This window comes from Papio anubis, chromosome 16 (assembly GCF_008728515.1).
Source record: "Papio anubis isolate 15944 chromosome 16, Panubis1.0, whole genome shotgun sequence".
NCBI lineage: Eukaryota > Metazoa > Chordata > Mammalia > Primates > Cercopithecidae > Papio > Papio anubis.
In genome coordinates, this window is record NC_044991.1 from 27,180,622 (window position 1) to 27,317,671 (window position 137,050).

The 137,050-nt window shown below is 52.4% G+C and overlaps 8 protein-coding genes, 1 long non-coding RNA gene and 1 pseudogene across 25 annotated transcripts in view; 7 read left to right on the forward strand and 3 right to left on the reverse strand.

Moving 5' to 3' along the window:
• The first annotated feature begins 7,620 nt into the window (after positions 1 to 7,620).
• DERL3 (derlin 3) lies at positions 7,621 to 12,228 on the forward strand. 3 transcript variants are annotated; one of them, XM_031656068.1, is made up of 7 exons: positions 7,621 to 7,839; positions 7,957 to 8,022; positions 8,134 to 8,207; positions 8,324 to 8,417; positions 8,919 to 9,114; positions 9,630 to 9,720; positions 11,775 to 11,862. In XM_031656068.1, the coding sequence occupies exons 1-7, from the start codon at positions 7,747 to 7,749 to the stop codon at positions 11,860 to 11,862; spliced, it is 702 nt and encodes a 233-aa protein (XP_031511928.1). In that variant the 5' UTR covers positions 7,621 to 7,746. The 3 variants fall into 3 exon arrangements, with proteins under 3 accessions (XP_031511928.1, XP_021789307.1, XP_003919177.1); XM_021933615.2 differs by having other exon boundaries at positions 7,622 to 7,839; positions 11,822 to 12,228; XM_003919128.5 differs by lacking the exon at positions 11,775 to 11,862 and adding an exon at positions 9,822 to 10,050 and having other exon boundaries at positions 7,628 to 7,839.
• On the reverse strand, positions 12,207 to 55,004 carry SMARCB1 (SWI/SNF related, matrix associated, actin dependent regulator of chromatin, subfamily b, member 1). Of its 2 annotated transcripts, none has more exons than XM_003919126.5 (9): positions 54,679 to 54,979; positions 49,612 to 49,750; positions 47,829 to 47,958; positions 41,416 to 41,553; positions 39,080 to 39,207; positions 28,418 to 28,584; positions 21,365 to 21,555; positions 13,005 to 13,136; positions 12,207 to 12,574 (listed from the first exon to the last, which is right to left on the reverse strand). In XM_003919126.5, exons 1-9 carry the CDS (start codon positions 54,769 to 54,771, stop codon positions 12,535 to 12,537), a joined length of 1,158 nt encoding a protein of 385 aa, XP_003919175.1. In that variant the 5' UTR covers positions 54,772 to 54,979; the 3' UTR covers positions 12,207 to 12,534. The 2 variants fall into 2 exon arrangements, with proteins under 2 accessions (XP_003919175.1, XP_003919174.1); XM_003919125.5 differs by having other exon boundaries at positions 12,212 to 12,574; positions 49,639 to 49,750; positions 54,679 to 55,004.
• Positions 55,005 to 57,381: 2,377 nt separating this feature from the next.
• Positions 57,382 to 68,868, reverse strand: MMP11 (matrix metallopeptidase 11). 2 transcript variants are annotated; one of them, XM_003918568.3, is made up of 8 exons: positions 68,715 to 68,868; positions 62,223 to 62,452; positions 61,137 to 61,280; positions 60,924 to 61,057; positions 60,539 to 60,780; positions 60,230 to 60,446; positions 59,170 to 59,427; positions 57,382 to 58,289 (listed from the first exon to the last, which is right to left on the reverse strand). In XM_003918568.3, exons 1-8 carry the CDS (start codon positions 68,820 to 68,822, stop codon positions 58,156 to 58,158), a joined length of 1,467 nt encoding a protein of 488 aa, XP_003918617.2. In that variant the 5' UTR covers positions 68,823 to 68,868; the 3' UTR covers positions 57,382 to 58,155. The 2 variants fall into 2 exon arrangements, with proteins under 2 accessions (XP_003918617.2, XP_021788878.2); XM_021933186.2 differs by lacking the exon at positions 59,170 to 59,427.
• Positions 68,869 to 73,955: 5,087 nt separating this feature from the next.
• Positions 73,956 to 76,191, forward strand: CHCHD10 (coiled-coil-helix-coiled-coil-helix domain containing 10). 2 transcript variants are annotated; one of them, XM_009198669.3, is made up of 4 exons: positions 73,956 to 74,175; positions 74,417 to 74,636; positions 75,729 to 75,897; positions 75,999 to 76,191. In XM_009198669.3, the coding sequence occupies exons 1-4, from the start codon at positions 74,135 to 74,137 to the stop codon at positions 76,016 to 76,018; spliced, it is 450 nt and encodes a 149-aa protein (XP_009196933.1). In that variant the 5' UTR covers positions 73,956 to 74,134; the 3' UTR covers positions 76,019 to 76,191. The 2 variants fall into 2 exon arrangements, with proteins under 2 accessions (XP_009196933.1, XP_003918619.1); XM_003918570.3 differs by having other exon boundaries at positions 74,037 to 74,175; positions 75,750 to 75,897.
• C16H22orf15 (chromosome 16 C22orf15 homolog) lies at positions 76,164 to 79,014 on the reverse strand. 12 transcript variants are annotated; one of them, XM_003918569.5, is made up of 6 exons: positions 78,697 to 79,014; positions 77,853 to 77,939; positions 77,629 to 77,766; positions 77,313 to 77,387; positions 77,124 to 77,233; positions 76,164 to 76,304 (listed from the first exon to the last, which is right to left on the reverse strand). In XM_003918569.5, exons 1-6 carry the CDS (start codon positions 78,719 to 78,721, stop codon positions 76,293 to 76,295), a joined length of 447 nt encoding a protein of 148 aa, XP_003918618.1. In that variant the 5' UTR covers positions 78,722 to 79,014; the 3' UTR covers positions 76,164 to 76,292. The 12 variants fall into 12 exon arrangements, with proteins under 12 accessions (XP_003918618.1, XP_009196941.1, XP_009196940.1 ...); XM_009198677.4 differs by having other exon boundaries at positions 77,624 to 77,766; XM_009198676.4 differs by having other exon boundaries at positions 77,624 to 77,787; positions 78,697 to 79,013.
• Positions 79,015 to 87,368: 8,354 nt separating this feature from the next.
• Positions 87,369 to 89,096, forward strand: VPREB3 (V-set pre-B cell surrogate light chain 3). Its single transcript, XM_003918567.4, has 2 exons — positions 87,369 to 87,517; positions 88,641 to 89,096. The coding sequence occupies exons 1-2, from the start codon at positions 87,469 to 87,471 to the stop codon at positions 88,961 to 88,963; spliced, it is 372 nt and encodes a 123-aa protein (XP_003918616.1). The 5' UTR covers positions 87,369 to 87,468; the 3' UTR covers positions 88,964 to 89,096.
• A 1,670-nt stretch (positions 89,097 to 90,766) lies between these two features.
• On the forward strand, positions 90,767 to 98,620 carry ZNF70 (zinc finger protein 70). The gene is made up of 2 exons (XM_009198668.3): positions 90,767 to 90,840; positions 96,036 to 98,620. The coding sequence occupies exon 2, from the start codon at positions 96,115 to 96,117 to the stop codon at positions 97,369 to 97,371; it is 1,257 nt and encodes a 418-aa protein (XP_009196932.2). The 5' UTR covers positions 90,767 to 90,840; positions 96,036 to 96,114; the 3' UTR covers positions 97,372 to 98,620.
• An 8,825-nt stretch (positions 98,621 to 107,445) lies between these two features.
• Positions 107,446 to 126,759, forward strand: LOC103881030 (annotated as a pseudogene).
• A 1,241-nt stretch (positions 126,760 to 128,000) lies between these two features.
• Positions 128,001 to 130,000, forward strand: LOC116270683. The gene is made up of 3 exons (XR_004178841.1): positions 128,001 to 128,250; positions 129,529 to 129,674; positions 129,769 to 130,000. It is a non-coding gene; the product is annotated as an uncharacterized LOC116270683 (long non-coding RNA).
• Positions 130,001 to 133,238: 3,238 nt separating this feature from the next.
• DRICH1 (aspartate rich 1) overlaps positions 133,239 to 137,050 on the forward strand; it is a 21,346-nt gene continuing 17,534 nt past the window's right edge. The window contains exon 1 of the mRNA XM_031656071.1: positions 133,239 to 134,106. Within this exon, the coding sequence (XP_031511931.1) occupies positions 133,905 to 134,106 (202 nt within the window). The 5' untranslated portion in view covers positions 133,239 to 133,904. The remainder of the gene's footprint in view (positions 134,107 to 137,050) is intronic.

The window sequence follows — 137,050 nt, forward strand, 5'->3', positions numbered from 1 at the left end:
GGATAACTCACTTCCTCCGCATGGATCCCTTCCATCACCCGTCATGGTGGCAAGGCCAGGACTGCTGATTTTGTGCCTCTTTAGTTGTGTGTCCTCAGGCAGGTTACTTAACCTCTCTGAGCCTATTTTCTCATCTGGAATAGTAGCCTACTTCATCAGGTGGTGATGAGGCTTCAGTGAGCTTAGTAAAAGCCATGGTGTAGTCTGGCTATAGATCACTGAGAGGCTATGATCTCCCGCCCTTCACGGGTCCTTGCCTAGTCCATGAGCAGCACACGGGCCCATTCCTGCCTCCCCACTTTCGCTCAAGCCTTTCTCCCTGTCTAGCACATCCCCTCCTCCTACTGTCCTCATCAGGAGCTCTCCTGCCCCACGGCTGCCCTTGACCACTCACCAGTGTGTTTCCACTCCCTGCCTGGTATGGGATTCAGTGTCTCCTCCCCTGGCCAGAAGCTGAGCTCCTGCAGGTACCCACAGCGACTCCCTCCCCAGCCCTGCAGGCTTCTGTGGCTGTTCCTGACCATAGGCCCATGAGAGCTCCTGGCTGAGAGGAGACAGCAAGGAACAGATCAGGCAGAGAGGACTGGCGGGGCCCTCCAGCTTCCTCTGTTGGTGCTTTCTTGCTCACACGCATTCACTCATTCATAGCAGAGATGGGCCTTGGATGGGGAGGCCAGCTGTGTTTGTTACAGGAAGGGGCTTCCTCCCAGAAATCTCTGATAGCCTCATTCTAGATCAGAGTACAACCTCGGAGCTGAAAGAGACTCTACACATGGACCCTTCTGACCCCCATCTCACAGACAGGGACACTGAGAACCAGAGAGGGAAGGGAGTGGCTAGGCCACAATGCCAGCCCCGGGGCTGCAGCTCCAGCCCTGGAGTCCAGGTCTCTGTCTTCACAGGGTTCCCTGTTTACCAAGGCCCTGCCTGTGCCAGCTCCACAGCAGAAACCAGGGGTAGAAGGGCTGTTATGTGGACAACAGAAGCCCCTCTGCATGAAGCAGGAATGACCAGGGCCACGGAGGGGAAGGAGCTGGGAGGACGGGGTGGAGGACAGGGAAGGCTTCACCCCACAGCACCCCAAGCCTACCTGCCCAATTCAATGAGTGGTCTCCCTCCCTTACTGGCCATTCACCCTTGTCTCCGCCCGGTGGGGGCTCACTGTCCCCCACGCAGGGCAGGCCAGGAGCCCTCCTACCTTCACCCCCACTACTGAGCATTCACTGAGGCCTGTGGCTTCAGCCATCCTGACCCTCCTGCTCCCTCGCTGTTAATGCGAGCCACTGCAGGCCACCACTCTCCTCCCCTGCTCATCTGATTAGGACAGAAACCACAGGTGACACACCTCTGCCTGGCCTGGCCCCGCTCCTCCCTCCCATCACAAGCAACTCTTCTTCATTGCCTCCTTCACCTTCTCTCCTCTGCTCTCTTCCTCTCCCCCAGCTATCTCAGGGCCTTTGCACAGGCCCTTCCCCTATCCTGGCCTGGTTAGTGCAACCCATCCTCTGCCCCATTCTGCTTCCTCCCTCCCCATCCCACCCAGAGACCAGCTTATTCCTGGAAAGTCCAGATTCTGCTACCAGGTTCAGAGGGCCAGGCCCAGGCCGCTCCCTCTGCAGCCTGACACAACCCACCTGGATGGTTTGTTGTTCTTGCGCTCCGGCCACAAGCAGCTGCTGCTGTGTGGGTTCCGGCTTCAGTACTAAAAATAGCCCGTGGCCCAGACAGGAAGGGCCAAGGGGGACACAGCTGCTTCTGGGAGGGGCTGGCTGGAAGCCTACTCACAGCAATTGCAGGGGTTCCTGTGCTCGAAGGGGGTGGGCCCCGTGCTCACAGTCCCTGAGGAGAGGTCCCCCAGTGGACAGGTGCTCAGGGCCCAAAAGAGGCACTGTGTGTCATCAAGAAGAAAATACAGCTGCACCAGCAGGTACACAAACATTCAGTTTGTTTCTGATTCTTGTGGTTAGTTACAACAGGCATGGACTGCCTTTAGAATAAAATATATTTAAAAATTAAGTGCTCGGGACTCTAACAGAAGTAGGTGAGCTCTGGTCCCTTTGAAGGTGATCAGGGAGGGCTTCCTGGAGTAAGAGGCACTTTTACCCTCTGCTCTTCCTCTCCTATTTTTAAAATTTTACTTATTTTGCTTTTTAAAAAAACATTTATTTTATTATTTTATTATTTTTATTTATTTATTTATTTTTTATTTTTATTTTGTTTATTTTTTTTTTGAGACGGAGTCTCACTCTGTCGCCCAGTCTGGAGTGCAGTGGCCGGATCTCAGCTCACTGCAAGCTCCGCCTCCTGGGTTCACGCCATTCTCCTGCCTCAGCCTCCCGAGTAGCTGGGACTACAGGCGCCCGCCACCTCGCCCGGCTAGTTTTTTGCATTTTTTAGTAGAGACGGGGTTTCACCATATTAGCCAGGATGGTCTCGATCTTCTGACCTCGTGATCCGCCCGTCTCGGCCTCCCAAAGTGCTGGGATTACAGGCTTGAGCCACCGCGCCCGGCCTATTTTTATTATTTTTGAGACAGAGTCTGTTCTATCCCCCAGGCTGGAGTGCAGTGGCACGATCTTGGCTCACCGCAACCTCCGCCCCTGGGGTTCAGGTGATTCTCTTGCCTCAGCCTCCTGAGTAGCTGGGATTACAGGTGAGTGCCACTTCACTCAGCTAATTTTTGTATCTTTAATAGAGACGGGGTTTTACCATGTTGGCCAGGCTGGTCTCCAACTCCTTACCTCAGGTGATCTGCCTGTCTTGGCCTCCCAAACTGCTGGGATTATAGGCATGAGCCAATGCACCCAGCCAGGAAACATATTTTTTTAAAAATGTATTTTTAAGAGTCAGGGTCTCAGTCTGTCACCCAGGCTGGAGTGCAGTGGTGCAATCTCTGCTCACTGCAGCCTCGACCTCCCTGGCTCAAGGATCCTCTCGCCTCAGCCCCCTGGCTCTCCCTGCCTTCCCAGTTGGGGCTACAGGCATGCACCACCACGTCTGGCTAATTTTTGTATTTTTTGTAGAGATGGGGTTTCTGTATGTTGCCCAGGCTAGTCTTGAACTCCTGAGCTCAGGCAATCCTCCTTCCTCAGTTTTCCAAAGTGCTAGGACTATAGGCATGAGCCATCACACCCAGCCTTCCTCCTTTTTTTTTTTTTTTTTGTAACAGAATGAATAGTTCGGAGAGTTGGGACAGTATTAGAGGAGAGAACCAGAGGCCTGAATAAGAGTTAGTGGTGGTGATGAGGCATAGGAGAGAAGGGAAAGGCCTAGAGAGTTCCGTGGGAGTGTCAGGTGTGACATAGGGGGCCGGGCGTGGTGGCTCACGCCTGTAATCCCAGCGCTTTGGGAATCCAAGGGACGATTGCTTGAGGACAGGGGTTTGAGACCAGCCTAAGCAACACAGTGAGATGCCATCTCTATAAAAAAAATTTAAAAATTAGCGGGACATGGTGGCATATGCTTGTTGTCCCAGCTACTCGGGAGGTTGAGGCGAGAGGATCACTTGAGAGCAGGAGGTTGAGGCTGCAGTGAGCTGTGATCACACCACTACTCTCCAGTCTGGGCAATAGAGCAAGACCCTGTCTCTAGAAAAAAAAACCAAAAAAACAAAAAAACAAAAAAAAAAAACATGCAACATGGGGCTTTGGGTACAGAGCTGACTCCAGGCTTGGGGGCTGAGGACGGCCTCTCCTAGTGTGTGAGGCCAGTGAGGGGGGAAGCTAGGTGGGGTGAGTATACAGAGGGTGCTCTCCTGTCTACAGACACTGAGAGGGCCTGGGTAGGAGATCTAGGTGTCCTATGGGAGTCAGCAGGAAGGGTCACAATGCCAGGGAGGTGGCATGGGGAGCAGAGCCCATTGTTACCTTACCCCACAGGTCCCCAACCCATCCACCGTCCTCAGCACAGGAGAAAGAAGGCTGGCCCAGCCGGCAGGTCTGCCACCGTGATATTAGTGTAAGGCACTTCCTCACTAGGACCCTGGGAACTTGGGATACCCAGGGCTTCTCTCCATAAAGAATTATCTGGAGGGGCTCAAGGGTCCAAGGAGAAGTGGACCTAGTGTTTCCAGAGTGGCCTGTTCTGGGCGTTAGACTGGACAAAAAAGAATGGAGGTCTGCCCCAGGCCCTGTTCTGCTTCCTTATATGCCTTAGTTTCCCCATCTGAGGATATCCTGGGGCTCTGGAAAGGGAGCCTCTTCAGTGGACCCAGCCGCTGCTCCCTGGATGTCCTGCCATGCTCCCTCCCAGCCCTGGCTGGCCTCCCCCACCCACCCCAGGCTCCTGGCCTCCCAGGAATGTGCTTCTCAGCCCCCAATCTGGGCGCCTGTCTTATCGGCCCCCAATCGAAGGGGAGACAGACGCCCCGGTCGACAATGACGGCCCCTCCTGTTAGCCCCAGCCTGACCCTGAGTTGAGGGCCAGCCAGCGCCTGCTAAGTGCCTGGAGGAGGAATACCTCCCCTTCCCCACACTGACATGAAACCCGACCTCCTGTACCGGCTCCTTTGTGCCCGCTGGGCGCCCGCGCCGGCGTCAGAGGCCCTGGGTGTCCGCCCTGCCGCACACTGTGGCTGCCAGGGTGGGATTTGCTCTGCCTGGCATGCTTCCAACATGACCTTAGCCTGCTTTGCTGGAAAACCAAGGTTGTCTGCGGGGGTCCCCTCACCCTGCTCCCAGTCCCCAACCCTTCAGAGTCTTGGTCCAACCCCTGCTGTATGAGGCCAGACCTTCTCACATCCCTCCAGCAAATGCACATCCCTCCAGCAAATGCACATCCCTCCAGCACTCCAGGCTCTCCCCCTCCCCTCCAGAGCAGGGAGGAAGGCTCCTGAACCCACTCTCATCAAGCACTGGTCTCAGCCCACTCCCCAGGGAACCCCCCTCAGGGCACTTGTGGGACCCTCATGCTCTTGGGATCCACCTGAGAACCTTCTCAGCCAGTTCTCCCTCTTGGCCAGTTCCAGTCTCCTCGGGGGACCTCAGAGCCCTGTCCAGAGCATCCCTCGTCTTCCACACTTCCCTCCAAGGCTGCACTCCCCTTGTTTGTGAAGGCACATCCATTTGTGTGCCTCCCTCTCCCTCCTGCCTGCCATTATCCTGGTTACCAGGAGCCTTAGCATGGCTGCAATTCAGTCCCTTCCCAGGCCACGTCTCCCTGGATTATCACTGCCTGGCTCCTGAAGCCCTTTCCTGGCTCAGCCTCCCTCGGCCTCCCCAGCTGGGGCTGCCTTCCATCCCTGGCTACTGCAGGTCAGGCTACCCAGGCCTGGCCTCTTTTCTCCATCGACCCTTGCCCCTTGAGCATCTCACACATGCCCAAAGCTACACATACCATTGATCTACTACTGGATGACAGCACCCACATTAGGACTGTCTGCTCCAACCCCCACCCCAACACCACACTCAGATTGTTCCAAGCGATGTCACACAGAGGCCTCAAATTTGATGAGGCCAGAACAGGACCCTCTATCCCCCTCACCTTCTCCCCACGAGCCCTCCATCTCAACAAAGACGACCACCATCCGTCCACTCTGCAGCTCAGGCCTCTGAATCCACTTGGACTCCCCTCTCTCAGCCCTGTCCCATCTGTGGACAAACCCGTATCCCACCCCGCCTTGTCCTCCAGATTCCACCCCCCCAAATAATCACTGTCCCTTAAAGCCTCCCCCTGCTCACGGATTCCTCTGGCAGTCCACTACCCTAAGAGCAAACACAGAGGGTTTTGTTTTGTTTTGTTTGTTTTAAGTTTAGTAACATATACATAACATAAAATTTGTCCAAACTATTTTTAAGTGTTCAGTTCAGTGGTATTAAACATTCTTATGCAACCATCCCCACCATCCATCTCCAGAACTTTTTCATTTTCCCAAACTGAAACTGCACTCATTAAACAATAACTCCCTGATCCTTCTCATATGAGTGGAACCATACAGTATTTGTCTTTTTGTGACTGCCTTTTTTTTTTTTTTTTTGAGACAGAGTCTCACTCTGTTGCCCAGGCTGGAGTGCAGTGGCATAATCTCGGCTCACCGAAACCTCCATCTCCCGGGTTCAAGCGATTCTCCTGCCTCAGCCTCCCGAGTAGCTGGGATTACAGGCGCCTGCCACCACGCCCAGCTAATTTTTGTATTTTTAGTAGAGACGAGGTTTCACCGTGTTGGCCAGGCTGGTCTCAAACTCCTGACCTCAGGTGATCCACCTGCCTCGGCCTCCCAAGTGCTGGGATTACAGGTGTGAGCCACTGTGCCCAGCCTTGTGACTGGTTTACGTTACTGAGCGTAATGTCTTCAAGGGTCATCCATGTTGCATCATGTGTCAGAATTTCATTCCTTTAAGGTTGAATGGTATTGTTTTGCATGTAGACACCACACTTCGTCTGTCTCATCGCTGGGTGAACCGATGTGAACCATTGTGAATAATGGGGCTATGAACACGGGTGTATGAATATCTGTTTAAGTCCCTGCTTTTGATTCTCTTGGATATGTACCCACAAGTAGCATTGCTGGATCATACGATAATTCTATTTTTAGTTTTTTGAGTCATGGTCATGTTGTTTTTCACAGCGGATGCACCATTTTATATTCCCACCAATGGTGCCCAAGGGTTCCAATTTCCCCATATCCTAGACAACACTTTATTGTTTTGCTTTTCACAGTTACCATCCTAATGGCCACAGGGATCCTTGTAAAGTGACAAAATTCACATCTTCCCAGAGGCATCCTAGGTTACCCCACCTAGCACTGCGGACCCCCACGTGTCCTCACCCCTCAGTTGGCAATACTCTCATCAAGTGTCAGCACTAGCTTATTGTATTGACTCCCTCCTGGCTGGACATTAAGAGACAGTGTCTTTTACTGGATGCTGTATCCCCAGCATACAGTTGTTTAGTAAACGGAGGGAGGAAGGAAGGGAGGAAGGGAGGGAGGGAGGGGAAGGGAAGAAGGGAAGGAGGGAAGGAGGGAAGGAGGGAGGAAATTTCTATTTTCCACCAAAATATTGAGGCTCTCTCCTGCCTGTCCATTTGCTCTGGTGCGCCTCTCAACCCTCGGGCCCCACCTGGACTCAATCCCCCAGTCCGGCCTCTCCTTCCGTGGCCCCCGGGAAGAACCCCGACAGGGGCCAGCACATTTGAGTGGGGCCCTGGAGGTTTGGACACATTCCCGAATGCCTCCCTGCTGTGGATCCGGTGGGCCTGTCTCGGGTTCGCAGCGAGGAGAACGTTGTGGCTAGGTTGTCAGTGAGCTGGAAGTGAGCCAGCACTGTCTGAGCCGCCACACTCCCTGCGCCCCCCACGCGCCCCGCTACGCGCCCCGCTACGCGCCCGCCCCCACGCGCCCCGCCCCTTCCTGTTTTGCCTCGCCTGCTCGGGTCTGCGCTCCTCTAATCCTACGATCTTAGCCCCGCCCCCGTGGTGTCGTGGGTCCTCGCTACTGGTCCTCTCCTAGAAAGCCGCGAAGTGACCAGTTCCTCATTGGCCACACGTTCTCCCGCGCCACCACCGCAGCCACAACAACCGCCACGTGCTCAACCTTGGCGCCTGCCCATTGGCCACCAGCCTCTACCCGCCCACTCTCCCTTTCCGCCCCTAATTGCCCTCTTCCTCCTTCCATTGGCTGCCGGGCTCAGGGGCTCTCTTTTCAGCCGCGGCGCGCAGCGCCTCGGATGCGGATTGGTAGAAGGCGGGGCTGGGAGGCGGGTTAAAGAGCGCGTTGCTGGCTGGGCCACGCGTGCTTGAGAAGGTTCAATGGCGTGGCAGGGACTAGCGGCCGAGTTCCTGCAGGTGCCGGCGGTGACGCGGGCTTACACCGCAGCCTGTGTCCTCACCACTGCGGCGGTGGTAAGCGGCCGGGCGGACCGGACGTCGCCTTGGTTACAGCCTCTGGCGGGAGGGTGAGGGTCGCCATGGTTACGGCGTGGCTCCCTGGCAGCTCTTGACTGGCCCCTGGTTCTACAGCAGCTGGAGCTCCTCAGCCCGTTTCAACTCTACTTCAACCCGCACCTTGTGTTCCGGAAGTTCCAGGTGAGGCCGCCCCGCCCCGCGCACCTGTGGGCCCGGCCCGCCCACCCCGCACCTGACAGCCCACCCCGCACCTGACAGCCCACCCCGCACCTGACCACCCGTACTCCGCAGGTCTGGAGACTCGTCACCAACTTCCTCTTTTTCGGGCCCCTGGGATTCAGCTTCTTCTTCAACATACTCTTCGTGTATCCTGCGCCCTGCAGACATAGGCTGGGTGGAGGGCAGGCCCGCCGGGCTGGGAGAGCCCGGGACGGGGAAACTGAGGCCCCACCTGGTGGCACTTCCTATACCGACGCCGTAGGTTCCGCTATTGCCGCATGCTGGAAGAGGGCTCCTTCCGCGGCCGCACGGCCGACTTCGTCTTCATGTTTCTCTTCGGGGGCGTCCTTATGACCGTATCCTTCCCGCAGGCTCTGGAATCTCGGGCTAGGGCGCCTCGGGGTCCGGCCTGTGTTGGTCCTGGGGCTTGACGTGAACAGCCGTACCAGAAAGGGACACAGTCGCGCTCTCCAGCTTAGTCTGTGTTGAGGGTCGACTTTGTGCTCAGCTGCAGGGGCCAGGGCTAGATCTTCAGTGCTCTATGCAAAATACAAGGCGATGCACAAAAGAGCCCGGTGGGGTGTCAGGGCCACTAGCTGAGCCCTGAATGCGAGTAGCCGGGAGAAACTGGGGCAGGGACAGGCAGTGGTTGGACCCTGGGATGAGGCTGTAGGTGTGCAGGGCGGATCTCATGGGACCTGAAGCGGACTGTCTGTCGCCTTTATTGGACGGGCTCATCTTGATGAGGGAATAGCACAGAGGGGAGATGAGGGGAAGAATTCCGGGGGCTTGAGAGGTCAGAGGGGCCCTGAGCTTGGGCTGAGGCCTGCCACCGGAGCACCTTGACTCTGGCCCAGCTGCTGGGATTCCTGGGCAGCCTGTTCTTCCTGGGCCAGGCCCTCATGGCCATGTTGGTGTACGTGTGGAGCCGCCGCAGCCCTCGGGTGAGGGTCAACTTCTTCGGCCTGTTCACTTTCCAGGCACCGTTCCTGCCTTGGGCACTCATGGGCTTCTCGCTGCTGCTGGGCAACTCCATCCTCGTGGACCTGCTGGGTGAGCCTCCTGGTACATCCAGTCCACCCCAGGCTGGCCACTCCCCTCAGGACACGCTGCTTATGCCCTGGGGCCCCTCTCCCATCCGTGCTGGAGCTCTGCTCACATCTGGACCTCTCATCTGGCTCCATCCCCATCTTCCTGCCCTCCCCGCTGCTGTGCTCTTACAGCCCCTCAAGCCACCCGGCCCACATAATTTGCATCTTCAGGGCTGATCTGCTGATGCTTGCGTGGTCCTGATGGGGGTGGGGATGGGCGGGTCAGGGTTCCTGCCCCATGGCTCCCACTCCTCCACTATTCTCAGGCCCTCCCCTCCCTGTGTCCTGTCTGCTTTTGGGCCCTTTAAGCTTGTCCTTCAGGGCCCACCCTGGGCTGACACTCTGCAAGATTTTGGGGAACTCATGCTCTGGGGCCTGCAGGGCCACCAGGCTGTGGATGGGGGCCTGGGGTAGGTTCTGCTGGTCTAGGACTCTGGGCTGTGGAGGGTGACCCTGCAGTCCGTGGCTGTCTCACAGGGATTGCCGTGGGCCACATCTACTACTTCCTGGAGGATGTCTTCCCCAACCAGCCTGGAGGCAAGAGGCTCCTGCTGACCCCTGGCTTCCTGTGAGTGTTGAGAGTCCTCCCTCCCTCTCCCCGCCCTCAGATGGATCCCCACCAATGGGGACCTGTGCTGGCCTCTGCTCAACACGGGCCCCTCCCCACAGAAAGCTGCTCCTGGATGCCCCTGCAGAAGACCCCAATTACCTGCCCCTTCCTGAGGAACAGCCAGGACCCCATCTGCCACCCCCGCAGCAGTGACCCCCACCGAGGGCCAGGCCTAAGAGGCTTCTGGCAGCTTCCATCCTACCTGTGATCCCTACTTGGGGCAGAAAAAACCCATCCTAAAGGCTGGGTCCATGCAAGGGCCCACCCGAATAAACAGAATGACCTGCAGTCTCTCGGCCCACAGCACTGGCTTCCCCACCTCACCCAGCCACATCCTTCTCTGCCTGCCCCGTCCTCACTCAGTGTGGCCTCTCAGCCCAACTGTAGGTGGTAGGATAGGGGTGCCCATAGAGAGCAAAGAAACTGCCCATGGCTGCCCGGCAGAGCTTTGAGCTCACAGGTGACAGGCTCAGGGTTTTCATCCTGGCCCTACCAGGGCTTTTGGGCAAGTCCTGCCCACCATAGGCCTCCGCTCCATGCCAGTTAGTGGGGAATTTCACCAGATTTCGGCTGCTGGGGCCAGGACAGGCCTCTCCTAGACTGTGCCGAGCCAGCCTACAGATAGATGTTCTGGCCAGTGGTGCCTTCAGGCTGATGCCGATCTAGCCTCTCCTGTTCCTCATCAGCCACCCTGACAGGTGGGCCTATAACTCATTTATCATCTGGTGACACCAAAGCCCCATGGAGTCAGGTGCAAAAGAGGGCCAGGACTGGGTCTTTCTTCTGCCCTTTCTATGACCCCAGAGCCTTAGTTTTCACCTTAGCAGAGTCCTGAGACTAGGTGAGGGAGGGACTTCTGGAAGGTTCTGTTCCTGCTCTTTTTAGCTGAGGACCTGTGTGAGCCTTATCTGACCCCTACGGCTCACTTTTCTCTTCTAACCTGGCAGCTTTCCTTGTTGCTCTAGGCCTGTCCATGTTGTGGTTTATTTCTGGATGCTCAGTGGCACGGGGCCTCCTCCAGCTACAGGTTGTCATTTTCATGGTAACAACACTGTTCTCTGTTGAATCTGCCCTCCATGTTGTAGCCAGACCTTGTGGAGCTGGCTCTGCGGCGGTGTGAACTGGCAGTCAGGAGAGAGGGCCCGGCCTCCCTCGGCACCTCCCAGCCAGGTGGCCCTGCCCGACCTGTGGGGTGAGGCAGCCAAGGTTCCTTCCATCCCACCAGTTGTGGAGACACAGGGCTGCCTCACCCTTTCATTGCCAAGGTTCCTGCCTCATGGATGGAACAAGCACCTCAGCAATGAAACCTGTTCATGTCCAAGAGCAGCTGGGCTGGGAATCTTCCCTTTTGTTCAAGGCCTTCCAGTAGGGCCCAGCTGTCCCCTTGCTGTGCGTGGGGCTCTGGGGAGTTCCACTCTTTGATGCAGGGCAGAGGCCCTGAGTGCAAACTCCCTCGGTAGAGTCTCATGCTAACATGTGCTCAAAGGAGCCCCCATCTCACATCCCAGCGACCAAGAACCTCAATCCCTAATCGGAGCTCTGCCTCTGCCCACATGGAGCCCTACCCCACTTCCAGGGAGCACGGCAATCTCTGACCCTAGCCCTGCCCTGGCAGCAAGGGACTTGCCAACAGCTGAGGGTGGCAGCAGTCTGTGCTGGGATCTGTGCCCACTCCCTTCAGCGAGGCTGGAGCTGCAAGCCAGTTTGCTGCCCTCCCAGATCCTATGTCCATTCTAAAGAGTGGGGACCCCTCCCTATTACAGATGAGAACACAGAGGGGACACGAACTCCTTGGAGGCAGGGCTGGGAAGGGACCTCGGGCTATGTGTCCTCCCTGCACCGTGTCAACCCCAAGAGCTGGCACCAGGCCGGGAGGGCTATTCCCATATTCCTCACAGCTGGCCTGTGATGCAGGAACTGGCCCAGGCCACAGCGCCTGCTGGGGTGGGAAAGGGCCCCAGTTGACCTGGCTATGGGTGCCACTGGAGCTAGAACAGCCCTCCTGCACCCAGGCTGGCGACAGCCCAGCAGTGCCCACACAGGACTGGGCCCTCCGCAGGGGACTTCAGAGCAGCAAGGCCCCAGCTGGCAGTAGCCTGACCATCTGAACACAGCAGAGCCAGGGCGGCCCAGGGACAGCAGGAGAGCTCACGGCACCTTTCTGAGGCCAAGTAAGCGGAGCAGAGTTAGGGCTGTTGCTGAAAGGCAGAGAACTCTGCCCTGAGCCTCGCAGCCACTCTTCTCAGCTCTCTGGGTCTGGAAGGAGAACAGGCTGAGGGGAGCTGAGGTGCTACCAGAAGCCGCATTCACCCTCACTCGCCCACCTGGGAATCTGAGGCAGAGGAGGGCGAGGCCTGTGTGCCAGCCTTGTTCACATGCCACCTTTGTCCCCCCAAGCCCCAGCCCCACTTCTGGCTCTCATTATTTTTATGCTAAAACTTTGAAGAAATTGAACATGACCTGTTGCCTTTTATTTAAAAACTGTTACTAGCCCTGCCTGGGGCTCCTATACAAAAACAAAACACAACCTAAAATAAGGTTTCTTCCTGACCCTAGAGACTGGGGAGGGGCGGGGAGGGTGGGGAGCAGGACTGGGGCTCAGCAAATGGAATGTGTGCCGGGAAGGGCCACCCGGAAGCCCCCACTCCACCCCCACCCCGATCCTCAGGATGGCGCTGGGCTGTCCCCTCGCCTCTGTCCTTGCCAGAAGATGGAGGAGAGGCAGCCCAATCTTCTGAGATGCTCCGTGGGAGCCGCGTGCTGATGGGCTGGTTACCAGGCCGGGGCTGTGTTGGCGAGACGCCTCATCCGCCTGGAAGAGGAGTGGGGAGGGCAATGAGTCGGGGCCAGTTCCCAGCCTGGGTGCTGCCCTTCCCAAGGCTCTACAGGGCAGCCAGGTGTGGGGGTGGGAACAGAGGCAGGATATGGCCCCCAGCAGGTCTGGACCCAGCCTTCTCTCAGCCTCACCTGTCTGCCACTCAAGCCCTGCTCATCACTCCAGGGACCCCAAAACCTGGATCTGGGCTGTGGTCAGACCCTCAGCCTGAGGAATTGTGTTTGTTCCCTGCAGGGAAACATACTCTGGGGCTTGGATGGGGCCTCATCACCCAGAAGCCTGCCTGCCTCTAGCAACACTAGAGGTTCCCAAAGACCATGGGAGACTGGGAAAGGCAATGGCCCTGCCCCTGCCTGGAAAGCCAGGTGCCTATAGGCAGAGCCCAGGACCACAGGGCCAGGGGTACCTCGTGTTCCTGTCCTGGTCGCGGATCTTCTTCTCCATCTCGGCGTCTGTCAGCGTCTCCAGCAGTGGGCACCACTGGTCCGCATCGCCCGTGTTCCGGATGGCAATCTCCACTGTGGGCAGAGGGTTCTCACTACGAGGAGGGGAGGCAGTGAAAGGAATGACTTTTCCAGCTACAGATGGAGAGTCCTCAGAAAGCTCTGGCCCCTGTCTGTGCCCTGCTCCTCCCAGCAGCACTGTTGGCACCCAGGGGATGCTCCAGTCACCTGAACCCCAAGGGAGCTGCTGGAGGCGCCAGCGCCTCTCCAGAACAACAGTGTTGTCACCATGACCCCATGGGCTTCCCTTCAAAGTGAACTTTCAACAGGCCCTTTGCGCCCAGCATCTCTCTGTCTCTGAGATGGAGGAGGGGGCCATTGGCTGTGGAGGTGGTCGTCCTTGACAGGACAGCACGGGCTGGGCCACGCTGATGCCACAGTGCCACAGTCAGGAGGTGGAACCCATAGGAGCAGGAGGACTGTATGCTCCACCCAGTGTCCAGAGCCAGGGCCCACTGATCAGGGAAAAGGGATGGATGGTGAATGGGAGCAAAGGAATCTCCCAGAAGTCCCCAGCGCCCCACTACTGAGGGCCACTGCACAGCCTGTTCCCTGCATGTTCTACACACTTGCCCCTCAGCCCACCTCCTGGCCAAACAAAACCCCCCGAGAGGCTGGTCTGTCCTTAGGATCAGACAGCTGGCTGGCAGGGAGCTGGACTGAAGCCATATCCCTGGACCACACTTTGCCCTGGGTCTCGTAAGGACCACCCGACTCTGCCCCAAGGTACCCTCCTCTTGCCAAGGGGATATAGCAGAGGAGGGGGCAGCAAGGGCAGAGGCTACACAGGCATGGGGTGGACACAGGACTGCTGGGGGAGGTGGGAGGGTGGCTGGCTGCCCCCTTTCTGGGCCTTGATTTGCAAGTCTGTGATAGGACGCTAAGGAGAGCATAGCTGTGGATGCCACAGGGCCCGTGTGCCTCCCACATGCAGTGGCCCCTGTCACCCCCACCTCTGAGACAGCAGCTTTGGGTGCTGACAATGTTTCCCGGTTGAGTGACACCAGACCCCTGGCTTGGCAGAAGGCCTCAGACTGTGGTCCTAACCATGACTCTCCCACTTCCCCTCCCCTCTCCACGGTCCTTTCCTTTCTCCTCCACTTGGGCACCTCCACTTGGCTCTCCCTAGACTCAGCCCTGGGAGAAGGACACCCTGCCAGCCTGCAGCTCTGCAAAACACAGTGAGTTCTGGGAGGAGCAAGGACAGGCCGGGCTCAGGGGAAGCGCCAGGCGGACACTGATAGAGTAAGAGAGGACAGGTCCCTGCAAACCTCCTCTGGAATATGGAAACATTTATTGCAGTGAAGGGCTTTTGAAAGATGACTGTTATTAAAGCAGCCAACACACATCCATTGAGGGAGCTTCCTAGGGGCCAGGGACCTTCTCACGGCCTCCCTGTAGCCGGCGCTCAAGGTTGTGGGACCGGTCCGCCTGCAGAGCGAGCCCCGGCTCCCTATATCCACACCAGTGAGCGCACATCCAGCACCGGGAGCCACGAGCCTGTTCCAGGTTGGGCTCGGTGCTGCTCTCCTCAGCCTGGGGTCTCAGGGACTGTGAGCACACAAGGCACGGCACAGGGCACTGGCTGCGGCTGGCTCTCCCTGCAGCAGGCCTGACCCCTCACAGCTGACGCTCAGCCCACCAGGTCCATGCCCATGAGTCCCAGAAGCTCGAGCTCATGCTGGTGATGCAGAGGCAGGGCCAGAGGCAGTGTCGGCACCCCCACCTGTGTGGGCCTCTGGGGCTAACCCATCCTCAGCAGCTCCTGACAGCTGGTCCCCGGCCAGCACGGGGGAGGGGGGCGTTAGCAGTCTAGGGACCACTCCAGCCCCAGACCCCAAACAGCATTCCTCACCGTGAGGGCTCCCAGCAGCCTTCCTTGGAGGGCAGACATGAAAGGCACCGAGCCCACACCGAGGGGAGCAAAACATGTTTTTCTCTTAAATAAGAGCTGATGAGTGGGTCCCAGAGACTCCTTTGTTTACCTCCCCTTGACACTGGGAAGATTCCACTCCAGTGGGTTTGTTCTAAAATAAATGCTCGCACCAACCACGTAAGAATGGGCCTAGAGCCAGCACTAGCCTGCCTTGGGTTTTGGGGGGCATATGGGCAGGGAGATGCTGTCCTGAGTTCCAAACGGTGCTGGGGACCCTGGAAGCCACCCTGCTCCCCACTCCTTCCAGGGAATTCTGGTTCATGGGCTTCGAAGCCACCAGGGACCCTAGACCTTCCTACCACCCAAAGTGTCCAGGTGGGGACAAAGAGACCCAGGCAGGGATGGTCATGTCTGAGTTGACAGAGAGAGGCAGGACTGATGCCGGTCAAGTATCTTGAGGTTTACTTTCAATGTGATCTCACTTTCATGACCTCACGTGATGCAACAGACAAGTATTATCCCCACATTACAAATTACAAAATATAGATAGACTTCAAGGAAAACGACCTGCCCACAGCCACTCAACCAGGAAGGGGAGATGCCAAAACTTGGTGTCGCCCTTATGTTTGCAATCAACACCTCCGAGGCCGCCAGGAGCCTCAGTTGATTTTTCCAAGGGTGTCAAGTCCACGCAATGGTGGAAGAGTAGTTTTCAACATGGTGCTGGGGCAACATGACTCTGCATTGACAATGGATTCTCAGATATGAAACCAAAAGCACTAGCAACAAACTACAAAAATAGATAAATTACCGGCCGGGTGCAGTGGCTCACACCTGTAATCCTAGCACTTTGGGAGGCTGAGGCAAGTGGATTATGAGGTCAAGGGATGGAGACCATCCTGGCCAACATGGTGAAACCCCGTCTCTACTAAAAATAAAAAATTAGCTAGGTATGGTGGCATACGCTGGTAATCCCAGCTACTTGGGAGGCTGAGGCAGGAGAACTGCTTGAACCCAGAAGGCGGAGGATGCAGTGAGCCGAGATCACAGCACTACCCTCCAGCCTGGTGACAGAGCGAGACTCCATCTCAAAAAAAAAAAAGATAAATTGGACTACATCAAAATGAAAACTTTTGTGCTTCAAAGAACACTATCAAGAAAGTGAAAAGGCAATCCCCCAAATGAGAGAAAATATCTGCAAATCATGCATCTGATGAGGGACTTGTATCTAGAACATATAAAGAACAATTATAACTCAACAATAAAAAGACAACCCAATTAAGAAACTAGCAAATCACTTTCTCCAAAGAAGATACACAAATGGCCAGAAATACAGGCAAAGATGCTCAATATCATCAGTCATTAGAAAAATGCAAATCAAGGCCGGGCACGGTGGCTCAAGCCTGTAATCCCAGCACTTTGGGAGGCCGAGGCGGGTGGATCACGAGGTCAGGAGATCGAGACTATCCTGGCTAACATGGTGAAACCCCGTCTCTACTAAAAAGACAAAAAACTAGCCGGGCGTGGTGGCGGGCGCCTGTAGTCTCAGCTACTTGGGAGGCTGAGGCGGGAGAATGGCGTGAACCCGGGAGGCGGAGCTTGCAGTGAGCCGAGATCACGCCACTGCACTCCAGCCTGGGAGACACAGCGAGACTCCATCTCAAAAAAAAAAAAAAAAGAAAAATGCAAATCAAAACCACAATTACTTCACACCTACTCAGATGGCTGTGATCAAAAAGAGAACAGCAAATGTCGGCGGGATTCAGAGAAACAGGAATCGCACACTTCTGGTGGGAATGCAAAATGGTGCAGCCACTTTGGAAAACAGTCTAGAAATTCTTCAAAATGCTAACTATTGAGTTGTCACGTGACCCAGCAATTGTACTCCTGGGTATATAGCCAAGAAAATTGAAAACAGATGTTCACACAAAAACTCGTACACCAAAGTTCTCAGCAGCAATACTCACAATAGCCGAAAAATGGAAACAACCCAAAAGTCAGTCCGCTGATGAATGAATAAAATGTGGTCTATCCACGCAATGAGATAATATTCAATCATAAAACAGAATGAAGTCCTGATAAAAGATGCTACAACATGGATAATCCTTGAAAACATTATGCTAAGAAGCCAGTCATAAAAGACCACCTATTAGATGGTTCCATTTCTATGAAGTACCCGGAATAGGCAAATCTACAGATAGAAAGTGGATGAGTGGACACCTATGGCTGAGAGACAGTGGGGAGGAATGGGACTGCCTGCTGCGGGGTGTGGCGCTTCCTTTTGGGGTGATGAAAAAGTCCTAAAATTGACGGTGGTGATAGTTACACAGCTCTGTGCGTGTATCAAAAACCACTGCACCATATACTTTAAATTTGTGAATTGTATGATTTATGAATATCAAAATAAAGCTGTTAAAAAAACAAATAAAACCTGACATCAGGCCAGGTCTGGTGGGCAGAGCTTCGGGAGGAACCTCTGAGGCTCACACTCAACCAGCACGTGTCCCTGACATCCCCCAGCCTAATTCCTGATGCTGTGCCATCAGAGGGACACTGCCTCTCTGTCCCTCATGCAGGCCCAGCTACCAAGCTCCCTGACCCTTAGTCTCTCTTCATCCCCACCCTGTACGTGTAGGACTGCTAGTGTGCAGAGCCCCCTGGGGCAGACGCCCTGCCTGATCCACAGGGCCCACCTTCCTTCTCAAGCACCTGCCTGTCCCTGGCCTCCTCTCGATCCTTCCTGCTGCAGTCCCCTGTCAGCACCTGCCCTGGCCATCCTCACCCCAGGTTCTATGCCCTCCATTGCCCTTCCTCATGCCCACAGCCTCCAGTGCTTTCAGTGGCCATGGCACACTGATGGCCATGCACGTGAATCTGTCTCCTCTGCCAGACAAGGCACTGTCTCCTCCAGTCCCTGGCCAGGAACACAGGGCTGGCCCAGGGGAGGTGCCAGTAACTTTGCAGGATCAGCTCTCCTCAGAGGCTCTGCCTAGCCCAGCCTCCTTCCCCTTGAGCCCTGTCTCCTTCCTGTCACTGGCCCTTCATCCTACTCCACTGGCTCTATGACGTCTGTGTCACTCTGGTCCCAGTCTGTCCTCTAGGAGCCTAGCACTTCTGACCAGTTTGTCACATGCCCGTTTCCCCTTCATGCTTGTCTCCTGTCTGTCCCACTGCCAAAGGGAGCAGGCTGTACTCTGTCCCGGTTTCCCCGAGGTGTGGGCATAGTGGCCTTGCGCACACATGTCCTGTGGCCGGCAGTCGCCCCACTGTGCCGTGGATCCAATGTCCCCATTGCCGAGGAGGGTATGGAAGCCAGGCACTGAACTCTGGCTGGGAGAGATGGAGGGACTGGCTCTTGGGGAATCAGCGAGTGCTTCCATTATGGGGTGACCTAGGCCCAGAGCTGAAAACCCTTTTTTTTTTTTTTTTTTTGAGATGGGGTCTAGCTCTGTTGCCCAGGCTGGAGCACAATGGCGCAATCTCAACTCACTACAATCTCCGCCTCCCGGATTCAAGCAATTCTCCCGCCTCAGCCTCCTGAGTAGCTGGGATTACAGGTGCCCACCACCACACCTGGCTAATTTTTCTACTTCTAGTAGAGACAGGGTTTCGCCACGTTGGCCAGGCTGGTCTCCAACTCCTGACCTCAGGTGATCTGCCCCCCTCGGCCTCCCAAAGTGCTGGATTATAGGTGTGAGCCACCACGCCCAGCCTGAAAACCCTTTTTAAGAAGTCATGTGACACAGCAGTTGCCAAGCTTTCTGCGTGGCAAAGACCAGGCCAGGACTCCTGGTCTAGCTCTCTGTGGGCTGACTGGTCCCTGGACCTGGGGACTCAGCAGCCCATCCTCCTTTCCCCAGGCAGGGCCAGGCAGGACTGACACTGGTCTCCCTGGGGACAGAGTTAAACAAAGTCCCTCCTAAGATCCCATGGGGTGGGGTGGTGCAGTGGGGGGAACGCGGGTTGGAGTCAGGGATGACAGTCCAACCCTAAGGCCCTGTCCTGTCATTGAGGCTGTCTTCTAGTACGGGAAGTGGGAAGACACACGCAGCCCTCCTGATGCTAAAAGGCCACTCAGGACACTTCCCAGGTCCCCAGGCAGGCCGCCCCTACCGCCTGGCTGCTGTGATAGGGACCTGTGCTCACCCTGGTCCCCCCTGCGGGATGGCCTTGCCTTTAACCCTAAAGATTTGAAACCTGCACACTCAGCATAAGAGACAGCAGAGGGTGGGGGGTCTGTGACGCCCCCAGGCCCCACAACTGGAATGCATTAAGTGGTCACTGAGATAAAGAGGGGATCCGTCTCTATAAGTCCTGACCTGCCACCACCAGGGACTCCCCAGGGGGCCTGCTCTGGAGCCACTCTGCAAACTGCAGAGGGCCCAGAGTTTGGCAAGGAATTCAGGCTCAGGTCACCTTCGGGTCAGAGCAGGAGGGATGGTGCTGTGGTGGCTGAAAGAAAGGATGCTGCAAGGACCTGTCAAGAGGCCCTGGGGACTTCACCTCCTGAGCCCGGACTGTGGGCATGGTGGCTGCAGGGCTAGGTGAAGGTCAACACCGTAGGGGCCGGATGCTGGGGGCAGCTAGTCTGCCACCCATACCTGCGAGCCCAGAATGAGGGTTCTGACTGGATCAGCCTCTGGGGGAGGAGGTGCTCAGTGTTGATGCTTGCAACATCACTGCCTCCCGGGTCCTCGGACCCATCTCTGGTGGAGTGAGGCCACCCTTGACTGACTCTCTGGCCATAGGGCTTGGCTCTGTGCAGGGTGAATGCACACTACAGCTGCACTCCCAGGCAACACCCCGCGGGAACAGGGAGGCATCAGACGCCAGACCCCCAGCCTCCTCTGAGCTGCCCTGTCTGAAGCAGAACCATGTGACTGGCAGGGCTGCTGGGGGGCAGGTCACAGGATCTCAGCACCACTGCGCTCAGGCAGGGGCTCAGCTGTTTCCCAGGCCCGGGGCCCTCGAGCCCCGTGGGTGGCTCTCATTCCTTCTTCCTTGCTCAGATTTACGGGAAGTCGTAGAAGCTGTCTCTTGGGATGTCTGGGAAAACAAGTTAGACACAAACCTAACGAGCTCCATTAATTGTCATGGCTTTGCAAAACAGACCTTCCTATTTGCTCCTCATGTAGCATTTTAAGCTGTCCTCCCTGAGTGATGACTGTAGATGTGGAAGATGATAGTCTGATGAGCAGATGAAAGCCAAACATCCTGTTTTGATGTAGGGATGCTTGCCACACCCCCACCCCGTCCCAACACAGAGGACACGGTTAGAAACCACAGGGCTTCCCAGTCCTAGAGTCCCGCTGAGCTGGGAGAGCTCAGCCTCTTCCCAGTCCCAGAGTCCCGCTGAGCCGGGAGAGCTTGACCTCGCTATTTTTTTTTTTGGAGACGGGGTCTCACTCTGTCACCCAAGCTGGAGTGCAGTGGCATGATCTTGGCTTACTGCAGCCTCGACCTCCTGAGCTCAGGTGATCCTCCCACCTCAGCTTCCTGAGTAGCTGAAACTACAGGTGTGCACCAACATGCCTGGCTCATTCTGGTATTTTTTGTAGAGATGGGGTCTCCCCATGTTTTTCCCAGGCTGGTCTTGAACTACTGGGTTCTGGCGATCCACCTCAGCTCCCCGAAGTGCTGGGACTGCAGGTGTAAGCCACTGTGCTGGGCCCTGACCTCGCTTTTAACTCTAAGTCCTACCTCCTGCCAGGAACAGGAGGGCCTCTCCCAGGTCCTAGCACAGAGGACACTGGACTGGAATATTCTGTTCACACCTCCACCACCATCTCAGCCAGCCCAAATGCTGCAGGCAGGGATCAAGGTGACCTGTCTCTATCTTCCAGGGCAGCCAGGATGGGTTCCAGCCCAGCATGGTACTCATCAAATGCTCTCTGACTGACCAAAGGCAGAGTTACTATAGTAAGAAGGAACTGCCAGGGACCCCTGACTCTTGAAAGCTGGGCGGGCCTCTGTGTTTCAGACAGAATTCAAGTTCAACAGATGAAGAACCCTGGGCAGGGGCCACCCTGACCAAAATAACAGTCTGGGCAAGAGCAGAGAGAGAAGGTGTGGGGCAGGATGACTGAATGGTGGATGGCGGGGGGCAGGCCCAGGGCTCCGTGGAGGTAAGGACTTGAGGTTCGCCCTGACAGAACTCAAGTCTTTGCCAGCTATTGCGTTAAGTGCTTCTAACCCTACCTGGTACAGCGGAGCCCCGGTGAGACACACAGGGCAGGAGGGGGACACAGCAAACACACAGACCCCAGCCAGATGGTGCTGCGAAGCTTGAGAAAGCCTCAAAGGTATCACCACTCACACAGAGAAGTCTTTTTCTCAAAACAGTTTTGCAGGAAGATGAGGGAGGGAGAGATTTGTGCGCAATCCTACCTGAAGGCGTAGGTCTTCTGATGCCAGCTCAGCTGTCCCCGGATGCTGTATGCGATGGTGGTGACAAACTCCCCGCCCAACCCCAGCTCCGAGCACAGCTTCAGGGCAAACTTCTCTGGCGAGTTCTCCTTCTCTGACATGTCCCACTCAAACTGGTCCACCAGGGAAATGTTTCCCACATGGATGTTCAGCTGTGACGACAACCAAAGGACATGAGTTAGAGCCTTTGGGACTGCCCCCAGCCCAGGGAGGCCGCGAGGAGCGGGGGCCTGCCAGGCCTGCAGCGCACCCTGCCCACCAGGGTCCACCGGCTGAGAACTGCAGGTGGCCCTTGTCCTTTCAGTTCCCCATCCCCAAAACAAGGCTGACCCCACAACCCTCCTGTCTACCATGAGGGGCTCTGGCTCAGGGCCCAGCACAGTCACCCTCAAGAGGCCCTGAAGTGACCCCGGGGGCACCTGAGTCCCATCTTACCTTCATCCCATCCTCGCTGTGCCCTGTGCTGGTGGAGACCTTCCTTTCTGCCCTTCGCTCCTGCTGCCATCGGTCTTAGGTGACTACATCGGCCAGGCAGGCCTCAGCTAAGGCATCCCTAAGTCCTGTCTTAAGCCAATGTCTATGCCTTTACAGAGCTTGCCCCTCTCAGAAAACCCTGCCTAGCACATTCACAGATGCACCCCACTCTAGGCCAACACAGCGAGGCGACAGGGAAGCCTGTGGGGAGCACAGTGCTGGGCCAGCTCCTCCCACACTCCCCAGAGGACTCCCTGCAGCGCATGACTCACAGCCAGAGGGCCCAGGCTCTGGGTGTGCTGTCAGGGGGTTTTAACCAGTGGACACCTGGGAAGCCAGCACCCAGCTGGAGAAAACACAGACTGTACCCCAGGAGCTCCCACCTATGCCCGCCCTGCCTGGGGAAGCACCATTTTGACTTCTCACTCCTTGAGTAGGTATGGCTCTTCTGAATAAGATGGACCCTTTGGGGTCCAGTTTCATTCACTCTGTGTCATGCTTGCAAGACTCCTCCCACTAGAGTGTGGGGCTGGGGTCATCCCTCATTGCTGTCCAGTGCTCCATGGGGCAAGCAGGCCACAGGGCACCTGCCCATTCACCTTAGATTTTTTTTTTTTTGGTGGAGTCTTGCTCCGTCGCCCAGGCTGGAGTGCAGTGGCGCGATCTCGGCTCACTGCAAGCTCTGCCTCATGGGTTCATGCCATTCTCCTGCCTCAGCCTCCCGAGTAGCTGGGAATACAGGTGCCTGCCAACACGCCCAGCTAATTTTTTTGTATTTTTTAGTAGAGATGGGGTTTCACCGTGTTAGCCAGGATGGTCTCGATCTTCCGACCTCGTGATCTGCCCGTCTCGGCCTCCCAAAGTGCTGGGATTACAGGCGTGAGCCACCGCGCCCCGCCTGTCCTTAGGTTTTTTTTTTTTTTTTTTTGAGACGGAGTCTCGCTTCTGCCGCCCAGGCTGGAGTGCAGTGGCCGGATCTCTGCTCACTGCAAGCTCCGCCTCCCGGGTTCACGCCATTCTCCTGCCTCAGCCTCCCGAGTAGCTGGGACTACAGGCGCCCGCCACCGCGCCCGGCTAGTTTTTTGTATTTTTTTAGTAGAGACGGGGTTTCACCATGTTAGCCAGGATGGTCTCGATCTCCTGACATCGTGATCCGCCCGTCTCGGCCTCCCAAAGTGCTGGGATTACAGGCTTGAGCCACCGCGCCTGGCCCTGTCCTTAGGTTTTAAGTCAAGGATCAGGGTAGGCAGTTGCAGGAAGAACTCACCACTGCCTTGGAGCCCAGCCCTTCTGGGGACTTCTGCCCCCTTTTAGAGATGAGGGCACCCCAATCCCCAATCATGTTCATAAAGCCCTGTGCCTCAGAGCCCTACACACCACCACCCACTTGCTAGCATGGTCTTCCCCTCACCTGGCAGGGCCAGCCTCTTCTTAGCATCCTGGTCTAAGCTAAAGTGCCAGCTCCTGAGACCTCCCCTTCCCATCAGCCCCTTTCCACACCCGTCTCTCCATTTTCTCCCCCTGTGGAGACAGGATGTCACTCTGTCACTCAGGTTGGAGTACAATGACATGATCATGACTCACTACAGCTTTGAACTGCTGGGCTCAAGGGACCCTCCTGCCTCAGCCTCCTGAGTAGCTGGGACTACGGACAGGCACTACCATGTCTGGCTAATTTGTTTTGTAGAGACAAGGTCTCTACAAGGCCCAGGCAATATATCAAATGTTCTGGGCAGAGAAGAGACCCTATGGTTGAGCCCTCTGCTCCCCCAGGCTTCCCTGCTGCCTCTCTGTGTTGGCCCAGGCTGGCCTCAAAAGATCCTCCCCCAACAGTCTCCTGAGTAGCTGGGACTATACATGCAGGCCACCATGCTGGCACCTCTCCTATTTTCTTCACAGCACTTAGGACTGTCTGAAACAATCTGAATCATTTGCCTCCAGGAATCCTAGCATAGGCAGGGTGTATTTGTTCTGGGAATCAAGGAATCCTCACGCAGAGGGAGGAAGCCAAGGGGCAGAGCTGCACCATCCTGTACATGGCATGCAGCCAGGCAATGGGGGCTGCAGTCAGGCCCCCATGTCCTTTGCTATCTCCACATATGCCTATGCCTGATGATGACCGGAACAGGAGGTACTAGCCCTTCCCAACTGGAATCTAATGCCAAGCAAACCATGTGGGTGCTGGGTCCGAAAAGAGCATGCAGCAGCAGACAGCCCAGGGAACCACCCAACAGGACTCCCTAGGACCGTGGGCACATGGCTCCCACCCAGCAAGCCCTCCCTGCCCTGGGCTCATGGATGGAGTTGCCTGTCCCCTGCCATTCAGTCACTAACACATTCATTTATTCCAAAGTCTAGACTGTGTGTCTACCAAGGAGAGGCACAAGAGAGACAAACATTCCAAAGGCTGCTCTGAGAAAGGTGAGGTGGTGCATGTCTGTCGTCTCAGTTACTCGGGAGGCTGAGGTGGGAAGATCACTGGAGCTCAGGTGTTCGAGTCCAGCCTGGACAACGCAATGAGACTCTGTGTCAAAAACAAACAAACAAACAACAACAACAACAAAAGCCATGCTGGTGGGGGCACTGACAGACACTAAGTAGGTTAAGTGAGCATGTGGTGTGCCAGACGGCATGGGAGTGCCAGGGAGGAAAGGGAGGGAGGGGCAGAAAGTCCGGGCTGGCCTCAGAAGTCAGGAGGCCAGGAAGCTTCTAGGAGAGAGGCCTTTAGGAAGAAGTGAATGTACCCCAGGAGCAGGAATGTGGCTCCCTGGGGTAGAACAGTCCCAGGTGGGGAACACAGTGATGTAAAAGCCTGGGGAGCCAAGGTCTGGCACCCGGGTCGGCCCAGTGAGGGGAAAAGGGAGGAGATGAGGGTGGCGAGGGACTGGAGCAGAGGGCAGTTAGGGCCCTGAGGCCTTTGGAAGCGTTTGGCTTCCACAGAGGGATGTGGGAAGCTTCTGCGGTATTTTGGGCAGAAAAGAGATATGGGCTGAGTTGCCATGTGAGACCTCTACTGGAAGGCAGGGAAGGAGGGAGGGAGCCATCTGGCAGTGGCCTTGGTGGGGTAATGAGGAGCGCTGGACTCCAGGTGGACTCACAGAGCCAAGGCAGGGCAAGGACTCCCAAGCAGGTGCATAGCAGGGCCAGGTCCCTGCCCACCTCCCCCAGCCCTGACTCACATCTTACCCCATGCACTCTCCTGACAGGGCCTGGACAGTGCCACTGGGTCTGATGGCTCAAATTTCAGCAGCACCATGTCCCCAGCTTCCTCCCCTACCCGCCAACCCCTGATGGAACTGGGCAAAGCCGACCTGGGCCAGGTGCCCTGACAAGGGCAGCCAGGCCTGGGCTTTGGTCCCAGCATTGCCAAGAATATCTGTAAGAGGCCGCTCCAACCTAAGGCACTCTTTCTGAGGAGACAGATGGTTCTCACGTGCCATGGCTCCAAAGATTCCTGTTTTCCTTCAGTCATGTTCCAGGATCAAGACAAAGAAGGATGTCCTTAGAGAAACACCCAGCTCTGGCCAGGCACGGTGGTTCATGTCTGTAATCCCAGCAGTTTGGGAGGCCAAGGTGGAAGGGCTTCTTGAGCCCAGGAGTTCGAGACCAGCTTGGGCAACCCAGTGAGACTCCATTTTCTTTTTTTTTTTTGAGACAGAGTCAGTGGGATGGGAAGAGCCTGTCGCCCAGGCTAGAGTGCAGTGGTGCAATCTTGGCTCACTGCAACCTCCACCTCCAGGGTTCAAGCAATTCTCATGCCTCAGCCTCCAGAGTAGCTGGGATTACAGGTGCGTGCCACCACACCCAGCTAATCTTTTGTATTTTTAGTAGAGACAGGGTTTCACCATGTTGGCCAGGCTGGTCTTGAACTCCTGAGCTCAGACAATCTGCCCACCTCGGCTCTCCAAAGTCTTAGGATTACAGGTGTGAGCCACGGTGCCCAGCCGAGACTCCATTTTCTACAGAAAATTTAAAAATTAGTCAGGCATGGTGGTACGTGCTTACAGTTCCAAGTACTCAGGAGGCCAAGATGGGAGGATAACTTGAGCCCAGGAGGTCAAGGCTGCAGTGAGTCATGAAAAAAAAGGACGGAAGAAAGAAAGAAATACCCAGCTCTTCTGAGTCTGAGTTATAGATGGGAAACCCTGGGTGTGACCTTCTATTCCTCTTAAGACAGGTCACTGTTCCCAGGGTCACGGTGCCCAGGAGGCCTCTGGCCTGAAAAACACAGTCTGTCCCACATAACACAGGCTTCCCCAGGCCAGCTGTGTCCACCCTGTGACATCCGGTCTGACCCAAAGGGCAGAGCAGGAAATCTGGCTGAGGGCGGTCTCTCAACCTGCCAGCTACCACCATCCTCCAGGTGGGAATCACAGGTAAGTCAGAGGGTCACTGGGGAAGCCTCTTCTGGTGGGGCAGGGGACAGTCCCAGGAGGATTACAGCTGCTGGGCAACTTCCTGTATGGCTCCTCCTCAGGCCCCGTCAGGATAACAACAACGAAAATGGGCTCAATTCTGAGAAAAACTAAGGGAAGCTGCCAGTCAGGCTTCATGAGAACCCTGTGTGTGACCAATCCGTCATCTGGAACCACACGGCTGGGTGGGTTAGCCCACATGGTCTCATCCTCAACATGTTTACAAGACAAAGAGGAGCACAGAGTGGAGCCCTCAGGGCTGTCCACCAGAGCCAGCAGACCATACTCAGGACACAGGCCAGGTGCTTGCTGCCGCTCCCATCCTCACCCCACTTCCCTCCTAACATTGTCCCTTCTTTTCCTCCTAGCTGGCTATAATGTGAAACTGAAACAGGTTATGGGAAACAAATTTGTATTCTTCTCAAAAAGGTATTAACAAGTAAAGAGACTGAATCAATAACCAAAAACCTCCTGACAAAGAAAAGCCTTAGGCCTGATGGTTTCATTGGTGAATTCTACCAAACATTGATTGATTGACTGAGTCAGAGTCTCACTCTGTCGGCCAGGCTGGAGTGCAGTGGCACCATCTCAGCTCACTGCAACCTCTGCCTCCCGGGCTCAAGCAATTCTCTTGCCTCAGCCTCCCGAGTAGCTGGGATTACAGGCGTGTGCCACCACACCCGGCTAATTTTTGGATTTTTAGTAGAGACGGGGTTTCACCATGTTGGTCAGGCTGGTCTCTAACTCCTGACCAGAAGAGGCCGAGGTGATCCACCCGCCTCGGCCTCCCAAAGTGCTGGAATTACAGGCGAGAGCCACCACACCCAGTCATCTACCAAACATTTAAATAGGAGCTAATACCAATCCTTCTCAAACTATTCTTTAACTCATTGCCCTGATACTTAAATCAGACAAAAAATACTACAAGAAAGAAAAACTACAGACCAACACCCTTTATGAATGTTGATGCAAAAATCCTCAAAAAAATACTGGCAAACCAGCCGGGCACGGTGGCTCACGCCTGTAATCCTTTGGGAGGCCGAGGCGGGCAGATCACTTGTGGTCAGAAGTTCGAGACCAGCCTGGTCAATATGGTGAGACCCTGTCTCTACTAAAAATACAAAATTTAGCCAGGCATGGTGGCATGTGCCTGTAGTTCCAGCTCTTCCTCGAGAGGCTTAATTAAGCAGGAGAATTGCTTGAACCCAGGAGGTGGAAGTTGTGGTGAGCCAAGATCATGCCACTGCACTCCAGCCTGGGTAACAGAGCGAGACTGTCTTAAAAAAAGAAAAGAAAAGAAAAACTAACAAGTGTCAGTGAGGATGTGGAGAAATTGGAACCCTTGTGCATTGCTGGTAGGAATATAAAAGGGTGCAGCCACTGAGAAAGGCAGTGTAGCGGTTCCTCAAAAAACTAAACACCATACGATCCAGGAATTCCATTTCTAGGTATACACCCAAAAGAAATGAAAGCTTTCATGTTTTTCTAAAATGGAAGCCAAAGGCACAGCATCAAACCAAACCAAACCACTGACCTTTTTAGAGTCATCACATGTGCCAGTTTCACCTACTTCTTATATCTTCCTATTTTCAAAGCTTCCCTCACCCTCAAGGCATAGTCTGGCAGTGGCGCCTCAGCACAGCAAGGACTATGCTATAGGCTCTGCAGGGTGCAGGCCTGCGTCCGATTGCCAGCCCCACCACTTCTCAGCTGACCAAACTTCCACAGGTGATCTCAGCTCTCCATGTACCTACCTCTTCACCTGTAATATGGCCACTAAGGCAGCATCTTATTGGGTTACTAAGTCACCCTGAAGCGCTCAGCCTGGCCCAGCCAATCAGCTGCCTTCACCTTCTTTAGACCTCCCAGCTTTGCTCAGAGCCTGGCAGTGCCTCAGAGGCACCCGCTGAATGTGTCCAGAATGTAACACTTTACTATGAGAACTCAGCCTATGCCCTTCCTGGGGGATTGCAGGGAGCAAAGCCAGGTGCTATGACTTTCCAGATGACATGGAACCCAAAAACGGGCTTCTGCTGAGGGAGGCCTTGTTGTACCCTCGGTGCTCTATGATGACACCCACCCTGAGGGCCAGGAAGGCTCCAGTGCTGGGTGAGAAGTCACCCACCTTGATGATAACGCGCTGGTCTGACTGGTCCTCCAGGATGCTGTCCGTGGGGTAGGACTCGATCTGCTGTCTGATGGCGGAGGCGATAGCCGGCACAAACGTCAGCGGGTTCAAATCCAGATCGTCACAGAGGATTTCTGAAAACATCTCAGGTGTCATCAACTTCTCTGAAATCAGGAGAGGGAAGGGATGCCAACAAATTGTACCATGCTTGGGCATGGACCGGCCTCCCTCACCCCTTCCTCTTCGAAGTCAAACATCTCAGGATGCAGAAGAGGAAAAGCAGGGCACTGAGGGTAGCCTTCCTGGAAACTGGGAGTGGAAGGAGGAAGCACATGACTAGCAGGCCCCCAGCCCTCATGCTGCACAGACCTCCTGCTCCATACCCTGGGGGTGGTCATGGCCATAAACACTCCCCCCATTCTGCTCATAGCTGGGTGGGCGCATGAGATTATCCTAACTAATGAGATGTTCCAGGCAAGGCCAGCAAAGGCACATCGAAGCTTGCGTGCCACCTCTCTACTCCCCTCTGTGCTGAACTGGTGGCAGACGTGATGGCACAGAGGCTGGCCCAATACCAGGCCTCATGTGAGCAAAACACACTGTGCCAAGCCATAGCAATTTCCAGGCCTGTGACTGCAGTAGCAGCAGCAGGGCCTCAACAAGGTCACAAGTGTGGAGGTCCCTACAGATCCTGGATTGTGGAAAAGTAATTGTACCAGATGGGAGCTCACAGGGACCATCCGTGGCCAGCCAGACCTTAGCAACGTCCCCTCAGTCAACGTTCTCTCCCTGCTCCGCCCAGATCTTACTGACAAGACGCCTTGCAGGGATAAGCTGAAAAAGCCAGGAAAAATTCCCTCAGAGCAGACAGCAGGATTCCATCAAGAAGCAGGTCTGCCACAACCCCACTATCTCCTCCCTGCCCTAAAGACACACTGGGGACTAGCATCCTAACAGCCCGCGGGGCAGCAACAGCAGGAACCTCAGGTGCACTGGGTAAACACCCAGTGAATACACTGCCCAGGGCATTTTAAAATTAAACTTTTTATTTTTAAGTAATTGCAGATGCAAGAAACAACACAGAGAAATTCCATGCACACTGTGCCCAGTTTCCTCCAAAAAAGTCAAGATATAGGACTGTATCTGTATCCAGTGATTCATCCAGGTTGTCATTTCCTTTTACTGCCAAGTGACGTTCTGTGGTATGAAGGGGCCACATTTTATTCACTCACTGAAGGCTGTCTAGGTCATTTCCAGTTTCCAGCTATTACAAATAAAGCTGCTATGAACATCCATGCGTAGGCTATTGTGTAAACATGTCTTCATTTCTCCAGGATAAATGCTCAGGTACACTGGTTGCGTGTTTAGTTTTTAACAGAAACTGCCAAACTGTTTTCCAGGGCAGTTTTCCAGCCACTTGACATTCCCACCAGCAGCTTATGAGTGACCCAGTTCCTCCACATCCTCACCAGCATCTGATGCTGTCACCACTTTTTATAGATGTGGAAAAATAGTGTAGTTTTAATCGGCATTTCCCTAAGGCTAAAAATGTGGAAAAGCTTTTCAAGGTATATTTGCCACCTGTATAACTTCTTTAATGAAGTTTCTCTTCATGTCTTTTGCCCCCTTTTTTTTTTTTTTCTTTGAGATGGAGTTTCGCTCTTATTGCCCAGGCTGGAGTGCAGTGGTGTGATCTTGGCTCACAGCAACCTCAGCCTCCTGGGTTTGAGTGATTCTCCTGCCTCAGCCTCCCGAGTAGCTGGAATTACGGGTATGCACCACCACGCCAAGCTAATTTTGTATTTTTAGTAGAGATGAGGTTTCTCTATGTTGGTCAAACTGGTCTCGAACTCCTGACCTCAGGTGATCCGCCCGCCTCGGCCTCCCAAAGTGCTGGGATTATAAGCGTGAGCACCACCCATGGCCTTTATTTTGTTGCTTTGTGGGGACAGAGTTTCACTCTTATTGCCCAGGCTGGAGTGCAGTGGCGCGATCTCGGCTCACGGCAACCTCCACCTACCAGGTTCAAGCAATTCTCCTGCCTCAGCCTCCCAAGTAGTTAGGATCACAGGCATGCGCCACCACGCCCAGCTAATTGTGTATTTTTAGTAGAGACAGTTTCTTCTCTATGTTGGTCAGGCTGGTCTCGAACTCACGACCTCAGGTGATCGGCCCGCCTCGGCCTCCCAAAGTGCTAGGATTACAGACATAAGCCACTGCGCCTAGCCTATTTGCCTATAATTGTCTAATTGCTCCAACGCCATTTTGTTGAATGAGCTGTCTTTCCTCCACTGAATTACATTTGCATCTTTATAAAAATCAGGAGGGTACGTTTGTGTGGGTCTGTTCCATCACGGTATGTCACTCTACCAACACCACAGAGTCTTGATTATCGCAGCTATATAGTAAGCCTTGAGATTGGGTAGAACGATTACTCCCACTTTACTCTTTTTCAAAATTGCTATAATCCCAGCACTTTGGGAGGCCGAGACGGGTGGATTGCCTGAGTTCAGGGGTTCGAGACCAGCCTGGCCAACATGGTGAAACCCTGTCTCTACTAAAAACACAAAAATTAGCCGGGTATGGTGGCGGGCGCCTGTAATCCCACCTATTCGGGAGGCTGAGGCAGGAGAATCGCTTGAAACCGGAAGGCGGATGTTACAGTGAGCTGAGATCATGCCACTGCACCTCAGCCTGGGCAAAAGAGCAAAACTCCGTCTCAAAAAAAAAAAAAAAATTTGCTTTATCTATTATCTATTTTAGTTTCTTTGCCTTTCCATATAAATCTTAGAACAATCTTGTCTATATCTACAAAAAAAAGTCTTGCTGAGATTTTTCATAGAAATTGCATTAAATTTGTATATCAATTTGGGGAAAACTGACATCATCTAGAGTCTTTTTTTTTTTTTTTTTTTGAGACAGAGTCTTGGCTCAGTCGCCCAGGCTGGAGTGCAGTGGCCGGATCTCAGCTCACTGCAAGCTCCGCCTCCCGGGTTCATGCCATTCTCCTGCCTCAGCCTCCCGAGTAGCTGGGACGAGGTGGCGGGCGCCTGCTAGTCCCAGCTAGTTTTTTGTATTTTTTTAGTAGAGACGGGGTTTCACCGGGTTAGCCAGGATGGTCTCGATCTCCTGACCTCGTGATCTGCCCGTCTCGGCCTCCCAAAGTGCTGGGATTACAGGCTTGAGCCACCGCGCCCGGCCCTTAGAGTCTTTTAATCCATGAATATGATATGTCTACTTATTTAGGTCTTCTTTAATTACTTTTATCAGTGTTTTATAGTTTTTGGTATGTAAGTCCTGTACATGTTTTATTAGATTAATACCGAAGTATTCCTTTTTTTATTGAGTGATGATACATGGTAATGTATTTTTAATTTGTGTCTAGGTACTCATTAATAGTATATAGAAATAAAATGGATTTCTGTATGTTTACCTTGTATCCCTTGCATCTTGTGACCTTGGGAACTGTTATTAGTTCTCCAAGTTTTCTGTAGAGCCCTTGGGATTTTCCACAAGGACAATCATGTCATCTGCAAATAGGATTTTATTTCTTCCTTTCCCATCTACATGTCTTTTATTTCCTTTTCTCGGCTTATTGGATTAGCTAGAACTTCCACTATGTTGAATAAGAATAGTGACAGCAGACATATTTCGCTTGTTCCTGATCTCTGGCAGAAAGCATGCAACCTTTCACTATTAAATGTTAGCAACAGAAGGCCGGGCGCGGTGGCTCACCCCTGTAATCCCAGCACTTTGGGAGGCCGAGGCGGGTGGATCACGTGGTCAGGAGATCGAGACCATCCTGGCTAACACGGTGAAACCCCGTCTCTACTAAAAATACAAAAAGTTAGCCGGGCGAGGTGGCGGGCACCTGTAGTCCCAGCTACTAGGGAGGCTGAGACAGGAGAATGGCGTGAACCCGGGAGGCGGAGCTTGCAGTGAGCTGAGATCATGCCACTGCACTCCAGCCTGGGTGACAGAGCGATACTCTGTCTCAAAAAAAAAAAAAAAATTAGCGACAGGACTTTTTGTACTAAATAGATGCTTTTATTAAATGGAGGAAGTTTCCTGCTATTACTTTTCTGAGCATTTTTATCATCAGGTGTTGAGTTCTACAAAATGCTTTTTTTGTATCAACCGATCTGATCCTGTGATTTTTCTTCATTAGTGTGTTAATACGGTGGATTACATTGATTGAGCTTCAAGTATTGACCCAGCCTTCCGTCCTTGCAATAAATCCCACTTGGTCACAGTATATGATTATTTCTATATATTGCTGAATCCTATTTCCCAATATTTTGATAAGGAATTTGCATCTATAGTCATAAAGGATATTGGTTTGTATTTTTCTTTTTTTGGTACCGTCTTTAGGTTTGAGGAAGTACGCTCTCCTCTTCCATTTTCTGGAAGAGATTGTGTAGAATTTGTGTTAATTCATTTTTCAACATTTGATAGATAGAATTCTCCAGTGAAATCATATGGGCCCAGAGATTTTTTTGGAGGGATAATTTTTTTCCTTTTTAAAAATAATGTTTTATATTTTAAAATTTAATTAGAGATGGGATCCTGCTAGCCCAGGCTGATCTTGAACTCCTGGCCTCAAGGAATCCTCCCACCTCAGTCTCCCAAAGAGCTGGGATTACAGGTAAGAGCCACTGTGCCTGGCCATTTTTGGGGGTTTTAAAATTACTAATTCTGTTTTCTTAATAGTAACAGGGCAACTCAAATTATCTATTTGATATTGGATGAGTTGTGCTAATTTGTGTTTTGCAAGGAATTCATCCATTTTGTGTAAGTTGTCAAACTTATAGAATTGTTTGCAGTATTGATATCTGCAGGGTCTGTGGTGACATCCCATTTCATTCCTGATATTGGTAAGTTACGTTCTTTTTGTCAGCCTTGCAAGACCCAGCTAGGTGTCATTAATTTTCTCTATTGTTTGATTTCTGTTTTCAATGTCATTGATTTCTGCTCTTCAAATGTCCTTCCTTCTGCTTAGTTTGGTTTTGTTTCTCTTTCTCTTGGTTCTTGAGATGACAGCTTAGATTATCAATTTGAGGAAAGCTTTTCCTGTCTTCTAATGTACGCACTGGTGCTACAGATAATCTGCATTGTTGTATTTAGCTTTATCCCACAAATTTTGATACGCTGCATTTTCATTTAGGTCCGTGTATTTTTTTTTTTTTTTTTTTGAGACAGTCTTGCTCATCGCCCAGGCTGGAGTGCAGTGGCGTGATCTCTGCTCACTGCAACCTCCACCTCCCAGGTTCAAGTGATTCTCCTGCCTCAGCCTCCTGAGTAGCTGGGATTCCAGGCATGCACCACCACGCCCAGCTAATTGTTTTTATATTTTTAGTAGAGACGGGGTTTCAGCATGTTGGCCAGGCTGGCCTCCAACTCCTGACCTCGTGATGTGCCTGCCTCAGCCTCCAAAGTGCTGGGAATACAGGCGTCAGCTGCTGCACCCAGCACTTAGTTCTCTTTCATCTAAGAATGTGTTGACTAAGAATGTCCAATATCGCTCATTCCTGAACAATATTGTCACTGGGTACAGGATTCTAGATTAATAGTTCTTTTCTTTCAGTACTTGAAAAATATCATGCCACTTCCTCTAGCCTCCAGTTTCACATGAGAAATCTACCATCATTTGGCTGGGCGCAGTGGCTCATGCCTGTAATCCCAGCACTTTGGGAACCCGAGGTGGGCAGATCACGAGGTCAGGAGATCAAGACCATCTGGCTAACAAGGTGAAACCCCGTCTCTACTAAAAAATACAAAAAAATCAGCCAGGCGTGGTGGCAGGCGCCTGTAGTCCCAGCTACTCGAAAGGCTGAGGCAGGAGAATGGCGTGAACCCGGAAGGCGGAGCTTGCAGTGAGCCAAGATAGTGCCACTGCACTCCAGCCTGGGCAACACAGTGAGACTTCGTTTCAAAAAAAAAAAAAAAGAAATCTACCACTATTCTTACGGTCTTTTCCCTACAGGTAAGTTGTCCTTTTCTCTGATTGCTCTCAAGATTTTTTTCTTTGTGTTGAGTTTCCAGAAGTTTAATTATGATGTGTCTTTGCATGGATTGCTTTGGGTTAATCATAATGGGCTTCACTTGGCTTCTTGAATCTATCATTTGATTTTTTTTTAAACTTAAAAAAAAATGTTTTTGAGTCAGGGTCTCACTCCGTTGCCCAGGCTGGTGTGCACTGGCTCAATCACGGCTCACTGAAGCCGCAACCTCCCGGGCTCAAGCGATCCTCCCACCTCAGCCTCCCAAGTAGCTGAGATCACAGGCATGTGCCACCACATCTGGGGAATTTTTGTAGAAATGGGGTTTCAACATGTCACCCAGGCTGGTCTTGAACTCCCTGGCAAAGTGATCTGCCCGCCTCAGTCTCAGGTGTGAGCAACTGTGCTCAGCCTCATTTAATTTTTTAGAGTCCAAAACAAGCATGTGGATATAAATCTCTAAAAACTTGCCTTCTAGGCCGGGCGCGGTGGCTCACACCTGTAATCCCAGCACTTTGGGAGGCCGAGGCGGGTGGATCATGAGGTCAGGAGATCAAGACCACAGTGAAACCCCATCTCTACTAAAAATACAAAAAATTAGCTGGGCGTGGTGGCGGGCGCCTGTAGTCCCAGCTACTCGGGAGGCTGAGGCAGGAGAGTGGCGTGAACCCAGGAGGAGGTGGAGCTTGCAGTGAGCCGAGATCGCGCCACTGAACTCCAGCCTGGGCAACAGAGCGAGACTCCGTCTCAAAAAAAAAAACCAAAAACAAACAAACAAAAAAAACCAAAAAAACTTGCCTTCTATAGCCAAGTGTAGACACTCAGGACCCTAATCACTCCTTTGCCTGTGTGACAAGACAGATTCCAAACCTCTTCCTGAGGTGATTCCCTTGTTCCCCTTCTGGGTGAAGATGGCATCTATGTCTGCATGTGTTCTGGTTAGGCAGCTCATATTTTCTGGAGGATTTTAATGCTTCCCTTCTTCAGCAGACTGTTAAGGCAGGTGACACCATACTTCACCAGTGATTCAGAGAAGCCCTACTTCAAGTCCTTTTCAGAGAAGATAACCTCAAACGCATCACAACACCTACCAGAAACCTGAGAAAAACCCTGATTTCTTTTTCTTTTTTTTTTTTTTTTTTTTGAGACAGAGTCTCACTCTGTGGCCCGGGCTGAAGTGCAACGCCATGATCTCAACTAACTGCAACCTCTGCCTCCCGGGTTCTAGCGATTCTTGTGCCTCAGCCTCCCAACTTGCTGGGACCACAGGCATGCACCACCACACCCGACTAATTTTTATATTTTTAGTAGAGATGGGGTTTCGCCATCATGGCCAGGCTGGTCTCAAACTCCTGGCCTCAAGTGATCCTCCCACCTCACCCTCCCAAAGTGCTGGGATTACAGGTGTGAGCCACCACGCCTGGCCAATCCTGATTCTGAAGGTGGCCTGAAGAACATACACTTCATTCATGCTACTCCAGTAATGCTACTTTACATATTTAATCCCTCTGTGATAAAGACTCTCATGCCCACCTTTAAGATGATTTGAAATTTCAAAGCAAATCAGTAAAATTTTGGCACGGCCTTCTAACCACCAGTTAAGAATCACAGCTCTTACAAACGCCAAATACCACCCAGAGCTGAGGAAGAGTTCACAGAACAACACTATTTTGGTTCTCCACCAGTTAAGACTGTGTTCTAAATTACTTTCAGTGGACATCATATTTTACATGAGGACTCTTAGGAGGAACAGCCCAGTGAAACTCACTGTGGAGTTCATGGATGATCCTGGTCTTCCTTACTATACCGTGCCCTCTTCCTGAGGGCTGCAGGAAACCTCAGATTCCAGGACCACGTGTGATTCTACTTCTTCAGAGCCACAGGCTGCTGCTAACATTGACCACACTGAGTGTGCAAACGATCCTCATGTCTCACTCTGCCTGGTTCTAAAAAGGCCCAGAGCCACGCCCTATTCCCAGCAATGTTCACCAAACAAAATCTGAGTGCAAGCTCCCTCTTCAACTTGAACATTTCTTCTTTATCCAGTTTTTCCTAACCACTCCATTTGCATTTGCTTTAGTCATTTGGGCCCAGTGTACTTATGGTAAGCTTCCTTACATGCTTTTTGGAACAGGGTGGGGGTATAAACAAACTGGAACTTTCTATGTGTTGCCCAAAGAAACGTAATGAGACAGAGCATGGACTGATCCAATGTGAACAACTAAATTCCTATGCTGGGCTAGACGATATGTTAAGAGAAACAGCAGCTGGGCACAGTGGCTCATACCTGTAATCCCAGCACTTTGGGAGGCTGAGGCGGGCAGATCACCTGAGGTCAGGAGTTCAAGACCACTTTGACCAACATGGTGAAACCCCGTCTCCACTAAAAATACAAAATTAGCCAGGCATGGTGGCACATGCCTGTAATCCCAGCTACTCGGGAGGCTGAGGCAGGAGAATCACTTGAACCTAGGAGGTGGAGGTTGTGGTGAGCTGAGATCGTGCCACTGCACTCCAGCCTGGGCAATAAGAGCGAAACTCCATCTCAAAAGAAAACGGCAATGAAAAACAAGGCCCCTGACCTTAAAGGGTTGAAATGGAGAGGGAGAGACAAGAATTAACAAATAACTCTGATGTGGGCCAGCAGAGATAAGCAGGCAGCTTAGCAGAGATAACAGGCATTGTGCAGCGCTGGTGGCCTGGTGCCCATGGGCTGTCCTGTCCCTGTTCTGGGGCATGACCAGTGAACTGTACCTGTCCCCATCTACACTCAATACAACCTCCTGAAGTCTCTTGCCAATGTCCCCCCCTCACCCATGTCTCCTCTCCCTGGTGTCCCCGCTCACCAGCTAACCTGTGGGACCTAGGCGACAGGCACCCAGCACGTGGCTCTCAGGCATTCTTCTCAAGGCTGAGCAGAAGCCTTTGGACTCAGGCCTGGCACTAGTGTGAGCAAGTGGTAGTCCTAGCACTCAGGCCTAGCATGCCGAGTGCCTGGGGATGACCAAAGGAAGCAGCCTAATCCTTCCAGAAAGCTCAAGGCAGCCACAACCACTCATACTCTCCTCCCTTAGGAAATCCTTTTGGAAAGAAAAATGTTGCAACTATGTTATCTGCCGTGGAGACGTCTACAGCAGAGGGTGTTTTAGCAAACAAAGGTACCTTGACCCAGTAGAAAATGCTGCACTGTTTGAAGATTAAAGAAATCAGAAAGAGGCTGGGTGCAGTGGCTGACGCCTGTAATCCCAGCAGTGTGGGAGGCCATGGCAGGCGGATCACCTCAGGTCAGTTCAAGACCAGCCTGGCTAACATGGTGAAACGCCATCTCTACTAAAAATACAAAAATTAGCCAGGCATGGTGGCGGGTGCCTGTAGTTCCAGCTACTCAGGAGGCTGAGGCAGGAGAATCGCTTGAACTTAGGAGGTAGAGGTTGCAGTGAGCTGAGATCGTGCCACTGCACTCCAGCCTGGGCGACAGAGTGAGACTCCATCTCCCCCCACAAAAAAAGAGAAACCAGAAAGATACTTAGGACAAGTGAAGAAAAATAAAACAAGACTTGCTCTATAGTGACAACTGTGTTAAATATGTTTGCATGTGGAATTGACAGAGAGAAAAGGTAAAACTGAAAACATTATTCGGGTGGTGAGATTCTGATGATTTTAAACATTCACCCATTTAAAAATAATGCTTGGCACAGTGGAACATGCCTGTATTCCTAGCTATTTGGCAGGTTGTGGCAGGAGGATTGCTTGAGCCCAGCAGTTCAAGATTACAGCGAGATATGACAGTATCACTGCATTCCAGCCTGGGCAACAGAGTGAGACTCTGTCTCTTAAAAAAAACAAAATAAAATAGGTAAAATAAAATAAAGATGATATTCACTGCATTTTGTCTGAATATAAAGAGTATGTTCATTATAAAAATTCAGCAGGATACAGACACTAAGTTAAAAAACAAAAAACAAAAAAACCTGGTATTCAACAAGATCTAAAAAAACAGTAATAATAAAATAAAATAACAAAAATACATTCTAACAGACTTAGAAAAAAATAGGAAAATAAATGCATGCATGATCCTCCCTCCCCGATGGGATAAGCAGTCTAGACACTTGGGATGCATACCCTTCTAACCTTTCTGTCTACATCTGCACAAAGACTGAGTTCTGTTCAGGCTTTGGAAGCCCAGGAAGAGCCAGAAGAGATGGCACCTGACCCAGGACTTACAGAGTGAGGATATCTAAAGAGATGACCAGTTAGGGGAGGAGAGAGGCACGGGGCACACATGCAGCCTCACACAGCAGAAACAGGGTGGTGGACAGGACCCAAGGCAGGTGTGTGCAGGGCTCGGGGGCTGAACTAGGTCTAAGTGGCATTGTCATCATCATCCATGCTATGCACACCAGCCACCTCCCATGCCAGGCCCCTTGGGCCCCCCAACCTCAGTATGGGGAAAGGAGTCCGAAGTTCACATGCCCAACCCACAGTGAACAGCAACAGAACCAGGGCTGAACCCAGAGCCCACACCCTCCAAAACTATGCCCCGATGTCCCGCATGTCAGGTCCAGAATCTGCCTGACAGGCAGCTGATAGGAAAGGGGACTGTTCCCACGTAACACACAGGGGCTGGGGCCAGGCCCAGCCAAGCCCGACTGCCTCGTACCATTCATGTTCCAGGTGAAGGCATCTCGCAGTTTCTGCCCATCGATCTCCATGTCCAGCCGGATGGGGACCAGCACCTCGGGCTGAGATGCGTTCTCGTGGATCACAGCTGGGTCGTGGTCATCAAAGCTGAAAGTGAAATGGAAGCAACAGTCAGTGAGGGTGCCAGGGCCCTGGGCATGCAAATTTTCAGCCTCCCTCTCTGCACAGCAGGCCTCTGCAAACCCATCTGGGGAACATGGTCACTTATCAGCTAACAGCTGAGGCAGCAGGGGTCCCAGGGCCATGGTCTAATGGGGACAGGTGGGTCCATAAATGACAAGCACCAGTCTGTCTGCAATAGGATCGACCCGGGCAGTGCTGGAACAAAACCCAGATGTCCTGTGAAGGGATATTTAAGCCTGAAATTTGGCAGGACTTTCACAGAAGGCTGTAGGCAAGCAGAATAGCATTTCTAGAAGAGGATATATTCCAGTAAGGCCAAAGCAGGTGAATGGAGGAACTGCTGAGGACGCACAAACAGACCACAGAGCACAGATTCCATGGGGGGCAGTGGTCAGGGATGCTGCAAAGCTAGCGGGTGTCGAAGCACCCACAGTTCTCTCAGGCTACGCAAACTGGCCACTGCCCTGAGGGAGTCCCAGGAGGATTCCAAGCAATGGAGTTGAGTATTTTGGGAAGATAAAGAGGGAAGAGTTGGGCAGGCAGGTTGGTGAGATGGAGCTGGAGGACAGAGGACACCTAAGGGCATCTGGGAGCATGGAGAGGGCTGAGAAGGGCCCCAGCGATCTTGGGAGGCAGATGGAAGAGAGAGAGAAACGAGCTGAGTGCCAGGCATGAATGCGCTGGGAAACAGACAGGGAAAGGGGTAGGGGTGCTGGAGGAAAGGGGTGGCCACTCTAAGGGAGAAGGGGACAGTCAACTAGGGATGGGAAGAAGAGATGGAGGGAAGGAAGAGAGAAGGAAAAGGAGGAGGGGGAAGGATGGGAAGGAGAAATGATGGAAGGAAAGAAAGAAGAAAGGAAAGAGGGGAGGAAGGAGAACGGGCTAAACCTTAGCAGAGGCAACTGCTGGGCAGAAGCTCTGGGAGGTCTGACAGCAGTGAGGGCGATCTCAGGTCTGAGGCAGAGTGAGTGGGGCAGAGTGTGGCAGTGGCAGCACCAGGCCAGGTTGGGCCTGGCACCCCAGTGAGAACTCCTCCTTCTGCTCCGAGGGTGATGGGGAGCCTGGAGGATTTTGCGTGGAGAGGTGACACGATATGCCTGGAGCAGAGGACACACCAGCTGCAGAGCTGAGAAGGCAACAGGGAGGGGAGGCAGGGGCTGCTAGAGACCCCAGGGAGAGCAGTGGGGGGCTGGCCAAGGCAGTCCCGGGTGGGACCCTGGAGAGACTGGACTTGCGTGTGAGGAAAAGCCAGGCCTTGGGAAAGAAAGCTACAGCCTGAGCAAGGAGACGGCTGGATCTCCATGCGCCGATGGAGAAGTCTTCAGGCAGCATGAGGCTGAGGGGGTGAGGGCAGCTGAGGAAGTCTGGACCACAGAGGTAAAAAACAGACCCCGAAGACATCTACAGCCTAATCCCCAAAACCTATGACTGTCACCTCATATGGCCAAAAAAGGAGACTTTGCAGATGCGATTAAGTGAAAGATCCTGAGAGGTTAACCAGAAGGACCCTAAATTACATCACCAAGTGTCCTTCTAAGAGAGACTGGGAGATTTCACGCAGAGAAGGCCACATGACCACAGAGGCCGAGATTGAAGTGAGGCAGCCACAAGCCCAGGAATGTGGCAGCCACCAAAGCCAGAAGCAGCAAGGACCGAATCGCCCCGAGGGCCTCTGGAGGGAGCACGGCCCTGTCTACACGTGCATCTGGTCTAGTGAAACCAAATCTGGGCTCCTGGGCCCCCGAACTGTGAGGGAAGAACTGTGCACTGCTCGCAGCCACCAGTTTGTGGTGGTTTATTCCAGCAGCCTCTGGGAAGTGGTGGCGCAGTGGGAGTCACGTGGATGGCATGTGAACCGTCAGACTGGCTATGACCCACTCGTGTGAAACTGAGGGCAGAGAAAGGGCACAAGGACCACGCCCCGAGTAACTCTACTTGAGGGGCCAGAGAGGTGAGGAGGACATGGCAAAGTGACAGCAGACAGAGCCAAAGAGGCTGCAGACAATGTCCTGGAGGTCAGGGAAACACAGCGGTTCAAAGAGGAGGAGGTACTGTAGCATTGTGGGGAGCACAAGGTCAAAGCAGTGTTTTTCTGGGGAGGAGGGGACTGAAATGTGCTGGAGAACTAAGGGAGAATCAGCGCGGAGGGTGAGCGCAGCGACACATCCGCACCAAAGGGGGAAGGTTCTCTTCTTGTCCCGGCCCATGCGGTTCCTGTTGATGGTCGTGGAGCATGGCACGGCATCCAGGTGGTGGGAGCTGTTGGGCAGGGTGGGTACCCACTGGCTGTTCCTCTTGGCCTTCTGTTCCCTGGGGAGATACAAGAAAAGTCCCCCCAGTCAGTCTAGGAGCCTGATCCTGCCCACCAGGAATCAACTCATGCTCACGGGATGCCCACTGTACCTCTGTCAGGCTCGAGGCTCCCGTGCGAGTTGTCTGTGCACCTGATTTTGCAGAAGCCTGCTCCCCAGGCTGTCATCAGATGCTAGAGGCACCTGGGCAAGGGCAAGGGTGTGGAGGGGCACCAGACACAGCCCAGCACGCAGGTCAGTTGCTAACCCACGGCCATGGTGTACTGCACTATGAGCCAGACATGGCTCCACAGAAGCACTTCCTGGAGATGCGGGAAGTGGTACAAGGGGGAGGCTTGTACAAGGGGTGGACAATAGAGCAGAGCCTTAGACACCAAGTCAGGGTTCACTGTGGGGAGGGGCACAGGCAGCAGCAGGGAGGAGAGACTGAGGGGCAGTCCAGGGAGGGGGCCCCCAGGGAGGGGACTGATCACAGGTCTCACATGCTCCGTGAGAAGATGACTTTACTCAGCAGATGGCTGGGAGTCCCCAGGGTTTTGAAGGAAGAGACGTGATCAGACTGTCATTTTAGACATACTAGCCATCCTGAGATGGACTAGGCAAGGCCTCTGGCCTCCAAGCTTCCAGAGCAGTAGAAGTCAGAAGATGGGTTGATAAATACTTTCCAGAGGTGACATCCAAAGTAATTTAAATAACCCATGTCCCATGAAGAGTTTGATCTTCTCTCCCAAATTCCAGGTTACTTTTACCAAAAGCGCCAGGCGCAGCAGCTCATGCCTGTAACTCTGGCACTTTGGGAGGTCAAGGTGGGCAGACCACCTGAGGTCAAGAGTTCGAAACCAGGCCAGGCGCGGTGGCTCATGCCTGTAATCCCAGCACTTTGGGAGGCCAAGGCGGGTGGATCACCTGAGGTCAGGAGATCGAGACCAGCCTGGCCAACATGGTAAAACCCTGTCTCTACTAAAATTACTAAAATTAGCCAGGTGTGGTAGCAGGCACCTGTAATCTCAGCTACTCAGGAGGCTGAGGCAGGATAATCGCTTGAACCTGGGAGGCAGAAGTTGCAGTGAGCCGAGATCACGCCACTGCAGTCCAGCCTGGGCAACAAGAGCGAAACTCTGTCTCAAAAAAAAAAAAAAGGTGAGTTCAAAACCAGCCTGGCCAACATGGTAAAACCTCAACCCTACCCAAAATACAAAAATTAGCCAGGCATGTGGTGGCACACATCTATAATTCAGCTACTCAGGAGGCTGAAGCATAAGAATCACTTGAACCCAGGAGGCGGAGGTTGCAGTGAGCCGAGATCAGCCACTGCACTCCAGCCTGGGTGAGATGGCAACACCCTATCTTGAATTAAAAAAAAAAAAAAAATATATACACACACACACACACACACACACACACACACACACACACACACCCCAAAAGCTATTTTAAACAAAGGCAAAGGCTCCAGGGCTGGGTGAGACAGATGAGAGCATTTGGGTGCCTGCTGTACTCTGTGTGTTCCCATTTTCCCTGGCAAGGCTGTGAGCAGGAGCAGGCAGCGACTGCATCACTTCCCTGTGTAACCCCAACACCTGCGCAACCACTTCCGCAATAACTATTCAACAGTTCAGAGCAAGTCATGACAAAGGTTTCTTTCTTTTTTCTTTTTTTTTTTTGAGACGGCGTCGCGCTCTGTCACCCAGGCTGGAGCGCAGTGGCGCCATCTCGGCTCACTGCAAGGTCTGCCTCTCGGGTTCACGCCATTCTCCTGCCTCAGCCTCCTGAGTAGCTGGGACTACAGGCGCCTGCCACCTCGCCCGGCTAATTTTTTTGTATTTTTAGTAGAGACGGGGTTTCACCATGTTAGCCAGGATGGTCTCGATCTCCTGACCTCGTGATCCGCCCGCCTCGGTCTCCCAAAGTGCTGGGATTACAGGCATGAGCCACTGCGCCCGGCCGACAAACATTTGACAGTGCCCTCTAAGGAGGGACCTGGGAAGACAGCACAAAGGTCCTTCTCCTTTCCAGAGGGTGGGGGGACAGAAGCAATATCCAAGACCTGCCTGGACTCTGGGCCCTTTAACTCTTTTCCCTTCTAAAGCGGGAGTCACTTACACGTCTGATGCTGAGACTAGGACTACCCCTTGATCGCTGGTAGGGGTAGGGAGGATTTTGTAGTACCCATTTTGGGGAACATGAAATCCGCTTGGGCAGGGACTAAGAGAGGGGACAGCAAGACAGGGGTCCCCTCTACAGCCTATCTGGGTCATGGTTCCTAATCCTGGCCGCTCGGACTCAGAGTGCAATTTTATTTTATTTTTTTTTAATAGAGATGGGGGTCTCACTATGTTGCCCAGTCTGGTCTCAAACTCCTGGGCTCAAGCAATCCTCCCACCTTGGCCTCCCAAAGTGCCGAGAGTACAGGTGTCAGCCACCACACCCGACCCCAGAACGCAAAATTTTAAGTAGCACATTCCTGAGCCCCACCCAGGTGAAGTGACTTCCCACCTCTGAGGAAGGGCCCAAGAAGATGGGTTCTTTGCAGCTTCCATGAATGATTCCCAGGCAGCTGAGCCTGTATTTGGAAACCACAGATCTTGACCACCTCCTCCTTTCTGAATGGATATGTTAGAGCCTGGGCTGAGCCCCTGCCCCCTCATCCTGCCCTATCTCAGTAGCAAGTTCTCATTTCCAGGTCTAGCTACCAACCCAAGTGGATAATGCAAGTGTCACCAGACACAGTGAATGTGACTAACATGCTCAGCAAATCTGCAAAGAATCTGCAAATCTAAGTTATAAAAGTCAATCTTCCAGCCAGGTGTGGTGGCTCACACCTGTAATCCCAGCACTTTGGGAGGCCGAGGTGGACAGATCACCTGAGGTCAGGAGTTTGAGACCAGCCTGGCCAACATGGTGAAAGCCCTTCTCTACTAAAACTATGAAAATTTAGCTGGGTGTGGTGCCAGGTGCCTGTAATCCCAGCTACTAGGGAGGCTGAGGAAGGAGAATAACTTGAACCCAGGAGGTGGAGGTTGCCGTGAGCTGAGATCCCGCCACTTCACTCCAGCCTGGGTGACAAGCGAAACTCCATCTCAAAAACAAAACAAAACAAAAAAACACCCTTCCTTCTATTGCAATCCCAGGATCCGTGAGAGAGGGCACCCAGCCTCTGCTCAAATTGTCCAATGACAGGATGGGTAGGGTGCCCGTCCCCCTATTGGGCTGACTGAGTAATGTGGAGTCAGCCAAAGCTATTTCCTTCAAACCTCTGCCAACCCCCACCCCTAAAGACTTGACCTCCAGGGCAATGGAATTCCACTCCTGCAGCTGTTCCTCACGTCATGATCACCAAGAAACTGTTTTATCGCCCCATAAAAGATTCCCAGCTGACGTGTGCAGAATTAAAGTGCCATCCATATGCACACAATTTCCTTCTGCAACTTCCCTGGGAAGGCCAAGCCATCCTTATGTTCTTACCACATCCCTTGGGGGAAAAAGAATCTGCAAAGCACACGCCTGTAACACTGGCCAGCCTGGAGGCGTGCCACCTTTCTTTGGGGGGAATCATAAAAAAGATTTTCCATAACCACATCACTCTGAACAATAATCCTTTTTCTTCCTTAATGCTCCTTGGGCTTTGTGCAGAGAAATGCATACTTTCTCGAGAGCTGAATGCACAAGGTAGATGGGTACAATCTTATATTCTGCACCTCTCACCCACAGGACTCCTGTCTCGGGTCACTGCAGAATCTACTTAATTACACCACGTATGGGTCACACCTTTGTCTATTCAAGTAGCTGACCCGTCAGTAACCTAGGCTTTCCTTGAGGCTGGGTACTTAAATGACTCCATATTCTCCAGTATTATTCACAATGCTACAAAGAATCTCTGTACATATAGTGGGTTTATTGATTCATTTTGTTCTTTGAAAATATTTCTTTGGGACAAATTCCTAGGGGTGGCATTAGTGGGCCAGAGAACAAAAAAGTTTGATGTCAGGATGCTTTACAAAAAGGGCACTCCTGGCTGGGCACGGTGGCTCACACCTCTAATCCCAGCACCTCCAGCATACATGAGCGCAGCTCCATCACACCTTCCCCAATTCCTTACATTGCCAGTTTTTTGTTTTATGCTTGGAATTTTTATATTTATTTATTTATTTATTTTATTTATTTATGAGACAGAGTCTCACTCTGTTGCCCAGGCTGGAGTGCAGTGGCGCAATCTTGACTCACTGCAAGCTCCGCCTCCCAGGTTCACGCCATTCTCCTGCCTCAGCCTCCTGAGTAGCTGGGACTACAGGCGCCCGCCACCACACCCGGCTAATTTTTTTGTATTTTTAGTAGAGACAGGGTTTCACCATGTTAGCCAGGATGGTCTCGACCTCCTGACCTCGTGATCCACCCACCTCGGCCTCCCAAAGTGCTGGGATTACAAGTGTGAGCCACCGCGCCCAGCCTTATTTTTTTTTTTTTTTTTTGAGATAGAGTTTCACTCTTGTTGCCCAGGCTGGAGAGCAATGGTGCGATCTCGGCTCACCGCAACCTCTGCCTCCTGGGTTCAAGCGATTCTCCTGCCTCAGCCTTCCTGAGTGGCTGGGATTACAGGCATGCGCCACCATGCCCGGCCAATTTTGTATGTTCAGTAGAGATGGGGCTTCACTATGTTGGTCAGGCTGGTCTCAAACTCCTGACCTCAGGTGATCTGCCCGCCTCAGCCTCCCAAAGTGCTGGGATTACAGGCGTGAGCTACCATGCCTAGCCTATTTTTTTTTTTTTTAAGAGACAGGGTATCGTTCTGTTACCCAGGCTAGAGGAGAGTGGTGTGATCACCACACCCAGCTAATTTTTTTAACCTTCAGTAGTGATAAGGTCTCACTATGTTGCTCAGGCTGGTCTCCTGGGCAACAGAGTCAAATCCTGGACTCAGGTGATCCTCCTGCCTTGACTTCCCAAAGTGCTGAGATTATAGGCATAAGCCACCATGCTCAGTCTTATGGTTGGAATTTTTGAAATTACACGAGGGCAAATTCTTTCCATGTTTGTTTACTCCCTTGTACTTCAAGGTATGGACCATCTTTTATCTATTTGTTGGGGTATCCAAGTTCGTTGTATAAATCTAGATGTATAGATTCTAGATATAACATCGTAACTTTCCAATTACTTGCTTTTTTAATTGTTACTATAAATACTCTTCTAAAGGTTCTAAGTTTTGTTTTGTTTTGTTTTTTTTGAGATGGAGTTTCGCTCTTGTTGCCCAGGCTGGAGTGCAATGGTGCGATCTTGGCTTACTGCAATCTCCACCTCTTGGGTTCAAGCAATTCTCCTGCCTCAGGCTCCTGAGTAGCTTAGATTACAGGCATGCGCCACCACACCTGGCTAATTTTGTATTTTTAGTAGAGACAGGGTTTCTCCATGTTGGTCAGGCTGGTCTCGAACTCCCAACCTCAGGTGATCTGCCCGCCTCGGTCTACCAAAGTGCTGGGATTATAGGCGTGAACCACCACGCCCAACCAGGTTCTAAGTTTTTATACATTCAAATCTATTATTGTTTATTTTGTGAGTTTATGTGAGTCACTAATTTTTCTGACAAATTGGTCCCACTTATTTGTTTTTTAAGAGATGAGGTCTTGCTGTGTTGCCCCAGGGTGGTCTTGAACTCCTGGCCTCAAGCAATGCCTCGGCCTCCCAAAGTGCTGGGATTACAAGCGTAAGCCACTGCGCCTCGCAGAGTCCCGCTTTCCAAGCATTCATAACTGTTCCCTGGAATCCAGGACTTGGCTTACGTTTCTTACAAATTCCAATGATACAGAAGAAACTTAGAAACCTGGCTAAGAAAATGTATAAAAACAGAGGGAACGGTTAAAAAGTGTTTCAATCCAAAAATTAGGACCAGGCGTGGTGGCTCACACCTGTAATCCTAGCACTTTGGGAGGCCGAGGCGGGTGGATCACCTGAGGTCGGGTTCAAGAACAGCCTGACCAACATGGAGAGACCCCCATCTCTACCAAAAATACAAAATTAGCTGGGCATGGTGGCGTATGCCTATAATCCCAGCGATTCGGGAGGCTGAGGCAGGAGAATCGCTTCAACCCGGGAGGTGGAGGTTGCAGTGAGCTGAGATCATGCCACTGTACTCCAGCCTGGGCAACAAGAGTGAAACTCCATCTCAAAAAAAAAAAAAAAAAAAAGGTGTTTCAATTTAACTTCAACCCAACCAGTTCTTGAGTCTGAGAAAAGACCCCACAGATGTCCCCAGAGATGCCTTGGCCAGGAACGCATTACCTGAGGTAGGTGGGGGGCTCTGTGCTGATGGACACAGCCTTGTACTTCTCATCGTTGCCGTCCAGAATCTCTTCCACTTCCGAGGCTTTTAACAGGGTCACACTGGTGGCTAGAGTTGTGTATCCGTGATCTGTAACAGACAGACATCACTGGGTCACTCTGCTGGTGGCAGTGGCACACAGCAGCCAGCCAAGTGGATGCAGCACATCAAGGTCCTCGCATGCGGGAGGTGGGAAAAGCAAGGTGTCAAACTCACTACTACCGAATGCTGGCCTCTTCCAAAAGGGCAATCTGGACTGAGTGCTTTACTTACAAGTCCTGCTGGGTAGAGCCTCCAAAGGGACTGATTTAGACTAATCTGCACCAGGCGCACTGGCTCAGGGGCAGAGGGTAGTGCTCAGGGCAGCACCAGCAACTACAATACAGCACGACCAGCGGGGACACCTTGGTCCTCACTCGGGAAAAGAAAGGCCCCAGAGTAACACCCCAGTGGGAAGAGGTCTGACACCACCACAATCCACAACACGATGCGAGGTGGGGAGATGGAATGAGAGATGAAGAATGCTTTTCTTTTAAAACAAGAGCCCAGAGAGTTGGAAAGAGCTGCTTCACACCAAACCCGAATTTCTATCCCCGAGCCGGTCCAGATGGGCTGCCTGGAAAGCAGGACAGATTCTAGGCAGCTCGACCCCTTGCTCTTCCGGGGAACCTCCGTCAAGAGCTATCTGTCTGTGGGCCCAGTCTGGCTTCTCCTGGAGAAATCAATCGCTTATGGGGAAGGTATCTCCCAAGACTTAGCCCAGGGACTTGCGGAGGGGGAAGCAAAGCCGGGGACTCACTGTGTTAGCGACTGATGCTCTGCTGGGGGAGGAGGGGGAACAAAAAGGAAACTGTTTTAAGCAAATGAGTAGAAATGTCATAGCAGCGGATCAAAAAGAAGCTCCGGCTCCTGCATTAAAAGAACCACTACTTTCCCGCAGTGGACAAAACCACAGCAGCACCTACAGACACAAACAAACAGCGCAGACTACGAAGCATCGCGCACGTGCTCACAGACACACCCAGGCCCAGGGCAGCTCTCTACAAGGCGCCATTGCCACATGGGAAGCAGTTTTGCCACCTGCCAAAGGACATGCTGTGACCATACCCAAATGTCTCCATGGGAGTGTCTCCTGCAGAGCCCCCAGAGTGTCTGAAGAGCACCCTTTCACCCTGCACAGAGCTGCCGTGACCCAAAGCCCACTAGTTTCACTAGTGTTGGGCGGCTCAACTAGCAAGCCCCAGGCACACGCAGGCCACCAGGAGCAGGGACATGCACATGAGCTCTAGCACACTGGCTGCCAGGATGAAGTGCTATGGGATGGATGTGCTCTGGGAAGCAAGCGGTGAAAGCCCCAGAGGGGAGTGGGAGCTGGGACCACCACCCGCCACTCGGGCTGCATGGAAGATGATTATGGCGACACACCCACGGCAGATGGCAGAGCATCGCAGCATTCCTAAAACGTTTTGAGACCAACATGTCTTCACAGCACCTGCTAGTGTCCCGGCCCCGGCCTGCTCACGTACCCACTGGCCCTGCTGGAATACCTGACAGTGGACCACCAATGGCTCCCTGGAGCCGCTTCCTCGCCTGGAGTGCTCACAGGGCGGCCCACCCCTGGGATGCTCCCTGCCCAACTAAGGCCAAGGCTGCAGTGAAGACACTCTGGAGTGAAAACGTTTTATCTTCATGACATAAGCGAGTGGTTTTGAAACAGGTTTACAAACCCTCGTGAAGACGCACCCTTAGTGTTAGGTTTTGTTTTTTTACCATGTGACGATGCAACTATTTTCTTCCTCTCTTCCACAGTGGCTAGTCGCCTCCAGAGTGAGGGGTATCTCTTGTACAGAGAACCTCGGAACATACGGAGGTAGTTTCCCACCTATGAGTAAAGCAAGAAGGCTCATTATGAGGGTCGCAGCACCCCAGGGAAGGGGAGGGTCCTGGTGCAGACTGCATCAAGCAACAGACAAACAGGCCTCGAGGTGGCCCCCAGGCGCCAAGCTTTCCGCAGCATTAAAACACATTCTGCTGATACGAAGGGTTCACCAGCAGTGCACATCTGGCCTGCATGTGTGCATCCTGACAACAGAACCAAGTTCCGAAACGCCTGGGCAGATGCCTGAGTGGGAGGCCCCCAGAGCTTAGCAAGCAACTCGTGGTGATTTTGATTTTGGACTAAGGATCTCTGGCACTTTCCAGAAATGCAAGGCCTCCTTGACCTTCTTTTATCTTAAGGACAAGACTTTGATATTTTTACGATGCAATAAACACCAAAAAGGTCTTTTAATTTTAGACAGATGCCAGATAATTTCCCCCATGGCCTGTGCTGCTTTGTTTAGTAACAAAACCCCAATCAGGGATACCAAAGGAATTTTCCAAAAGGTTTATAAGGCAATCACCAGATTATTGGCAATCACCAGACTGCTATATAAATCATCACTGACTCAAACAATGGCTTCAGTTTGCTTGTACCAAGTACTGAGAGTGTGACTTCCTTAAGGAAAATAAATCTAGTCCTAAAGATTTTATGAGGGTACCCTATTGTCTCACTGACTTTTCAAGTATGATCGCTTCGGAGTCACATTGCAGGGGATGGCCAGTAGACTGGGTGCTAGGTGCTGGCTCCATCTGTAACCTGGGATCACTTCCCATTTTCTGGGTCTCTTTACTCATCTGCCAAATGCTCAGCAACTCTGAACTTCACCCTATGAAGGACCACTTCTATTATTTTTCCCATTTTATCTACCCAACATAGTATATACTTTTAATTTTAAAATTTATTTTTAATTTTTATTATTATTTTTGAGACAGTGTCTCGCTCTGTCACCCAGGCTCAAGTGCAGTGGTGTGATCATAGCTCACTACAGCCTCGAACTTCTGGGCTCAAGTGATCCTCCTGCCTCAGCCTCCTGAGTAGCTGGGACTATAGTTGCACACCACTACAACCGGCGAATTTTTGTATTTTTTGTAGAGACGGGGTTTCACCATGTTGCCCAGGCTGGTCTCAAACTCCTGGGCTCAAGCGATCTGGCCAACTCGGTCTCCCAAAGTGCTGGGATTATAGGTGTGAGCCACATACCCGGCCTAATTTAAAAAAATTAAAATAAAAATTTGTAGAGACAAGAGTCTCACTATGTTGCCCAGGCTGGTCTTAAACTCCTGGGCTCAAGTGATTCTCCTGCCTTGGCCTCCCAAAGTGCTGGGATCATAGGTATGAGACCCAGGCATAGTATTAAATAAAATGTTTCTCCATTTTCAGCAGTGACTATAATCAACAACCAGGGCTACTGAACACTGTGAGAGAAGAGCAGCCACAGCAACTCACTCGCTTTCCACACAGAAGGCACAGACCCCTCTGTGTTATTTGGCTTGTGTGTCAGTATCATCCAGTATCATCGTAAATGTACAGTTTCCATTCGGTTTTTTAAAAGAAATTGACAATACTCCCCACTATGACTATCTTGCAGGCCCTGCAGGGCTCTGAGACTCCTAGATGCCCCCCAAAGCCCCTTCAGAACTTAGGAAACTGGGCTTGCCTTCCTGGCTTTTCTCTGAACCAGCCTTCACCATCTTGGGACCCAGGTTTCCTGAATATAAAATGAAGGTGCTGGATTGGGGATCTGTTACGGTCCTCAAAGCTTCGTGACTTTGGTTTGGTAAATACAGCTATCTGTTAATGGCAGAACAGTGACACACACTCATAGTAAATGCAGATGCCCTCCCGAGACAGCGCCACAGATGGCACATGGAGGCACTGGGGATGTTGCTCTGGCTGGCCCACCTCTCTGAATACAGTGCCTGTTTTCCACAGGGCAGTGTGCTGGGACCATCCATCCACCACTGTCACTGGAGCTACTGAATTTCAATAGACCTCTGACCTTGAACCCTTCCCTAAACTCTGAAGGTCTGCTGATTAAGTCAGGTCCAAAAAAACAAACTGCCTGTCCATCTGAGTCTCTTACAGGCTAGGTCTCAGGAAGATCATTCTTACTGGGAGGCCCAGGAGTGAAGGGGCTGAAAGACAAGACTGTAATTAGCTTTCTAGAAACTACAATGTGTTTTAGGGAAGATCTTGGAGACCATCTAGTCTAAGCATTCACATTATACACGTGAGAAACGTGACACCAAGGCAGAGCAGGGCTGGAACCAGGCCTCCCAAGGTTCTTCCCACTTGGCCACGCCCAGCTTCTCAATTTGCTCCAACTAAAAGCTTTCTTTTGAAGTGTCACCCACTCAGAGCCAAACTGATTACTTTTTTTTTTTTTTTTTTTTTTTTTTTTTTGAGACGGAGTCTGGCTCTGTCACCTCAGCTCACTGCAAGCTCCTTTCGGGTTCGCCATTCTCACCCTTCAAGCCTCCCGGTGGCTACCAGGGACTACAGAGGCCATCTCATGGCCAGTTTTGTGTTGCACCCCAGTAGAGGCCGGGGGTTTCACCCGTGTTAGCCAGGATGGTCTGATCTCTGACCTCGTGATCCGCCGTCTCGGCCTCAGTGCTGGGATTACAGGCTTGAGCCAGATTACTTTTTTTAATTGTGCCTTAAGTTCTAGGTGCATGTGCCTGGCGTGCAGGTTTACATATGTATACTTGTGCCATGTTGGTGTGCTGCACCCATCAACTCCTCATTTACATGAGGTATAACTCCCAATGCAATCCCTCCCCTCTCCCCTCCAAACTGATTACTTTTACACCCATTAGATCAGGTAAACAATTCGCCTAGTATTGAAATTCAACAGCCTTTTGCATTCTGCAGTTAGGCAGGTGCCTACCAGCCAATGAGGACCATTCTGAACTGTGGCAGATGGACAGGCACTGGCTCCACCTCCCCAGCACTGACATCTTTGAACAGTTGTAGTTTAAGCGACAACGTGAAAATTTTATTGCATCCTGCATTTTTTGTTTTACAAAAATTGATGGAGGCCAGGCACAGTGGCTCATGCCTATAATCCCAGCACTTTGGGAGGCCGAAGCGGCCAGATCACTTGAGCTCACAAGTTTAAGACCAGCCTGGACAATATGGTAAAACCCCATCTTTACTAAAAATACAAAAATTAGCCAGGTGTGGTGGTGTGAGCCTGTAGTCCCAGCTACTTGGGAGACTGAGGTGGGAGGAGGGCCTGAGCCTGGGAGGCAGAGGTTGCAGTGAGCCGAGATTGCACCACTACACTCCAGCCTGGGTGACAGAGTCAGACCTTGTCCGGAAAAAAAAAAAAAAAAGGTGGAAAATGCTAACACTAAAGTTCTGATGCTATTGACCTTAGTCTCAATCCATGGGACTCAGTGTGACCATCTTGAGGCTTCATTCATTCATGCTATGCTCAATTGTGAAAGAAAAAAAAAAACCACAAGTTTAAAAAGTATGAATGTGCTGAGTGTGAGTGTGGTGGCTCACATCTGTAATTCCAGTACTTTCAGAGGCTGAGGTGCAAGGATCACTTGAGCCCAGGAATTCAAGACCAGCCTGGGTAACATGGCAAAACCCCGTCTCTACAAAAAATACAAAAATTAGTCGGGCATGGTGGTGCAAACCTCTAGTCCCAGCTACTTGGGAGGCTGAGGCAAGAGGATCGCTTGAGCCCAGGAGGTCAAGGCTGCAGTGAGCTGCGATCACACGACTGCACCAAAGCCTGGATAACAAAGTGAGACCTTTTTTCAAAAATAAAAATAAAACAAAATAAAGCATGAATACAATGCTGGAATATGATACTAAAAACTGCTACAAGGAGAAGAAACTCATTGCATTTCATGACAGCTTTAATTCTCCAGGATTGGCACTTACTTCCTTACATGAGACTCCACTGCTTGACATTTGTACATCTGAACTGCATATCCATAATTTTTTTCAAAAGGTAACATATACTAGCTGGGGACTGCCTTTGGAGCAAAAAAGGCTAGTTTGAGACAATCTGGAAAAACCTAATATATGGCCGGGCGTGGTGGCTCATGCCTGTAATCCCAGCACTTTGGGAGACCCAGGCGGGCAGACTGCTTGAGCCCAGGAGTTGGACACCACCCTGGGCAACATAGCGAGACCCCGTCTCTATAAAAAACGAAAAACAAGAACCTAATATACTGGGAACAAACACCCATTAAAGGCCAGTTGTAGGGTTTTCCCAAAGTCAGTCATCCAGTTGATGCAACAAAATGCAGCCTCTCTAGTTAAGGGTTAAACATTTTTAGGCTCTTTCCGCTGTAACAATTCAGAATCAGTTCACAGATACGGAAAGTGTCAATTGCTTCAGAATTGCTGAAAGATCTGGCTTAGGCGTGGGGCCCTTATTCACCCAAAAGCAAACAACCTCCAGTCTGTTTCTTCACTGGTAAACAAAGGTCAAAACACCTCCACTGCCCACCTTAGAGGCAACAAACACAATGGGGATGAGCCCTCACTAAGTCCGGGGTTTCCAGTCTGCCATTTCAGGTTCCCACAAGTAGCAATGGGAGAAGGGGCGCATGTGAAATTTACAACATCTAAAAAGGGTCAAAGGCAGCAGTGCGGTGCCCCAAGCATCGCAGGAGCTAACTCAGTATCTCGTTGATTTGCGTCTGGCTGGAAACCAACCCAGCGCGGAGCCACTGGGGACCCACTCGGCGCCAAAATCCTGGTAGCACTACAGATCGCGCACCTCGGCGAAATGGGTAAGGAAATCCCAGGTCGATGAGGGGGCGGGGGCCACGCCCTGCAGCCCCGAGCGCGCGCGCGCCCGCCCCCCCGATGAATGGAGACGCGCGCTCTCGGCGCATGGGCCTGCCCCAGGGCTCCCGCGGGGCCGAGCCTGGGGAGGGCGAGGACGCGCCGCGGGCTACCTCGGAGCCGATCATGTAGAACTCGCCGTCGTCCTCCAGCTGGAACTTCACGGGCTTCTGCCCGAAGGTCTTGCTCAGCGCCATCATCATCATTGCGGCGGCAGAGGCGGGCGGCTGGAGCCGGGCTGCGAGAGATCGGGAGGGCTGGGGCGGGGCCGGGGCGTGCCGGGCCGAGGGAAACCGAAGCCGGAAGGCAAAATGTGGACCGGGCCGGGTACTGGCGCCTCAGCCGGGCTCCTCAGCCGCCGCCGCAGACGACGACCAGGCCGCCCTCAGTGCGCAGGCGCTGGCGTTGACGCTGACGCGCGCGCCGCCGCTCAAACAAAAGGCCCGGCGCGCCTCCGCGGACCCCTTAAAGGAGCCACGAGTAATTTCTCTTTCTCCCAGGCTGCCTCCCAAGTCGTGGTGTAGAGGACTTCTCACGGACAAAAATAGCCACCGAGGTCCTGAGTCAAGCAGTGGCTTTCCAAGTCGTACAGCCAGGACTGGAACTGGCCCAGGGGAAAAGAAATGAAGTGAGACCTGAAGGAGGAGGACCTAGTATCTGGAAGCCTGAGTGGTCTTGGCATGCTTTGGGACCCCAGGCTCCTGCGTTAGCTTCCCCACCCCTAAAACGCAGTGCAGCTGAGCAGATAGGCAGGCCCCTAGGAACAGATATCCCAGTTCCGGGTCTATGGCTGTCCCTGCAGTTGTGGAGGTGGGCAAAATGACAACAGCAGATGAGGCTTGGCAATGCAAAGGCCCAGGTGGTATTTGGTTTGGCTGGTGCGTCGGATGAGCGAGAGTTGGAAGGGAGGGACACCTTCCACATTCTCCATTCCCCTCTTAGCTTCACACTCTACTTAACCCAGCCCTATGGTGGGGAGCGAAACCAGGCAGCCCAGTCCTGCGGCTCTGCCTCTTGGCTCTTACAGCCTGAAGCTAGTGAAACTAATGAAAGTCTCAAAGCAATCATATAACTGATTGAATAATGCAGGCAGTAAAACAGTGGCCCACTACTGATGATTTCATACGGTTCAGTCTAATGAAATTGCAGCTGTGGCTGGGCTCAGTGGCTCATGCCTATAATCCCAACTCTTTAGGAGGCCAAGGCAGGGAGGATCACTTGAAGCCAGGAGTTTGAGACCAGACTGGACAAGACAGCAAGACCCTGTCTCTACAAAAATTTTAAAATAAATAAGCTGGGTGTAGCATGGTGGTGTGCACCTGTAGCCCCAGCTACTTGGGAAGTGGAGTGGGAAAGATCCCTTAAGCCCAGGAGTTCAAGGTTATAGTGAGCTGATTGCACCACTGCACTGCAGCCTGGGCAACAAAGGGAGACCCTGTCTCTCTTACAAAGAAAAAAAAAATGCAACTATGATAAATGCTATTACAAAGACACACATGGGGCTGGAAGGTAGGGCACTGGAGAGTTGGGAAGGGCAGTAACTGAAGTCGCTTTGTTCAGTATCCTCACAGTGGTGGGAAACCAAAGTACAGTAATCCCTCAGTATCCATGGGAATTGGTTCCAGGACCCCCTGCAGATAATAAAGTCCACAGATGCTCAAGTCCATTATATAAAATGGTGTCATACTTGCATATAACCTACACACATTTTCCTGTATACCTTAAATCACCTCTAGATTCCTTATACTGCCTAATACAATGCAAATGATATATAAATAGTTGTTATACTATATTGTTAGGGAACAACGACAAGGAAAAAAGTCCATACATGTTCAGTACAGAGGTAACCATCCTTTATTTATTTGTTTATTTATTTTTTTTTTGAGACGGAGTTTTACTCTTGTCACTCAGGCTGGAGTGCAATGGCACTATCTCGGCTCACTGTAACTTCCACCTCCCATGTTTAAGTGATTCTCCTGCCTCAGCCTCCCAAGTAGCTGGGATTACAGGCTCCTGCCACCACACCCGGCTAATTTTTGTATTTTTAGTAGAATGGAGTTTCACCATGTTGGCCAGACTGGTCTTGAACTCCTGACCTCAGGTGATCCACCCACCTCGGCCTCCCAAAGAACTGGGATTACAGGCACGAGCCACTGCGCCCAGCCGTATCCTTTTTTTATTTTTTATTTTTTTGAGATGGAGTCTCACTCTGTCACCCAGGCTGGAGTGCAGTGGTGCAGTCTCAGCTCACTGCAAGCTCCGCCTTCCGGGTTCACACCATTCTCCTGTCTCAGCCTCCCAAGTAGCTGGGACTACAGGTGCACACCACCATGCCCACTTAATTTTTTATATTTTTAGTAGAGACGGAGTTTCATCATGTTAGCCAGGATGGTCTCGATCTCCTGACCTCGTGATCCACCCGCCTCGGCCTCCCAAAATGCTGGGATTACAGGTGTGAGCCACCATGCCCGGCCTTGCATCCTTTTTTTAAACATTTTTTTTTTTTCTACCTGAGGTTAGTTAAGCCTATGGATGCAGAAACCACAGCTATGTATGGAAGGCTGGACTGTGGCATGAGCAGATAAAATGACCACCACCCTGGAGGATGAACAGAGGGGACAAGTAGGAAAGTGGGGAGCCAGTTAAGAAGTCACTATAACAAAATGTGATGTAGAAATGGAGCAGAAGGAGCCCTGAGCACTGTGCCCAGCCCCAAGGTTGGCGGACTTCAACCCTGGCTCCCAGGACAGGGCTGAACAGCGGCCAGGCCTCCCCATCTTAGCTGAACATTCACAAAAAGAGACCAAGCAGGCAGGTAGAAAACAACTGTGTTTAATGACAATCCTCAGTTTAAAAAAAAAAAGAAAGAAGAAGAAGCTTTATACACACTGTACACACATTTACAATGGCTTTGGAGGATAGCAGTGCTGCAAAAAGGGCTTCAGGAGGATCCGGCCTGGGAAAGGATTGAGGTATGTTGCAGCCTCCAGGGCCCAGGGTCTCCTGCATGAAGAATCCCCCTCCCCAGTTGACTGTGAACTTTTTGGCCTGGATTCTGCAGAACAGATTTCCAGGATTGTCAGCCAGAAGGCAGACAGATGCAGGCACCTATCAAGACCTGACCTCAGGAAGTAGTCCTGCCCTACAGCCCAGTTGCTCAGCCAGGGCTGAAGGCCACGGGGCCCCAGCACCCTTGCTTCAGTGCCAGCCCCTGGAAGGAACCTCACAACAGGGATAGAGCAAGGACACTTCAGTTCCCCCAGCCCTGCCATGGTGCTACCCTGAGGGACAGGGATGGAGACAGGGCAGCCAGGTTTGCCAGGACCTGCATAGCTGGCCCAAGACTGCCCTTCCTCTTAAGTCATGCCAAAGCCTCCCTTCCCAGTCTGAGACAGTTGCTGGCAGGTGACCACGACCTGCGTGGCCCTCCCTGCAGTTGTCATGGTGGTTGTACCCCACCCCATCCCCCTGAGGAGACATGGGCTCAGTCCCATGCCTGGTGCCCACAGCCACAAAGATGACCATGGGTCTCTAGCCTGATATTCGTGGCCTGGCAGGGGTCAGCACCCCTGAGGGCATCCAAGCCATGGTCAGAGGAAAGTGTTGGCAGGCTCGGCACAGCCGAAGAAGTCGGGACCCACGAGACGGGGGAAGCCTTCCAGAGCCTTCACCTTCACAGGGTCAAACTTCCAGTAGAGGCGGCCACGCAGGAAGTAGGCATAACCTGAGAAGAGAAGGTGGTCAAGCCTAGGCGAGTGGACACTGGGCCCTACTCCTGCCTGTCAGGCTGTGCCACTGTTGAGTTCCTCGAGTCCTGCAGGATCCAGGGCCAGCCTTTTGGAACCTCTCTTCCCTCTAGGGAGCCCTTCTGCCTGTCGCGGAATCTGGGCTGGGCTAATACCCAGCCTGACAGGTACCCAGAGCCTCAGAGGCCTGAGTCCCACCTCTCAGGAAAGCAAGTCCCGTTGCCCCTACCACCCTCCACATCACTCTCTCCTGCACCCATTAACCAGGCTGTTGACGGGCATCCGGAGTCCTGGAGCTGGAGGCTATCCTAGGATAGCTGTCCCAGTGGGTCCTGATGTGGGAGAAAGAACACAGAAGAGGAGCCCAGCAGGGGAGGGAGCGCTGGACTGGCTCTAGCCCTCTGTGCTTGTGGGAGGCTGGGTGGGTCAGTGGTTAGGGGCAGGGACCATCAGGGTAGAAGTTGAGGTTAGGGGCCTCATTGCCTGAGCCTCCATTTGCTCCTCTGGAAACTGGGTTCACAACAGGTGTTACATCAGGGGGCTGTTCTGAGAACTGGATGAGACCAGTAAGGAGCTTAGAGCATTGTTGGCCCTCAGTGTACGGCAGTTTATTGTTCTAATGGCTGTGGCTGAGGAACCAGGGTAAGACCTTGCACTTCTCTGACCCTCAGTCTGCTCATCTGCAACATGGAATGCAGCACTAGCTGGCCACCGAGAGGAGGGCAGATGGCGCTGGGCAAAGGTCCTGTGATGAAGAGCCAGGCTTCCTGTTGCAGGCATGTAGGAGCCCAGCCACCACCAGGTGGGAGATGCGGCTGCTGTGCCCACCTCCTACCAGCTACCCCACCCCCAACGCACCATCAGCATCCTGGAAGGCAGCGTCGATCTCAGAGGGCACCCCTCGCCAGTCAGTGGCCCTGCGGGGCACGGGACTGTCTACACGCCGGGTGCTGGGGTGGAAACGCCAGTAGTCCCTGCCTCGGAAGAAGTAGATCTTGTTCTTCTCAGGACCCCAGACCAAGGCGGCATGGACCGGGAACCTCACCAGGCCCAGCTCGGTGAGGGGTGCGGGGCCCAGGACTGGCTTTTCACCATCATACACCCAGTACTGAGCACCTGCCAGAGAGGGAAGAGGCTGCAAGGACCTGCCCAGCCACCACTGCCATGCCCAGCCACTGTGGACCTGCTTGACTCCCACCACAGACTCTCCCAGCCACAGTTTCCTCATTAGTAAAACATGCAGGCCAATGCCTGCTCAGCACCCCACCTGCAGAGGGAAGTGGGAGGCCTGGGATAAGCTGAGGCAGTGAATGCTCTGTAAACTAGCGCATGGGCGAGGTTACTCTCATCAGTGGAGGGCTGTCTGGGTGCCTGCTCCTTCCACTGGCATTTGGCCATGACAAATGTCTGCTGACCACTCCCTGGGCCCCTGCAGGGTGGGCTGCCCTGGAACCCACGCAGGTTTCCCATGCTGTGCCTTCATTTGTGAAGTCCCTGGCATCTGCAACGCTCCAGGCTCTCATCTCTGCCAGTTGAAGATGGAAATCCCAGCTCTAGGATGACAGACCTGGATCAATTCCCTGCCCTGCCTCTTCCCAGCTATACTCTTGGTGAGTCACTTCACTGCCTGGGAGCCCCAGAGGCCGCATCTCTAGAACCCTGCCCCATGGGGTGGCTATGAGAGTTGAATGCCCCACCGTGCAATCCCTTCCATGCTGCTCCTATCTCAAGAGCCATCTCCGGGAGCCTCCTACCTGTGCCTGAGGAGCAAACCACACTCTCTTCCTTGGCCCCCAGGCTTTGGGGCACCTCTCCCTGTCCACTGTGTCCCTGAGGATCCGTCTGTCTGTTCCTGCCTTTGGCCATAACATTCCTGGCTCTGGGAAGTCTCTTGAGCAGATCCTCAACCCCCACTCACCTTGGAAGAACCAAATGTGGCCCCGGGCATCCTCAAAGGCAGCGTCCACAGGGCTGGGCAGTCCCTGCCAGTGGCGAGAGGCCAATGCTGGGTAGCCGGGTTGCAGCTGGCCCCCACGCAGGCGCCACACAAAGCCCGCTTTGAAGAAAAAGAGCTCGCCTCGGATGGTGGAGACCGCGTCAAAGGAGGCCTCGCAGGCATCTGGTGGGGCATCCGGCTGTGGGGGGAGAGAGGGACACATGCCGAGGGCATATGTTGCAGCCACAGCGGCCAGCAGAGGAGCAGGGGGACTGGCGGGCAGGGCCTCACCTCCAGCGGTGCAATCTCATTGGTGTCTATCCCAGCCTGGGGGCCCAGGGCTGGGGTCCTGGAGGTAACAGTGGGCTGGGGCTGGCCATATAGGTGTTGAATGCCCCTGCGGTCATCTGGGCTGAGACTCAGCGGGTAGCGGAAGGTGTAGAAGGCAGACATCAGGGCCTTGGCGGCTGTTGTGTGCTGCAGCCCCAGTACGTGGCCAAATTCATGGGCTGCCACCTGCAGCAGGTCTGTGCCTGGAAAAGGGAGGTGGCTCAGCAACCCCCGAACCTCCTGCCCAGGACATCCAGCTCCAGACCCCAGCTCAGTGACCTTGGCGAGTCCCCATTCTTTATGATCTTCAGTTGCCCCATCTGGAAAATGGGTCCCCAGCCCATACCCTGGTCATCCCCGATAGTCCAGGTCTCATCATAGTCGAAGTGGACATCCCCTTCTCGGTGAGTCTTAGGGAAGAAGGCATGGGCCAGGATGCCCCCAGGCCCATCAAACGGCAGGTCGTCCCCATGCCAGTACCTACAGATGGGTGGGGGTGGGGTCAGTGGCTGCTGGCAGGTGAGGCTGTTCCCGGAGGGGTCCCAGGCCACCCATTCACCTGGCGAAGTCGATCATGATGTCAGCATGGCCCTCGTGCACCTCAGTGAAGGTGAGTGGCGTCACATCGCTCCATACCTTTAAGGCCTCTGCCATCGTCTGCCGCACCTGCTCCTGCACCAGCTGCCATGGGAACCGAAGGATCCTGGAGGGAGATGGAGGGGCCTGGGCCTCAGGGAAGGGACAGCCCCCAATGGCTGCGGCACCAGGAGTTGCCCCTGGATGCTTGGTGGGTGTGTGAACACTGAGTACACAGGCCAGGTGTGCTCTGGGCCTCAGCTTCAGCGCACTGGTCTCCCTGGCCACACAGGCACATGTGTATGTGGTTTACTCATACTTAGGCAAACACAAGTGTCTGCATTCAGTGGAAAGAACCAGGACTAGGGGTCCCGAGACCCCCATCCTAGACCTGACAGTGCCACTCACTGTGGGGAGACCTTTGTTCCTTGAGCCCCTGTTGGTTCCCAGACCCCCACTTAGGAAATTCTGAAGACCCCAGTCTCAGCTCCAATGCTGTGTAACACCAGCCCATTCTTTATTCTCAGGCTGGGTCCCCACCCGCAGGATGTGTGAGTCCCAGCTTCCCCATCACCTGCCCAGGGTCCTCCCAGGTCACCCAGTGAGATGCCCACTACTGCCTCTCCCTGCTTATCACTGTCTCCACCTGCTCGAAGCCCAAGTTGTGATGGTAGAGTTGGACAATGACATGGCTGACACCCACCTCAGACTGAGGATGGGGCTATGTCTGCCTCATTCACCATGCAGTCCCAGAGCCTGGTCCTCACAGGTCTCTAGTAAAGGCTGCCTGAGTGACTGAACACCTGTCCGCAGGCATGTGCTGGGACTCTTTGCATGATGACAGAGGCACTGCCCCTCTGCTGAGGGAGGGTCTCCATATGTGTGTGTGTCTAAGTCGGGGTTTCAGGGTGTTTGCCCATAGATGGCCCCCTGGGGTTCAGCGGGCACACAGGTCTGTTAGACACAAAGATCTACCCCTGGCCTGCGTCTCAAGCTGCAGCTGTGAGGGAGGCTGGCTTACCCATGGACACACAGGTGGCTTCCTAGTGTCCTGCTCCCAGGCCCCTACCTGTAGGTGAGATCCGTCTTCTCCCAGCGCCCGCCAGACAGCACGAACCTCTTCTGTCGGTTGCGGGCACTCAGCCCATCAGGTGAGTCAGGCACGCCACAGCGGGGAGGCCTAAGGCCACTGGCAGGCCGGGGGACCTCCTGCGTGGCAGGGGCAGGTGCCGGGCTACTGGGCAGGGCTGCATGCCAGGGCTGTGGCCCCCTCCTCTCGGCATGGCGGTGGTGGGTGTCCTAGGCAGGAGAGATGACACGAGGGTCTGGTCAGGCCTAAGGTCCACATGGCCCACAGTTAGAGGCGTGGCCCATCAGCAAACCCACATGCAACCCCAGCCCACTGTGTGGCAGGGCAAATGGGAGGAAAAGGGCACCAGCACGTGGCCAGGCCCTTTGGCATCGGCCTGGCTCTCTGGTTTCCTGACACCTTGTTCCAAGGCATCAAGCTTTCCCCCACAGCGTGGAGGGCCCTGGGCTGCCTGTCACCCACTCCAGCTACTTAGGCCAATGAGGTCTGGGGGTGGGGGCACACTGGGACTGGCTATGAGCCATACACTCCAGGAATGGACCCCAAAAATCTTCTTCCAAGGGAACACCAGGCAACCTCCGCCTGCTCCCCACAGAAATTCACTTCCACCTCCCTTTCTTCCTGTGTCCACTAAGTTCAGACACACCTGGGTCACCCCCCATGCTGTCCCTGTCGTGTGAGCAGGCTCTGCCCTCTCTCCTGCCCAGGATTTCCCCCACCTCCTCCCCAGTGTGGAGCGGCTGTAGTCCTGTAGTGTGGCCTCAGTCAGTGTAATCTGACTGCTGGGGGTGACACTGATTTGTGGATTGGACAAGGTGAGGTACGTACAGCACCTAGCACAGGCCCAGCACCCGGGAGGGCACCTGGCCACTGAGGCCTGGCTTCTAGCAGAGGCAGTTTTGGTCACACCCCACCAGAGCTAGGAGTAAGGTGGGAGCTGATCTGTGATCTGCCTGCCTTCTTCAAGCGGGGAGGGTGGGGACAGTTAATTACCAGGTGCCCAGCCCCACTCACCAAAGCCCCAGGACCACAGATGGCTATTCAGACCTGAGCTACATCCTGCTACCCGTCTATAAGTCTCCAGGGCAGACGTTACAGTTCTTGTGCATGAGAAAAACAGAAGCTCAGAGAGGTTGGGGACCATGCAAAGTCACCCAGCAAGGGCAAGGCAAGGCCAGGCCAGGACCCTGGCAGCCCAGGGCTAAGGCTAAGGCCTGGTTCTGGATACCGCACAGAAGCCAAGTCTCCTTCCTGCACTGAAGGAGAGGGATGGAGCTGTGCTCTTTGCTGAGAGACTCAGCACCGGTCTGGTACCCCGCAACTGCAGCCTCCTCACAGCCATATTTGGGGCAGGAGCTCAGCCACTCAGGCCCCACCTCACCCTCAGCCTTTGGCAGCTCTCCCAGGCTCCAGACACCCCAGGGATCTGATCAGCGTCCCAACGCTCCCTGCTCCTGATCCCAGAGCTGAGGAGTCAAGAACACCCCACCATGAAGGGGGGCCTTCTGAACACGGAGGCTATGGAACTACTAATGGTGTGAGGCTCTGCAGCAGCTTCCTCCCGTTTCCGAGCTTGCTTATTGCATGGTTACCTGGCACAGCGCAGCCTCACTGGGTTGTGGGTTCTGGCCGATTCTGGGCTTATTGGTTTTTTGTTTTGTTTTCTTGAGACGGAGTCTCGCCCTATTGCTCAGGCTGGAGTGCAGTGGCTGGCACGATCTCAGCTCACTACAACCTCCACCTCCTGGGTTCAAGCAGTTCTCTGCCTCAGCCTTCTGAGTAGCTGGGATTACAGGTGACCACCACTATGTCTGGCTAATTTTTTTTTTTTTTTTTTTTTTTTTTTTTTGAGACCCGGAATACTGGCTGTGCTCCCAGGCTGGAGTGCAGTGGCCTGATCTCGGCTCACTGCAAGCTCCGCCCTCCCGAGGTCACGCCATTCTCCCGCCTCAGCCTCCCAAGTAGCTGAGACTACAGAAGCCCGCCACCAGCCCGGCTAGTTTTTTGTATTTTCAGTAGAGAGCGGGGTTTCACCATGTTAGCCAGGATGGTCTCGATCTCCTGACCTGCGTGATCCACCCGCCTGACCTCCCAGTGGCATGGGATTACAGGCTTGAGCCACCCGGCCGGCCTTTTTTTTTTTTTTGAGACAGAGTCTCGGCTCTGTTGCCCAGGCTGGAGTGCAGTGGCAATCTTGGCTCACATGGCTCAGGTCCTCTCGGGGTTCCGCCATTCTCCTGCCTCAGCCTCCCGAGTAGCTGGGACTACAGGCACATGCTGCCACGCCCAGCTAATTTTTTTGTATTTTTAGTAGAGACGGGGTTTCACCTTGTTAGCCAGGATGGTCTCGATCTCCTGACCTCGTGATCCGCCCACCTCGGCCTCCCAAAGTGCTGGGGTTACAGGCGTGAGCCACCGCGCCCAGCCTCACACCTGGCTAATTTTTGTATTTTTAATAGAGATAAAGTTTCACCATCTTGGCCAGGCTGGTCTTGAACTCCTGACCTCATGATCCACCCTCCTCGGCCTCCCAAAGTACTGGGATTGCAGGCGTGAGCCACCGCACCCAGCCTGGGCTTATTGTTAATAAGTACTTATCACTGGTTGCAGGTTAGGATCTTGGCAACAGCTCCACAGACTTGCTCTTAGCCCCTGATGGAACCTCTCACCAACTCCACCATCATCACCCTCATTTCCAAGATGAGGAAATGCGCCCCAGAGGAGTTAAGCCGCTTGCTCAGATAACAGCTGGCAGGCAGCGGACTGTCTGTGCTCACAGCCCACCCAGCTCCCTGCTACCTCTGTTCTGCAGGGGTTGAGTCACCCTTCCCCTGAAGGAGGGACCCAGGCTGGCCTCACCTTGGTGACAGAAGAGAAGGAACTCAAATTATTCAGCCCCTGCTATTTCCCGGGCATTTTGCAGGCAGGTTCGTTGGGCTTCCAATACCCACCAGGAAAGTGGAGATGCTACATGTCCAAGTTCTCCCATGGAGGATGTGGGCTGCCAGAGGGGCCTGCCTCCTCCTCCTGGCCACACTGCCCCCTTGACCTACAGGTGAAACAGATTCCTTTCCCTAGCCTGGCAGGGGTATGAAGACCCTCCCTGGAAAGGGCAGAGCTGTGCTGTCCCCTGGGAGCTCCAAACAACCCAGAGCCCAGCCTGCCAGCTCTGTCTATGCCCATGGCCAGAAATCTCTTCCTCTGCCCTCCAGGGAGTCCTGGTGCAGACAGCCATAGAGGGAGAGCCATGGGCATGCCCCACCCCTTCCACTGTCCTTTCCTGTCCTTCTCTCATGAGGCACCCAGTCCATGCCCAAACCCCTGGATCATGACAATCTTAGTGTAGCAAAAAGAGCCAGTCATTGAGGTTCAGAAGGCCTAGTTCTATGACATGGAGACTCTAGACAAGTCATCTTCCTCTCTTAGCCTTAACTTTTCTATCTGTCAAATGGGGACGGTGCCACAGCAAAGGGCTACATGACATCCTTCTGTAATGCCTGCTGTAGCCTCTGGCACAGAGAAGCACCTCTTACCTGGCCCTGTTCCTTGTCCCTGTAGGCCCTCCCCTCCCTTGGGAATCTGCCCTTGCCAGTCCCTACAGCTCCCATCACCCACCTCCCCTCTAGCTTCCCAACCAAATCTCCAGGCTTCAAATGGTAAAACAGAAGCCACAGCTGGAAGGCAACTTTCAGACCTAGAAAAGAGAAGCGCCTTGTGCGGGGTCTTCCGGCATATCAAGGTCTCTTCTCCCTGTCCATGTCTCGTTCATTAAATTCTTAGAAAGTGAGTGAGCAGGAGATGCTAGAAATGAGGCCTCCAGCTAGTGAGGTTGTTTTTAGAGCTCATGATTTTTTTAGAGCCCATGAGCTCTTGGCCTCAGTTTCCCCATGGCTGGGATAGGACACACACTCTCTGCCTCACTGTCCTCCCACACTTCATCTTTCCGAGTCCTTTCTGGCCTGGGGCCAGATGCCCTAACCACAAGGCGTGGCATCAAGCAGCTTGCTACTTGTGAGACAGGTGGGCTTGGCCTTCCCAGGACTCTTGGGATTCAGTGAGGTGAGGTGATAGACACAGGCTACCCCTGCCCTCAACTACACCCCTGGGGAATTTGAGGAACAAACAGCTCCCCCATTTCCCAGAGGATGAGACAGAGCCCAGAGAGGTTAAGGACTTTGCCTGGGATCACACAGCAAGTCATGCAAGAGCTGGGCCTAGACCTGGGGCTCAAGCCTCCCACATCCAGGGCTTCCCCCTGTCTCTCCATCTCTTGGCTTTTCTCCAAAACCTACTTTCTCAAGAAGCATTCCTGCTTCCAGTGCATTCCCTCTGTCTTGGCCAGTAGCCTCCCTTGGCCTGCCCTGTGGTGGGTTCTTAGCTCACTTAGCCCCACCCTCCTCTGGCAGGCACCAAACCTCAGCCTCAGACACATTCAAGGAATTTCTCAGCTGATCTAGTGTCCTGGCAGAGCTTAGAGACTCAGAGTCACCCCCGCCCCGGAGTCAACTTGCAATCCAGAAAATGGGAGGCACCAGATAGAGGGGAGAAAGGGAGGACCCCAGGGTGCCAGGAAACCACTGCGGAAGATCGGGCTCATTGTGCCCCTTTCTGGGCCTCAGTTTGCAGTCGGTCTAGTGGGTATAATTAATTATAGCTATGCCTTCTGATGTCAGTGGGAGGTGAGCCTTCGAGGAAGGCACTTGTTAGGCTATGGAGGAAGACGGGAGCATCACCATGCAGGTATCATCATGACCCTCTGAGGCTCAGAGAGGTCAAGCAACCTGCCCAACCCGCACAGCCAGTTGGCAAGCAGGGATATCTTCTCCCTCAAGCCTTCACCTAATTTTCCTATTCTCACCCCTCTGCTGCTGGCTCTAGGAAGGACGGTAGCTTCATCCCGTCCATCGGACTGCAGGGCTTCCATCAACCCTGAAAACTGGGAACTGGGCTGGATAAATATTTACAGAGTTCTCCCAGCCCTGCTGAAGGCAGCCTAGGGATAAACACATCACAGGTGACCCCAAATGCTCCCTGCGTGTTTGCAGAATGACAGACCACAGTCCAGCTCAGACCCTACCCCAAGCTGGCCCCCAGCTCCAGCATTGACCATGCACAAGTGTCAAAGTGGCAGCTACAGGTAACAGTGTTTCTAGTGAGCCTGGCATCACCTCATTGCTCAGCAGTGGGCACAGCAGTAGGCACCATTGCCCCCTCCCACCCCCTAGAGATAGAGTAGGTAAGATTCTGAGGCATGGCAGGATTCACCCAGGGTTGCATGGTTCAAACCCAGATCTCTCCAGTTTCCAGACCTGTGGGTTCAATGGCTACCCACAGTGATTCCTGACTCTGTCCCAAGTCCTAGGGACCAAGAGGGGCTGGGAAGGAGGCAAGACTCCAGACTGAGATGCCCCCTGTGCGCTCTACGCTCCCATCCCATCCCTTTCTGCTCCCATAGCCAGCACAGGACAAGGCTGCCCAGGGCAGAGCCAGAGTGGCTGGACAGAGGTTCCTAGCCTGGCCAGGCCTCCCTCCTCACCAAGCCAGTCCTGAGACTCCTGCCTGTCACCCTCTCCTGCTCCCTTCCCTGCCCGAGCTGTCTGGATGCCTCCGCTGTGGAGTGGAGTGGCCCAGGCACCCAAGGAGCTGTGGACCCACAGTGGCCCAGGCTCTGGCCCTAGGCCGTGTGACTGGTGCCTGGAAGTGCCCCAGGGAAGGGTCAGTTTTTGGGACACATGCAAGCTGTCACACACACTTCCATGACAGTCCCTCCTCTCCTCACTCTGCCGTCCTCTCTTACCTGGGCTTTCTTCTCCTTTCCTGAGCACATAAATTCTCCCTTTCCTTTCTCTCCCTGCTTCTTTCTGACAGCCACCTCTCAGTCACACACACTGCACTCATACTATTTCATACTGATGTTCTCCTGGCTCCAAGCCTCCCGAAGCTGCTGCCGGCAGGTGCCCGCGAGGGACATCTCCAGGCTCAGACCCCACTTCCCGCAGCACAGCGCTGCCCTCCCCAGCTCTCCCTTTATCCTCATCGCACCGCACACCTGGAGGTGTACTAACTGCGGCCACACACCTGCAGGCTGACACCTGCCTGGGATCTGCTCGGCTTTGTCCCTGCGATGAATAGGGGGCCCTGTAACCACTCCCTCTGCTACTTCCTTCAACGCACACTCCAGCACCCGCTGCTGGAGCGCGAGAGGCAGGTCCCCACGCTGGGAGCAAGCCTGAGTCCAGCGTGGAGTCCCGTCCCACCAGCACGAGCGATGCCGGCGCCGGCTCCCCTTCACGCCCGCAGGGACTGGAAGCTCGCTGTCTATCACGCCTAGAGGGAACCAGAAACCGTTTCGGGTACCAGGCGCAGGAGGCCACCCGGGGCGCCCCCTTGGGTCCGGATCTGCCGCTGGGCCCAGCCAGCGTGCCCGGAGCCCCTTCGGCGAGGAGCGCCCGGCGAGTGGCGGGCACTCACCGGCGGCAGAGCCCGGGCCAGCAGCGGCGGCGGCTGGAGCAGCAGCAGCAGCATCGGGAGCAGGAGGGCGCGCGGGGCCGCGCTGCGGAGCCAGGCGGCCGGAGCCATCCGCCCCGGGGCTGCTGGGCTTGCTGGGCCGCGCCGGGCCGCCGCCCCTTATAGCTTCCGCCCCACCCCCGGCCCGCCCCGGCCCCGCCCCCCACCGCCTTTTGTTCTGAACTCTCCTAGCCGCCGCGGCCCGGGTGGGGGAGGTGAACGGGGAGGGGACGGCCCAGCGGGGTCGAGGGTCGGAGACAGGGTCTTTCCTCAGGGCTGGCCAAGTCCCTGTCTGGTGCTGGGTGACCCTGGCCAACCCGTGCCGCTCTGGGCCTCAGTTTCTCCGCTGGGTGGTGGCCGTCCAAAGTCTTAGACTTGGCTAGAGTCTGAGAGGAGTCGGGTTTCATGGGTCCCATCCGTACCCCCACCTTTGGAAGGCGATCCCACTGGGTATCCTTGGTGGCCTGACCCCTGACCTCTGCCAGCTTGTGACAGGTGGTCCTACCCACAAGCAAGTTCCCCCACCCCTCAGAGCCTCAATGGATCCTTCTAGAAGATGACACAATAGCCCCTCTGAGGAAAGGGATATTATTTTATTTATTATTATTATTTTCTTTTGAGACACAGTGTTTCTCTCTCTCCCAGGCAGGAGTGCAGGGACTTGATCTCCACTCACTGCAACCTCCGCCTCCCAGTTTCAAACGATTCTCCTGCCTCAGCCTCCCAAGTAACTGGGACCACAGACGTGTGCCACCGTGCTTGGCTAATTTTCGTATTTTTAGTAGAGATGGGGTTTCTCCATGTTTGCCAGGCTGGTCTCGAACTCCTGACCTCAAGTGATCTGCCCGCCTTGGCCTCCCAAAGTGCTTGGGATTACATGAGTGAGCCATTGCACCTGGTCAGGAATGGGATATTAAAATGTGTCCCAGGGGAAAGTGAGGCAAATGGCAGGGACTGGCCAGTCCTTCAGCTTGGGATAGACCAAAGCTTACAGATAGGGAAACTGAGGCTCCAAGAGGGAGGGGCCGGGCTTTTCCATGCCAGCAGACAAGTGGAGGGGTCAGGAGGTCCTCTAGCTGGTCAGCTGGGGGGAGGGTGCTGTCAGAAGGATGTGGGAGGTGTATGAGTGGAGTACTGGGCCCCCAGGGTGTCCCCTGGTCAGGGCCCAACAAGCCCCTGGGGACTCCTCCAGGCTAGCCACCTAAGACTTGAAAGAAAGGAGGTGAGAGGCCGGGGCACAGTGAGTCACGCCTGTAATCCCAGCACTTTGGGAGGCTGAGGCAGGTGGATCACAAGGTCAGGAGTTGGAGACCAGCCTGACTAACGTGGTGAAACCCTCTCTCTACTAAAAATACAAAAATTAGCCAGTCATGGTGGCACATGCCTGTAAACCCAGTTATTCAGGAGGCTGAGGCAGGAGAATCACTTGAACCCGGGAGGTGGAGGTTGCGGTAAGCCGAGATTGTGCCATTGCACTCCAGCGTGGGCAACAGAGTGAAACTCCATCTCAAAAAAAAAAAAAAAGAAAGGAGGTTAGACTTAAAGAAGGGGGTGTGTCCACATTCTGGAAGGGATCCTCCAGTCTTATCCCTGAATTTTGGGGTTACCCAATCCTGCTGTACACCCCCTGAAATGATGAAGGGCCTCACCACCTCACCAGGCGACCTGTTCCATCATGGGTGGCCCTGCAGAGCCACAATCCAGGCAGTGGCTCCCATCCTGGCAGGCAGCCCTCTGAGCTGCTCTAAGGTGAAGCTGTGGTCAGGAAGCCTGGGCCAAGAAAGGGAAGCGGGTGGGGAAACGTTTCACAGCTTATTCAAGAAGACTCCACAGAGACTCCTAGAGGGCAAGGAGAAGTAAGACAGCAGTGATTTTTACAACCTAGACAGTTCATAATCTTTTCTTTCTCTTTTTTTTTTTTTTTTTTTTTTTTGAGACGGAGTCTCGCTCTGTCGCCCAGGCTGGAGTGCAGTGATGCAACCTGATGCAACCTCCGCCTCCTGGGTTCACGCCATTCTCCTGCTTTAGCCTCCTGAGTAGCTGGGACTACAGGCGCCCACCACCATGCCCGGCTAATAGTAGAGAGGGGGTTTCACCATGTTAGCCAGCGTGGTCTCAGTCTCCTAACTTCGTGATCCACCCGCCTCGGTCTCCCAAAGTGCTGGGATTACAGGTGTGAGCCTCCGCACCCAGTCTTTTTTTTTTTTTTGAGACCGAGTTTTATTCTAGTAACCCAGGCTGAAGTGCAATGGTGCGATCTCAGCTCACTGCAAGCTCCGCCTCCTGGGTTCAAGTGATTCTCCAGCCTCAGCCTCCCGTGTAGCTGAGATTACAGGTGCCCATCATCACACCCAGCTAATTTTTGTATTTTTAGTAGAGATGGGGTTTCACCATGTTGGCCAGGCTGGTCTTGAACTCCTGACCTCAGGTGATCCACACGCCTCAGCCTCCCAAAGTGCTGGGATTACAGGCATGAGCCACCACACCTGGCAGGCAATCTTTTCTTTAAAGTCATTCACTTTTATTTATTTTTATTGTTTTGAGACAGGGTCTTGCTCAATGGTGTGATCTTGGCTCACTGAAACCTCTACCTTCCAGGCTCAAACGATCCTCCTGCCTCAGCCTCCCAAGTAGTTGGGACTACAGGTGTGCATCACTATGCCCTGCTAATTTTTGTATTTTTTGTAGAGACAGGGTTTCACCATGTTGGCCAGGCTGGTCTTGAACTCCTGGACTCAAGCAATCTGCCTGCCTGGGCCTCACAAAGTTCTGGGATATAGACATGAGCCACTGTTCCCCGCTCAAGTGCTTTATTTTTAAAAAGTAGGCATTTCAGGCCGGGCGTGGTGGCTCACGCCTGTAATCCCAGCACTTTGGGAGGCTGAAGCAGGTGGATTATGAGGTCAAGAGATCCAGACCATCCTAGTCAACATGGTGAAACCCCATCTCTACTAAAAATACAAAAAAATTAGCTGGGCGTGATGGCATTCACCTGTAGTTCCAGCTACTTGGGAGGCTGAGGCAGGAGAATCACTTGAACCTGGGAGGTGGAGGTTGCAGTGAGCCGAGATCACACCACTGCACTCCAGCCTGGCAACAGAATGAGACTCCGTCTCAAACAAAACAAAACAAAACAACAACAAAACAAAAAATTAGCCGGGCATGGTGGCGTGCGCCTGTGGTCCCAGCTACTTGGGAGGCTGAAGCAGGAGAATCGCTTGAACCCAGGAGGCGGAAGTTGCAGTGAGTGGAGATCGCACCACAGCACTCCAGCTTGAGGGACAGAGCAAGACTCCTTCTCAAAAAAAAAAAAAAAAAAAAAAAAAAAAAAAAAAAAAAAGGAGGCATTTCAATGCCTGCTTCGATGTTATCCTTTTAGCCTCATTTTCATTTGTGTAACCCACTTAAGTTGTCTTGGGTGCCTCCGAGGTGCAAGGCCATGCCTTGTGGAACCTGCAGTCCATCAGCCATGGGAGCTGAAGGAACAACTCTACAGTTTAGGCCCAGGGGACCACCATGAGAAGTGTGCAGTTTGTTTGGTTTGACAAACAGGAACCAGGTGGCAGGGACTGCATGAGCAAGGGAGTAGCGGCTGGACCAGGCCTGGTGAGTCTGCCAGGAAAGAATGGCCCACCCTTTGTGTGCTCACCTCACTGGGAGGCCACCCTCAAAGTGGGTGGTCACCCCCCTTCAGAGAGGAGAAACTGAAGACGGGGTGGGAAAGGGCCCTGTTCACAGGCTGGCTGAAAGGACTGCAGTGTGTGAGAACACAGGGCTGCACCTGACTTCCACGGAGAGCATGCATGGCCGGGGACAACTGTGCACACACAGAACTGAGCAGGCCAGGCAAGGCCAAACGCCCCAGCCACCGCTCCCCTCGCCCCTCGACCTCCTCCTTCCTTACAGAGGGGCCCCCTCTCTTACTTGGTGACCCACACCCCTAATTCTGGGTGCTTTTGTTCTTGGTGTTGCACCCTGCCCACAATCCCGGTGCCAGGAGTCCTCTGTGGGCACAGCAAACAATGATGAGGGACAGTCCCTGCCTTCCCCCACCTAGGAGTAATAATAACAACCACGGCAAAGTCACCCAGAAAAGACCATAAAAACCTCAAGTTCAGCCGGGCGCGATGGCTCATGCCTGTAATCCCAGCACTTTGGGAGGCTGAGGCGGGCGAATCACGAGGTCAGGAGTTCCAGACCAGCTTGGCCAACATGGTGAAACCCCGTCTCTACTAAAAATACAAAAATAGCCAGGTGTGGTGGCATGAGCCTGTAGTCCCACCTACTCAGGAGGCTGAGACAGGAGAATTGCTTGATTCTGGGAGGCAGAGGATGCAGTGAGCCGAGATCGCCACTGCACTCTAGCCTGGGCGACAGAGCAAGGCTCCATGTCATAAATAAATAAATAAATAAACCTCACGTTCCCGAAGAGCAGGAAAACGTTCTAAATCCGCGCTCCAGCTCACCTGGCCTGGAACCAAGCTGCTAAAATTGCGAGGCTACAGGCTTCAACTTGCGCTAGATTTGACTGAGCTGGGCAAATGCTCCTAGGCCTTTGGGATAGACACGCTGCCTGGATGTCGCGTAAAGGCCGTCAGTGTCGGAGACTGCACCCGCGGAGCCGGGGACTAGGTGGCGGGGCCGGCCCGGGGAATCCGGTGGGGTTGAGGACCGCGCTGGGGGCCTCATCTCATCCCCCGCGGGCGCTGCCTAAGGTTGCCGGCGTTGGCAGCGCATTTTGGCCCAGGCAGTCGAAGACGGGTTGGGACGCCCCCTCGTGGGAGTTCTGGGGATGGGTTGCTCTAAGCCTTCCCCAGGGTCGCGCTTCACTGCCCTAGGCCACCCGAGACCCCGAGGCCACGCGGTGGTCAGCAGACCCTGTCTGGTGGGAGGGGGCAGACAGCCGAGCCCGGAAGGGGGCAAAGAGCAGAGTCAGGCCTGGAACCTGGCGTCCCCTTCCCGGTTGGCCCCAGCCCGTCGCCTCCCCGTCTCCTCTCACCTACAGGGCTCGCAACAACCCCCAACTCCGCTCCCTGCCCTCTGCGGTGCTCCTAACAGAAGGAACCATCCCCCTCCTTAAGCCCTCGGCGTTTTGCCACGCAGGCCCGTGTCCCCAGAACCCGCACAGCCTGCCAAGCATAGGGAGGGAGCAAGGTCCCATTTCCAGCCAAGACCCGGAGCTGCTGGAAGGGAGAGGTCCAGAGGACGGGTGAAGGGGGACAGGCTTGGAGGGCAGTGCCACCTCCCCCTGGGGGCGTGTCCCTGAGGCCCCGCCCGGGGCCCCGCCTTTTTTGCGCCGGCTGTGACAAGCGCTGCGGCATTTGTCCCCGCGACAGAACCGCTGCCGCCGTCTCTAAGGTCGCCCGGGTCCCGCCGCCGCCACCATGCCTCGGGGAAGCCGCAGCATGGCCTCCCGGCCAGCCAGGTGTGAGGGGGACAAGGGGCCTGTGGGGAGGGGGTTAGGGAAGCGTAGGTACTCCCCCAAGGGCGTCCGCAGAGTGACCTTGGCTGCTGCTGCGCCATCTTGGCGGGGGGAGGGGCGGGGGTGCAGCACCCACGTGTGGAGACAGGGGTCGTCCACCTCTATGGGGGTCGTTTCCAGGAGCTGCAGCACCCCCGGCCTGGGGTCTGGCCAGGATTAACCCTGCTTCCTCCCACCTCCGCAGCCGCCCCGCCGCGCCCTCTGCCCACCCGCCCGCGCACCCACCGCCCTCAGCAGCCGCCCCAGCAACCGCCCCTTCGGGCCAGCCGGGGCTCATGGCTCAGATGGCGACCACGGCCGCAGGGGTAGCCGTGGGCTCCGCTGTGGGACACGTCATGGGCAGCGCCCTGACCGGAGCCTTCAGCGGGGGGAGCTCGGAGCCCTCCCAGCCTGCTGCCCAGCAGGTGAGCAGCGGGTCCAAGAGAAACTGAGGCAGGATTCTCTCAAGGCCACACAGGGAGCTGCCCAAGTGTCCAGTGAGGAGTGTCCGCGTGTACTCACCATTGCTTCAGCCCAGGATTCTTTGCCCAGGAAGGGTCCTAGTCCACTGGTCTTGAGTTCACTGTCACTTAGAGGCAGGCTTCCCAGCCCCTCCCTTGAGGCCAGGGTCCCTAAGCTCCCAGGGAGAGACACCAACCAACCCTTTAAAGATGGGAAACCCAGGCCCTGAGGGCTCAGAGACTTGTCCAAGGTCAGCTCACCCTAGCAGAGTGGAGGGATGGTGGATTTCCTGAGCCCCTGTTCTCCCCGCACCCAGGTCTGCACATTGTGGCCGCTGGGCCCAAGGGTGAAGGGGAGCCACTTCCCTGATGACCTTTCCCCTGCTGGGGACCCCACTAGCCCTAAGCCAAATGTGGCTTTGTGGCTAGGTCAGGGGTCATGAGGATTAGTGTAGCTGAGCCAGGAAGGTGCTAAAACTTGTGGGGGTGGGGCTCATACTCTGAGAGTCCAGGCAGAGTACTGGGCTCTTCTAGAGCCTTCTCCTCCCTCCCCTGCACCCGCCCAAAGTGCCCATTAGAAGGCAGCAGAGGCCAGGCGCAGTGGCTCACGCCTGTAATCCCAGCACTTTGGGAGGCCAAGGCAGGTGGATCATGAGGTCAGGAGTTCAAGACCAGCCTGGCCAACATAGTGAAACCCCGTCTCTACTAAAAATACAAACATTTGTTGGGCATGGTGGCAGGCACCTGTAGTCCCAGCTACTTGGGAGGCTGAGGCAGGACAACCGCTTGAACCCAGGAGGCGGAGGTTGCAGTGAGCTGAGACTATGCCACTGCACTCCGCTCTAGGTGACAGAGTGAGACTCCATCTCAAAAAAAAAAAAAAAAAAGAAAAGAAAAAGAAGGCAGCAGAAACACGCTGTCTGTAGCCGCCTCCACTGCTGGGTCACTCAGCCTGCCTAGGACCCTTGGGGCACCCAGGCTGGGGATGTGGGGAGGGGCAGGTGGCCCCAGCTTTGAAACGCACCTCCAGGTACCAACTCCAAGCTGATCCTGCAGCCTCTTGCACTGTACCCCCAGGCCCTCACCCCCACTGCCCCCCAGCACCTGCAGATGGGGCCCTGCGCCTATGAGATCAGGCAGTTCCTGGACTGTTCGACCACTCAGAGTGACCTGTCCCTGTGTGAGGGCTTCAGCGAGGCCCTGAAGCAGTGCAAGTACAACCATGGTGAGTGGGTGGACCCCGACCCAGGCGGGGAGGGGGAGAGGCCGACCCTCCTCTTGCACCTGCAGGCTGACCACCAGCCTGTGCTGCTCCTCCCTTCACAGGTCTGAGCTCACTGCCCTGAAGAGGTTGGTGCAAACTTGGGGGCCAGTCCTGCACCCACCTCTACCCCTCGCCGACAGCCAGACCACAACACCAGATTGTACCCGGATAGCTGGGATTGGAAGTGAGGAGGTTTCTCACCCCACAGATAACCTAAGACACAAATGTGCAATTAAAAGTTTATTTTAGACCACAGCCTGTTGTGTGCCTCTCTCGATGGCCTGTCTTCAGGGAGCTCCCTGGCTGATGAGGTGGGGTCAGGATGGATGTCTCACTACAGTGTGCAATCCATCACCTTAATCAGGGCCCTGGGTGGAGAGGAGGAGCCCTGTTGCAATCTGCACTGTGGTTAGCACAGGACAGATACCTTGGGCAGTCTAGAGTGTGGTGGAGAGGCATTAGTAGGTGATCCCAAGGGCATCTGACTCTGAGGGTGGAATGCCAGGATGAACTCATGGTTCTCCCCCTTCTCAGGGATACCTGCCACCTCTACCCTTCTTGTCTCTGCCTCCGCATCCCATTCTCTGCACCCACAGCTTAGGTGCCCCCAGCAGCCTTAAATCCTGTCTGACCTTGCCCCTCTTGCTGATGCAACTTCTCAGCAATTCCAGATTCTGCAAGAGGAGTCGTGCTAGGTTGCTGTCTGTTTGCACCTGATCACACAAGGCAGAGGTCATGGCTAACCCCCTTGGGTCTGAGTCCAACTTGGCTAGTTGGCAGTGGTGTGCCAGGTCCCCGGGCCTGCCAGAATGGAAGAACAAGCCCTTCGAAGCCAGTGTGGGCCGTGCCATCACACACCATGCTGCCGCCTTCGTTGAGTTCGTCCAGCAGTTGTGCACTGAGCTCCTACTGTGTGCCAGCCCCTATGCCACATCTGTGAAGCCTGAGGACATTCCAGCCCTTAGTGAGCTGGCATTCCAGTGGGGTGGTGGGGACCCGTCTCAGGGTACAGTGTGTTCTGTCTGGGGGTATAGGTGCGTGGAGTTGCTGTTGAGGGTCTGCCTCTCATCGTATGTGTCCCTCCCACAGGAAGGGGTCCCACTCTGGGTGTCTCCCTGGGTGTCCATATCTCCTCCGTACCTGGCTCCCGGTCCCAGCTAGCAACTCCTGGGTGGCAGGGAGCTCACCTTTCTGGGCCTTGAAGTGGGGCTTTGCTCATGGCGGCCACGCCGGGTGCCCATGCGCTTCCTCCAGTTGTGGCCCGCAGAGGAGAGGCCTGACAGCCTGCGCAGTTCCTCTGGAAGGCCCGGGAAGTCCTGCTGGTAGGGGCTAGGGAGAAGGTATGCCCTCCCCCTGGGCTGTACCCTGACACTCACCTGCCAGCTCTGGGTAATGGTCATCCAGGTTCTCCAGTAGGGACTCATAGCGGGTGGGGACCATGTCCTCTCCCTCTGTGGCATGTGGAGAGAGGATGAAGGACACCTGACTGGCCTGATGGTCCCTACTCTGCCTCTCACTCTGGAACTGTTTGCTAGTCCAGGCTGGGGGCAGAGCATGGGGTAGGGATGGAATGGGGCTAGGTCCCCAGCTGAGGTGGGAGGCTGGACAGGGCCTTGGGTGGTCTATGGTCTGCTACGCCCCCCTCTTACATTCTAACATAGCTGCAGGGGAGAGAAGCTTGGGCCACCTTACTGATGGTTCGAACGAGGACATATATGGCTCGCTCCTTCAGCAGGGAGTTGCCCATGGTTTGGGTCCATGCAGCCCCTTCCTTCAGGTCCTCCTCCAGGCTCACTAGGTTGCCGTCCTCAGCCAGGAGAGCAATGGTCGCTGAGAGGACATGGAGAGAGGCTGGGCAGGGCTGGCACCCCTGCCTGGGACCCCTCAGCCCCTCCTTCTCCTCCCTGTCTCCTCACCATCTGGGGGCAACCCTGCTTTCTGCCTCAGGTGGGCGGTGAGGTTCACCAGCCTGCAAGAGGTGTTCACCAGCACGGAGCAGCCGGCTGTGGAGGAAGGGCAAAGGTGACCATGTGGGATCTCTTACCTTCCTCCACATCTGGGGTCCTCTGTCTCTCCTTCCCATCTTTCCCTTTCCCAGAGCTGCGACTGGGCCTAGGGGGCTAGGACTGTGCCCCAGGCAAAACAGCTCCGACATCTGTTGCTTAAACTTCCTTGGAGACCCCTCCATCCATCTCCCGTGTGTGTTGACTTTTCTCCCATATAGGGTGACCCCCAAGTGTTAGTCTCTTGAGTCCTGCAAAGCATGAAGTGCGCGCCAGCCCAGCCTCCTCCCGGGCCCCGCCCCCACGGGACCCAGCCCGTCCCCGCACTGCCTCCCCTACCAACTCCCCTCTTCCCCTCCACCACCGCACAGGGCCGACCCGCCTCCAGCCGGAGGGACGGGGAACCTGCAACTGTGGCTAGAGTTTCAGGTGTCTGATGCACGCTGAAGCTTGAGGATCACGGATTGAATGGCGAAGAGATTGTGCGGTTTAAAAACCTGCTCCAGGGTGATGCGGCGGACGCTGGCCGAGAGGAGTCCTCGTGAATGAGCAGGACTCAGCTCGGGTTTTCCCTTTAAGGGAGTTGCTCCAGGTGCTCGCTTTGCCTCCTCACAGAGCCGCTTCCCCGACCCCTGCCATCTGCACCACTCCCATCTTTCCCGCCATTACCTCCCCACCCTCCCCAAGGGCGGATGGAAGCAGCTTCTGAGTGTGCTCATCCCCCCACCCGCCTGCCAAGACAGGGGACCCCACTTACCCCCAAACATCACCTTGATAAACATAGCTGCAGCGGGGGAGGGAGATGTGGGGGACTTTGATCCCCCAACTCTCGATTCCCCAACTAAGGAAAGGCCTGGAGCAGAGACCTGCTTCAGGGCGGGGCTCTGGAGGGAGAAGTGGGTGTGTGAGTGTGGCTGGGTGGCCCCAGGGTCAGACCCCTGCTCAGCCACCTCTGTGGTTCTGCTGCTTCAGCCTAGTTCAAACCCTGCAGCTAGTCCAAGACTCCTGGCCTCCTATTCCTCCCCACTGAGCCCTGGGCCACAGCAGCTCCCCTAAGCTTCCAAGCTGGTCTCCATGGCAGTGGGGGCGGAGACATCTAGGCAGGAAATGCCTTCCTCCCTGTATCCGTTAACGGGACCCATGGGGGAGGGGTGGCAGAAGAAGTGGGCGCTGGCATTCCCTGAGGCGGGGAATGCCATCATTGGGACTGATTGTTTTTTTTTTAGAGAGAGTCTCCCTATGTTGCCCAGGCTGGTCTCGAACTTCTGGGCTCAAGCAATTCTCCTGCCCCAGCTTCCCACAAGTGCTGGGATTGCAGTTGTGAACCACCTCCGCTGGATGAAGTGTCATTTACATACAGTACAGTGAAGTTCACCCTTTCTGGTGTTTTCAAATTTCGCCAACTCTCATATAACCACCACCACAATGAAGATACAGAACATTTCCATCACCCCCAAATTCCAGGTCCATAGCAGGTCACAATCACCTCCTTGTTAGCACTCGCCATTAGCTAGTCCCTCACACAGGCTCTCACCGTCATTTCCTGTCTTTTATTTATTTATTATGCTCATTAATTATTATTATTATTGGTTTTTTTTTTTTTTTTTGAGATGGAATCTCCCTCTGTCACCCAGGCTACAGTGCAGTGGCACGGTCTCGGCTCACTGCAACCTCCGCCTCCCGAGTTCAAGTGATTCTCCTGCCTCAGCCTCCCGAGTAACTGGGACTACAGGTGTGCACCACTACACCTGGCTAGTTTTTTGTTTGTTTGTTTGTTTTGAGACGGACTCTCACTCTGTCACCCAGGCTGGAATGCAGTGGTGCGATCTCGGCTCACTGCAAGCTCTGCCTCCTGGGTTCATGCCATTCTCCTGCCTCAGTCTCCTGAGTGGCTGAGACTACAGTTGCCCGCCACCATGGCCGGCTAATTTTTTTTGTATTTTCAGTAGAGATGGGGTTTCACCATGTTAGCCAGGATGGTCTCGATCTCCTGACCTCGTGATCCACCTGCCTCGGCCTCCCAAAGTGCTGGGATTACAGACATGAGCCACTGCGCCCGGCCTTTTTTTGTATTTTTAATAAAGATGGGGTTTCGCCATGTTGGTCAGGTTGGTCTCGAACTCCTGACCTCAAATAATCTGCCCACCTTGGCCTTCCAAAGTGCTGAGCCACCAAGCCTGACCTATTTATTTTTATTTTTTTGAGGAGTCTCGCTCTGTCAGCCATGCTGGAGTGCAGTGGTGCAATCTTGGCTCACCGCAACCTCCGCCTCCCCGGTTCAAGCGATTCTCCTGCCCTAGCCTCCCAAGCAGGCATGTGCCACCACACACAGCTAATTTTGTATTTTTAGTAGAGATAGGGTTTCTCCATGTTGGTCAGGCTGGTCTCGAACTCCTGACCTCAGGTCATCCGCCCCCCTCAGCCTCCCAAAGTGCTGGGATTACAGGCGTGAGCCACTGCGCCTGGCTGGCTGGCTTGCTTTCCCTTCCTTTCTCTCTCTTTCTTCCTTCCTTCCTTCCTTCCTTCCTTCCTTCCTTCCTTCCTTCCTTTCTTTCTTTCTTTCTTTCTCTCTCTCTCTCTCTTTCTTTCTTTCTTTCCCTCTCTTTCTTTTTTCTTTCTCTCTTTTTCTTTCTTTTCCTTCCTTCCTTTCTTCTTTTCTGTTCTCTTTTTTTTTTTTTGAAACAGGGTCTTACTCTGTTGCCCAGGCTGCAGTGCAGTGGCACAATCACAACTCACTGCAGCTTTGGCCTCCCTGGCTCAAGCAATCCTCCCACTTCAGCCTCCTGAGTAGCTGGGACTACAGGTGCATGCCACCATGCCTGTTGAAATTTTTTTCTTTTTAATTTTGTAGAGATGGAGTCTCGTTATGTTGCCTAGACTGGTCTTGAACTCCTGGGGTCAAGCGATCCTCTTGCCTTGGCCTCCCAAAGTGGTGGGATTATAGGTGCAAGCCACTGCTCCCGGCCTCACATTGTTTTTTTTGCCTCTCCGTGTTCATCCTTTCTTTGACTTTTTTTCTCCATGTCTCTTTTCATTATCCTTTCTCTTTCCATCCTGCTTACTGCCTCCCCTCTGTCTCTGTCTCTCCACTTCTGTCTCCTGCCCCCACCCCATGACCCTCCACCAGACCTCTCTAGCCAGGGCACCAGGTGGATGCCTGGAACAGCGCCTCCCTTTTCCCAGCTCCCTTATCCCAAAGTTTTAGAAGTGCTCCCAGCCCCCATGATTCAGCTGTGTCCTGCCCTTTGCAGGCAGAGTTCTGGACAGTGAGGGTGGAGGAAAACTGAGTCTTTCATGAAGCCTGCCATTGTCAGACTCTGGCTCTGGATAAACACTTTCCTTTGGACTGCCTTGGTGTTTCCATCTGTAAAAGAGGGATGTGACCCATGACTTAGCAGGGCTGTGGTGACGATTAAGTGTGATACATTTTAAAGAGCTGTCTCTGTGCTCAGCACCTTGATGTAATAAGCACTCCAGTCAGTATTGCAGAAACAGGCAGCACTTCCCAAACTTATTTAAACATGGGGTGGCCAGGCGCAGTGGCTCATGCCTGTAATCCCAACACTTTGGGAGGCCGAGGCGGGCAGATCACTGGAAGTCGGGATCTCCCCAGCCTGGGCCAACATAGCAAGGCCTCATCTCTGTAAAAATAAAAACATTAGGCCGGGCGCGGTGGCTCACGCCTGTAATCCCAGCACTTTGGGAGGCTGAGGCGGATGGATCATAGGTCAGGAGATCAAGACCATCCTGGCTAACACGGTGAAACCCTGTCTCTACTAAACAAATAAAAAAAATTAGCCGGGCGTGGTGGTGGGCGCCTGTAGTCCCAGCTACTCAGGAGGCTGAGGCAGGAGAATGGCGTGAACCCGGGAGGCAGAGGTTGCAGTGAGCCGAGATTGCGCCACTGCACTCCAGCCTGGGTGACATAGCGAGACTCCATCTCCAAAAAATAAAAATAAAAAATAAAAAATAAAAAATAAAAACATTAGCTGGGCGTGGTGGCTCACACTTGTAGTCCCAGCTCCTCGGGGAGGCTGAGGTGGGAGGATCACTTGAGCCCAGTTCAAGGCAGAAATTGATTAAAATCATACCACTACGCTTCAGCCTGGGTGACACAGTGAGACCTTGACTAAAAAAAAAAGACAAAAACAGTGCCCTCTTTTTAACTCACAGCCTCCAGAATTCCCTTGGGGAGGCTATATAGCCCCTTCCCAGGTCCCACTCCATTCTTGACACCTCCTCAGAGTATCTCCATGACAGTCAAGATAGAGTCTCTTGATTCCCTTCTTGGTGGCGATGAAGAGGAGATCCTTGGATGGCAGATGGTGACTATCAGAGCTGAAGCTCCAGGCCTGGAGTGGCCTTTCCTTCCAGATTCGGGCTCCAGGCACTGGAGGATCCACACTTACAGTCTCCTGAGCTGTATTCTGCGGGATGTGGGTCCCCAGATATGGTTCTGTCCTGGGGAAAAGTGCCCCATGTTTGTTTGTTTGTTTGTTTTGAGACAGAGTCTCATTCTCGTCACCCAGACTGGAGTGCAATGGCACGATCTTGGCTCACTGCAACCTCCGCCTCCCGGGTTCAAGTGATTCTCCTGCCTCAACCTCCTGAGTAGCTGGGATTATAGGCGCCCGCTACCACGCCCAGCTAATTTTGTTTGTATTTTTAGTAGAGACAGGGTTTCACCATGTTGGCCAGGCTGGTCTTGAACTCCTGACCTTGTGATCCACCCACCTCAGCCTCCCAAAGTGCTGGGATTACAGGCACGGGCCACCTAGCCCCTCCCATGTTTTGTTTGTTTGTTTGTTTGTTTGTTTTGAGACGGAGTCTCACTCTGTCGCCCAGGTTGTAGTGCAACCTCAGCTCACTGCAGCCTCCGCCTCCCAGGTTCAAGCGATTCTTCCGCCTCAGCTTCCCTAGTAGCTGTGATTACAGGAGCACACCACCAAGCCTGGCTAATTTTTTGTGTTTTTCATAAAGACGGGCTATCATCATGTTGACCAGGCTGGTCTCGAATTCCTGAGCTCAAGTGATCCCCCCGCCTCTGCCTGCCAAAGTACTGAGATTATAAGCATGAGCCACTGCACCCAGCCTTATTATTATTTTTTGAGACAGAATCTCACTCTGTCACCCAGGCTGGAGTGCACTGGCACAAACATGGCTCACAGCAGCCTCAAACTCCTGTGCTCAAGTGATCCTCCCACCTCAGGCTCCTGAGTAGCTAAAACTACAGGTGTGAGCCACCACGCCTGGCCAATTAAAAAATTTTTTTTGTAGAGACAGGGTCTTGCTCTGTTGTTCAGGCTGGTCTCAAACTGCTGGCCTCAAACGATTTTCCTGCTTTGGCCTCTCAAAGTGCTAGGATAACAGGCATGAGCCACCATGCCCAGTGTCACAATTATTTTCTGATGTTAGCCTTACCTTACCTGAATAATAACAAAACCAATTAAAATGGTGCACTCTTGTAAGGCGCGGTGGCTTATGCCTGTTATCCTAGCACTTTGGGAGGCTGAAGCAGGAGGATCGTTTGAGGCTGGGAATTCAAGACCAGACTGGGCAATATAGTAAGACATATAAAAAAATTTTTTTTTTTTTTTTTAAGACGGAGTCTCACTCTGTTTCCCAGGCTGGAGTGCAGTGGCGCGATCTCAGCTCACTGCAAGCTCCGCCTCCTGGGTTCACACCATTCTCCTGCCTCAGCCTCCTGAGTAGCTGGGACTACTGGGACTACAGGCGCCTGCCACAACGCCTAGCTAATTTTTTTGTGTTTTTAGTAGGGACAGGGTTTCACCGTGTTAGCCAGGATGGTCTCGATCTCCTGACTTTGTGATCCGCCCGCCTCGGCCTCCCAAAGTGCTGGGATTACAGGTATGAGCCACTGCACCTGGCCTACAAAAATTTTTTTTAAATAATTAGCTGGATATGGTGGCTCACACCTGTAGTCCTAGCTTCTTGGGAGCCTGAGGTGGGAGGATCACTTGAGCACAGAAGTTTGCAGCTACAAATGAGCTAGGATCACACCATTCTACTCCAGCTTGGGCAACAGAGCAAGACTCTGTCTCAAAATAAGTACATCAATTAAATAAAAACAAAAGAATTAGTCAGGCATGGTGGCATGCACCTGTAGTCCTAGCTATTCGGGAGGCTAAGGCGAGAGGACTGCTTGAGCCCAGGAGTTCATGGCTGCAGTGAACTATGATCAGGCCGCTGTACTTCAGCTTGGGTGACAGAATGAGACCTTGTCTCAAAGAAAAAAGAAAAAGAAGGCTGGCCACGGTGGCTCACGCCTGTAATTCCAGCACTTTGGGAGATGGAGGCAGGAGGATCACGAGGTCAACATAGTGAAACTGCATCTCTACTAAAAATACAAAAATTAGCTGAGCATGGCGGTACGTGTCTGTAGTCCCAGGTACTCGGGAGGCTGAGGCAGGAGAATCACTTGAACCCAGGAGGCGGAGGTTGTGAGCCAAGCATCGCACCACCGCACTCCAGCCTGGGCAACAGAGGGAGACTCCGTCTCAAGAAAAACAAAAAGAAAAGAGAAAAGAAGAAAAGGAAAGGAAAGGAGAGGAGAGGAGAGGAGGGAAGGGGAGGGGAGGGGAGGGGAGGGGAGGGGAGGGGAGAGGAGGGGAGGGGGGAAAAGTGCCATTGAAAACATAGTTTGTGGCCGGGCGCGGTGGCTCACGCCTTTAATCCCAGCACTTTGGGAGACCCAGGCAGGTGGATGACGAGGTCAGGAGTTTGAGACCAGCCTGGCCAACATAGTGAAACTCCGTCCCTACTAAAAATACAAAAATTAGCTGGGCATGGCGGTGCATGCCTATAGTCCCAGGTACTCAGGAGGCTGAGGCAGGAGAATCACTTGAACCCAGGAGGCGAAGGTTGTGGTGAGCTGAGCATCGTGCCATTGTACTCCAGCCTGGGCGACAGAGCGAGACTGTCTGAAGAGAAAACGAAAAGAAAAGAGAAGACAAGAAAGGCAAGGGAAGGGAAGGGGAGGGGTGGAGCAGGGGGAAAGTGCCATTGAAACATAGTTTGTGATTGGTCGCCTTCAATCCCAGCACTTTGGGAGGCAGAGCAGATCATGAGGTCGGGAGATCCAGACCAGCCTGACCAACATAGTGAAACTGACCAACGTGGTGAAACCCCGTCTCTACTAAAAAAAATACCAGCTACTTGGGAGGTGAGGCAGGAGAATCACTTTGAACCTGGGAAGCGGAGGTTGCAGTGAACTGAGATCACACCACTGCACTCCAGCCTGGGCAACAAAGAGCTAAACTCCGAAACTCTGTCTCAAAAAAAAAAAAAAAAAAAAAAAAGAAAGAAAGAAAAGATAGTTTGTTACTCAAAGTTCCCCTAAAAAAGGGAGTACACCAAGGTGTGCCACACAGGAAGCAGAAGGAGTGGGAGGAACTGTGGGCAAGGGCCTCTATTGTGGTTTCCAAGGCTGGGCCGGCAGGTTTAGGACTGAATAATTAAAGTGGATTCTGGAGCATGGGCTGTCCCTAGTTGTCTGGTGCATAGACCTGGAGAGATTAGGGCAGGTGGCGTATAAGAGCAGATTAAGGAGGGAGTTGAGGGGGTTGGGATTAGTTGACTTGCATTTGAAAAGCATGCTTTCAGAAGAGTTATTTACTCTCATGGCTGGGTGAGGTGGCTCATGCTTGTAATCCCAGCACGTTGAGAGCCCAAAGTAGGAGGAGACTGAGAGGAGACATCAGGAGACTGAGATCAGCTTGGCCAACGTGGTGAAATCCTATCTTTACTAAAAATACAAAAAGAATTAGCTGGGCCTGGTGGCGCATGCCTGTAATCCCAGGTACTTGGGAGGCTGAGGCAGGAAAATCGCTTGAACCCGGGAGGCAGAGGTTGCAGTTAGCGGAGATAGCGCCATTGCACTCCAGCCTGGGCGACAGAACGAGACTCTGTCTGATAAAAAAGAAAAAGAGTTATTTACTACCTATAGAGACTGGGTAACCCTGGGAGGGTCAGTCCCACAATGGTCAGCAAGGCCCCAGATTACAGAGCATTGTAATACAGAAAATAAATGACATGGTTAATCTACCCCCTGTGGCCAGCACTTAGCAAATAGGTCCCATCTTTGCATTTTCACAATCCTCAGGCTGGCATTATGCTTGACTTCATGTTCCAGATGAGAAAACTGAGGCACAGTGGGGGGAAGTAACTTGGCCGAAGTCATGCAGTTAAGAAGAGCAGGAGCTAGGATTCAAACCCAAGTTCAAAACCACCTCAGCTACTTGGAATCCTAGCAAATTAAAGGTTGTGATAATGTCAAGTGCTGGTGAGGATGCCAAGTCACTGTAAGCTCTCTTACTCTGCTGGTGGAAGATCAGATTGGTACAAACACATGGGGAACCCTGGCAGACCTAGTAAAGCTAAATGTATTCTTTCCTTGCTGTCTGGCAGCTCCATTCCTGGGTGTGTCTCCAGCACAAATGAGTGCACCAAAAGACATGGACAGAGACATTCACAGAATTTTTATCTGTAACGGCCAAAGACTGGAGAGCATCCAAATGTCTAACAATAGGAGAATGGAGAAACTGATTACGGTGCATTCACACAATGGATTATACACAGCTATGGGCATGAATGAAATATTGCCGCACACACGTGGATCACTCCCATCCTGTTCAACAAAAGAAGAAGCAGCATAAAAGAGGGCACACTACCATTCCACTTATAGTTGAAGCTCTAGAGCAGGCAAAAACTAAAGTGATAGAAGTCAGAATGATGATTCCCTTGAGGGGGCAGGTCATCATTAACTGAGGGGGCCTCAGGGGAGATGGAGATGTTCTTCTTTTCTTTTTGAGACGGAGTCTCGCTCTGTTACCCAGGCTGAAGTGCAGTGGTGCGATCTTGGCTCACTGCAACCTCCGTCTCCCGGGTTCAAGCGATTTTCCTGCCTCAGCCTCTGCAGTGGTTGGGACTACAGGCACCCGCCACCATGCCCAGCTAATTTTAGTATTTTTAGTAGAGATGGGATTTCACCATGTTGGCCAGGCTGGTCTTGAACTCCTGACCTCAAGTGATCCGCCTTCGTCTGCCTCCCAAAGTGCTGGGATTATAGGCGTAAGCCACCGCCCTCAACTGAGATTTTCTAAATCTTGCTCTGGGTGGAGGTTGCAGGAGTGTGTGTGTGTGTGTGTGTGCACGCGTGTGTGTGCGCATACATACATATACATAAAACCATCAAGCTATACACTTAAGATTTATGCACTTTACTGTATGCTAGTTGTACCTCAATAAAAAAGTAGATTTCTACCTGCTATAACTGCACATGAGGACTTCTGGGCTCCTGTTCTTGGAAGGCCTCGTGGTGCCAGGACCCTGGCATTTGGGAAGATGGGGCTTGGCCATTGGGCTCCAGTCACCGCCCCTCCTTCCTCAGTCAATAGGCTGATTTGCATGCTCTGTTGTGGTCCAGTGGCCTTCCCAGCCCTGTGCCCCAAAGCACCTGGAGCATATAGCCCTGCAGAACTTCTCCTTGCCCGCCTCCCTGCCTCTGGCCATGGCCTGCTGGTGCCTCAGCTTCCTTCTGATGGGGACCTTCCTGTCAGGTGAATCCTCCCTGGGCCTCACTCACCTGGGTATGGGGTGGGGAACAGTACTGGCCCCAGAAGGCCCCTGCAAGGAGGCAAATTGATGGGGACAGTAGAGCAGGTCCTGGGAGGGTTTTTTTTTTTTTTTTTGAGACAGAATTTTGCTCTTGTTGCCCAGGCTGGAGTACAATGGTGCAATCTCGGCTCAATGCACCTCCACCTCCCGGGTTCAAGTGATTCTCCTGCTTCAGCCTCCTGAGTAGCTGGGATTACAGGAATGCGCCAACACACCCGGCTAATTTTGTATTATTAGTAGAGACAGGGTTTCTCCATGTTGGTCAGGCTGGTCTCAAACTCCTGACCTCAGGTGATCTGCCCACCTCAGCCTCCCAAAGTGCTAGGATTACGGGCTTGAGCCACCGCGCCTGGCTGGGAGGGGTATTGAGGTAGAGGGGCGACCTGGCTTCAGGCAGCTCTGCCCTTGACCTGGGGCAAATCACTTTCCTGTGTGGGTCTTGATTTTCCCATTTGTGAACGACCAGATCACTAGAGCCCCAGACTCTGACTTTGGGTCTCCTTCTTAGTTTTTCACAGGGGAAGCTATTGTGGGCTGGTCCCTACCCCACAGGGCCTGAGGCAATCTAACCTCCCTGAGAGGGTCCCTGCAGCCAGTTGCTGGAGGCTGAGTAGATGTGTGGGACAGCCCAGGAGGTTCCTGGGGTTGGTTAGTCTGTATTCAGGGTTTGGAAGAGCTGAAGTGAAGTGGGCGGGGAAGTGGGGGAGGAGGGGTGCAGTTCTGCAGAGAAACGTGGATGGGTAGCAGAGGGACCTAGAGGCTGCTAGTCCAACCTTCTGAGCTCTGGGCCTTTAACTGAACACAGGTCCTTCAGGGGATGGCACTAATGGGGACTTGGGGGCTAACTCCAAATCCCTCACTCAAAAAGGGAGATGGAGGTCCAGAGAGGGCACCCTAAGTCACACAGAACCAGGCCTCCTGCACCCCATTCATTGCTAATCCCATAGCACTGGGCTATGAGCCCTTTGGAACTGGGAGTCTCCATGGAGTCCAACCAAGCTTTCACAGGGCAGGGGTGGGAGAGAAGGAGCTCAGGCTGGGCCTGAGTGTGTTTGTGTCTCTCAGTCTCCCAGACAGTCCTGGCCCAGCCGGATGCACTGCTGGTCTTCCCAGGCCAAGTGGCTCAACTCTCCTGCACGCTCAGCCCCCAGCACGTCACCATCAGGGACTATGGTGTGTCCTGGTACCAGCAGCGGGCCGGCAGTGCCCCTCGATATCTCCTCTACTACCGCTCGGAGGAGGATCACCACCGGCCCACTGACATCCCTGATCGATTCTCCGCAGCCAAGGATGAGGCCCACAATGCCTGTGTCCTCACCATCAGTCCCGTGCAGCCTGAAGATGATGCGGATTACTACTGCTCTGTTGGCTACGGCTTTGGTCCCTAGGGGTGGGGTGTGAGAAGAGTGCCTCCCCTCTGCCTCCCGTTTCTGCCCCTGACCTTGGGTCCGTTTTTAACTTTCTCTGAGCCTTGCTTCCCCTCTGTAAAATGGGTTAATAATATTCAACATGTCAACAACAGCTATTGTGAGGGTCATGAGATCCTGGCTGAAAAATGTGACTGTGGTGGGTCTGGGAGTTGAAGACCCACTCTCGGGATGGGGTGCAGTGTGCGGGGAAATAGGGATTCTGGGGACTGTTGTCAAAGAGGAAGCACCTGAGACTCTTGGGGCACGGCCCAGACTCCCCCCTGGCCCCCTGGGGACTCAAACTGGTAGCCTGACCTTCCTGTGACCTGAGGAGCTGGAGGGAGAAAAAGGAACCAGCCCTTCACGCCCCCAACTCTGCATAGTTGGTTACGGTCCAAGGGTTATGGCTCTAGGGTGGTTGGTCCCCATGGAGCTCAGGCTGTTGGCTTGGGGAGGGGCAGCCACTGCCTATCGCTTGGAGTCTGTGCCCAAGGCCCGACAGAGCATTAATGGGGCAGGAAGGCAGATGTGTGTAGGTAGCATTGGGGGGCACTCGAGCGCCATGGCTGAGGGTGCTGAAGGCAGGTGGGCAGACAGCTGGGGCAGAATCTCTTTTCTCAGGACAGTGTGTTCTCCTGATGTCCTGTGATTGGGCCAAGGTCTGTGGAGGGAAGCTTTCCCACAAGCTGGGCAGCTGCACCTGAGCTGGGGCGGGCATGGGCAGAACACCGGGTGGAGGAGTCAGTCTTGCCATTAGCAGCAAGGAGCGGGTGGAGATTTTTTTTTTTTTGAGATGAGTCTCGCTCTGTCGCCCAGCCTGGAGTGCAATGGCACTATCTTGGCTCACTGTAACCTCCGCCTTTCAGGGTCAAACGATTATCCTGCCTCAGTAGCTGGGATTACAAGCGCGTGTCACCACTCCCGGCTAATTTTTAGTAGAGACAGGGTTTCACCATGTTGGTCAGGCTGAGTCTGGAACTCCTGACCTCATGATCCAACCGCCTCGGCCTCCCAAAATGCTGGGATTAAAGGCGTGAGCCACTGCGCCCGGCCAGGGGGGCGGAGATTTCAATAACACATTCCTCTTCCCTCTCGGTGCGCCTGAGAGGCGGCGCTTCAGGTCGAAGTCAGCCCTGGGATGCAGAGAGTTGCAGGGCTCAGGGTCCTGGGATCGTCCCGCAGACACTCCTAGCTCTTCGCCTGCCCCTTCTCATCTCTGTTTCTGGGGCGGGGAGGGCAGGCAGGACCAGGGCTACCCTTGAAACAGGTTGAGGGAAGGGGATCCTAACAGGACCCTGGTGCCTGTGTAGAGTGACAGGGTCGACAGCTCTGGGGCTCCACTCTCCTTTCCCTGAAGACCCCAGCTGCTTCAGTAGCTTCTGGCTTGCACCCAGCCCCAGCGCAGATGTCCCGAGTGCCCGCGGCTCGATGTCCGCCCGCCCGTCCCGACCTGTTTCCTCCTCTATTCTCCTGCCAACGCCTGCCCATCTCTTGTTTCCCGGACGGCCAGAGCCACCATGCCGACCGGAGAGGCTCTCCTGACTCGGGTCCTTATGTCCCAGGGCCCGGGGGCTACCTGCGGCGAACCCCGGCGCGGTGGGACCACCGAGACGCCGGGACCTCCGCGCGGCCTAGAGTGGTCCCGGAAGTGCCCGCGGGCCGGGGGCGGGGCTCTGGGCGCTCGGGCGGCCGCGGGCACCGCGTCAGCAGCTGCCGCGGAGCAAGGCAGCGTCGGCCGCGTCGGCCGCGGGTTGGAGCAGCTCAGGTGCGGCCCCGCCCCGCCCGCCTGCGGCCCCGCCCCGGCCCAGGTGAGCTGCCCCGCCCCGGCCCAGGTGAGCTGCCCCGCCCCAGACCAGGTGAGTGGCCCCGCGTCCGTCGGTTTGACCCGAGTCCGCCTGACCACCTGTCCCTCCGGTGGCCCTGGGTGCGCGTGTCCCCAATAGCGGGGAAGCCTGTAGGGGCGCCACGTCGCCGCCTGGGCAGCGTGTGCGGGTCCGTGGCCACTCTTGGGCCCCCAGCCAGGAAACCTTGACTGCACTAAGGGTTTGCAGGGTGCCCAGGCCCTAGGGACTCTCTGGAGGATGGGATGACAGATGCAGAAGGACCCGGAGAAGGCCCCGACAGAGGTGGGAAGCATGGAGTTCCAGACCTTTGTATTTTCGGTCCAAAAACACTTAACATGTTGTGGGAGACAGATAAAGGGTTGCCAACTTTTTATCCTGAGTGGAGACTTCAGCGTGTAGGGGCCATATAGTGGGAATGGAAAACCTCTACGGAGGGAAGTTTGAGAACACCAGGATTTAACAGGTGGGCGGAGGAAGAGTTGCAATCTAAACATATCAAGAAAGAGAACTTGGAAAGCATGAAAATTGGGAAGAGAGCGTTCAGAAGCCAAGGGAAGAAAGCGAGGGTGGGGATGGGATTGGGGGGTAGCTCAAAGCTTTCATGCACCCAGGTAGGCAATGTGGGCGGGTGAAGGGGTATTGTCACATCTTCGTTTTTCAAGAGAAAGCCAGAAACCTAGTGAGTTTTAAATATTGGCAACTAAGGAAAATGAACAGGAAAAGCCGAACTCTTCGAGAGCCAAACATAACGTAGCAGGATCTCCAGGCTGCCAATTTGCAACCCCTGAAATGAAGGGTTTTGAGAAGGAGGTATTGGAGAGCAGTGCCAGATGGGGTGGGAAGGTGAGGACTGAGAAGAGAGGGACTTGGCAATGAGGAGGTCATCGGATGCCAGAGCTGAGGTCCCAGCTGAAATCGGAAACTCGAAATTTGTCGTGGTGCCATACATAGTTGTATGATTTTTCTTGGCAACATTTAACAACTTAGGAGGAACTGGTAGAGAAGGCTGGGACTTAGCCGCTAGTTGCAGCCGGACAAGGAGGTGAGGAGCATGGTGCTGGAGCGTGAGAGTTAAGTGACGCGCATAGCATAGAGAGAGTCTAAGCTGGATGGAGAAGGGGTGGAACTGGCAAAGGAGAACTAGAGTAAAAATGGCTTGGATTTCATGAGGTCGAAGAGCACAAATTGAGTGAGAGAGCTGGAAGGGTTGGAGATTGTGGGTTGCTGAAGGGGGGGGGAGGGGGAGAGGAGTTGAAATGATCTAAGAATTTTTGAAAATACTTTAGGTCTGGGCGAGGGGGCTCATGCCTGTAATACCAGCACTTTAGGAGGCCGAGATGGGTGGATCGCATGAGCTCAGGAATTCGAGACCAGCCTGCGCAACATGGAGAAAACCCGTCTCTACAAAAAGTACAAAAATTAGACAGGTGTGGCACGTGCCTGTAGTCCCAGCTACTTTTTTCTTTTCTTTTCTTTTTTTATTTTTATTTTTATTTTTGAGACAGAGTCTCGTACTGTCGCCCAGGCTGGAGTGCAGTGGCGCGATCTCGGCTCACTGCAAGCTCCGCCTCCTGGGTTCACGCCATTTTCCTGCCTCAGCCTCCCAAGTAGCTGGGACTACAGGTGCCCGCCACCCAGCCCGGCTAATTTTTTTGTATTTTTAGTAGAGACGGGGTTCACGGTGTTAGCCAGGATAGTGTCCCAGCTACTTAGGAGGCTGAGATAGGAGAATCACTTGTGCCCGGGAGCCAGAGGTTCCAGTGAGCTGTAATCACACCCCTGCACTCTGTCCTGGAGAAAGAAAATACTTTAGTTCAGTCCTTTTAAAAAAATATATCCAGTCTTTCTATTGGCTGAAAAATCATTTTAAAAGATCATTTCTGGGCTGGGCGTGGTGGCTCACGCCTGTAATCCCAGCACTTTGGGATGCCAAGGCGGGTGGATCACCTGAGGTCAGGAGTTTGAGACCAGCCTGGCCAACATGGTGAAACCCCGTCTCTACTAAAAATACACAAATTATCCGGGCCTGGTGGCGAGTGCCTGTAATCCCAGCTATTCAGGAGGCTGAGGCAGGAGAATTGCTTGAACCCAGGAGGCGGAGGTTGCAGTGAGCCGAGATTGCACCATTGCACTCCAGGCTGGGCAACAAGAGTGAGACTCCATCTCAAAAAAAAAAAAATCATTTCTGCTGGGCATGGTGGCTCATGCCTGAAATCCAGCACTTTGGGAGGTGGAGGTGGGAGGATTGCTTGAGCCCAGGAGTTCAAGACTAGCCTGGGCAACATAATATTATCTCATCTCTACAGAAAAATTTAAAAATTAGCTGGGTGTGGTGACATGCCCCTGTAGTCCCAGCTACTTGAGAGGCTGAGGTGGGAGGATCAGTTGAGCCTGGGAGGTCAAGGCTGCAGTGAGCGGTGATTCCACTCCTGCACTCCAGCCTGGGTGACAGAGTGAGACCCTGTCTCAACAACAACAAAAAAATTTTTTTCAAGTAGAAATGAGTTCTGACTATTCTGGTTAATTTAGTATATATATATTTTTAAGGCAGTTACTCCCTAGATTCAGTATAAGGATAATAGTACCTTTGTATAGAGTTGTGAAGATTAAATGAGGTGCCATGAAGGACCTATTAATGCCTAGCACATAGTAGGTGCTCAGTGAATATGAGCTGTTGCTATCGTTATTGTGTCATCTGAAGACTTTGCCTTTATCTAGCACAGAATTTTCTGAATAGAGCTCTTTGGGGTTTCTTCAGGGGCCACAGCTGGGAGGGGGAGTGCTGAGTGGGCTGTTCTAGCTTCCTTCATTGTTCCTGCTAAGGCGTCCTCCTTCAACTGGAGCAGCTCTGCTTTTGTCTGTTTTATTTACTTATATCTCCTAGACCAGTGATCCCCAACGTTTTTGGCATCAGGGACCAGTTTTGCGGAAGACAATTTTTCCCTGAATGGGTGGGGGACATGGGGGATGGTTTTGAGATGAAACTGTTCCACCTCAGATCATCAGGTGTTAGATTCTCACAAGGAGTGCACAACCTAGATCCCTCATATGCACAGTTCACAATAGGGTACGAGTTCCTATGAGAATCTAATGCTGCTGCTGATCTGATAGGAGGCAGAGCTCAGGCTGTAATGCTCGCTCACCTTCCGCTCACCTTCTGCTATGCGACCCGGTTCCTAACAGGCCACAGACCGGTGCCTGTCCCCCACCCTGGGAGTTGGGGACCCCTGTCCTAGACAGTTGACTTATTTGACTAAAGTGTTCTTTGACCAAAAAAAAATGACAGTTCTAGCACAAAAACAAATGGCTTTTCCTCCATTTGATCAGTTATTCAACAACTGTGTTCATTGGAATTGTGCTTTTGTGCTGGGGGCTGGAGCTTCTGAAATGAAGGAGCGCAGTATTTGCCCTTAGAGAATTTTCAAGCTAATGGTGGGGGCCTGAGATGGTGAACAACCTGAGGGTGCAAAGAAAAGGGGACGTTTGGACAAGTCCTGAAGGATGAGCAAGTGGCAGTCTGAGAATGGTCCTTACCTGTTAGGACCAGACAACAGGAGTGCAAATTAGTCATCGAGCTGGAAAATTGGAATTGTTGGAGGGACCAGCCTGGGCAATACAGTGAGACCTCATCTCTACAAAAAGAAATAATTAAAAAAATTAGCAGAGTGTGGTGGCTTACACCTGTAGTCCCAGCTATTCAGGAGGCTGAGGTGGGAGGATCACTTGAGCCTGGGAGGCAGAGGTTTCAGTGAGCCAAGATCACACCACTATACCCCAGCCTGGGCAATAGGGCGAGAGCCTATCTCAAATAAAAAAGAAGAAGTGTATAGGAGAGACAGACAGGAGGTGGATTGGAAGGGCCAGGTGTGAAGGAGTTGGGCTGTCACAAGATCCTAAGAAGAGAACCACCAGGCCGGGCACGGTGGCTCACACCTGTAATCCCAGTACTTTGGGAGGCGGAGGCAGGCAGATCACTTGAGGTCAGAAGTTTGAGACCAGCCTGGCCAACATGGTGAAACCCAGTCTCTACTAAAAATACAAAAATTAGCCAGGCATGGTGGCGGGCACCTGTAATCCCAGCTACTTGGGAGGCTAAGGCAGGAGAATCACTTGAAATTGGAAGGCAGAGGTTGCAGTGAGCCAAGATCGCGCCACTATACTCCAGCCTGGGCGAAAGAGTGAAACTCCATCTCAAAAAAAACAAAGAAAAGAAGGGAACCACCATAATCCATAATCAGGCTTACATTTTAGATATTTGACTCTATTCTTAGTATAGGGCGTGCACTAGAGGGAGAGGTGGAAACCGGAGATCAGCAGCTAGTTTGGAGGTGAGCACTAAAAAGATCCCAGGAGGTAGCACTGAAGCCTGAGCTGCAGAGTGGCAGTGAGGACTGAGAGACAGAGATGCTGCTCGTGCAGCCTCAGGAAGTAGATAGGAGGGGACCAGTTGGGTGAGAATAACAGCAGCTATGCTGACTCCTAGGCTGGGGCACTTGGCTGGAGGGAGTGCAGCTGAACTAGGGTAAGGGAAGAGCTCTCTTTCTCTTTCCCAGTAAAACCTGCCCCCAATGTCACCCAGTAGCTGGAGTCTTGCTCCTTTTCTGCAGTGGCCCCACTTCTTGGTGGTTGTTGTTGTTGTTGTTGTTGTTGTTGTTGTTTGAGACAGAGTCTCACTTTGTCACCCACGTTGGAGTGCAGTGGGGTGATCTCCGCTCACTGCAGTCTTTGCCTCCCAGGTTCAAGTGAGTCTCCTGCCTCGCCCTCCCTAGTAGCTGGGATTACAGGCATCCACCACCACACCCGGCTAATTGTTTTGTGTTTTTAGTGGAGATGAGGGTTTCACCATGTGACCAGGCTGGTCACTCCTAACCTCTAGTGATCTGCCAGCCACGGCCTCCCAAAGTGTTAGGATTATAGGTGTGAGCCACCGCGCCCAGCCGCCACTTCCTGTTTTAGCTCACCTTTCTGAACACCTTCAGCCCGTAGAGTCTAGACACCATGATGTGGCACTTGATTGTGTCTGTCTGTCTGCCTTCAATTGTCTGTGGTAAGCAAAACTTGCCTCTAACTCATTTGGGATCATCTTCAGGGCAACATTGTGTCTTATGCATATTTGGTTATTTCTAGATTCTAGGACAGGAAGCAGGCATTCTAGGACATGAGCTGCTTGACTTGCCGACTTGACAGCGTTCCTGTTTTCTTTTCAGATTGTCAGAACAGTAAGTGTGGCCCAAAGAAGAACATTTTTAAAGAAATACAACCATTGGGGATGATAGCAGATTCACAATGGAGGTTCCCCCAGCAACCAAGTTTGGCGAGACCTTTGCATTTGAAAACAGGTTAGAGTCACAACGAGGACTTTTCCCAGGGGAGGACCTGGGGGACACTTTTCTTCAGGAAAGAGGTTTGGAGCAAATGGCTGTGATCTACAAGGAGATCCCTCTTGGTGAGCAAGATGAAGAACATGATGATTATGAGGGGAATTTCAGTTTGTGCTCAAGCCCTGTTCAGCATCACAGTATCCCCCCAGGAACCAGACCCCAGGATGATGAGCTCTTCGGACAAACCTTCCTCCAGAAATCCGACCTCAGCGTGTGTCAGATAATTCACAGTGAAGAACGCAGTCCATGCGATTGTGCAGAAACAGACAGAGGGGACTCAGGACCTAACACGCTTCACAGAACCCCACAACCAGCCAAGCCCTACGCGTGTCGAGAATGTGGGAAGGCCTTCAGCCAGAGCTCGCACCTGCTCAGGCACCAGATCATCCACACCGGGGAGAAGCCCTATGAGTGCCGGGAGTGTGGGAAGGCCTTCCGCCAGAGCTCAGCCCTCACGCAGCACCAAAAGATCCACACGGGAAAGAGGCCCTACGAATGCAGGGAATGCGGGAAGGATTTCAGCCGGAGCTCCAGCCTCAGGAAACACGAGAGGATTCATACAGGAGAGAGACCTTATCAGTGTAAGGAATGTGGGAAATCCTTCAACCAGAGCTCAGGCCTGAGCCAGCATCGGAAGATCCACACCCTAAAGAAGCCTCACGAGTGCGATCTCTGTGGGAAAGCCTTTTGTCACAGGTCACACCTCATCCGACACCAGCGGATCCACACTGGGAAGAAACCATACAAATGCGATGAGTGTGGGAAGGCCTTCAGCCAGAGCTCCAACCTCATTGAGCACCGCAAGACCCACACCGGCGAGAAACCCTACAAATGCCAGAAGTGCGGGAAGGCCTTCAGCCAGAGCTCCTCCCTCATCGAGCACCAGCGCATCCACACCGGTGAGAAGCCCTACGAGTGCTGTCAGTGTGGCAAGGCCTTTTGCCACAGCTCTGCGCTGATCCAGCACCAGAGGATCCACACTGGCAAGAAGCCCTACACCTGCGAGTGTGGCAAAGCCTTCCGGCACCGGTCCGCCCTCATCGAGCACTATAAAACCCACACCAGAGAGAAGCCCTACGTGTGCAATCTGTGCGGCAAGTCCTTCCGGGGGAGCTCGCACCTGATTCGCCATCAGAAGATTCATTCTGGGGAGAAGCTATAGAAAGAGGAGCCCACACAAAGCTTGAAAGCCTGTGCTAGATGGAGCCCTTATTCCACGTCGCATGGTCTCCAAGACCCCACCTACCTCCCTGATGCTGAATGGAAACCCTCCAACCTAAGCGCTCTTGAACATCCCACTAGCAGGAAGGCCCCACGTGGCCCCCGGCCAAGCACGCCAGCTCTCAGCAGGTTTTCTGCATGGAAGGGAAGGCGGGGCGATAGGGAGGGCAGCTGGAAAAGAGAGCTGGCCTTCAGTTTCTCCTTCTTGCATTTGACTCCCAAGCCTACAGGATTTCATTTTACCCTGTCTTCGCTTTTCCCAGAATCCAGAAGAAGAATAAATGCCAAGAGGGAGAAAGTTGAGTTAAACCCAGGAAAATATCAAATGAACTCTTTAAATCAGGCTGCAGTCTGGCACTTTTAGAAGACAGAAACCACACTCACAGTCCAAATCAGTGGAAGAAAAATGAATTCAAAAGTAGAAGTGTCAGCAGCAAAGTGTAATTTTCTCGCTGGGTTGGGCATTGGTGGGGACAACCAAAACAGGTCTGCAGAACAAAGGCAGGTCTGAAGGGTGGGTCTTGGGATTGGGGGTACGGGTGGTGAGCCCCTGGGCATGGTCTCTTAACCCTCTCCTTAGCCCTAGGGCAGTTTCCCTCAGAGAGCTCTGTTATAGGAGGATAGAGATTTGATCCTGTTGGCCGGAGGATGTTTGACACCCGGCTGTGACTCAGCCTGGGCACTGGATGTGACTGCCCTCCAGGAATAAGCCCTCCCTGAGACAGTGTCCCCAAGACCACAGTGTGCCTTGGACATTAGCAGGGCCTGGGTCTGGTCTGGTCTGACAATGACGCAGCCCTCCTGCCCCAGCGTCAGGGGACCTGGGAAGCTGGGTGGCTTGTTGGAGGAGGCTGTGTTCTAATCAGAAGGTCTGGGTTCAAGTCCTAGTTCCACCCCCTCCTACCTGTGTGAACTTGAACAAGTTCTGTAACCTCCCAGGCTCCATTTCCCCATCCAAGAGTTGGGGTAATGGGAACTGGCCACGTGCCTCTAAGGGTTGGTGCCAGGCTGCCATTCAGAATGCGGCCATGGTGAAAGTGCTTTGGCAACTGTGAGCAGTCATGGTGACTGAGGACTGATTCCCAGAGTGACCCCTGCCCCACCCCTGTGCATTTCCGCAGACTGGAGAGATGTTCCCATCTGGTTTGTGAGCGGTGGGACCTCTTATTGAAGAGAGCTTTCCCTCCCTCCGCCCCTTGCAGCCTGGGCTGTGTATTCCTGCGGATGCACTGTCCCACACAAGGACGCTTCCTCTTGGACGCCATCCTGAGCCTCCTGTAGCAGCAGTGTCATTCCGCACTTCCATATTCTGTCTTCCCCGCCTGCCAACTAGGAGTTCACGTGGGGCTTCTTTAAACACTACCATTGCCTGTGTCCCACCCGGCCCAGTTCAATCAGCCCCAGTGGTGGCAGGTTTCAAAGCTCCCCAGGTGATTATAACTTCCTAGTGTGCAGCCAGGCTGTGGGCCCTGTGCTGGGCTTTTTTTTTTTTTTTTTTTTTTGAGATGGAGTTTTGCTGTGTCTCCAGGCTAGAGTACAGTGGCGTGATCTCTGCTCACTGCAATCTCCGACTCCTGGGTTCAAGCGATTCCCCTGCCTCAGCCTCCTGAGTAGCTGGGACTACAGGCGCGTGCCACCATGACTGGGTAATTTTTTGTATTTTTAGAACAGACGGGGTTTCGCCATGTTGGCCAGGATGGTCTTGATCTCCTGACCTCATGATCTGCCTGCCTGGGCCTCCCAAAGTGCTGGGATTACAGGCATGAGCCACTGCGCCCAGCCTGTGCTGGGCTTTTATGCATCGCTTGAGAGCTTCCAATGTCAGCCTGCTGGCTTTGGCTGAGCAGAGCTTGAAGGCCATTCTGTCTCAGTGCCCCCACTCCCTGTTCCCTGTACCCGGAGCCTCAGGGATGGGCTCAGGTAGTGATGGTCAGTTGAGCGCTTGGAAAGTGTTTGTCTGGAGCCTCGAGGATCTCTTTAGTTCTGACTTCCCTCGGGCTCCTCAGAGCTAGTGGGGAAGGAGGCAGTCTAGGCTGTTTTGAAGTTTCCTAAACATTTATGGCTGGGCTAACATAACTTCGTCATGGTAACATTGGCTATTTCAGCTGATCAGAAGCTCAGCGTGGCCATTATGCCTAGTTTTGATGAATAAACATGGGAAAGCCATAATTAAGTTGGGCTTGATAGGCCAGAGATTTCCAAATGACAGATATGATGGGCTGGAGAGGTCATGGTGGGAGTTCCGGTCATGCCTCTGTCCAGCCCCTGTCTTTGCTACGTATGTGAAACATTTAACATTTAACCAGCACTCCATTGTCCACCAGAACCGTCTGTGTGACCAGTTGGACCAACTGGGTGGTGCCCTGGGCATTGCCTGCAAGTGGCCTCATTTCAGGTGTGTCTCTATCAAGAGTGAAGAGAGAGAACGGCCGGGCGCGGTGGCTCAAGCCTGTAATCCCAGCACTTTGGGAGGCCGAGACGGGCGGATCACAAGGTCTGGAGATCGAGACCATCCTTGCTAACCCCGTGAAACCCCGTCTCTACTAAAAAAATACAAAAAACTAGCCGGGCGAGGTGGTGGGCGCCTGTAGTCCCAGCTACTCGGGAGGCTGAGGCCGGAGAATGGCGTGAACCCGGGAGGCGGAGCTTGCAGTGAGCTGAGATCCGGCCACTGCACTCCAGCCTGGGCGATAGAGCGAGACTCCGTCTCAAAAAAAAAAAAAAAAAAAAAAAAAAAAAAAGAGTGAAGAGAGAATGCTAGGATGCAGTTGGGACAGCACGACATTAAGCAGGGGCCCCTGAAAGATCTACCTCCTCTTTACCCCTGCCCCTCTCCCCCACCGTTATCATCTGGCAAATGTCTGTTACCTACCTTTGGTCTCTCCCTCCCCATCCTTCCTGCACACTCCAGCCAAATTGATTTTTAAAGCATCACTTTGCACAAGTCACCACTCTCCTTAAAACCAACTTTCAGGAGCTTTTCGGCACATAAAGCCTCATTTCGGCCAACCTGCTTTACCCACTCTGAGCAAGCCACATGGAGTTCAGGCTGCCCCTGCTCACCTCAGCATCACTCCCAGCTCATAATTCTGTGCTGTTCTTGCATTTTGAAATATGCACTTTCTCCTCCTCTCCCTCCCTCTCTTTTTCTAATTTTTGTGTAACATGGAGATGAAGATCCCCCTCTCCCCCAGGGGTTAACAGATAAACATGATAAGACCAGGTACTTTTCTTTTTTGGAAGTATGACCAGAGCCCCAGAGCCTCATTCCCTCTGTTCAAATTCTTTCCTTGTTTTATAGGTTTTTTTTATTTTTTAGACAGAGTCTCACTGTCGCCTAGGCTGGAGTACAGTGGTGCTGTCTCGGCTCACTGCAACTTCTGCCTCCTGGGTTCAAGTGATTCTCCTGCCTCAGCTTCCTGAGTAGCTGGAATTACAGGCATGCACCACCATGCCTGGCTAACTTTTGTGTTTTTAGTAGAGATGGGGTTTCACCATGTTGGTCAGGCTGATCTCAAACTCCTGACCTCCTGATCTGCCTGCCTTGGCCTCCTAAAGTGTTGGGATTACAGGCGTGAGCCATGGCGCCTGGCCGGCTTATTAGATATTTATTTAAAACCCTCTCATTCTATTTAGATTCTCAAACAGTGTAAAGCTATAAAAGATCATCCCTGGCAATATTTTAATCAGTTATCTTTTAATTTAGTTGTTCTTTGTTTTTGTTTTTGTTGTCCTTTTTTTTCTTTTTATGGCAGTGGTTTACTTAGATGTTGTTGAGTAGTACAAAACTCCAACTCTTGCTTTTATTTACTACTCTCTTTGTTTTGTCAGCATATATGTGTTCTCTCTCCTTTTTGTTTGTTTTTTTCTTTATAATTCTAAGATTACTTGGATATAATTAATCATATTTTAAATATTTGTAGTAAATGTAGGTACTTTGGTCTATGATTTTTGTTTTGTTTTATTTTTAGAGGGAGTCTCGCTCTGTTGCCCAGGCTGGAGTGCAGTGGCATGATCTCAGCTCACTGCAAGCTCTGCCTCCCGGGTTCACGCCATTCTGCTGCCTCAGCCTCCCGAGTAGCTGGTACTACAGGCGCCCGCCACCATGCCCGGCTAATTTTTTGTAGTAGAGACGGGGTTTCACCGTGTTAGCCAGGATGGTCTCGCTTTCCTGACCTTGTGATCCGCCCACCTTGGCCTCCCAAAGTGCTGGGATTACAGGCGTGAGCCTCCGCCCCCGGCCATTTTTTTTTTCCTTCTTCTTAGTCAGCTTTGTCTGCACTCCGTTAAGTTTTGATATGTGGTGTTTTTTGTTATAGTATTAAGAATTTCCTTTTGCCCAAGTGTTATTATTTAAAAATATTTCTAAGTGGGCCGGGCGTGGTGACTCACACCTGTAATCCCAGAGGCTATAACTTGAGGAATGGGCTCAGAGCAGATCCTGGCACCGAACCCAACTGTGACAAGAAAAGAGACAAGTGGGCCCAATGACAGACCTATAGTCGATCCAGAAATGACACTCCACATATGGTTAATAACTCGTAGAGATGGGAAAAATACAAAAAATTAGCTGGGCATGGTGGTGTGCGCCTGTAATCCCACTTTGGGAGGCTGAGGTGGGTGGATCACGAGGTCAGGAGTTTGAGACCAGCCTGGCCAACATGGTGAAACCCTATCTCTACTAAAAATACAAAAATTAGCTGGGCACAGTGGCAGGCGCCTGTAATCCCAGCTACTGGGGAGGCTGAGGCAGGAGAATCGCTTGAACCTGGGAGGCAGAGGTTGCAGTGAGCCGAGATTGTGCTACTGCCCTCCAGCCCGGGTGACAGAGCAAGACTCCATCTCTGGGAAAACAACAACAACAAAAACAAAAAATAGCCAGGCGCGGTGGCTCACGCCTGTAATCCCATCACTTTGGGAGGCTGAGGCGGGTGGATCACGAGGTCAGGAGATCATCCTGGCTAACACGGTGAAACCCATCTCTACTAAAAATGCAAAAAATTAGCTGGGCGTGGTGGCGGGCACCTGTAATCCCAGCTACTCTGGAGGCTGAGGCAGGAAAATGGTGTGAATCCCGGAGGCAGAGCTTGCAGTGAGCCGAGATCACGCCACTGCACTCCAGCCTGGGCAAAAGAGTGAGACTCTGTCTCCAAAAATATATATATATTTCTAAGTGATGAATGCTTGGGGTATTGCTGCTTATCTCTTATTGTATGTGGTGTCAACATTTCTAAGTGTCCATTGACTTCTTTGGGCCTGGATATATTATCAATTTTTATAAAAGCATTTGTGTAATCTCAAAATGTGTTTCTGTTCTACCATTTCTATTTGTTAACTCCATTTTTTCATTGTTTTGTTCAAATCCATACTTTTCTCTGACTTTCATTCGCTTTAGAGTTCTTAACCTGGGGTCCATGGCCTGCCTAGGAGTCTTTAGCATGTAGGGGTTTATTGGTTGTAGACCCCTAGGAATTGAACAAAGCTGGATATGTGCATGAAGGAATTTTGCTGGAACAAAGATCTGTAGTATTTACTATATTTTTAAATGCCTCTGTGACACCAAAATAGTTCAGAACACTCATTTACCTGATCTAATCATAGTTTGATTTTTGTGTGTTATATCTTTATGTATTCCTGTTTCACTTTTAATTTCTGTATGTGTATTGTCGCTATGTTGTGCTGTTTTTTTCAAGTCATTTTTGAGAAATAGGCAGGGTATAAATTATCAATAAATAAGTATCATGTTTGGGGCATATATATTTAATAGTGATATATTGAAAAACTCGGCCGGGCACAGTGGCTCGCGCCTGTAATCCTAGCACTTTGGGAGGCCGAGGTGGGCGGATCACTTGAGGTCAGGAGTTCTAAATGAGCTTGGCCATAATGGTGAAACCCCATCTCTAGTAAAAATACAAAAAATTAGCTGGGCATGGTGGTGTGTGCCTGTAATCCCAGCTACTTGGGAGGCTGGGGCAGGAGAATCACTTGAACCCGGGAGGCAGAAGTTGCAGTGAGCCGAGATTGTGCTACCGCTCTCCAGCCTGGGTGACAGAGCAAGACTCTGTCTCAAAAAAAAAAAAAAAAAAAAAAGCGAGAAAAACGATGCCTTTTAGTACCCTCTTTGCCTCTTTTAATATTTCTAGCTTAAACTTGTCTTTTCCAAATATTATAATTGAAGCCCTTTGCTTTTCTTGAATTTGCATGGTAGAGTTTAGCTCAGCATTTTATTTTTTAAATTTGTGTATATATTTTGCTATACCTCTGTACATAAATAACAAATCGTTAGAGTTTGTTTTCTGGTTCTTTCTGTAATTTCTTTTTATACAAGAAATTCTATCATTAATACTATTGAGCAAGGCATAATTTATTTTCATCTTAATATTTTAATATATATTAACTAATCTAACCTCAAAAGGCCATGCTCACCCCTCACTCCCATCTCTAGGAGTTATTAACCATATGTGGAGTGTCATTTCTGGATAGACTATAGGTCTGCCATTGGGCCCACCTGTCTCTCTTCTTATCACATTTGGGTTTGGTGCCGGGATCTGCCCTGAGCCCATTCGTCAAGTTACAGCCTCTGACCTCAGGGTCCTCAGCTGTAATGGGGGAATGATGCCACTCACAGCCTTGGAGGGCTCAGAGGTATAAGGAATGCAAACGTGCTTAGCAAACTATGAGGTGCAGTTGACTATTACACTATTAGTATTTTGAAGTATTTTTTTTCTTTTTCTTTTTTTTTTTTTTTTTTTGAGATGAAGTCTCACTCTGTAGCCCAGGCTGGAGTGCAGTGGTGCGATCTCAGCTCACTGCAACCAGGATCAAGCGACTCTCCTGCCTCAGCCTCCCGAGTACCTGAGATTACAGGTGCACGCCATTGCACCTGGCTAATTTTTTTGGGGGGACGGAGTCTCACTCTGTTGCCAGGCTAGAGTGCAGTGGCGTGATCTTGGCTCGCTGCAACCTCCACCTCCCAGGTTCAAGCGATTCTCCTGCCTTGGCCTCCTGAGTAGCTGGGCTAACAGGTGTGCACCACCACGCCCAGCTAATCTAATTTTTGTATTTTTAGTAGAGGCATGGTTTCCCCACGTTTGCCAGGCCAGTCTCGATCTCCTGACCTCAGGTGATCCACCTGCCTTGGCCTCCCAAAGTGCTGGGATTACAGGCATGAGCCACTGTGCCCGGGCCTCTTATAAGTCTTTAATACCAAGGATGCTTCCTCAAGATAAAGGCTCAAGTCCATTTCAGTGTCGACTGTCAGGGACTGAGCTGCAGACTCTTTTGAGTTGTCTGCTTTTTGTTTGTTTTTGGTTTTTTTGTTTTTTGCAAGCCTTTATGCTGCTTTCCTGTCTTTCTCCTCTTCCTCAGTTCCCTTCCGCATACCTATAGCATGACCTCCACCAAGCTTGCAAGCTTGCTGTTTGCTGCAAAGAAACCTGGACTGACAATCTCTCTTCTGTCATCTGGGCAGCCAGACTGAGTGTCCCCTTCTACCTGTGTACATGTCCTCTAACACCTAACCCTTTGCAGCTTCTGTTTTTTTTTTTTCTTTTGGAGACAGAGTTTTGCTGTTGTTGTCCAGGCTGGAGTGCAATGGCAATATCTCGGCTCACCACAACCTCTGCCTCCTGAGTTCAAGTGATTCTCTTGCCTCGGCCTCCTGAGTAGCTGGGGTTATAGGCATGCGCCATCACACCTGGCTTATTTTGTATTTTTATTAGAGACGGGGTTTCTCTGTGTTGGTCAGGCTGGTCTCAAACTCCCTACCTCAGGTGATCCACCTGCCTCGGCCTCCCAAAGTGCTGGGATTACAGGTATGAGTCACTATGCCCAGCCAGCTTCTGTTTCTTTATCTATAAACAGTACTGTCATGAAGATGCAATCAGATGGATTTTAGCTCAGAGCCTGCCACCTGGTGACTTACCCATATTAGGTATTGTGGTTACAGCCCTGCTGTCAAACCACTTCTCCGACTCTCTAGCCTCAATTCATTTGTCAAAGCGTATGGCCCCGGTATTTTGCTGCATATTCAGAAGTATGACCTCACGTCTGCAGAATGCCACTGGCTTTCACACGAAGCCTCCCAGAAAGGGATGCCAGGCCTCGACACTGGCTGGTGGATCTCAGGACTTGCCACTCCATTTTCGCATTTTTCAGGAACACATGGCATACAGTTGGTCTCACAGTCTTTCCTGTCTTCCCAGTGGTCAGCTTCAGCCCAGTTCTAGGGTTTCTGTGGGGGAAGACAGGAGAGGGCTGGGAGTCAGGGCACTAAAATGTGTCAGATGAAGCTTTGCTTGCAAGGAGCTTACCACTTGGGTGGTGGAGAAGGCCCAGAAGGCACTACTACAGTGCTTCCAAATCAGGAAAAGGTTGCTAAATGCCCATACTACTCAGGATCACATGGGAGCCCAGAGTTGGACACCTGGATCGACCTGACATTGATGATGTTTGGCTAGAATACTGATGGATGAATGGGAGGTAGCAAGACCGACACTGAGGGAAGGGCATCCCAGGCACAGGGAAGAGAATTTAGGAAGACTTGAAACAGTCGGATATATTCTGAGAATTCCAAATAATTCCACTGTTAAGTTGAGCCAGGGCATAGTCTTTAAACTATAACACATTCCAGCCATTGGTCTCTTTTTCTCCCTCTATTCCATCCCATATAGCTCAATACTATAGCTAGATTTATCTTTCTTCCTTCCTTTCTTTCTTTTTTAAGATGGGGTTTTGACTGGGAGTAGTGGCTCACACCTGTAATCCCAGCACTTTAGGAGGCTGAGGGGGGTAGATCACCTGAGGTCAGGAGTTCGAGACCAGCCTGAACAACATTGAGAAACCTCATCTTTACTAAAAATACAAAATTAGCCGGGCATGGTGTTGCATGCCTGTAATCCCAGCTACTTGGGAGGCTGAGGCAGGAGAATCGCTTGAACCTGGGAGGCAGAGGTTGTGGTGAGCCGGGACCATGCCATTGCACTCCAGCCTGGGTAACAAGAGCGAAGCTCCGTCTCAAAAAATAAATAAAAATAAAACAAAATAAAATAAATTTGGCTCCTCTGATTTTAAAATTGATTGGGGCTCCCTATGACCTAAAGAACCAAGATCAAACTCCCTGTTCTGACCTTCAAAACTCTTCACAGCCTTCCCCCAAACTCCTTCATGTCTCCTCCCTACCTTTTCTTATAGTCACTTGGATGACTTCCTGTTCTCCAAGCAGGCCAGTCACCCTTTTTGTCCAGACTTCTCCCTCTCCCTGGAATGTTCTTCTCCCCTTCTTCCTTGGACAAATTCCCCCTATCTTCCAAGACCCAATGCAGAGGACAGGTTTACTGGAAGCGCCTTCAGGGTACTCCCAGTGCCTAGAATCCAGCCTATCATTTTGGTTGAATCAGATCAAGGACATCTTCCCTGAGTACCCAACAGAGACGCCCCCCTACACCCACCCCCTTGTGCTCCCTGCACTCCTGCTCCATGCTATGTTGGAACTTCTTGAAGTCAGGCTTCATTTCTTTTCTGTTTCATTTCTTTCTTTCTTTTTTTTTTTTTTTTGAAACAGAGTCTCACTCTGTCGCCCAGGCTGGAGTGCAGTGGCGCGATCTCGGCTCACTGCAACCTCTGCTTCCCAGGTTCAAGCCATTCTCCTGCCTCAGCCTCCTGAGTAGCTGGGACTACAGGCGCTCACCACCACACCCAGTTAATAGAGACGGAGTTTCATCATGTTAGCCAGGCTGGTCTCAAATTCCTGACCTCAGGTGATCCGCCCACCTCAGCCTCCCAAAATGCTGGGATTACAGGCATGAGCCACCATGCCCAGCCTCATTTCTTTTCTTTTTTAGAGGAGTCAGGCTGGAGTGCAGTGGCACAATAGCTCACTGTAGCCTCCAACTCTTGGGCTCAAGTTCTCCTGCCTCAGCCTCCTGAGTAGCTAGGGGACTGCAGGGGTGCACCACCACGCCCGGCTATTTTCTTTTTTTAATTAAATTTTTGTAGAGACGAGGTCTTGTTATATTGCCCAGGCTGGTCTCCAACTCATAGCCTCAAGCGATCCTCCCACCTCTGCTTCCCAAAGTGCTGGGATTACAGCTGTGAGCCTCCGCGCCTGGCACAGGCTTTATTTCTTATGCTCCTTCCTTTTTCCTGGATGCCTTTCTAACTCTGTATCTGGCACATAGAGGTGCTCCCTACGTGTTTGTTGAATGAATGAATGAATGAATGAGCGAACATGCCATTTCATCTTATGTATCTCTTGAACCCGCCAGGCCCAGGCCTGATGTCATAGCCTCTACCCATGGCCAGAGTCTCCAGTCCCCTGCATGTCTGCTGGCCACAGCGCGAACGCCGAGGCACCACCCTTCCCAACCCCAGCTCCGTCCCCTTCCCCGCCGGGGTGCACCTGACCCTTTCCCCGCCGGCTTCGCGGTCCCGGGACCGCCAGTCTACAGCTCAGCCGGGGGTGTCCCCGCCCACAGCCAGGATTGGAGGACGGAGGCAACGCCCACCCCGCCAGGCGGCCTCCTATTGGCACGGCTGCCTCCAGGGGCGGGGACAGGGCCGGGCGCCAGCAGATGCCATCCAGGCCCGAAAAACTCAGGCCAGTGGCGGGCGCGACACTGTCCGCGCGGCCAGGCGGAGGTGAGTGCGCCGCGGCCGGAGGGGCGGGACGGGCGCGGAGGACGCCAAGAACCGTGGCGCGCGCTCAGTCCGCGTAACCAAGGGCTGCGCTCTGCCAAGCTCAACGCCCTGAGCTCGTAGTCGGCCCGGCCCGGGGACCTTGCTGGCCGAGGAGGTCGTCAGTCAACTCTTGTCTTCCATACCTGGAGGACCCAAGCTTCCGGACGACGAGGACCCGCCCAACATGGCCTCGGAGGTGAGTGGGACCTCAGGGACGCCGGTCCTCCCAGCCTCGAAACGAGAGGGTGGGGGCACCAGACCTGCCTCGGCCACCCTGCTGGGAATCCGTCTTCAGGAAGCCTTCACCCCCAGCACTCCCAGGCGCATCTTCTGGAGCTCAGCAGTCACCTTTACCGGGACTAATCAGTGTCCCCAGGCAGCCCTTATGGCAAACCCAACAACCCACGCTACTAGGAGTAGAGTGGCTCTGCGCTGACCTCACAGTGATGCCTGCCTGGCCAGAAAAACTGCTCCCACGCCTTCAGACCCCCACCTCTTCATTCCTTCTTCCCACATGTCCTGTCAGGTCCCACCCCGTACCACACCCTTTCTGCTACAGCAATTGTCCCTGTTTGTAGAATAAGTCTCAGCCCCTAAAGTATTATTGTCCTTGACTGTGGCATGTGGAAAGAGCCAGGAAAAAGGGGACGTCGCCCCGTGGCTCCAGCAACCCCGGTGCCTGATCCCTTCCTGTCTCACTGGACGCTGCTCCTTAGGATCAGCGACTCTGGCACTTCTCTTCCCGACCACTGAGATGCGGGAGTCCCAGGCACAGGTTTCCTTCCTTGGGCCTCAGTTGATTTATCTGGCAGTAGGGGGTAATAATAGCTGTCGGCCTCCCTCCAAAAGGCACTAGATTATGAGGCCATTGCTTTGGACCCTTCAGATTAAAGAAGCTGTTTGATGCTTGATGAAGGGAACTCCGGGAAGCAGGAGCTCTGGGTTCCAGCACCTTCTGGCCCTCATTAGCTAGCAATTCATTTCCTCTTTCTCAGTGCCCTTCAAGCTTCTGGGTCATGGGAGAGGGCAGGGGGGCAGGGCCTGGACTTTGGAGCCAAACAGACTCGGTTTCTGTACGAGTAACTTGAGCCTTCTGAACCTCTTTCCTCATTTGTGAAATAGGCGTGATATTGTGATATTGCTGACTTCATAGAAGGCTGTAATAACATACATCGAATCCCTAGCACAGGACTGAGCAACAGTAGGTGCTCAATAAATGGTGGCTAATCACAACAGTACTGATATTTCTACTTTGGGAGGTTGAGGCGGGAAGGTTGCTGAAACCCAGGAATTCCAGGTCAGCCTGGGCAACATAGTGAGACCCTGTTTCTACAAAAATATTTGAGGCGGGGTGCGGTGGCTCACGCCTGTAATCCCAGCACTTTGGGAGGCCAAGGTGGGCAGATCATGAGGTCAGGAGATCAAGACTATCCTGGCTATCCCGGTGAAACCCCATCTCTACTAAAAGTACAATAAAATTAGCCAGGCACCGTGGCGGGTGCCTGTAGTCCTAGCTACTCAGGAGGCTGAGCCAGGAGAATGGCGTGAACCGGGGAGGCAGAACTTGCAGTGAGCCGAGATGGCGCCACTGCACTCCAGCCTGGGCAACAGAGCAAGACTCCGTCTCAAAAAAAAAAAAAAAAAATTGAAAATTACCCAGGTGTAGTCATGTACACCTAGAGGCCTCTAGAGGCAGGAGGATCGCTTGAGCCCAGGAGTTTGAGACTGCAGTGTGCATGATCTCACTACTGCACTCCAGCCCAGGCAATCTCAAAAAACAAAAACAAAAAACAAAAAAACCCGCCAGGTGTGGTGGGTCACGCCTATAATCCCAGCACTTTGGGATGCCAAGGTGGGCAGACCACCTAAGGTCAGGAGTTTGAGACCAGCCTGGCCAACATGGTGAAACTCCATCTCTACTAAAAATAGAAAAATTAGCCGGGCGTGGTGGGGCATGCCTGTATTCCCAGCTACTCGGGATGCTGAGGCAGGAGAATCACTTGAATCTAGGAGGTGGAGGTTGCACTGAGCTGAGATTGCGCCACTACACTCCAGCCTGGGTGACGGAGTGAGACTGTTCCAAAAAACAAAACAAAACAACAACAATAAAACCACACACTCCAGCCTGGGTGACGGAGTGAGACTGTTCCAAAAAACAAAACAAAACGGCCGGGCGCGGTGGCTCAAGCCTGTAATCCCAGCACTTTGGGAGGCCGGCAGGACGGGCTGGATCACGAGGTCAGGAGGATCGAGACTATCCTGGCGAACACACGGTGAAACCCCTTCGCCTCACTAAAAATACAAAAACTAGACGGCTGAAGCGCATGGCTCTGTAGTCCCAGCTACCTCGGAGCTGGAGGGCAGGAGAATGGGCGAACTCGGGGCGGAGCTTGCAGTGAGCTGAGATCCGCCACTGCACTCCCAGCCCGGCGACAGAGCCAGACTCCGCCTCAAAAAAAAAAAAAACAACAAATAATAAAAACCACAGTGATCTCCCTAAAAACAGAAAAGAAAAAGCATATGTGGATGGTGCATGCCTATAACCCAGCTTACTCCAGGAGGCTAAGCCAGGGATTGCCGAGGCTAGAGTTCAAGACCCACCGGGGCAACATCGCGGAGTCTCCCCTGGGTCTTGGCTGGGGTGGGGGAAAATGACCTCCTGCCTTGGGTGTCATTGGCAGGACGGGTGGGACCTGATGGACATGGGTGGTCTTGTCAGTCGCTGTCCATCTCCCTTCCTTCCCAGCGTCCCTTGGCCTCTGCCTCATTCCCTTGCTGTCCCCCACCTTTCCCTGACCATTATCCAGGCACCATCACGGGGTATTACTCAGCTGAGGTCTGTACCAGTGCTGCAAGGGTGACCTATGCCCTCCTAAGGGGCATGGTGTATGGAGTGATAAAGTCAGTCACCCAGCTAGTATGTGATGCCAGGCACTGGGTTAGCTTCCTGCAAAACCAACACCTCCTCCACCCTAGAGAGTGATGTACAGATAAATTCCCCTACACTGACCTTGAGGGGAGGGTGACTGGGATGTGGGGCCTGGAGGGGACCTGCCCTGTGCTGCAGTCAAGGGAGGCATGGCCTCACCAAGCCTGCAGAAGGCCGTGAGGCCAGGCTGGGCACACGGCAAGTGTTTAGTAGAGAGCCCATGGTAACACAGAGACCTCTCCTACATAAATCTCACCAAACTCCTGACAAGAGGGGTCTGAAATTAAAGGCCAAGTACGGTGGTTTGCGCATGTAATCCCAACACTTGGGAGGCCAAGGTAGGAGGATCGCTTGAAGCCAGGAGTTCGGTTCAAAACCAACCTGGGCAACATAGCAAGATCCCAGCTACCACATTAAAAAAAAAAGAAAAAAGAAAAAAGAAAAAGAAACAAGCCAAGCCGGGTGCGGTGGCTCACACCTGTAATCCCAGCACTGTGGGAGGCTGAGGCGAGTGGATCACTTGACGCCAGGAGTTTGAGACCAGCCTGGCCAACATGGTGGAACCCCATCTCTAATAAAAATACAAAAATTAGCCAGGTATGGTGGCGCATGCCTGTAATGCAGCTACTCGGGAGGCTGAGGCAGGAAAATCGCTTGAACCTGGCAGGTGGAGGTTGCCGTGAGCTGAGAGGGTGCTGCCGCGCTCCAACCTGGGCGACAGAGCAGGACTCTATCTAAAAAACAAGCAAAAAACTAGCCGGTTGTAGTGGTGTGTGCCTATAGTCCCAGCTACTTGGAAGGCTGATGCGGGAGGATCGCTTGAGCCCAGCAGCGGGAGGCTGCAGTGAGCTGTGGTGGCACCACTGCACTCCAGCCTGGGTAAAAGCAAGACCCTGTCCCTAAAAGAAAAGCGAAATCTTTGAAACTTACATTTTAATAACGACAAAGATAAAGCAGCTCAACTCAAGGAAGAATGAATAAGCCCTACCAGGTGATTTGGGAGCAATGACAGATTTTGTTAACTAAAGAAGCAAACTCCAGCAGTGAGGACGTGACACCAAATCCCCAAAAGGGTCATAGCTCTGGGTCACAGATAAAATCTTCCAGAGCAGTCATTCTCAGATTGTCATTCTTGGCCATCATAATTATCGCCCAGGAACTTGCTACAAATGGAAACTTTCAACTGGTCGTGATGGCTGACACCTGTAATCCCAGCACTTTGCGATGCCGAGGCGGGCAGATCACCTGAGGTCAGGAGTTCAGGAGCAGCCTGACCTACATGGAGAAACCCCCGTCTCTACTAAAAATACAGAAAAATTAGCTGGGCATGGTAGCAGACACCTGTAGTCCCAGCTACTTGGGTGACTGGAGGCGGGAGAATTGCAGACCACAGGCATTCAGAGAAATAAACAAAGTAATTTCTTTCTTTTTTCTTTTTATTTTGAGACAGAGTCTCACTCTGGCACTCAGGCTGGAGTGCAGTGATGTGATCTCAGCTTACTGCAGCCTCAATTTGGGCTCAAGATCCTTGTGCCTCAGCCTCTTAAGTAGCTGGGACCACAGGTGTGTACCAGCACCCCTGGCTGGTTTTTGTATTTTTTTTTGTAGAGATGGGATCTTGCTATGCTGCCCAGGCTACAGTTAGAAATTTATATCAGGCAGAACCAAGAAACACATTATATGTCCCTCATTCCACCTGTTTAAAATTCCCTTCTTGCCTTTTCCCTTTTCATATGTTAGGTTTTGAGCTCCTTGGCCTTCTTTTTTTTTTTTTTTTTGCAGCTTATGGAAAATTGATACTGAGCTTGATAATGTTGTGAGAGAAAAGGAATTTCAGGGAAACAAGAAAGAGAGGCCAGGTGTGGTGACTCACACCTGTAATCCCAGCACTCTGGGAGGCTGAGGCGGGTGGATCACCTGAGATCAGGAATTTGAGATCAGCCTGGTCAACATGGTGAAACCCTGTCTCTACTAGAAATACAAAAATTATCCAGCAGGCATGGTGGCGCACACCTGTAGTCCCAGCTACTCAGGAGGCTGTGGCAGGAGAATCGCTTGAATCCAGGAAGTGGAGGTTGTGGTGAGCCGAGATCGTCCCATTGCACGCGAGGATGTGTCTCTTCTTTTCAGCAGCTGCAAAGTGGTAGACACCATTTCATGTCATAAAATTGATTCAAAGATTCTTGCCCGAATAAGGAGTGTAATTGATATACTCATGAAATTTGTTCTGTTTCCTGTTGCTAAAAGTGATACTTGGGAACAAGATACTAAAACATGCAGAAAATGGATGAATCTCAAAAACATGCTGTGTGGAAGAAGCTAGACCCAAAAGAGCATCCCATATAATTCTATTGATGTGAAATTCTGGAAACACCAGATCTAATCCATAGTGACACAGAGCAGATCAGTGGTTGCCTGGGTCAGGGCTGGAAGGTGGATTGCCTGGAAGGGGTCAGAGGGAACTCCCTGGAGTAATGAGAAAGGTTTTTTTTTTTTTTTTTTTTTGAGACAGGGTCTCACTTTATCACCCAGGCTGGAGTGCAGTGGCTCGATTTCGGCTCGCTACAACCTCTGCCTCCCAGGTTCAACCATTTCTCCTGCCTCAGCCTCCTGAATAGCTGGGATTACAGGCATGCACCGTGACACCGAACTGGTTTTTATATTTTTAGTAGAGACAGGGTTTCACCATGTAGTACAGGCTGGTCTTGAACTCCTGACCTCAGGTGATCAGCCTGCCTTGGCCTCCCAAAGTGCTGGGATTACAGGCATGAGCCACCGCACCGACCTAGGGAAAGTTCTTTTTTGTTGATTTGTTTTTGTTTTGAGACAGGTTCTCACTGTGTTGCTCAGGCTGGAGTGCAGTGGTCCTGCCTCAACTCACAACAGCCTTCCTGACCTGAACCTAGGTGATCCTTCCACCTCAGCCTCCCAGGTAGCTAGGACCACAGGCCTTTGCCAACACGCTTGGCTAAATTTTTAAATATTCTTTGTAGAGATGATATATCACTATATTGCCCAGGCTGGTCTGGAACTCCTGGGGTCAAGAAATGCTCCCACCTTGGCTTCTCAAAGTGTTGGGAATACAGACATGAGCCATCGCACCTGGCCTTAATTTTTTTTTTTTTTTTTTTTTTTTTGTGACAGCATCTTGCTCTGTCGCCCAGGCTGGAGTACAGTATTGTGGTCATAGCTCACTGCTGCCTCCAATTCCTGGCCTCAGCCTCCTAAGAAGCTGGGACCACAGGTGCATGCCACTATGCCCGGGTAATTTTTTAAAAAAATTGTAGCCAGGTATCTCCTATGTTGCTGAGGCTGTCCTGGAAGTACTGGCCTCAAGCAATTCTCCCGGTTCAGCCTCCCAAAGTTGGGACTACAGGCATGAGCCACTGCACCCAGCAGAAAGTTCTATATCTTTTTTTTTTTTTTTTGAGACAGAGTCTCGCTCTGTTGCCCAGGCTGGAGAGCAGTGGCCGGATCTCAGCTCACAGCAAGCTCCGCCTCCTGGGTTTACGCCATTCTCCTGCCTCAGCCTCCCGAGTAGCTGGGACTACAGGCGCCCGCCACCTCGCCCGGCTAGTTTTTTGTATTTTTTTAGTAGAGACGGGGTTTCACCGTGTTAGCCAGGATGGTCTCGATCTCTTGACCTCATGATCCGCCCGTCTCGGCCTCCCAAAGTGCTGGGATTACAGGTTTGAGCCACCGCGCCCGGCCGGAAAGTTCTATATCTTGATAGTGGCAGTGAGTATTCAGATATATCCATTTGCTAAGCCTCTTCAAACTGTACAGTTAAAGCAAGACCCTGTCTCAAAAAAACCTATACACTTAAAATAAGTGCATTGTATTGTATGCAAACTATACTTAAATAAAGTTTATTTTAAGTAATAAAACAACTGTCTATGAAAGTATTTATGCAAAGGGGAGGGAGTCTTTGAAGACACTCAGAATTCAGAGATTATTTTTAGGTCTTGTCAAAAAAAAAAAAACAAAAAACCCAAAACCAAAAACCTTTAACCTCAAAAACCACACAAGAAGGCGGCTGAGGTGGGAGATCAGAAATGCCTGTTATTCTAATTGGATGTTGTATTTGATAATTGTTGTCATGATATTGATATTAAAATATTAAAGTAACAATTAAAATATCAAGTGACATCTCTGTAGACATAAAGATACAAACACTTGTATTTATTTACATATAGGCTGAGCATGGTGCCTCACACCTGTCATCCTGGCACTTTGAGAGGCAGAGACGAGAGGATCACTTCAGGCCAGGAGTTCGAGACCAGCCTGGTCAATATAGCAACATCCCATCTCTATTAAAAAAACAAAATCTGATGGGGAGCAGTGGCTCACACCTGTAATCCCAGCACTTTGGGAGGCTGAGGAGGGTGGATCATGAGGTCAGTAGTTCGAGACCAGCCTGGCCAACATGGTGATATCCTGTCTCTACTAAAAATACAAAAATTGGCTGGGCATGGTGGCTGCCGCCTGTAATCCCAGATACTTGGGAGGCTGAGGCAGAATTGCTTGAACCCAGGAGGTGAAAGTTGCAGTGAGCTGAGATTGCACCACTGCACTCCAGCGTGGGCAACAGAGCGAGACTCTACATCAAAAATAAAATAAAATAAAATGGAGGAGGAAGAGGAGGAAAAAGAAGAAGAAACAGCTAGGAGTGGTGGCTCATGCCTGTAATCCCAGCAATTTGAGAGGCGGAGGAGGAGAGGAAGAGGAAAGGAGGAGGAAAGGGAAACAGCCAGGCCAGTCGTGGTGGCTTGTGCCTGTGAGGAGGAGGAAGAGGGGGAAAAAATGGAGGAGGAGAAAAAGAAATGGAGGAGGAGGAGGAGCAAAAAGAAACAGAGGAGGTGGAGGAAAAAGAAATGGAGGAGGAGGAGTTGGAGGAGGTGGAGGAGGAGGAAGAAAAAGAAATGGAGGAGCATGAGGAGGAAAAAGAAACAGAGGAGGAGGAGGAAGAAATTGAGGAGCAGGAAAAAGAAATGGAGGAGGAGGAGGAAAAACGGAGGAGGAAAAAGAAACAGAGGAGGAGGAGGAAAAAAATGGAGGAGAAGGAGTTGGAGGAGGAGGAGGTGTTGGAGGAGCAGGAGGAGGTGTTGGAGGAGGAGGAGGTGTTGGAGGAGGAGGAGGAGTTGGAGGAGGAGGTGGAGCAGGAGGAGGTGTTGGAGGAGGAGGAGGGGGGAGGGGGAGGGGGGGGGGGAGGTGGAGGAGGAGGAGGAGGAGGTGGAGGTGAGGTAGAGGAGGTGTTTGAGGAGAAAGAGGAGGTGTTAGAGGAGGTGTTGGAGGAGGAGGTGGAGGTGGAGGAGGAGGTGGAGGAGGAGAAAGAAACAGCTAGGCTGGTGCAAGGTCTCATGCCTGTGAGGAGGAGGAGGAGGAAAAAAAAGATATGGGGGAGGGGGAGGAGGAAAAAGAAATAGAGGAGGAGGAGGAGGAGGAGGAGGAAGAAAAAGAAAGTAAGGAGGAAAAAGAAACAACCAGGCCCAGCAAGGTGGCTGATGCCCGTGAGGAGGAGAAGGAGGAAAAAGAAATGGAGGAGGAGGAAGAAACAGCCAGGCCAGGTGAGGTGGCTCATGCCTGTGAGGAAGAGGAGGGGGAAAAAGAAACAGGAGGAAGAGGAGGAGGAGGACAAAAACTGCCGGCTCACACCTGTAGTCCCAGCTACTGGGGAGGCTGAGGTAGAAGAATCGCTTCAACCCAGGAGGCAGAGGTTGCAGTGGGCTGAGATCGTGGCACCGCATTCTAGCCTGGAGACAGGGAGACTCCATCTCATCTCAGGAAAAAAAAAAAAAAAATTAACCACCAGGTGCGGTGGCTCAGGCCTGTAATTCCAGCAATTTGGGAGGCAATGAGAATTACTGAAATGCAATAAGAATTACCAAGAATGAACCAAGACAGGAAGTGAGCATGTGCCGTTGGAAAAATGGCACAAATACACTGGCTCAACACAGGGTTGCCACAATCCTGTAATATGTCAAAAAAAAAAAAAATTGGACCAGGCAAGGGGCCGGGAGGAGTGACTCACATCTGTAACTTCACCACTTTGGGAGGCCGAGGCAGGCGGATCACCTGAGGTCAGGAGTTCCACACCAGCCTGGCCAACGTGGTAAAACCCCATCTCTACCAAAAATACAAAAATTGGCTGGGGGTGGTGGCAGGTGCCTGTAATCCCAGCTACTAGGTAGGCTGAGGCAGGAGAATCACTTGAACCCGGCAGGTGGAGGTTACAGGGAGCCAAGATCGTGCCATGGCACTCCAGCCTGGGCCACAAGAGCAAAACTTCGTCTCAAAAGAAAAGAAAAGAAAAGAAAAAACGGGCCAGACGGGCTGGGTGCAGTGGCTCATTCCCGTAATTCCAGCACCTTTGGGAGGCCGAGGTGGGCGGATCACGAGGTCAGAAGTTTGAGACCTGGTCGACATGGTGAAACTGTGTCTCTACTAAAAATAGAAAAATTATCCTGGCATGTTGGCAAGAGCTTGTAATCCCAACTACTAGGGAGGTTGAGGCTGGAGAATCACTTGAACCTGGGAGGTGGAGGTTGTAGTGAGTGAAGATTGTGCCATTGCACTCCAGCCTGGGCGATAGCCAGACTCCATCTCAAAAAAAAAAACAACAACAAAACAAACAAAAACCCCAAAACCAAAATTGATATTTCCCATGTACATTCGACCTTGACTGTTGCTCATTCAACCCAGCCCAGCTCAGTGCCCCACCCCTGGCCCTGAAGAGACCATTCTGGCCCAGATATGTCCTGGCTCGTAGTAGCACCTTCTGCTACCACACTGGGCCTCCCCTCTCAGTGCCCAAGGGGAGGCACCTCACTCTGATTTCCCCATGGGATCCTATTATGCCTGCCAGTAAGGATAGGCACTTGGTCCTAGAGCAGAGTGATCTGCAGTCGGACAAGCCCAGCACTCCAGGTGACCTCAGCCTGCCCCAGGCTTTCCTCTAGGTTGGTACTAATTGGTTTGGCTGCAGTCCCATGTATTAAGCAGTTGTTTTTATTACTAACAACCCAGGCAGGGTGGCCCGGGAGCCCGCTGGGGGAGGTGGTGCCAGGCTCCCAGCTGAGGGGCAGGCTGGGTCCAATTCTGACTGGCTGGCTCTAGTGATCAGATCCAGGGCCCCACCTGGTGCTGTGTGGGAGATCTAGGCTTGGTGGGGCAGCTGGGGCGTGATGAGCAGGACCAGTTCAAAAGATGGGGTGGGGGCGGAGGCTCTCTCTGCAGGGCAAAGTCCTTTGGCAGCTGGGGCTGTTGGGCATGGAGGGGTCAGCTCACAGCTCGGGGCCAGAGCATGGTAGAGGTCTCTGGGGTGCACATAGGAACCAGGAGTGGAGCTAAAGCATGTCCTATCCCCTGCGAGCCCTCCCTTGGTAACCGCTGGCATTTCCCAATTCCTTCCTGAGCACCAGGAATATGTATTATGCATATGATGTATGCAATTTGCAAATGTTTTATCTGACTGAATGCTCAAAACAAGGTTATCACAGGTACTGTATTATTTTTAAGGAGTCTTGCTGTGTCCCCCGGGCTGGAGTGCAGTGGCGCCATCTCTGTTCACTGCAACGTCCTCCTCCAGGTTTCAAGTGAATCTCCTGCTTCAGACTTTCAAGTAGCTGGGACTACAGCTGCTCGCCACTGCGCCTGGCTAATTTTTGTATTTTCAGTAAATACGGGGTTTCCCCATGTTGGCCGGACTGGTCTCAAACTCCTGACCTCAAGGGATCCACCCACCTGGGCTTCCCAACCCTGGGTTTTTATAATAGGCCCCAGGCTAGGTGGTTAACAGAGGTCTGGGGCATTGCAGGGGGACAGAGGAAGACATATGTCCCCATTGGCCATTGTAGAGTTGCATCCACAAAAAGGACGTCAGTGAAGTGATGTGCCCACCTCCACCCCACCCTCCTCCCAGTCCTGGGCACTAGGGCTGCTTCGCAGGTACTCTGTACCCCTCCCCGATCTGTCCCGTTCCCTGGCCTCTGCCTGCTTTTAAAACATAGATGTGGCCGGCCCCTTGGCTCATGCGTATAATCCCAGCACTTTCAGAAGCTGTAGGATTGCTTGAGCCCAGGAGTTCAAGACCAGCCTGGGCAACATAGATCCTGTCTCAACATATTTTCTACAATTTTTTTTTTTTTTTTCTGAGACAGAGTCTTCCTCTGTCACCCAGGCTGGAGTGCAGTGGCACTGTCTTGGCTCACTGCAACCTCTGCCTCCCGGGTTCAAGTGGTTCTCCTTTCAAGCCTCCTGAGTAGCTGGGACTACAGGCGAGCGCCACCATGCCCAGCTAATTTTTGTGTTTTTAGTAGAGACAGGATTTCACCATGTTGGCCAGCATGGTCTTGATCTCCCCACCTCGTGATCCATCTGTCTCGGCCTCCCAAAGTGCTGGGATTACAGGTGTGAGCCACTGCGCCCAGCCCTACAAAATGTTTCAGAAATGTCTAGGTGTGGTGGCATATGCTCGTAGTCCCAACTACTGGGGAGGCTGAGACAGGAGGATTGGTTGAGCCCAGGAGTTTGAGGCGGCAGTGAACTATGATGGTATCTCTGCACTCCAGCCTGGGTAACAGAGTGAGACCCTGTCTCTAAAAAAGAATTTTAAAAAAGTTTTTTAAATGACAAAATGGGCTGGGCTCGGTGGCTCATGCCTGTAATCCCAGCACTTTGGGAGGCTGAGGTGTGTGGATCATCTGAGGACAGGAGTTCGAGACCAGTCTGGCCAACATGGTGAAACCCCATCTCTACTAAAAATACAAAGCTCAGCCAGGTGTGGTGGCACATGCCTGTAATTCCAGCTACTTGGGAGGCTGAGACAGGAGAATCAGGCTTGAACCTGGGACACGGAGGTTGCAGTGAGCCAAGATCGTGCCACTGCACTCCAGCCTGGGTGACAGAGTGAGACTTTGTCTCAAAAATAAGAACAAAACGTAGATGCTACGTGCCATCTCTCTGCCCTTGGCTCCTGGGGAGTAAAGGGTCACCCAGTGACCTCCTAGAAGGCCAGGGACAATGGGGAGTGTCAGCATGCTCTTCAGAGCCAAGGGAGCGGTAGGAATTGGGATCTTAGTCTGACTCCAAGCTGTGAGGGAGAGAGTTGCAGGGCACTTAGGGTTGGTGGAGACCGTCAGTGCCTCTTTGCCTGCCCCTGCAGCAGAAGTTCAGGACACCAGAGCCAAGACCAGAGGCCCTGGTGGAACAGCGGTGAAGAGCATGGGTTCTGACTTCAGACTGCTGGGCTGCAGCCCTGGCTCTCCCACCCCAGGTAAGGACAGGCTGCATGCCTCCCTGTGCCTCAGTTTCCCCTTCTGCATAGTGGAATTGTATTGATGCCTACCCCAGAGGGTTGTGTCATCAATTAGGATGGCACCTGGCACCTTGGTCAGTGGCAGGAAAGGTTCTAGAAGCTCGGCTCTGGTCCCAGGGGTGCCTGAGGCCCTGCCACCATCTCCTTGGGGTGGTGCCATGTGGTGGGAAAGACCCCAACTTCAAGCCCAGACACAGTCACTCACGCCTGTAATACCAACACTCTCAGAGGCCGAGGCGGGAGGATCACCTGAGGTCAGGAATTCAAGACCAGCCTGGCCCACATGGTCAAACCCCTCTCTACTAATGATCCAAAAATTACCCGGGTGTGGTGGTGCGTGTCTGTAATCCCAGCTACTTGGGATGCTGAGGCAGGAGAATCTCATGAACCCAGGAGGCGGAGGTTGCGGTGAGCCGAGGTCACGCCACTGTACTCCATCCTGGCTCTGTCTTGTGTTCAGCCACGTGGCCGTGCTCACTCCCAGGGTGACTCTGGGAAGGTCTGAGCCTCCTTGTCTTCCCAGTTAGAATGATCTGATGCCCCTGCTGCCATCAGACTTGGTGAGTTTCCCGAGGACTCTGCAAGAGGCGCTGTTCTGGAGGGTGGAGGCGAGACTAATTGTTCCTGCTCTCCTGGCCAGAGTGACCCGGCAGGGCTTCTCACCAAGGCCGAGATGGATGGTTTTACATTGAACTAATTATATACACAAGTGCTGTTTAACTGTGTGCCTTGATGGCCGCCTCACTCCTTTAATGACCCTGTGGCCCACATGGCTCATGGGTAAAGGTGTGCTGGGCCCAAGATGCCCCCTCCCAGGGTGCACTTCCAGGACTCAGCTCCTGGACAGGGACAGTCAGTCATCAGGGATAGGATGGGACCGGGGCAGGGGCTCTCGGCTGCTGATGCCTGCTCACCTGACCCCTGGCATTGCTGCTACCTGCTCTAGGTGGCTGAGGAGTGGGCCCAGGGCACCTTCAAACTCAACCCCAATGATGAGGACATCTACACAGCCAATGAGCGCCACCTGAAGATATAACCCCTACAGCCCCACTGCTTTCCTGGCCTCCCCTCTCCACCTTGCCCGGGGCCACTTTGAGCATTAGCACCGTCATTCTGTGATCATTGGTGAAACCTCAGGGAAGCCACACACACGGGACAGAGCCAGAATGGCCAGGTGTCTCTAGCCCCTCTGCCCCTCTTCAGGCCTAGGTCCTCCCGCACCTGCCCCCAAATAAAATGAGTGTGAGAGGAGGCTGCTGCGTGTTTCCTGCCCCAGCCTGGCTCCCTCGTTGCTGGGCTTTCTGGGCCTGGCCTGTGGGGACGGTCAGGGACTGGAGAGGCAGAGCAGGGTCACCTGTAATCCCAGCACTTTGGAAGGGCAAGGTGTGAGGATGCTTGAGGCCAGGAGTTCGAGACAAGCCTGGTCAACAGGAGACCCTGTCTCTACCCAATAATAAATAACTAGCACAGCGTGGTGGCCCATGCACATCATCTCAGTTGCTTGTAAGGTTGAGGCAAGAGGATCACTTGCGCCTAGGAATGGAGGCTGCAGTGAGCTATGATCACACCACTGTATTCCAGCCTGGACAACAGAGTGAGACCCTGTCTCTAAGAAACTAAAAAAATTTAAATAACTGGAATCGGAGAAAACTGGGCAAGGGCAGTGAGAGTCATAGATGGGAAGGGAAGAGAGGGGGCTCCCATCACAGCCTCTGCCCTGTCCAGGCCCCATCACCTTCAAACAGGGTATCACAGTGACCCCCTAGGCCAGGAACGGAGCGGTGGCTCATACCTGTAATCCTAGCACTTTGGGAGGCCTGGACAGCATAGCAAGACCCCAGCTACTGCATTAAAAAAACAAAAAACAAAAAAAACTAGCCAAGCTGGGCAGATGGCTCACACCTGTAATCCCAGCACTTTGGGAGGCTGAGGTGGGTGGATGACCTGAGGCCAGCAGTTTTGAGACCAGCCTGGTGAAACCCCATCTCAAACTCCGTCCTCCCTGCCAAAAAAAAAAAAAAAAAAAAGCAGTGTGTGGTGGCACACACCTGTAATCCCAGCTACTTGGGAGGCTGAGGCAGGAGAATTGTTGGAACCCAGGAGACAGAGGTTACAGTGAGCCAAAATTGCCCCACTGCACTCCAGCCTGGGCGACAGAGGGAGACTCCCTCTCAAAACAAAACAAAACAAAATGAAAAAACACACACAAAAAAACAAACAAATTAGCCGGGCACGGTGGCAGGTGCCTGTAATCCCAGCAACTTGGGAGGCTGAGGCAGGAGAATCGCTTGAACTCAGTGGTCGGAGGTTGCAGTGAGCCGAGATGGAGTCACTGCACTCCAGCAATCCTAAGGAGACTTAAGAACTAAACATAGTATGGTCCCCTAGATGAGATCCTGGGACAGGAAAAGGACATTAGGGGAAATAGTAAAGAAATCTGAATCAAGCTGAACCTTAGTTAATAACAGTGTATCAGTATTGGTTTATTGGGGCTGGGCATGGTGGCTCACATCCTAGCACTTTGGGAGGCTAAGGTGGGGAGATCCTGAGGTCAGGAGTTCGAGACTAGCCTGGGCAACATAGCGAGACCACATCTTTCTAAATTTCTTTTTTTTTTTTTTTTTTTTTTTTTAGTTAGCATGGTGGTATACACTTACAGTCCCAGCTGCTAGGAAGGCTGAGGAGGGAGAATTGCTTGAGCCCTGGAGTTTGAGGCTGCAGTGAGCTGTGACTATGCCACTGTGCTCCCACCTGGTCAATAGGGCAAGACCCCATCTCTCCAAAATTTTTTTCATTAAAAAAAATTTGTTTTTTTGAGATGGAGTTTTGCTCTTGATGCCCAGGCTGGAGTGCAATGGTGATATCTTGGCTCACCACAACCTCTGCCTCCTGGTTTCAAGCGATTCTCCTGCATCAGCCTCCCGAGTAGCTGGGATTACAGGCATGAGCCACCACATCTGGCTAATTTTGTATTTTTAATAGAGATGGGGTTTCTCCATGTTGGTCAGGCTGGTCTTGAACTCCCAACCTCAGGTGATCGGCCTGCCTTGGCCTCCCAAAGTGCTGGATCATAGGCGTGAGCCACCATGCCTGGCCTTAAATGTTTTTTTAACTGAAACATGGTCTCACTATATTGCCTAGGCTAGTCTTGAACTCCAAGACTCAAGTAATCCTCCCACTTTGGCATCCCGAAGTGCTGGGATCATAGGCGTGAGGTACCATGCCCAGCCAGGTTTTTACCTGTAGCAATTTACCATACTAATTTAAGATGTTCATAAGAAGGAAGCCAGATACAAGGGTATGTGTGAACTCTCTGCTGTCTTGGCAATTTGTCTATAATTCTAAAACTTTCAAAATTAAAAGTGTACTCAACTTCTCAATGTGCTGCTAAAGAAAAAAGTAATTAAAAAATTAGAAGTGTTTTATTTTAAAAATCTTTCTTATTTATTTTTTTGAGACAGGGTCTCGCTCTGTCACCCAGGCTGGAGTGCAGTGGCACGATCTTGGCTCACTGCAACCTCTGCCTCCCAGGTTCAAGCAATTCTTCCACCTCAGCCTACCGAGCAGCTGGGATTACAGGCATGCGCCACCACGCCCGGCTGATTTTTTATTTTTAGTAGGGTTGGAGTTTCACCATATTGGTCAGACTGGTCTTGAACTGGCTTCAAGTGGTCCACCCGCCTTGGCCTCCAAGGTGCTGGGAATACAGGCGTGAGCCACCCTGCCCGGACTTTTTTTTTTTTTTTGAGATGGAATCTCGCTCTGTCACCCAGGCTGTAGTGCAGTGGCGCGATCTCAGCTTACTGCAAGCTCCACCTCCCAGGTTCACACCATCCTTCTGCCTCAGCCTCCTGAGTAGCTGGGACTATAGGCACCCGCCACCACGCCTGGCTAATTTTTGTATTTTTAGTAGAGACAGAGTTTCATCATGTTGGCCGGGCTGGTCTCAAACTCCTAACAGGTGTGAGCTACTGTGCCTGGCCAGAAGCCAACCTTTTATTAATAAATCTATCTATGCAGATGTGTGTCTCTATATGTTAATCTATATCTGAATCTGTATATCCTACTGGTTCTGCTTCTCTGGTTTGAACCCTAACACAACTAGTTTTTTTTTTTGTTTGTTTGTTTTTTTTTTTTGAGTTGGAGTCTTGCTCTGTCACCCAGGCTGGAGTGCCGTGGTGTGATCTCTGCCCATTGCAACCTCCACCTCCTGGGCACAACTAGTATTTTATAATCTGTTAGGAATTCATATGTTTTTCAAAAGATCAAACTACATATTTAAATACATTTCAAATGCAAATTTTTAAAATCATATTATGAAGCATTCAGTAAGATTCTACATTATTAGGCCAGGGACAGTGGTTTATGCCTATAATCCCAGCACTTTGGGAAACCAAGGCGGGCAGATTGCTTGAGCTCAGGAGTTTGAGACCAGCCTGGGCAACATAGCAAGACCCTGTCTCTACAAAAAATAGAAAAATTAGCTGGGCATGGTGGTGTGTGCCTGTAGTCCCAGCTGCTCGGGAGGCTGAGGTGGGAGGATCACTTGAACTCAGGAATTTGAGGCTGCAGGGAAGCATGATTGAGCCATTGCACCCCAGCCTGGGTGACAGAGTGAGACCCTGTCCCACCCCCGCCAAAAAAAGTGCATTATATAATTCTATTGTAAACTATTAGCAAATAAAATGAAAGAAAATTATTATTTAAAAATGGGCCAGGTGCAGCACTTTGGGAGGGCACAGCAGGTGGATCACTTAAGACCAGGAATTTGACACCAGCCTGGCCAACATCGTGAAACCCCATTTCTACTAAAAATGCAAAAGTTCACGTGGTGCGATGACACATGCTTGTAATCCCAGCTACTCAGAAGGCTGAGGCGGGACAATCTCTTGAACCCGGGGGCGGGAGTTTGCAGTGAGCTAAGATGGAGCCACTGCACTCCAGCCGGGGCGAAGGGGCGAGACTGTCTCAAATAAATAAATAAATAGCTAAACAATGGGTTCAAATGGACATAAAGATGGAAATAACAGACACTGGGAACTCCACAGGTGGGGAGGGCAGGAGGGAAAATGTTGAAAAACTACCTGTTGGGTACTATGGTCAGTGTTTGGGTGATGGGTTCACTAGAAGCCCACACCTTAGCATTTTGCAGTGTACTCATGGAACACACCTGCACATGTGCCCCATGAACCTAAAGTTTAATAAAATAAAAATAATAAACTTAGTGCAATAAACAATTATAGACGTTTACTCATAAGACACTGAAGATAAAATAGCACTGATGGTCTCAAAAAAAAAAAAATCTCATTCTGTCACCCAAGCTGGAGTGCAGTGGTGAGATCTCAGCTCACTGCAACCTGTGTCTCTTTGAAAAGCAATTCTCGTGCCTCAGCCTCCCCAGTAACTGGGATTACAGGCGCACACTCTCCGCCTCCTGGGTTCAAGAGATTCTCTTGCCTCAGTCTCCTGAGTAGTTGCGATTACAGGCACCCGCCACCATGCCTGGCTAATTTTTATATGGTTAGTGGAGACGGGGTTTCATCATGTTGGCCAGGCTGGTCTTGAACTCCTGACCTCGGGTGATCCACCAGCCTCGGCCTCCCAAAGTGCTGAAATTGCAAGCATGAATCACTGTGCCAGGCCAAATATTTTTGTTTGGAAGGAGGGAACACAGCCTGCCCTGGGTACACATGGGGAAACTGAGACTGCAGAGGAAAGAGCTGGACCAGGACGCCTGGGAAAGGTGACTTGGGAAGGCCCCTAGGAAGGTACAGGGCTGTCTGCTCTCCAGAGGGCTCCAGTGGAAAAGAGGGGAATGAGGTGGGAAGGAGAGGCCTTGGGTGGACCAGACGGCCACAGCATGAACCCTCCCAGAGACTAGACAGAGAGAGGCGCTCCACAACACCCCACTCTCCCTCTGCCGTCTCTCACCCCCTCCTCTGTCCACACAGGTCGGCCCAAGGACAACCCCTCGGTCACTCTGTTCCTGTTGTCCTCTGAGGAGCTCCAAGCCAACAAGGCCACGCTGGTGTGTCTCATGAGTGACTTCTATCCAGGAATCTTGACGGTGACCTGGAAGGCAGATGGTACCCCCATCACCCAGGGTGTGGAGATGACCACGCCCTCCAAACAGAGAACAACAAGTACGCGGCCAGCAGCTACCTGAGCCTGACTCCCGAGCAGTGGAGGTCCCACAGAAGCTATGGCTACCAGGTCACCCATGAAGGGAACACCGTGGTTAAGACAGTGTCCCCTGCAGAATGTTCATAGGTTCCCAACCCTCACCCCACCCACAGGGTCCTGGAGCTGCACGATCCCAGGGGAGGGGTCTCTCTCTGGATCCGAAGCCATCTAGCCCTTCTCCCTGTACCCAGTAAACCCTCAATAAATATCCTCTTGGTCAACCAGAAATCCTGTTCCCTCTCTTCATTTCTTATCTCTCATATGATTTGATGCTTCTGCTGGGCTCTCAGTGTGGCGTTGGGGGAATCCTGGCACCAGTGGGAAAGTAACCTGGAGGAGAGGATCACAGTCTCCCAGGTGTGTCCCCTGGGGAAATAGGCCAGGATAGGAGGAGTCGGCTCACTGAACACCGGTCCATCCATTCTCTCCCTCCTCCCCTTCCTTCTTGCAGCTCAGCCCCCACTCACTGCCTGCTTTCTGGAGGGAGCTATTTGTGGCTGAACCTCCAAATACACCCTCTGTCCCTGTCCTGGTCTGGATCCTCTACCCACCCACGGCCTGTCTTTCCTCAGCCTGGAAATCCTACTCTGGGCCTGGAGTCCCTCTGCTTCTGGCCCTGTCCCCTGGAATGCCCTCCTTCCTCTCTGCCCAACTCCCCACCCCCAAGGGCTGGACTGTCCAGGACACTCCAACACCATGAAATTCATGAGCTCTTAAATGTTGGGCCCGCCTCGATTTTTCACCTGACAGCAGGTTCAGAGGTGTGAGAAAAATAGGAGGAAGCCAGGAAGGAAACACACATGAAAGGCCTGCAAGAGGCTCAGGACACTTGCAAAAGATAGGCTCTGAGCTCCACCAGGAACCAGTGCAAGAGGGGTGATAGCTCCATCATTTCTTTCTTTCCTTTTTTTTTTCTTTCAGATGGAGTCTCGCTCTGTCACCCAGGCTGGAGTGCAATGGCATGATCTCAACTCGCTGTAACCTCTGCTTCCCGGGTTCAACCGATTCTCCTGCCTCAGCCTCCTGAGTAGCTGGGATTACAGGTAGTGCCACAATGCCCGGCCAATTTTTGTATTTTTATTAGAGACAGGGTTTCACCATGTTGTTCAGGCTGGTGTGCTCCATCATCTCTAAGAGACTAAACAAGTCTTTGCTTGAGGGAAGTTGGTGTTTTCAATGCTGAGGCCAGGCATCTCATCATAATTAAAAGTGGGGATGTGTTTTTTTGTTTTGTTTTGTTTTTTTGACACGGAGTCTTGCTCTGTCGCCCAGGCTGGAGTGCAGTGGCCGGATCTCAGCTCACTGCAAGCTCTGCCTCTGGGGTTTACGCCATTCTCCTGCCTCAGCCTCCCAAGTAGCTGGGACTACAGGCGCCCGCCACCTCACCCGGCTAGTTTTTTGTATTTTTTAGTAGAGACAGGGTTTCACCGTGTTAGCCAGGATGGTCTCGATCTCCTGAGCTCATGATCCGCCCGTCTCGGCCTCCCAAAGTGCTGGGATTACAGGCTTGAGCCACCACGCCTGGCCAGTGGGGATGTGTTTTACTCAAGGCCTCACTATTGATGGGATTTGGGCTCCGACATGTGCACAGGTGACTGCCTGGCAGCCCTAGGACATGGAGATTTTCTCAGATGTTTGGCACAGAAAGTCACTGGCCATCTTTGGAGGAAGCATCATTTTTGGGAAACACTTCTCCATTGGATCCTGAGCCTCAGGTGGAAAACCAGGTCCTGTGTTGGGAATTTCTCTGGGAGGCTCCCTGGGTCTGGGGCTCCAGCTGCTCTCTGAGAAGAAGGTGTGAGGGGAGAGAACATGGCCCAGCCACACCCAGCCCCTCCTGCATGGTTCCTGCTGAGCGGGGTGTTAGAGGGGTGGGGCCCCAGCAGTGGTCAGGCCTGTGTTTCTGTGGGTGGGGCCAGGGAGGGACCCTCGGGGCATCCCAGGGAGTCTCTCCCATGGCTCCTGTTTGACTTTGCTGTGGCTGCTGCTGTCACAAATGACCCCTAATTTAGAGGCTTAAAAAATCGCACTTTGATTCCCTGGTCTGGAGTCAGACGTCCAAAATGAATCCTAGAGTGCTAAAATTAGGGTGCCAGCCCAGCCAGGCTCCTTTTGAGGGCTCTGGGGAGAATCGATTTCCAGGATTTTTCCAGCTTTTAGAGGACACCCTGGGCTCCTGTCCCCGTCCTCCTACTTTAAAGTCAGAGCTCAGCATCTTCAAATCTCTCTCCCACTCTTCTCTCTCTCTCCCCACCCCCCACCGTCTTCTCTCACCCTCGCTCCTTCTCTTCTTTTCTTTTTCTCCAGCCCTACACCTGCTCTCACTCTGACCCTCCTGCCTCTTTCTTTCCCTTATAAGGACCCCACCTTGGACCCACCCAGATAACCCAGGATCATCTTCCACCTCAAGTCCTTCACATCCTCACATCTGTAAAGTCCCTGTGGCCACACAACACAGCACATGGACAGGTCCCGGGACTGGGACACAGCCATCCCTGGGCCCTAATTCAGCCACCCACAGCTCCTTTCCCTCCTTCCTCTCTCCTCCAGGTATAAGAAGGGAATGCAGAGAGGTTGGTTAATGAATACACACAGTTAGATGCAAGGGATGTGTTCTAATGTTGGATAGCAGAGTAGGGTGACTATGGTTAGCAATAACGTATTGTATATTTTAAAATAGCTACTAGAGAGAACTTGAAATACACTCAACACATATAAATGATAAATACTCAAGGCCATACCCCAAATATCCTGACTTGATGATGACATGGTGGATGCACGGAACCAAACAGCACATGCACCTCATAGAAATGTTCAATATTATGTATCAGTATAATATTTTCTATGAATAAGAAAGGCAAAAAAAGAAGTTAAGCATAAATTAGGCATTTGACTTAGCAATTCCAGCCCTAGGAATTTATCTAGAAGAAATGAAAGCATGTGTTCCAAAACGAGGTGTACATAAATGTTCTCAGCAGCCTCATTCACTACAGGCAACAACTGGAAACAACCCAGTGTCCGTCAGCTAGAGAATGGATAGACCCATGTGGTCTTGCGTACAGTGGAGTGCTGCTCAGTTATACAAAGAAAAGAAACTATGGATACAAGCCATAGGAGGGATGAACTTCAAAACATTACAGTAAGTGAAAGAAGTAAAACTCCATGAGGGAAGTTGGTGGGTATGGACATATTTTTGAACTGGCTGAATTTTACTGTGTTCATTGGGGTATTAGGTATCGAGTCCCTGTTGACCAGGTGCTGTGGTAGGTACGGCCATTAGAGAAATGAGAAGCAGACGCCATCCCCATTGTGATGAGACTCACCCCATCAGCCGTTTCTGAACACTCAGGTACCTCAACTCTCACTGCTCACATTTGCAGGCTTTACTTAATGCCACTTAAATCTCCCTATTCCCCAAGTGTTCTTTCTTTTTTTCTTTTTTCTTTTTTTTTTTGAGACGGAGTCTTGCTCTGTCGCCCAGGCTGGAGTGCAGTGGCCAGATCTCAGCTCACTGCAAGCTCCGCCTCCCAGCTTTATGCCATTCTCCTGCCTCAGCCTCCTGAGTAGCTGGGACTACAGGGGCCCGCCACCACGCCCAGCTAGTTTTTTGTATTTTTTTAGTAGAGATGGGGTTTCACCGTGTTAGCCAGGATGATCTCGATCTCCTGACCTCGTGATCCGCCGGTCTCGGCCTCCCAACGTGCTGGGATTACAGGCTTGAGCCACTGCGCCCGGCCTCTTTTTTCTTTTCTTTTTTTTTTTTTTGTTTTAGACAGAGTCTTGCTCTGTCACCCAGGCTCCAGTACAGTGGCACCATCTCAGCTCATTGCAACATCCGTGTCCTGGGTTCAAGCAATTCTCCTGCCTCAGCCTCCCAAATAGCTTGGATTACAAGTGCCCACCACCAAGCCTGGCTTATTTTTGTATTTTTAGTAGAGACAGGGTTTTACCATGTTGGCCAGGCTGGTCTCGAACTCCTCCGGACCTCAAGTGATCTGCCCGCTTAGTCCTCCCAAAGCATTGGGATTACAGGCAAGAGCCATCACACCCGGCCCCCAGGTCTCCTTTCTTTCCAACTCCCCTTATAAGGCACAGCTTTTTAAAGCAATCCCTGCCATATCCATGCCTTCAATTGTTTTTTATGTGCTCTGATGACAGACAATAAAATTTAAATGTTGTTTTTATATAACAGCTTTATTTTACATGACACCTCATTCACGACGATCGTAAATTCAAAGTTACTCTAAGAAAGTAGTAACTAATAGGTTGTCATAAGAAAATGATGACTAAAATTTAGTATGTAAATTTTAGGAAATTTCATAAATGGTGTGTATTTTTTAAAACATGAGTTGTGATGTCACAGAATGGACTTAGCCTATAGAAGTTTCTATCCAACTTTCTATCAGAGAACTCCATTTCAATGTAATACTCCATTTCAATGTAATACTTAAGAGTCCAAAACTATCTTTTTTTTTTTTTTTTTTGAGATGGAATCTTGTGCTTTCAGCCAGGCTAGAGTGCAGTGGCACGATCTCGCTCACTGCAAACTCCACCCCCCAGGTTTAAGTGATTTTCCTGCATCAGTCTCCCGAGTAGCTGGGATTACAGGCGCCCGTCATTGCGCCCAGCTAATTTTTTATAATTTTAGTACAGATAGGGTTTCACCATGTTGGCCAGGCTGGTCTCGAACTCCTGACCTCATAATCCACCCAGCTCGGCCTCCCAAAGTGCTGGGATTACAGGCATAAGTCATTGTGCCCAGCTGAAAACTATCTTATTCCCCATATCGCTTCCTCTTCCTACATTCTCTGTGTAGGAGAAAGTCGCTGTTATTTACCCAGTCCTTCCAACTAGAGCCTTAGCAGCCTGTTTTTCCTTTTACTTCCCCTGTTCTTCCACATCTAATCAGCTAACACTTCCTGTTCTGTCTCCCAAATGATCACAAAACTTTTCCATCCACTTTAGTCATTTCCACTGCCTTTAGCCTTATCTGTTCTCCCAGACGAACATAATGTCTCTCTTTTTTTTTTTTTTTTTGAGACAGAATCTCTCTCTGTTGCCCAGGCTGGAGTTCAATGGTGTAATCTTGGCTCACTGCAACCTCCACCTCCTGGGTTCAAGTGATTCTCCTGCCTTAGCCTCTCAAGTAGATGGGACTACAGGCACCCGCCACCACGCCAGGTTAATTTTTGTATTTTTAGTAGAGATGGGGTTTCACCATGTTGGCCAGGCTGGTCTCGAACTCCTGACCTCAAATGATCCAGTCACCTTGGCCTCCCAACATAATGTCTCTTAATTGGTCCCATTGCTTCCATCAGCCCTTCTCTATTGTGCAGAGACTTCACTGCAAACACATCTGATAGAGACTCCTCACTTCTGCGTGGTTCAGTGACTCTCATGTTTCCGGAACAAAATTTAAACTCTATTTAAACTCTAGTGCTGGACAGTGAATGAGCCTTTGTATTCCAGGTTCATCCACTGTCCAGCAGTGTAGCCTCAGACAACTGAACTCTAAGCCTTTGTTTGCTCATCTGCCTGAACTCACTGAGCGGTTGTGGGACCTTGGGGAAGTTATTTGACTTTTCCAAAATGTGTACAATGGGACTGTTTCGGAGGGTTAAATGAGTATGCCACAGTTGGAACAGTCAGGTACATAATACTTGCCAGATGTTGACTGTTCATCTTTATCCTATGAGGCCAATGGTACCCCACTGTGGGGTTCTCAATTTTGTATAAGAAAATAAAACTTTATGATTTGTTAGTGAAAGAAATATCTGAGGCCAGAGGTGGTGGCTCATGCCTATAATCCCAGTACTTTGGGAGGCCACGGCGGGCTGGTCATCTGAGGTCAGGAGATCAAGACTAACCTGATCAACATGATGAAACCCTCATCTCTACTGAAAATACAAAAATTAGCCAGATGTGATGGCGTGCACCTGTAGTCCCACCTACTCGGGAGGCTGGTGCTGGAGAATCGTTTGAACCTGGGAGGTGGAGGTTGCAATGAGCTGAGATCATGCCACTGCACTCTAGCCTGGTGGACAGAGCAACACTCCATCTCAAAAAATAAATAAGTAAATAAAAGAAATATCTGAGTACCCCTGCCATGGAAAGAAGAAACAGAGGGAGAAAAGGGAGTTGGTAGGTCCTAGCATTATAGAGCTGGGAAGGATGTGTTCAGTCCCTATTTTATAGACCAGGAGGGGAAAGTGTGATGTGTCCCAGGCTGTCATTCAGGATACACAGCCATGACTCTCTATTGAGAGTGGGACCAGGGCCCTGGGGGTAGCTATGATCAAGTTGCAGACAAGAACTAACACTTGTAGGACAGAAGAGAAGCATTTAGTTAGAAAAGCAGTCAAAAATTTGTGTATAACTGCATTTGGTAAACAAATGAAAGCTGTCAAACTCAGAAAAACAGAAATGCTGGTGGAACTGACTTTAGTAACTGAGGTTTTCTTTCTTTTGTTTTTTTGTTTTGTTTTGTTTTGTTTTTCAGACAGTTTCACCTTTGTCACCCAGGCTGGAGTGCAATGGTGCGATCCTGGCTCACTGTACAACCTCCGCCTCCTGGATTCAAGCAATTCTCCTGCCTCAGCCTCCTGAGTAGCTGGGATTACAGGTGCCCGCCACCACACTGAGCTAATGTTTTGTATTTTTAGTAGAGATGGGGCTTCACCATGTTGGCCAAGCTGGTCTCGAATTCCTGACCTCAGGTGATCCACCCCCCATCAGCCTCCCAAAGTACTAGGATTATAGGCGTGAGCCACCGCTCCTGGCTGTACCAGGGTTCTCTATTGAGTTTATTGCTAAGGGTGACTTCCAATAGCAACCGCCCTGCACTTTTCTCAGGACTGGAAAGCTCAGGCAGCCCAGGGTGAATAAAAGCCTGAGTAGTGCAGTCAGCACAGAGGGGCAGGGTGGCCACAAGATGGGCAGCAGCAGGGATGGGCATTGTGAGGCCTTGGGTGGGGCTGTGGGGCTGGATATTGTGAGTCACTAGGCTGGCCTGGCTGTTTCCTGGTAACCAGGTGACATAGGAAGCTTTGTGGGTTATAGACATCAGCCAGGGCCAGCAGCCCTCAGTCGGAAGCGGGTAGTAGTAGTAGTAGGAGGAGCTCCGACTGTGCTGTGTCCCAGCAGTTTTTGTGCCTCTCGGCACTTGTTGTGTTCATTTATTTTTCAGAGAAGATAGTAGGTCCCCGACCTCGTAGACCAGGCGGTTTGGGAGGTCGTGACTGAGGCCCCAGATCTGCCTGGAGTCAGGCTGCTTCTACAAGTGCTGTGCCAGCCTCAGTACTGTGGCTCCTCGGGCAGCACCGTTTCAGTTTCATCAAAGGCTCAGGCAGGAGTGGAGTGTGGGTGCCCGATGGGGTGTATACTGACCTGTTGCATCGACTCCAGCTGTGGCTGGTGCAGGGGGGAGGAGGAACCCTGTTATGAATCTGATATTTATGAGGCTGTGGCTGCTGCAACATCAGAATCCACTACTGTAGAGCCTGGCAAGCTGGATGTGGGAGCCACCGAGGGCCACGACCTGCAGCACATCAGCAACCAAAAGATGCCCACAGGTAAAAATGCCATGGGTGCCATTTACTCTCTGGCACACTGTGGCTACCCTCACCCCCTTCCCATAGCCTCATCCCCAGAGACATCCTCAGCTTCCAGCTCCCTCCTGCCCATAGCCAGCTCTCCCAGGCCTGGGACATGGGGGCAAAGGCTGACTCTGCCTCTTGTCTTTGTCGTTGAGGCTTTTTGATCTAGAAAAGGGACAGCCCTTTTCTCAATGAAAATTCAAATACCCCAATCCCCATCCCATTCTCTAGCCGACCTATCCAGCCAGTTTGGTACCTAAATGAAGGAACCAGGTAAGGGTCAGATTGTTTCTTTTCTTCCATCCCTTAAGGTAGCTTATTTTTATTTTATTTATTTATTTAATTAATTTATTTAGATGGAGTCTCGCTCTGTTGCCCAAGCAGTAGTGCAGTGGTGCGATCTCTGCTCACTGCAACCTCTGCCTCCCGGGATCAAGCGATTCTCCTGCCTCAGCCTCCGCAGTAGGGACGACAGGCGCCCGCCACCACGTCCGGCTAATTTTTTATATTTTTAGTAGAGATGGGGTTTCACCATGTTAGCCAGGGCAGTCTCTATCTCCTAGCCTCGTGATCCACCTGCCTTAGCCTCCCAAAGTGCTGGGATTACAGGCATGAACCACCGCACCCAGCCCCTAATTTAATTTTTTTTTTTTTTTAAGTTCTGAGATACATGTGAGGATGTACACGTTTATTACATGGGTAAAAGTGTGTCATGGTGGTTTGCTGCACCTGTCAATCCATCACCTAGGTATGAAAGCTTGCGTGCATTAGCTGTTTATCCAGATGCTCTCCCTTCCCCTGGCCCCTGACAGGCCCCAGTGTGTGTTGTTCTCCTCTCTAACACTGTACATAGTCTAAGACCACTCCCTTGCTGATGACAAATCTAAGTGATGGGTCGCGGGGGACTCTCTTGCCTGTTTTTGTCTGGAGAGCCTGCCTGGCTTCCGGTTCCTGATAAGAGTGAGGACCTGGAGTGCAGTGTGAGGAACAGATGGCTCAGTGAAGAACTGTGATCATCCACTGGAGACCCTGGAAACAGCCGTATCATTTAGATGGTGTGGGTTTGTGTGCAGGAGGGTTGGGAGGTAGCTAGGGGTGAATCCATGTGTAGTGAGTGTGAGTGTGTTTGTAAATGTGTGTTTTCCCCCAAAAATGTGGCCCCCATGCCCAGCACAGTACAAGTGTCACTTTTCTTGAATTCCTGGCCTATGTGGTCCTCTCACCTCAGCCTCCCAAGTCATGTCATTCTGCTAATAAAAAGGAAGCAAAACTTCAGCACCACCATACTCTTTACATAAATGACCTCTTTCCTCCCTCACCACAGCTGTACCTGAAGGTCAGTTTAATATCCCTACTCCTTAGCTGGAGAGAGTGCAGAAAGGAGTGAACCCAGATTCTGACCTCCTGAATGGAGGAGGCAAAAGTGAACCCAGAAATGGGTCCCAATGTTGATGGTCTGTATTACTCACCTGTGTCATCACTCAGACTTGGTGACGGGACCCCACACCAGGGAGTTCCAGCACCTATGTGTGCCCCTGGAACTGTGTGACCTATAAGCTGCCAAACTTTGCCCATCATCAAATGGGGCCCCAGTGGTCACAAAACCCAGGGTAGCAAAAGGTACACGGAACAACAGACGTTTGCATGGACATTACTGTGAAATACACATAGAAAGCCCACAGGCTTCTGATCAGCTCACAGATGCTGAGAAGTGTAAGGGATCATGTAGAACAGTGCAGGTCAACATCTGTCAGTGCTGGGCTCATTCCTCAGCACTTGGTCAAAGCAGGGAAGGATCAGGAAGATACTGCATTGTATTTAATAACAGGACTGCCTCAGGCCTTAGAAATGCTCTAATCCATGGCCGGGCGCGGTGGCTCATGCCTGTAATCCCAGCACTTTGGGAGGTCGAGGTGGGTGGATTGCCTGAGGTTAGGAGTTCGAGACCAGCCTGGCCAACCTGGTGAAACCTTGTCTCTACTTAAAATACAAAAATTAGCTGGGTGTGGTGGCAGGTTCCTGTAATCCCAGCTACTTGGGAGGCTGAGAGGAGAATCTCTTGAACCCAAGAGGCGGAAGTTGCAGTGAGCCGAGATCGAGCCATTGCACCCCTGCCTGACTGACTGAGACTCCATCTCAAAAAGAAGAATAAAAGAGAAGAGCAGAGGAGAAATGTCTAACAAGGTTAGTACTCATATCTCTGAGAACCCTTCTGAGTAGGAGTGAGCAGGATCTGGCCTTCCTGTCTGCCGAGAGCATGGTGTGGACATCATCCTGAATGCCTCAAGAATGGAGTTTCATTGCTTTCTCTTGTCTTCTCCATCTCTTTGTGCGATGATGACCGTGACACCAGCAGAAATTGGTGAGGAGGCAGAACAGGAATCAGGTCCCCACTTCTCTGACACAGAGCAGACAGGACACAAGTCAGGACAGACACAGACAGGTCCCAGGCCTGATCTTTCTGGGCGTAGGACAGATGAGTTTTTCCTTTTCACCTCTCCTGGAAGTCACTTGAGGAATGGTCCTTGAGGAGACAGTATTGGCCAAGGGTTGTCTGGCCTAGAAATGTGTTTTTTTTGGTTTGTTTTTTTTTGAGAGGGACCCTCACTGTGTTGCCCAGGCTGGAGTGCAGTGGTGCGATCTCAGCTCACTGTAACGTCCACCTCCCAAGTTCAAGTGATTCTCCTGCCTCAGCCTGTCGAGTAGCTGGAATTACAGGCATGCACCACCATGCCCAGCTAATTTTTGTATTTGCAGTAGAGATGGGGTCTCTCCATGTTGGCTAGGCTGGTCTCAAACTCCTGACATCAGGCGATCTGCCCACCTCGGCCTCCCAAAGTGCTGGGATTACTGGCGTGAGCCCCCATGCCTGGCTGACATGTGTTTCAACTGGACAGAGCCCCCTAGCACTAGTACCAGG

What these genes read in the sequence shown, in the direction of transcription:
- DERL3 (XM_003919128.5), top strand. Translation starts at nt 7,747, where the DNA reads ATGGCGTGGCAGGGACTAGCGGCCGAGTTCCTGCAGGTGCCGGCGGTG. An exon ending in TCCTCACCACTGCGGCGGTG is followed by an intron (nt 7,840 to 7,956) that starts GTAAGCGGCCGG and finishes CTGGTTCTACAG; the next exon opens with CAGCTGGAGCTCCTCAGCCC. An exon ending in TCGGGGGCGTCCTTATGACC is followed by an intron (nt 8,418 to 8,918) that starts GTATCCTTCCCG and finishes ACTCTGGCCCAG; the next exon opens with CTGCTGGGATTCCTGGGCAG.
- SMARCB1 (XM_003919126.5), bottom strand. Translation starts at nt 54,771, where the DNA reads ATGATGATGATGGCGCTGAGCAAGACCTTCGGGCAGAAGCCCGTGAAG. An exon ending in GAGCCCCCCACCTACCTCAG is followed by an intron (nt 41,554 to 47,828) that starts GTAATGCGTTCC and finishes GTATCTCCCCAG; the next exon opens with GGAACAGAAGGCCAAGAGGA. An exon ending in CAGAAGACCTACGCCTTCAG is followed by an intron (nt 13,137 to 21,364) that starts GTAGGATTGCGC and finishes CCCTCCTCGTAG; the next exon opens with TGAGAACCCTCTGCCCACAG.
- MMP11 (XM_003918568.3), bottom strand. Translation starts at nt 68,822, where the DNA reads ATGGCTCCGGCCGCCTGGCTCCGCAGCGCGGCCCCGCGCGCCCTCCTG. An exon ending in GACTATCGGGGATGACCAGG is followed by an intron (nt 60,781 to 60,923) that starts GTATGGGCTGGG and finishes TCCCTTTTCCAG; the next exon opens with GCACAGACCTGCTGCAGGTG. An exon ending in CCACATTTGGTTCTTCCAAG is followed by an intron (nt 59,428 to 60,229) that starts GTGAGTGGGGGT and finishes CCTCTCTGGCAG; the next exon opens with GTGCTCAGTACTGGGTGTAT.
- CHCHD10 (XM_009198669.3), top strand. Translation starts at nt 74,135, where the DNA reads ATGCCTCGGGGAAGCCGCAGCATGGCCTCCCGGCCAGCCAG. An exon ending in ATGGCCTCCCGGCCAGCCAG is followed by an intron (nt 74,176 to 74,416) that starts GTGTGAGGGGGA and finishes CCACCTCCGCAG; the next exon opens with CCGCCCCGCCGCGCCCTCTG. An exon ending in CCCAGCCTGCTGCCCAGCAG is followed by an intron (nt 74,637 to 75,728) that starts GTGAGCAGCGGG and finishes CTGATCCTGCAG; the next exon opens with CCTCTTGCACTGTACCCCCA.
- C16H22orf15 (XM_017954467.2), bottom strand. Translation starts at nt 78,721, where the DNA reads ATGTTTATCAAGGTGATGTTTGGGG. An exon ending in TATCAAGGTGATGTTTGGGG is followed by an intron (nt 77,940 to 78,696) that starts GTAAGTGGGGTC and finishes CTTCCTCCACAG; the next exon opens with CCGGCTGCTCCGTGCTGGTG. An exon ending in TCGTTCGAACCATCAGTAAG is followed by an intron (nt 77,388 to 77,623) that starts GTGGCCCAAGCT and finishes CACATGCCACAG; the next exon opens with AGGGAGAGGACATGGTCCCC.
- VPREB3 (XM_003918567.4), top strand. Translation starts at nt 87,469, where the DNA reads ATGGCCTGCTGGTGCCTCAGCTTCCTTCTGATGGGGACCTTCCTGTCA. An exon ending in GATGGGGACCTTCCTGTCAG is followed by an intron (nt 87,518 to 88,640) that starts GTGAATCCTCCC and finishes TGTGTCTCTCAG; the next exon opens with TCTCCCAGACAGTCCTGGCC.
- ZNF70 (XM_009198668.3), top strand. Translation starts at nt 96,115, where the DNA reads ATGGAGGTTCCCCCAGCAACCAAGTTTGGCGAGACCTTTGCATTTGAA.